Source organism: Ovis aries, chromosome 3 (genome assembly GCF_016772045.2).
Source record: "Ovis aries strain OAR_USU_Benz2616 breed Rambouillet chromosome 3, ARS-UI_Ramb_v3.0, whole genome shotgun sequence".
Classification (NCBI taxonomy): domain Eukaryota; kingdom Metazoa; phylum Chordata; class Mammalia; order Artiodactyla; family Bovidae; genus Ovis; species Ovis aries.
In genome coordinates this window covers 30566294-30673476 of record NC_056056.1, presented here as the reverse complement: position 1 = coordinate 30673476, position 107183 = coordinate 30566294, and the positions used below count along the sequence as shown (strand labels likewise).

At 40.7% G+C, this 107183-nt stretch overlaps 1 long non-coding RNA gene and 1 other non-coding gene across 2 annotated transcripts; one reads left to right on the top strand and one right to left on the bottom strand.

Moving 5' to 3' along the window:
- The first annotated feature begins 22977 nt into the window (after positions 1-22977).
- On the top strand, positions 22978-96732 carry LOC132659383 (uncharacterized). The gene is made up of 2 exons (XR_009599766.1): positions 22978-23226; positions 92575-96732. It is a non-coding gene; the product is annotated as an uncharacterized LOC132659383 (long non-coding RNA).
- TRNAG-GCC (transfer RNA glycine (anticodon GCC)) lies at positions 80458-80529 on the bottom strand. The gene has a single exon. It is a non-coding gene; the product is annotated as a tRNA-Gly (tRNA).
- Positions 96733-107183: the final 10451 nt, after the last annotated feature.

Below are 107183 nucleotides of genomic sequence, written 5' to 3'. Positions count from 1 at the left end.
TCTGAGTCATCCCCTTTCTCATCCTGGGACCCAGGATGATAGAGCGGCTACTTTCTGGAAATTTGGTGGCTACCTGGGCAGTAGGTTAATAGAGTCTGGTGAAGAAAGGGTTTTCTCTTAAAGCTTCTGACCACAAGTGTTGTCACCTGGGTAGAAATGTGTTCTTCATTGGCCAGAGAGTCACTGGGTCACAAATAGGAAAGTGGGAAGGTATAGGGGCAGGGTGTAGTAGTTGGGGGCATGTTGAGTAGTAGTGTAGTTTATCACATAATATGTGAAGTTTATCATACACATACCACTGGGAAAGGACACTTTAGTCTCAGCTCCCTTCATTAGAAATGTCCCAAGAAAAGCTTGCTAATACGACTAATCGTTGTTTAAGGCACTAATTGTGCTCTTTGGCACTTCCTGCTGCCCTGAGGTAGACAGACCTGGATAGTGCTTGACCTTAGGAAAGAGTTAGTTCATGCCCCTCTGTATATGGACTTCTCAGATGGCTCAGTGGTGAGGGAGTCTGCCTGCCAATGCCGGAGACACAGGAGATTCCAGTTCAATCCCTGGGTTGGGAAAATCCCCTGGAGGAGGAGATGGCAACCCCTCTAGTATTCTTGTCTGGAGAATTCCATGGACAGAGGAGCATGGCAGGCTACAGTCCATAGGGTTTCAAAAAGTCAGAATCGACTATGCACACGCACCTTGGTAAATATTCTGCAGTATTTGATAGAGTTGGCACTCCAAGAGAGCTCCTTTTGTTCCTGACTATTCCTTTTTCTCCTTGCTCTGGTCTGCCTGTTTCTATGTGGGCACTAAAGTGGTGGAGAAAGGCCAATTCTAGACTTCATGCACAGTGGGAGGGAGGAATTAGGAGGCCCTATTTAGACCCTGAGCCAAATCCACTCCTCTCACCCAATTTTTAGGAGGGTTCAGCGCTGGTACAGTCTTGGAACTAAAAGCAGAATAGTAATGTGTATCCCATTTGGCTACTATTCCTTGAGACTAGATTCATCAGAATCTCATCAGGGAGAAGCATTGATTAGTAGGATTCAATTTTTTCTTTTTTGGATTCTTGCCTTAATATCATCAAATTTCCATCAGTATTCAAAAAACATGCCGATGGAAGCGCACACACACATTTTATGGGTCACCAAGGAAAACAAAATGATCAATATATTCTGCAGGTAGATAAATCAGGAAAAGATGAGTTCTCTAGGTCCTGAGCATGGGAGGAAGCAGTTGGGCAGAAGAAACAGCAAATACAGTCTGGAAGGAGAATAGCCTCCTAGGCAAATAACATATGAATACAACGTGAATACAGTGGATCCAGAGCAAAGGCTGTAGGTGGGATTTGACACAAACTGTGGCTGATAAGGTCAGATTTTTAAAGACTGCTAGACAAAGAGAAACTTAAACCTATATTTTCCATTTCAGAATTTCTTTTACTAGACACCTAGTCATTATTCAGGGAAGAATGAATATACATACATATGTATATTTATAGTTATATATAATATGTATAATTATTTTCTATATGTATGCATTAGATTATTATATCTCTACATGAATTCAATATAATAAATTGCTATTATATCAATAGTAAAGATGGGAAAACTGAGGTGTAGAGATGCTAAGAGTTTGATGTACTATGTGTTAAAGATGACTTTGGCTATAAGTGAAAACATACTTGTTGAGAGATAATAGGAAATGAATCTATATCTATCTATCATCTCTCTGTCTATATGCCCCAGGGTTTTAGCTGTAGCTTCACTCCCAGCTTATCCAGAGAGAGTGGAGGGGCTGCAAATGGAGTCATAATTGATCATGCCTGTGTGAGTAAGCCTATCAATTCAATTCAGTTGCTCAGTTGTGTCTGACTCTTCGCGACCCCATAGACTGCTGCAGGCCAGGCTTCCCTGTCCATCAACAACTGCTGGAGCTTGCTCAAACTCATGTCCATCAAGTCGGTGATGCCATCCAACCATCTCATCCTCTGTCATCCCCCTCTCCTCCTGCCTTCAGTCTTTCTCAGCATCAGGGTCTTTTCTAATGAGCCAGTTTTTTGCATCAGGTGGCCAAAGTATTGGAGCTTCAGCTTCAGCATCAGTCCTTCCAAGGAATATTCAGGACTGATTTCCTTTAGGATGGACTGGTTTGATTACCTTTCATTCCAAGGGACTCTCAAGAGTCTTAAACACCACAGTTCAAAAGCATCGATTCTTTGGCACTCAGCTCTCTTTATACTCCAAATCTCACATCCATACATGACTACTGGAAAAACCATAGCTTTGACTAGATGGACCTTTGTTGGAAAAGTAATGTCTCTGCTTTTTATTATGCTGTCTAGGTTTGTCATAACTTTTCTTTCAAGGAGGAAGAGTCTTTTAATTTCATGGCTATAGTGATTTTGGAGCCCAAGAAAATAAAGTCTCTCACTGTTTCCATTGTTTCCCCATTTATTTGCCATAAATTGATGGGACTGGATGCCATGATCTTAGTTTTTTGAATGCTGGCTTTTAAACCAGCTTTTTCACTCTTCTCTTACAGTTTCATCAAGAGGCTCTTTAGTTCCTCTTTGCTTTCTGCCACATAGTAGGGGTTTTGGAGAGCTCCTAAGTTGAAGTGTTTCTCTAAGTTCTTGGAGCTGTTCTCGCAAATTAATCAAACTGAAGGATGAGGTGGTTGGAACCTTCTATCTGTAGCCAGTTGGTCAGAAGCACAGGTGATAACCAGGGATTGAAACTGGTGTCTGAAATGGCAGTACTGGGGTAATAGGAACAGTCTTGCGGGGCTGAGTCCTTAGATTGTGGGATCTTAAACTATCTTTGGGTGAATAGTGTCAAAACTGAGTTGATACACTTGTATAAAAATGTTTTCAATAGGAAAGGAATGTTTACTATTTCTTGCAAGAAGATTTTCGTGGTAATTCCTTTGAGGGCTAATTTTGCAGCTCAGTAATATTATTAGAGCCCCAGACCCTTCCCACTCTTCCATTCTGGCCCTTATATTTTCTCCTCATGGCTATAAAATGACTGCCATGGTTCCAGACATCACATGAAAGCATGATGCTATCAGCTGACAGAGAGGGGAGCTTACTCTCTGCATGTCCTTATTAAGAAAGAAATTCTTTATAACTGGCTCTCTTTAGGAAATATCTCAATAACCCTTTTGGTGTGGTCATGAGAACATGATCTATCTGAAGATGGCAAGAACAAGATCTATCTGAAAATAGAGAGACGACATTGCTCTGTTTATGATGTTAGATAAAATTTGGGCTTGGGGCAAGTAGAGAAATAAAATTATTAAAACAAGAAAAGACAGTGAGCTGAGCAATATTGCAAAGGGTGGCATTGAATCAAAAGTCTGGAAGGCTGAAGGAACTTTTTGAGAATATAAAATTTTTAAATTTTCAGACTTTAAATCTTTGTATTCCTGGGTCTGTATTCTCTCAATATTCCTGATTCCTCTCTAAACACTGAAACATGTACAAATTCCACATGTTTGTTTGTGAAAGTTAAAAAAAAGAAAAAAGGACTGAATCTCCAACCTCAGTTGGCATAAAGCTCTGAATTTAGATTAATATTGGGAAGATTTGGGGTTCAGTCATCATAGGAGCTTAAAACTTAAGCCCTGAAAATTATCAGAAATCTTGAGGAAGACTTTGGAATTTCCATAGCATATAAGACAGAGTTTTAGGATAATTTTATTTAATTTTCAGAAGACGGAAAGTCCTCCAATGTGGGTCACAAGCAAAATGTTGCATTAAGTATTCCTAAATGTCAGTCTTTGCCCATATTTCTGATAATCCCTATGTATAAATTCCCAGAAGAGCAATTACTGGTCAGAGGTTATGGACATATAGAAAGTCCTTGAAATGCATTGCCAAGTGCTGTGACAGGGCTCATTTCCTTGTACCTTTGCCAACACTGGAGAGTATTATGATGTTTCAAAAACCTTGTGTCTGAAGGTTTTTAAGTGCTCTGACCCTGAGAAAGCATCCGTGTCTTGTTCCGGAAATTTCTCCCTCCCTCCAGCCTCAGCTATCATCCATAATTTGAGTGTATTTGATTGTGTCTCCTATCCAGATGAAGCAGAAAGATGTGCTGGGAAGAGAAAGTAAGAGCCTCAGATGAACAAGGGATCTAGGCTGTTTAGTGTTTAAGAAATGGCAAGTGGCACAGTCTTAAAGGAAATAGTCCTTTCCATGGGAAATTGAATTTCTGAGAAGGATCTGTAAGGCTGAAATATCTGATCCCTGAACTTGAGGTTAGGTGCTGTCTCTGGGGGATATTGCAATTTCCTCTTCATCCCTCAACCCCACCACCTCCACTGCTTGTAAGCACACAACGCCACAGTTCTGTGCTACTTTCTGAGGCTACAAAGCTATTGCTTTGCCCTGAAAATGCAGATTGCGTAATAAGATTTCATCAAAACTCATTTCTTCTGATTAACGTTGAAGGAAGGACCCAGGGTAGGAAGAACTTGAGTGAAGCACCCAGTTTGCACCGACCAGCACTCTCGCTTTTCAGACAGAAGCAGCTTTTTGCCTTTGGCCACCTGGATTAGAGGCAGATCCTTTCACAGGAAACAGAATCCAGTATAGCACTGGAGGCTGGGCTGTATTTAGGCTCCAGGAGAAAAGCTCAATGAGTGATAAACTAAGAAAATAGGACTAATCAGATGGTGTTTTGTTTCTTTTCTAAATCTGCCATATGAGTGCTTTGTGCATCTAGGGGACAGAGCAGGGCATGAGAAATGCTGCCGGGCACCAGATAACTTGAGGTCCTCCCACAGCGAATTTCTTTGCTATGATGCACGAGTGTGTGCCCAGTTGCTCAGTCATGTCTGACTCTTTGCGACCCCATAGACTGTAGCCAACCAGGCTCCTCTGTCCATGGGATTCTCCAGGCAAGAATACTGGTGTGGGTTGCCATTTTCTCCTCCAGGGGATCTTCCCGACCCAGGATCAAACCTGCATCTTTTGTGTCTCCTGTATTGGCACGCAGTTTCTTTACCTCTGAGCTGCCTGGGAAGCCCAGGCAGTCTCAAATGTCTTCCAGAGGAAACACCAAGCACTAAAATACAGTTTGCCTAAATTCACTTCCTTTAAGCGATATGCTAGTGAGGTTTGGGAATCGTTAAACTTAGGCTATGTCTCTTCAAATATAATGTTGGTACCATCATGTCATAATTTTCCCTGCCATTTCAATTTCTATTCAGTTCAGTTTAGTTGCTCAGTCATGTCCGACTCTGCAACCCCATGGGTGCAGCACATCAGGCTTCCCTGTGGATCACCAACTCCTGGAGCTTGCTCAAACTCATGTCCATCAAGTTGGTGATGCCATCCAACCATCTCATCCTCTCATCCCTTTCTCCTCCTGCCTTCAATCTTTCCCAGCATCAGGGTTTTTCCAATGAGTCAGTTCTTCACATCAGGGGGCCAAAGTATTGGCATTTCATCTTCAGCATCAGTCCTTCCAATGAATATTCAGGACTGATTTCCTTTAGGATTGATTGGTTGGATCTCCTTGCAGTCCAAGGGACTCTCAAGAGTCTTCTCCAATACCACAGTTCAAAAGCATCACTTCTTTGGTGCTCAGCCTTCTTTATAGTCCAACTCTCACACCCATACATGACTACTGGAAAAGCCATCGCTTTGATTAGACGGAACTTTGCCAGCAAGATAATGTCTCTGCTTTTTAATATGCTGTCTAGGTTTGTCATAGCTTTTCTTCCGAGGAGATTTCCAATTTCTGTTAGAATCATGGAAATCCAGAGTTGATTTACTCACAATCATCAGTTCTGTTTTCAGTTCACTCTTACGAAGTTGCCTGAGGGCAGGAATTTACCTTGGCAATCCTAGTGTGCTTGCCAGGCACTCAGCATATATTTACCAGATGAATAAGTGAATGCGTGCAGAAATGAATATGTAATATCATCAGTATTCATGCGAGGTGCCTCTTTTGTTTCATTTAATTTTAGTTATTTTCCTTTTGAACTGCAATCCCCATTTCCTTTCTTGCCTAGGTACTCTCACCAGTGTATATAAAGGATGTCCTTTCAATTGAGAGGGCGATTAAATCTTTCTCTCTTTACAGTTTCCTGTTATTCTTTGCAAAACTGGTTGATGATTTCTAATTGCTGCGGGATGTTTCGGGTTAGACTTACAGCACATTTTGTGTTTCTATTCTGTAGGTGTGGGCAACTAGGTTGGGTCCAGCTTTGTGCTGTCACAATAATGTGGATGTAGAAACCCTCACCGGAGAAGGCAATGGCACCCCACTCCAGTACTCTTGCCTGGAAAATCCAACGGACGGAGAAGCCTGGTAGGCTGCAGTCCATGGGGTCGCTAAGAGTCGGGCACGACTGAGCGACTTCACTTTCACTTTTCACTTTCATGCATTGGAGAAGGACATGGCAACCCACTCCAGTGTTCATGCCTGGAGAATCCCAGGGACGGGGGAGCCTGCTGCTGTCTATGGGGTCGCACAGAGTCGGACACGACTGAAGCGATTTAGCAGCAGCAGCAGCAGCAGCAGCAGAAACCCTCACAAATGTCTCCTATGGGCCCAGGAGAGGGGCTTTTCTAATGAACGGGATGACTGGGAATCTCTATGTGTATGTTTAATTTCATTAAGTTTTACCAGATTCTTCCCAGAAAGGCCCCTGCAGTTACAACCACTTCTATTTCCAACATTAGTTTTGGCTACTTTCTAATTTTGCTTATAAGATGATGGCAATAATGATTACTAATTCTGAGCATCTATTATTAGCCTTTTGGATTCCCTCTGAGGTACCTATTCTTATCCTTTATCTATATTGTATTGGGTTTCTCATCTTTTCTAGATGATTTAGAGAAATGCTTCATATATCCAGGTAGTAATTCCTTATTAATATTTTCCAAGCTGTTCTTATTATTGCCTTCACACTGAGTGGCATTTGAGGCACAGGAATCTTTTTTGGTCTCATTTTTTTCTCTCATGATTTATAAATTTTGAATTTTGTTTAATAAATCTCTCTCACTATAAGGTAAACACCTGTCCATATTTCCTCTGTTAATAGTATTGCCTTTCACAATATGTTTCTTTTTAATACATCTAAATTTTGTATATGACAGACACAAGATCACAAATCAGGGGTAGAAGGAATAGACCATTAATCAAGTTTGGAGACAAATTAGCTCATTTTTATATTTTAAGAAAATAAACTCTACACAGGTTGAAGACCTAACTGTCTTCCTTTTGGTATATAGTCTGTCCTCTGTCTCTATTTCATTTGTCTTTTTTTTTTTTTTTTTAATAGCCCATGTTGACTTCAGGTACCTTACTTTTCCCTGTGAAATTCCCTTTTATACCCTCTGGACAACCAGCTGTCTTGGCTGATTAGTTCCATCAGAATGGAGAAGCAAAACTTAGATCCTCGATTTTTCCTGTTGGTGATGTGGAAATGCTGGTGTTGATATTAATGCTCAAGCATTTTTTGTACCTTTTCCAGAGATTTCCCCAATACTCCCTTCCAGTGTATCCCCCTCTGTGATAATGGGAATAGGGTGGTTGGGGAGATGTAAACAGTTGCATTCCTGCCCTTGGTTAAAGCAAGCCAAAAAATAATATGTTGGGGCCATATTGGAACTGAGAGTGGTATACCAGCTACCTCCCAACTGAACCCTGGTCTGCCCACTTTAGGCCACAGCTCAAACTTAACCATCACTGTTCTCTCTCCCCAGAAATTTCATACACATTTTGCTTAGCTTTTGAGCACCTCTCTTAAATATGCAAGCTTCCTTTTTTTTTTTCTTCTGGCATCTTCATAATTGGTTGGGGAGGGTACCAACTCCTTGTACTTGTTGGCCATGATATAGTGGACTGGAAGCATGTCAGAAATTTGTCACAGAGGGCATCTGGTATTGGAGATTTGTGCATGTCAAACATAATTGTGGAATGCTTTTTGAACTTTTACTGTATTAAATTGTTTTATTCATATTGAATTTGTCATCTTTTAAAAAAGCTCTCCCAATATTTAGTCTTATTTGTTGGACATGTTATTATAACAACAGTTTTTTTGAAAATCATAATGTGAAATTGAAAAGTAATTTTTGTGAAAGTCTATGTGCTCATAATCATTAATTTGATCTTCCAACATCTTTGCAAGAGCAGAGGGTCTCTGTATTATTTTACAAATGAAGAAACTAGGGTAAGATTGCCAGTCAGATAGTCAAAACCACAGTAGATATTGATGATACTTCCTGATACACAGCTGTGGAGATCTTTGTTAAAAGCCTTGTGCCTCAGTGACTGTATACCACAGGGTCTTCTAATTGGGTCCTAAGACCATCCTGGCTCTATTTCTTAAGCTGATGGAAGCTATACTCAACATTCAGCTTTCAGTAGGAAGGAGGAACCCACTGCCCATATCACCCCCGCTTAAGGTGTGTGAAGGAAGAGTCTGGATATGGAAACCCTTAGGCATGGCTTCCAGCCCTGGTCACATGTCCACCTGAATGCGTGACTTTGGGCCAGTTTCTCATGCCTGGGCCACAGGTTTCCTAATATGAATGAGGAGGTTGACTTGACACATTTCCCTTTCCACTGAGCTCTAAAAAATTTGGAGTTTGTGATTGGGGTTGGAGGTTCAAGCAGACCCCATATTCCATCGTGAAGAACTGGATTTATTTCCCTTCCAGACCAGGAGGTCTCAGCATCAGTGGTTTGGAAGGGCCTTTAGAGACAATGTAGACAGATGCCAAGGCTGGGATTCCTTTTGCAATTACGTGAGTCTAGCCATGCATTAGTAGACATCTTTTCCAGCATGTTCCTAGATCTTCCATGGAAAAGAAGGACAAAGCCTGTTTGCTCCAAGTGTTCACTGTTGTCAGAGCCAGTCTGCCCAACTTCTCTTTTTTATTTATTGGGTGATAGTTGGTTTACAGTGTTGTGTTAGTTTCTGCTGTACAATGAAGTGAGTTAGCTATACGTATGTGTGTGTATATATATATGTCCCCTCCCTCATGGTCTCCCTCCTCCCCCCCCCCGCCCCCGCACAGCCCCATCCCGTCCCTCTAGGTCATTGCAGAACACCAAGCTGAGCTCCCTATGCTATCCTGCAGCTTCCCACTAGCTAGCTAGTTTACACACAGCAGTGTGTATATGTCAATCCTAATCTCCCGATTCATCCCACCCTCCGTTCCCCTCTCTGTGTCCGCATGTCCATTCTCTGTGTCTGCATTTCCATCCCTGACCTGCAGATAGGTTTATCTGTATCATTTTTTTTAGGTTCTATACATGTGCTTTAATATATGAATTTTTTTTCTCTTTCTGACTGATTTCACTCTGTATGTCAAACTCTAGATCTATCCACAGAACCCTCTTGCACTGTTAATGGGAATGTAAATTGATACAATCACTAAGAGAACAGAATAGAGGTTTCTTAAAAAGCCTAAAAATAGAGCCACCATATGACCCAGAAATCCCACTACTAGGTATATACCGTGAGAAAACCATAATTCAGAAAGACACATGCACCCTAATGCTCACTGCAGCACTATTTACAACAGCCAGGACATGGAAGCAGCCTCGCTGTCCACGGACAGATGAATGAGTAAAGAGGTTGTGCTACATGTATACAATGGAATACTTGGTTGTTGTTCAGTTGCTGAGTCATGTCTGACTTTTTGTGACTCCATGGGCAGCAGCACGCCAGCCTCCTCTATCTTCCACTATCTCCTAGAGTTTGCTCAAATTTATGTCCATTGAGTTGGTGATGCTATCCAGTGATCTCATCTTCTGCCCCCTCTTTCTCCTTTTGCCTTCAATCTTTCCATAGAAAGGAATGAAGTTGGGTCATTTGCCTCAATTTCTTTGCCCTTCTTCTTTCTTGCTGTCAATGCTTGTAGGCACCCAGTGGTTTTCAGAGATGCTTTTGCAAATGTCCAGCCCAGTATGGAGCCAGGCCTGCAGAAGGAGCTCCCAGACTATTAGTTTGTGAGGTGCTCATCAATTCCATTTTTGCCATCATCATCTATTATTATCAACTCTATCAACACCTGGGCAACTTTTCATATTTGAAATCCAGGCAGATGTCAAACCTTTTCAAGTCTCCCAGCTGGGAATGAGTTTGGAGGAGACAGGATGATATTCAGCTCTGGATGGAAGGATGAGAAGTGTGGCTGAACTGAGCAGAAAGCCTGTCCCAGGCAGAGAGCTTCTGACGTCGGTAGATCAGCAGGAAATAAGTGGAGATCGCAGCATCCCAGCTTTGGGGGTTATTCCGAGCCCCTTGGTGTGACCCTGCTAACTGTTCTCATCTGGAGGCAGCAGGGGGGTAAAGGAGATCTTTAGAGCAGACAGCCACTCCATAGGAGTATCCATTTTGGCAAACTGTGGATTTGTCCTGAGAACTCAGGCAGCAGAGATTGCAGCCTCCTCCCTGGTCTCAGGCTTGAAGACTTTTTCTCCCAGTAATGAGAGTGTAGAGTGAGCAGGCCTTCCCCGACAGTGCTGGCAGCAGGACAACTTGTGCCCAGGATGGATTTTTCTTCATTGATTCTAATCTTCTTCCTGACTGTCTGTCTTGGCTGCTTTGACATATTGAACACTGAATAGTCCCTGAGTAATTCTTGAACATCTGGGGATCGTTTTTATTTTTACAAGACAGTAGAAGCCAATGGAGTGATTTATACATGTACTAGAAGAAAATGAAGAAAAAAATAACAAAGTGGTTTCATTCAGGGAATAAACACAGATGCAGTGACGATTAAAAACAACACCAAACAAAAGGTTCGGGCCCAATCTTCAATAATTTCATAATTTTGTAAGGATGCACAGCATCATGTAGAGACGTGCAATAATGGATAAAGGGCTTTCAGAGCTACAACTTTAGTCATGATTGATGAGAAAATGCTACTGGAGGGAGAAAAGGAAAATGAATATTTATTAATAGAATAGAGTGTTAGGGGCTTAAAATCTAAGGAGATCCATCATTTCATATTCAAGGCTGGATGCATTCAAAACAGAAGGCTTAATACAATGACCCCATAGCTGAGCCAGAGACCAGAAAAAGTCACAGGTACTGCCATCATCTGGACCATGGGGGACTTTCTGGAGATGTTATTCCCATTTTAGCCGCCACCAACGTCACCTGAACAGGGCGACATTACATGACTTACCACTTCAAGAATGCTATGACGACAACTGCCTTCACATTTTAGGACACACAGAGCTATGTGATCTGGCCATTCGTCTAGAAATTAATATATCATGTCTGCATACTTTCTCTGTATATGGTAGTTATGGGCTCTGTGCTGACAGCTTGGGAATTATTATTAAGATTTTTTCCTCCCATGACTTCATCACTTCTCTGCACCTTATAAGTGAAAATCTCTCAGTCGTGTCCAACTCTTGGCGACCCCATTGACTATAGCTTGCCAGGCTCCTTTGTCCATGGAATTCTCCAGGCCAGAATAACGGAGTGGGTAGCTGTTCCCTTCTCCAGGGGGTCTTCCCAACCCAGGGATCGAATCCAGGTCTCCCTCATTTGCAGGCTGATTGAGTGTTTAGCCAACCAATAGCACCTCTTTAAATCTTTTTGCATATTTTCTCCCTATAGATTCCCCTTTCCTGTGCTTGCTTGCTCTATTTAGGTCAGTTAACTCCCAGAAAAGACTGTTTCCTTTTGATGAAATGTTACTCACCTGACCTTAACATCTTAAAAAAATTAAAATTGGAAATCTAAGGAAAGCATTGTGGATCTCTTTTGTGATGGTGTGATTTCTTCATGTAAGCAGCTTGTTCGGACAATTAACAACAGTGATACTGGGGCTTGTTGTTTTGACAGGGAAGGAGAAATTGACTGATGGCATTTAACTGCCTAGTTTAACTTAAGGTATTGAAGTTGTACGGTAAGTTTCAGTGTGTAGACTTCAGCTAATGGGTAGCCCCAAGCACATCACCCCTACCTACACAACCATGTGCATGCAACGTCCTCAGCTACCCAGGCTTCCCTGGGGTCTATATTACTTTATTACAGATTATGGCAGTGGTGGCTTATTAGTCTTATAAATCCACCTGCACTAAGCTTTTGAAATCACTGTCCTGATAGATGGTCTGAGTCTAGACTGTCATACTTATGTTATTTCTGGACTGGATATGACTATTTCTAGGTGGCAAATCTTAGAGTGCAGGAGCAGGCTATTACTGGTTTGTTGTATATGTTATGCCAGAAGAAGAGCTGCTATTCTGTTAGACAATGTGTTTCAATTTATTTTAAACCATTGATTCTACCAAATCCTCAGCAATAGATGCAGATGAATTATCTGTGTTGGCCATCTTTGGGAGAAGGCCAAGAGAATATGGATTAGATTGTTCTTTTACATCATGTACACTTCTCGCCTCCCAACACAGACTAGGAAGTTTGGTCCCTAAGAAATGACTGGACCTAAAGCAGGTATTTAATGGGTTAACTAATTAACTTTTTATCTGGACACAAAATGCTGAAGTTTTATTCTGTCTGGAAAGGAAGATGCAGACCCACTGATAATTATGCAGCCATGGCCAGAAGGTATGTGTTCAGAAGAGGCTGCACAGCTCAAAGGATATGGTTAAGAAAGCCTCTGAATTGAACAAAAAGATGGATGGTCTCTGCAGAGAGTTGTCTGGAATGGCTACAAATAGGGTGTTGGGCAAAGGAGAAAGAACAATGAGAGAGGAAGCTAGAGATGGATAGTCAAGGGTGACAACCAGAATATCTGGATATTTTCTGGCTAGAATTTCAGTTCTATAAGCAATGAAGCATTAAGAACTTAAGAGGCCAAATGAAATAGATAATGCCTGATCATATTTGGATTTTAGAAAAATTCCTTTAACAATCATTGATGGAATGGAAAGTGGCAATAGTAGAGGAAGGAGAAAAATGATAGAATATTTCCATAAGCTAAGGCAATGGCCATGGTGTTAAGGATTTAACTGTGTCTCCTAAACATTCTTATTCTAAAGCCCTATCTCCTAGCACCTCAGAATGTGACTGAATTTAGAGATGCAACCTCTAGATAGGTAATTAACTTAAAATGAGGCTGTTAGGGTGGGGTTCAGTCCAATCTGACTTGTGTCTTTAGAAAAAGAGGAGATCAGGACACAAGATAAACACCAGGGATGTTCATGCACAGAGAAAAGGACATGTGAGGACACAGAGAGAAGGAAGCCATCTGTGAATCAAAGAAAGAGGCCCCAGAAGAAACCACACTTGCTGACACCTTGATCTTGGGCTTCCAGCCTCCAGAGCTATGACAGAATAAATTTCTGCTGGTTAAGCCACCCAATCTGCGGTCTATGGTAACTGTATTAGAGTTTCCCAAGAAACAGAACCAACAGGTATGTCTATCTGCCTATTTATCTATCAATTTATTGTAAGGAATTGGGTCAGATAATTATGGAAACTAAGAAGTCCTTATAGCTGTCAACCTGGAGACAGAGGAGAGCCCGCGGCATAGTCCCACTCTGTGTCTGGAGGCCAGAGGACCAGGTAAAGTTCCAGTCCTAAAACTGGCATGCTTGAGACCCAAGAAGAACCTGCTTTTGTTCAAAATCAAAGGCAGAAAAAGACTGATGTCCCAGCTCAAGCAGTCAGGTATGAGTTTCTTCTTACTTGAGAAAGGGCCAGCCTCTCTGTTCTATTTGGGCCTTCCACTGATTGGATGAGGGTAGCTCACCTTAAGGAGGGCAATTCATTTTACTGAGTCTAATGATTCAGGTTAGTCTCATCCAAAATCACTCTCACAGATACCCCCAAAATAATGTTTGGCCAAAATATGTGGGCATCTTATGGCACAGTCGTGTTGACACGTAGAATCAGTCATCACAGCAATCCTAGCAAACTGTTACACATAGCAATAGCCAATGGAATGCATGAGAGCAGATGGATTCGTGAAGTATTTTATATGGAATTATAAGGACTTGGTGACTGATCAGATGTGAGGAGTAAAGAAGAATGATGCATCAATAATATTTTCGTTATTCCTACACCAGATGATGGAGTGGGTGATGTGCAGGGGGAACGTAATGCACACACACACACACACACACACACACACACACACACCAACTTCTATTACGTATATATAAAAGTTAAGGGATAAATTGAACTGTAATCATCTACCCAGAGTTCACAATTCTTTGCAGCTATTAGGAACAAAGCTGTTAAACTGGACCTATGCAGACTAATAATAAAGGTAAAAATGATGTACTGAACTCAGAACCCAGTTAACTCATTTTGCATAGATGTTATTTTTTTGTCATTTAAACATTTTTAATCATCTTTAAAAATTTTGAGATGAACACGTGCCCATTTAACAAGTGATACAATCCAACAATGTATATAAAAACGTTATGCATCCCCCTTTCCATTTTCCCTCATTCTCATTCTCTTCCTACAGAAAACAAAGAGATCCTATTCTTTTGTCTTGTATTTTTCTCCCTCAGCCCACATGGGATGAGAAACCCTGCATTAGAGGGGAATAGGAGTATATAAGGGTGAGCTCTGACTTATGCACAAGGGAGAGTTCCAGCCAGGCAGTTAATCATATGTAAAGATGACTGTTAAAGCCAAGTTCTGAGGGAAGAGAGAGAGTAAATCTATAGGAAATATGAACTTAAAGGCACACAGATTTGGGGCCATTTTGACCGAGAGAAAGCAGACACACTCAGTGGTCTTGATGTCCTTGGCATGTGATATCTGTGAAACTGAAAGTCACTGACTCTTTGCGACCCCATGTACTATATAGTCCATGGAATTCTCTAGGCCAGAATACTGGAGTGGGTATCCTTTCCCTTCTCCAGGGGATCTTCCCAACCCAGGGATTGAAGCAGGCTCTCCCGCATTGCAGGTGGATTCTTTACCAACTGAGCTATCAGGGAAGCTCTGCTATCTGAGTCATCGGTTAAAAAGTTACATGTGGTGGTCGGGTCTGTTGTTTAATTAGGTGGAGACCTAATAGGTCAGTTTTGGAAATCATCAGGATATAAAAGAGGTTTGCAGTAAAACTCTGTTGTGATGCCATTGTCAGGGGAGTGAAAATGTTGACTGGAGTCCCCTCATGATTGGACGAAGGGGCCGGAATGGGGGCGAGGGGACAGGAGGAAGACTACCACACGTGCTGGGGCCCCAGACCTCTGTGAGCAGCCCTTCTGCCTCCTGTGGCTCCTGCCAGGTGAGGGGCCGAGCTGCAGAGGGTCTGCCCTGAATGGTGCTGCCGCCATTGTTTGCTTTCCTCCCTGCAGTTTCCCTGCCGCACCCCCACAGTCCACTGGCTGGTGCAGGTGGGGGATAGATGAGTTTCAACAAACAGAAACACATCCTGTCATAAGAGGCTTTGCCTTGCCTTGTTATTTGAAAAGCTGCAACGTCACGTTCAGGCCAGTTACTCTTCAGGTGGTCTCTTGGGCGAGATGAATTGGTTGGCAAAAAGGTGGATGTCTGTTTGTTGAGAGACAGATGGCTTGGTTTTGAGAAGCCATTGGCATTCTGCTGTGCAAGGGACTTTTCCCTCTTTAGTCTTTAATCTGTTAGTACAATTGCAAGTGAAAACTCACAAAGAATTGCACTGTAGCCATTTTTTGGTAAAACTTATATATGAGCCTGGGAGACTGGTTCTAGATAAGCTGCTTTTGTGAAATGAATTTGTCCTTGATTAAAGGCCTATGTGGGGAGGGGGTGGGAGCAGGGAGAGAAGGTGGAGGAGTGGTGGGCAGGTATGAATGCAGGGTAAGTCATTTGTCTGTGCATGCGTGTGTGCTAACTTGCTTCAGTTGTGTCTGATTCTTTGTGACCCTATGGACTGTAGTGGAGTGGGTTGCCATGCTCTCCTCCAGGGTGTCTTCCCAACCCAGGGATTGAACCCAGGTCTCCTGCATTGCAGATGGATTTTTTACCATCTGAGCCACCAAGGAAGCCCAAGAATACTGGAGTAGATAGACTATCTCTTCTCCAGGGGATCTTCCCAACCCAGGAATCAAACCAGGGTCTCTTGCATTGCAGGCAGATTACCTACCAGTGGAACTACCAGGGAAGACCTATTGTACATCAGTGGATAACTAACATATCATCTAAGATTTTGGATAAGCATAACTGCAGCTGGGGACTAAGCCAGTGACAGCAAAGAGATTTCTGTTGACACCAGAAATATTCACATTCAAACTCATTTCCCATCCCATCCTCACCTGCCCAGGGTTGCATATGGCCCCTGACAGTTTGTTATGCCACATCTTAGTTTACTGAGGTTGAAGAGATAAAGTAATGGTTAAAGTTATTGATTTTAAAGACTCCTTTGATTATACATTAATTTTAAACCTGTTTTTTTGGTAAGAAATTAGGCCTAACTATTACAGTGAATGGGCTCCCCTTGAGGCTCAGATGGTAAAGAATCTGGCTGCAGTTCAGGAGACCTGGATTTGATCCCTGGGCCAGGAAGATCCCCTGGAGAAAGGAATGGCTACCTACTTCAGTATTCTTGCTTAGAAAAATCCCATAATCAGAGGAGCCTGGCAGGCTACAGTCCATGTGGTTGCAAAGAGTCGGACACGACCGAAAAACTTTCACTTCATACTTCATTACTGTGAATGGTACCCAAAGCTGATAAAGAATCAGCTAAGCCACACTTATCATCACATTTAGGAACATCAGGTTAAATAAGACACTAATATGAATGAGCCCTGCAACGAAAGAAATAAATACAAGTGAAAGCATAACAGCTCCTTTTTAAAGAACCTCTTCTTTTTGTTCCCACATCCAAATATAATAAATACTTCTTGGCAGTTTTCCTGCTTAGGGCTTAGAATGGTTAGCTATCCTGAGGCCGTGGTAATAGTCATACTGTTAATTTATTACTCTTTATACTCAGATGGCAGTCCCAGGCCTTGGAGCTCTGGAAAAATTTGTGTGGACATCTCGATAGAAAATGACCCTCCTGCTACCACAAAGCTAGCTGATTCTGGTGCCTGCTTTTCCTTTCCTTCTTTTTTTCTTTTTCTGAGTATCAATGATGCTCTTTCTCTGTCTTGGAGGTGAAGAAACTGACATCCTACTTAGTCTAGAAAACAGTCTAGAATTGTGCTGTCCATTAAAAATATCCAAGCCACAAACCCTCACACCATCAGTTCAGTTCAGTTCAACCAATCAGTCATGTCCGACTCTTCGGGACCCCATGGACTGCATCACACCAGGCGTCCCTGTCCATCACCAGCTCCCGGAGCTTGTGCAAACTCATGTCCATCAAGTTGGTGATGCCATCCAACCATCTCATCCTCTGTCGTCCCCTTCTCCTCCCATGTTCAATCTTTCCCGGCATCAGGGTCTTTTCAAATGAGTCATTTCTTTGCATCAAGCGGCTAAAGTATTGGAGCTTCAGCTTCAGCATCAGTCCTTCCAATGAATATTCAGGAATGATTTCCTCACCCCATATGTAACTTTAAATATTCTAGTAGCAACACTGAAAAGTAAAAAGAAACTGCTGAATTTAATATTAAAAATATATTTTATGTAGCCCAATATATCTACTGTCTTATTACTTCAATATGCAATCAATATAAAATTCATTAATGAAATAGTTTCCATTTTTTTCATATTAAATCTTTTAAGATTCAGTATGGGTTTTATTCCCTGGGAACCCACTCTACTATTCTTGCCTGGAGAATCCCATGGACAGAGGAGCCTGGTGGGCTACAGTCCATGGGTCACAAACAGTCAGACACAACTGAAGCGACTTAGCATGCACACACGCATGGGTTTTATTGCACTTACATCTTAGTTCACTCCACCCATGTTTCAAGTGCTTGATGGCTGCTGTGTTGGACGAGGCTGGTCTAGAATGTACGTGGAGCAGCTCCTGCCTCTCAGGCTGCTTAGGAACAACTTTCATGCCACTTTGCAGCCTCCTGGTGAACTGCCCCATCCTTTTGGTCCTGGAGTCTTCCTGTTCTGTGCCCTCCTCCTCCGTCAGTTCTTCTCAATCCTCCAGCTTTCTCATGCTATATAATCCGGTTACACTTGGGGATGTTAATTCAGCAGCAGGTTCTCAGGATGCTCCTCTAAAGCTCTCTTTTGAAACAGGAAACATAATAGGATATACATTATGGCAACATTCAAACTGTTCATCAATTATCCATTACATCTGCCATCTCCCTTCTGCCAATCGAGGTAACTATGTTATTACCAAAAAAAAAAAAATCTTATTTTAATTATAATCCAATCAGAAGATGCATCCATTATGTAGAGTGCTTTGGCATATTCTAAGAATTTAATTTTTGCACAAATAGTGGAGCAAATGCTGCAGACAGGAAGGGGCTGGCTTCTTTCTTCATGTATTCAGTCACTCAAAAAAGACATACAGAGCACTGGATATGTGGCAGAATTTTATGTGAAGGGGGACACAAAGTTGCACGGACCCTGGCTCCTGTTCTCGGGAAACTCACAACTCGAAAGGGGAGGTGAGCCCGGAGAAGATGCTCAGCGTGGCCGCGTGCCTCCACGAGGGCTCTAACTGGGGCGATGGGGAGACATCTTGGAGGAGGCGAAGTCGGGCTAAGTATGGAAAGCGTGGGTCGGGTTTTGATGTGTCACCATGGATGAGAAGGGAGAGGCGCGGAGATTATTTCGGAGACTGGCGTGATTCGATGACACAGAGAGGTAAAACCATACACTGAAAATATGTGCAAAGATGTATCTTTTTGACAGGCTGTAGTGGGGAGGGGCTGCAAGGACCCTGTGAGCTGTGAGCATCCACAACTAGGTCAAGCTAGATGGTGGTAGGATTTTTGTGCTAGACTAGGAGACTATATCTCATTTTCTTGGCTGGGTGGAGCCAAGGAAAATTCTAAGCAGAGCCGTAAGAGGATCATAGCTGTACTTTTTGGAGGACGGACCTGAAATGTGTGTGCATTTCTGCACAGAAGTCTGGGGGGAGGAAGCGGGGAGGGCTGCAAACACTTTGTCTCTCGTGGGAAAAAACAATATTAAAGTAATGGGTTTATGCATTTTTTGACCTTTAAAAAATGGTATTTTCAGCAAACTTCCTCCTCCCCACCTTGCCCTTGTTAAATATTTCATCTCAACTGGAAAATACCCACAACAATAATTTTTTTTTATGGTTTTAGCCTTTCAGTAATAAACCAAAACAAACAGTGGGGAGCTTAAAAGGCCTTTCAGCTGAGAAAGATGAAAGCAGATGCCTCTGGTTTAGATTATTGTTAGAAAGCACAAGAGTCTGATGCTTCTGGAAATCCTGTGAGGAAGAGCGAGCAGGAGGAAGAGCAGGTGCCGTGAGCACCCCATCCCTGACCTGACATGCTGGTAGTAATTCTCTTCCCTGGTAACTCAGACGGTAAAGAATCTGCCTGCAGTGCAGGAGACCTGGGTTCAATCCCTGGGTCAGGAAGATCCCCTGGAGAAGGAAATGGCAACTCACTCCTGTATTCCTCCCTGGAAAATCCCACGGACAGAGGAGCCTAGTAGGCTACATCCCATAGGGTCACAAAGAGTCGGGCAGGACTGAGCACTAAGACACACACAGGGTGTGTACATGCATCTAAGAATCTCATTATCTGAAGTGGGATCTTTCTTCCCCTCCCTGTAGCTGGAACCCTCTTTTATTTCAACCTGTAGAGAAAGCCCCAGGGAGGGAGAGGGAGACATTGGGTACTCATTTTTTTTTTTCCTACAAAACCACTGAGGAAACAGTAATGCCTGAATGGCTTAATGATCTGGGTGCAGCAACAAGGATACCTTCAGGCTGGAAGGAATGGTTTTTAAATGCAGCTTTTTGCTTAGACTACTGACTTCAGTGCATTTGTTCCTGTAACTTTGAATTGTCCAGAGCTCCACGATTTTAGCAACAAGCAAATATGCACTCCTGTTCTACTTACGGGCTTCCCTGGTGGCTCAGACAGTAAAGGATCTGCCCGCAGTGCAGGAGACCCAGATTCGATCCCTGGGTCAGGAAGATCCCCTGGAGAAGGGAATGGCAACCCGCTCCAATATTCTTGCCTGGAGAATTCCATGGATGGAGGGGCCTGATGGTCTACAGTCCATGGAATCACAATAAATCAGACATGACTGAGCATCTAACACTTTGAAACCATTCCTTTCCACAAGATTTTGTTCAATCCATTCTTTCCACCTAGATAAGTCTGCCAATTCATTTGTTCAGACATTTGTTCAGCCAACATTTAATGAAAACCTACTGGGTGCTAGAGCCCAAGGATTCAGAGACAAATAAAATGTAGTCTTTCAAGAGTGCGTGGACAAGTACACAGGTGTTAAAATACCTGGTGGCAAGTGCCGTGATTGGCATGGTCTTCAGGGCTATGTGGACACCCAACCTGTGAGGTTAGGAAGTCTTAGAAGAGAGGATAGCTTCTCAGTTAATGACTTAGGAGCTGTCCTCCTTCCAAGTCCATCCACATTCAGCACTTCTCCCTTGATCCTGTGTCTTCTTCCTCTGAGCATTGCCACTTGTCCCTCATGTGTGGTTTTTTGTTTATTAAAATTATTTTTTTAAATGAAGATTTTTTTTGATGTGGACCATTTTTAAAATCTTAATTGAATTTTTTACAATATGATTTTGGCATTACATTCTTTGCAGTTTTGGCTGCAAGACATGTGAGATCTTAACTCCCCAACCAGGGATTGAACCTACTTGCCCTGCACTGGAAACTGAAGTCTTACCCACTGGGCCAGCAGGGAAATCCCATGTTTGTTTTAGATTTCACACATGAGATCATGTGGTGTTTGTCTTTCTCTGTAGACTTACTTCACTTAGCATAATGTCCTCAAGGCCCACACGTGTTGTTGCAAATAATATGATTTTCTTCTTTTTCATGACTGCATTGTATTCTCCTGTGTGTGCTTCTTCTAATATTTTTTGTTGTTGTTACACTTATTTCTTTTTGTTGTTATGTTTACTATTTTAGACTCTTGCCTGTCTCTTCAATGGAACAATTAAAGAATGGGCTTATGGATATTTTGACTTTTTTAAAAAGAATAATTTCAACAAATTTCAACTAGATAACATGATATGACTCTGGGGGAGGGATGTCCATCAAGACTGTTAGGCTAAGTGAGCTCATTCCTTCATTCGTTTGCTTAATAACCACATTTTAAGTACCTGTATGTTTTATAGTTCTTAAAATGTGAGCAACAACAACAAAAACAACACACAGTCCTTTCTTCATGGAGCTTAGTGATAGTATAAACCAACAGTTAAAAACAAAATCTGGTAAGAAGCGCTATGAACCAAAATAATGAAAAATACAGCTTTGGGGAGGGTGGGCCTATGGTTTTTCTTTTCTTGTGCTGTGCTTGTTTCCATCAGTGTGTTTGTTGGCTGCCTCCAGGGTCTGTAGGGGAGACGTGGTGCTGGTGGGTTAGTACACGGGCTTATAGGAGTAGCTGTGAACCACAGTAGGGGGCTGTGTTGGGGATGGGTGATGGGCACAAGGTTGAATCTGCTCTTTGAGAGGCTTGCTGAGTAGATATCAACTCTCAAGGGTGACCTGAGGCAGGTGCCTCGGCATCCAGGGCCCTGTGAGGGTCCCCCCGGGGTACACACTTCACTGGCTCAGAGCCCTTCTCCCTTCCCTGCAGGGTGGGCTCCTCCTGGGTGTACTGGACATCCTCGAGCTTCTCCTGTGCTTTCCTGGTAAAGGCAACACCCCGTGAGCGGTGTTTGGGGTCATTACATTTCCAGTCCAAACAGTGAGCAAGTCAGCTTTAATTTTGGACAAAGAGGTATAAACTGAAAGTACAAGTTATGTGCTTTGAAAGAAGGTAAATTTGGGTGCTAGAGAAAGGAAGGCTGAGTTCAGGATGATAAAGCAATCCCCTGCTATCCCCATGATGACCCGAGCCTGATTTCAAATGAATTTCTCTCTCTTTTCCTGAGGGACTACAGAGAGGGCCAGGCAGGGTATCTTGAGCAGTGAGGCATGTTTGCCATTTGCTTGGTATAGTTGGTGTGATAGATAACTGATCATATTAAAGCTATTTAAGACCTTTTGTGTCTGGTGGCAGACATTTTTTTTTTCAATTTTATTGAGCTATAATTGACATATAACTTTGTATTAGTTAAAGTGCATAGCATTATGGCGCGCGCGCGCGCGTGTGTGTGTGTGTGTGTGTGTGTGTGTGTGTGTTATGTGTTAGTCAGACATGCTCAGTCATGTCTAACTCTGCAATCCCATAGACAGTAGCCTGCCAGGTTCCTCTGTTCATGGAATTCTCCGGGCAAGAATACTGGAGCAGATAGCTGGATAGCCATTCTCTTCTCCAGGGGATCTTCCCAACCCAGAGATTGAACCTGGTTGCAGACAGATTCTTTACTGGCTGAGTCACCAAGGAAGCCCTGTATATTCATTTAGCAACAAATAAACACCACTATAAATCTAGTTAACATCCATCATATCAGCTAATTACACTTTTGGCGTGTGTGTTGAGAACTTTTAAGGTCTACTATTTTAGCAACATTCAAATATACAAAATATTATTGCTAACTACAGTTACCATGCTGTAATTTCATCCCCAGAACTTATTTATCTTATAATTGGAAGTTTGTACCTTTTGACCTCCTTATCCTTTTGAAGTCTGTTTAAAGGGAGGCTTAAAATGGCCCTTGTTCTTTTTTTATATAGCTCAAGAGCTTTAGCAGTAAGCTGTGAGGCTTGAGGATATTTCAGAATTGGGCGAGATGTCCCACAGTTGGAGGCTGCAAAGAGCAAGACACTGTATGCAGTGACATGCTCGGCCTCTCTGGGTCACACTCAGGACCCCAGCCAGACTCCCCCTGGACCAGGCCCAGATGGAACAGCCTGACCAGCTGGCACAGCGGTTGCCTTTCTTGTGTGTTAGATGTGAGATGTGTTCAGTGAACCATCTGACAGCCAACCCACATGCTCTAATTGGTGCCTGCTGGGTGCCCTGCCCGTGCAAGATCACCATGGGGACAGACAACCCAAAGCAGCCAGGGCGATGCCATGCCTGATGCCGGCACTGCACCCTGGAAGTTTTGTGGGTGACAGTATGCCTGCAGCTGGCCTTGGCCAGTGGTTCTCACTCTTGATGTGAAATAAGAGTTTCTACAGGTTCTTGTTAGACTGAGTTCCGGGATCCCAGCCTGGGAGATTTTGGATTATGGGGTCCAAGTTGGGATCTAGAAATGTGAACTTTTGGCAAGCACACCCGGACATTCTGCTGGTAAGTAGATAAAGCCAGCTTGAGAAACCCTGCATTTATGCAGCTCAAGCTTATATTTTTTTTCTTTTAATCTACTAAGAACTTTACTTTTTAAAACCACTTTATTGAGATAAGATTGATACATAAAATGTTGTACACATTTAATATATAGGGGTTTCCCAGGTGGTGCTAGTAGTAAAGAACCCGCCTGCCAATGCAGGAGACATACAGACGTGGGTTTGATCCCTGGGTCAGGAAGATCCCCTGGTGGAGGGCATGGCAACCCACTCTAGTATTCTTGCCTATCGAATCCTGTAGACAGAGGAACCTGGTGGGCTATAGTCCATGCAGTCACAGATAGTTGGACACGACGGAAGCGTCTTGCCACGCATGCGTACATCTGTGATACCATCACCACCAAGGCCAGAACCGTATCACCTCCCAAAGTCTCCTTCTACCCCCTTTTTTATTGATTATTTTTATTTCTGGGTGAGAACACTTAAGATCTATCCTCCGAGCAGATTTTAGGCACACAATACAGCATTGTTAACTATAGGCATTGTGCTGTAGAGCAGATCTCTGAAATTATTTATCCTACGTAACTGATACTTTGTATCATCTAACCATCATCTCCCATTACCTACTCCTCACAACTTCTGGCAGCCACCGCTTTATGCTCTGGTTCTATGAGTTTGTTTAGGATTGCACATATAACTGAGATCATGCAGTATTTTCCTGTATGTGTCTTGTGTGTTTCACTCAGCATAATGCCCTCCAGATCTATCCATGTTGTCACAAATTTTCTCCTTCTTTTTAGACAGCCCAGTCTTTGATGGGAGAAAATGCTACATGGTTCCAGGAGCAGGACTGCTTGAGTCAGCTTTTTATAGAGCCTAGCCTTTCTCTAGAACGGCAACCCACTCCGATATTCTTGCCTGGAGAATCCCAGGGACGGGGGGGCCTGGTGGGCTGCCGTCTATGGGGTCGCACAGAGTTGGACACGACTGAAGCGACTTAAGCAGCAGCAGCAGCCTTTCTCTAGACCTGATGTACCTACTCTGGCCTGAATTCCTTAGGCCTACAAACCGTGGTGAGGTAGTTCACAGTTACTGTTGTCAAAGGAGTCCTCTCCCTGATACAGAAAAGTAAAGCCACCCAAAGGAAACAAAACTAGGAGCCTACTGAAATACTACCATCGTTATTGCTATTACCAATATTTAACATTGCAATTGTTTACTGGGAGCCATAATAGGTCATATGGGCATCTCAGGTGGCTCAGTGGGTAAAGAATCTGCCTGCAATGCAGGAGATGCAGGAGACATGGGTTCAATCCCTGGCTTGGGAAGATCCCCTGAAGGAGGGCACAGCAACCCACTCCAGTATTCTTACCTGGAGAATCCCATGGACAGAGGAGCCTGGTGGGCTACAGTCCATAGCATTGCAAAGAGTTGGACACAACTGAAGCGACTGAGCACACACATAGATCATAAACTGTTCTAAATTCTCTGCATCTTATTGTGTTTAAGTCTATGGAATGATCTTTGAGGTTGGTACTATTATTACCCCCATTTTACCGATGAGGATCCTGAGAGAGAAAGAGATTAAGTAATTTGCCTGGGATTGCACAATTTGTAAATGAACAATTCATGACTACGGAATGCCAGTGCGGAGGCCTTCTACCGCATGTAAATGACAGGGGACTGGAAAAAGAGAAGGGTTTCTGCTTCTAGGCTTTAATTTTCTCACCCATAAAATAAGGGGTTTGAATGATGTGACCTCTCAGCAGGGCTGACTTTGTTTGTCCAACCTGTGCAGTCAAACAGGGCCCTGGGATCAGAAGTGTCTGAGGTTTGGTTTCATGCTCTGCTGTTGCCACCTTGAAATTGCTAATAATTTTTGAACAAGGAGCCACATGTTTTCATTTTTCACCCTGCAAAATAAAGCTGATCTTGTCTCCCAAGGGCTCTTCTTGTTGTGACACTGCATTTTTTTCTCAGCTCCGTTATAGATCCTTGACAATTCTCTGTGCATTCTTGGCCTTGGAACTGCCTTCTGCAGGGGTGATGGAGCAATGGATTGTAATGAGCTTCATAGAGAGGGGTGTTTCTGGCTGGTGATGAGGGTCCATGGTGTGTCTACAGGGGCGGATGAATGGCTGGTGAAGCGGAGCTCACGGAGAACTTGCAGTGGCTCAGGGTGGTGTTGAATGCAAATTGCAACTGGCTCTTGGCAACAGCCATGTCCCCAGCCTGCCACCGGTGTTGTAGGTGTTGTCATTAAGTGGCCCATCTACAGCAATCCCTCCATGCAGGATACAAATGAGGACTCGAAGTTGAAGTTAATGAATTCATTTCTCCCAGAGAGGCAATTTGGGACTGTACTGACTGCCCCACCCGCTTCTTTGGCCCTGGTCCCCACCCCCACTTACCTACCAGCAGCCCTGCTCCCAGCACTTGAGAGTCCCAGGAGTGGATCCTCATGTATGCTGCCTGGAAGAAGCTTTCTAAAACGCTGGTTTCTTTGGGGCAATATCTAGTGCCATGACGCACACAGTGCACAGGTTTCATCCCACTTGCTGCTGGAAACGTTTGGCTCAGGAACAAGGGAAGGAGATGTTTGTGGAGTGCTTATCATGTGACCTCCTTCCTCTCTTCCCTAGCTCTTCCTCTGAGTAAAGTTCTAGTCCCATTTACCTTTTAAGGGAAAAAAAACAAAAATTAAAGGGTGCTTATTGGGGTTAATGACTTAGATTACTATCAGCGCTGAAACAAAAAAATTCAGACACAGACAATCCATCCAAAATGTAGGATAAAAGGTTCATTCTTCACACCTTGATGCTTAAAGGCAGAACAAAGATAAACCATGAGGGAAGTGTCTGTGTGTGCCTGTGTGTGAAAGCCTGTGTCTATTTGTGTGTGTGTGTAGATTAGGATGGTGAAGAAAGCTGTGACATGTTCTCTTGTCCTAAGTGAAGCATTTCCCCCTTCCTAGCTTCCTTTCCCCTCCCTGTGTCTAGATCTTTTACAAATTATGTTTTGAAGTCCTTCCCTCATCCAAGCTTACTGATCACGTCCTCCCAGAAACCCACCTGAATCCAACCCCGATCTGGGTCAACTATCTACTTTTAGCCCCCAGAGCATGAGTACCTAGTAGCTTTTTTTTGTGCCTGCACACCCCTTTGCACTGCAGTTGTTCACTTACTCATTGTAGCCTCAGGGGCTGTGATCTCCATATGAGCTGGTAGTGGGGCTGTCTTGCTCACCCAGTGAGGATTAATAAATGTTTGTTGAAAGCGTGAGAAGGAGCTCACGGCAGTCACTGAGTCCTGGAGTCTCAGGTGTGAAGATAGATGAGTTGAGTGGGGTACAGTGGAGGCAACCCCACCTGAAGGGCCCAGCCTGGAAAGATGTTTAGAAGTCTGTATTTCAGGGCTCACTGGGTCCCCCGTGCAGAGGACTTCAATTACATCACCCTATTTAATACTTACCATAACAAAGTGGTTTCTGATTAAAATTTTATGTGGAAGGTAACTAAATATTGAACTGAACCTTGAAAACTGGTTAGGCATAGAAGATAGAGAAGGGGTTTTCATCCACAGAGGGCAAATTGAGCCCTGTCCCAGGCATGTGACCATAGCTCAGCTGAGTGTGTCTATGCTGGAGGTCATCATGGTGGAGTGGAATGGGAAGACATGCAATTTACCTGAGCGCTCTGCTCCTGGAGGCAGTAAATGTTAAGAGATCTTCCCACCCTTCTGTGTTCCAATAAAATCTAACTATAAAGACCACTACCCTGATCTCTCATATGCCTAGATAGGGCCGTCTCATTTCTTCTTCATGACTTCTCTCTGCCTTACCCATGACTCCCTGGTTTACCTGTGTCTATTATCAGATTCAAGGCCCCTTCCTATTCTTTGATATGTTTCTCATTCATTCTTCCTATTGTGAGGCCTGAATAAAATCACCTCCTTCGTTGTCTGGCACATTTTGTCCTGCACGGGGGTTACATCTGGCAAGAAAGGGAAGGGGCTAGATTGTGGGGGCCTTGCCAGCCATGGGCAGGAGTTTGGACTTGATACTGTATGCATGGGAAGCCAGTGATGGAGCTAAAGAGTTTTTAACAGAGAAATGGAGAAGTCTGATGCTTATTAGAGAAAGCTCCTTTTGTTTTCTGTATGTGAGAAGGATTGAAGGGAGAATTAACTAAGACAAAGAAATTTCACATTCTGATGAGAAAGGATAGTGCTCTGAGCTAGAGTAGGGTGGGCTATGGGTGATGTGTCAAGGGTGGTATCCTCTAGGACACACATGGTACCTGGATGGGAGGCCACAGGAAGAGTCTAGGCAGAGTCCCATTCATGAACAGGTGGTGCTAGTTCACTGACATTGTCAGCCATCATAGGAGAGGTAGTCCTTAATCTGTACCATGGAAAATGAGCAGGATGGAAAGCCATAGGCAGGCTGACAGCATGTAAAGGTACAAGAAGGTTGTGATAGTACCATCAGACACAAAAACTCAGAAGCAGATGCCTGCAACGCTCTACAGATGTCCTTATGATGGGAATTAGGGGGAAGAGGCTTAAAGCCTACATAGCTTCCCTCCCTCTTACTGGCCATCTATGGTTTTATGTTTCGCCAAGTGCTAGTTCTGTTTCCATTGGAGAAGAGATCCCCTGGCACCACGATCTCAGCCTGGATCACTTTAGGGAAGGCTACAGGGAAGGTGGAAGATACAGGCATCAAGGCACCCAGAGGGATGGCTGTTGTAGTTTTCATTCATCCACACTTAGTGGTAATGAGGCCTAATGGGAGACCTGGTTCTGGGTTCGCTCAGCCCCTCACTTGCACATCAACACTAAGAAATGCTGACCTTTAATGGCAATCAAAGGGTGAGTTGCTTCTATGTAGGTGTCATGCTTGAAGGTGGTGGATGTTCAGGTGCTAATTCCTCAGAGGGAGCGGCACCTTTGTTATCTGTCTTTACTAGCCTGTGCTCAGGCTGGAGCTGTGAATTGTAGATAGCCTGGTGAAACATGCTTCCCAGTTGTTCATAAGATATTGGTGGGTTTGTTTTTTTTTAAGTGTTTTCCAGACATTAATACCATTTTCAGGCTTAAAAAAAAAATCTGGTCTTTGATTGCCTGAAAGCTTAATGTAGATGTAAGCACTTTCCTGGATTCTCAGTGAGAGATGTTACATTAACGCAATTACAGCAATGATGATTCACGTGGCCCTGGTATCATGAATCTGGGCCTACAGAAAACTCTTCACATAGAGCTCCGACTTCATCTCTTTCCTCTAAGTTTGACATCTCCATTCTACATGGAGGCTGCTGGGGGAGGCCTCGAGCCTCAGCTACCCTTGGGGACTACCCTCACACCAAGGCCTTCAGGACAATTCATACGCTGGGTGCTTCCTGGTTGCTTCTGGAACCAGTCTTCTGCTCTGATATCCAGGCCCAGAAAGCCAGCAGTTCACTGCTTCTCATCACCTGGCCTCTCCATAGAAATCAAAATCCTGAGGTCTCAGTACCTGAGTATGGAATTAGTCCTCTTTCCTATGCTCACAGCACTCTCTCTCCAAACTGCAATGATTCAGATGTCAAAGGGGAAGCATTCTGAGACAGATTTCTAGAGGAAGTGATGCTAAATGTAAAGTATAGAGATATTAGCCAGGCAAACTCTGCAGAATGTGATTGGGCCTGCAAGTAGGTCAGGCATTTGGTAAAGGGCTCCTTCCTGGGTCTTGGGTGGATGGTCAAGCTACATGGCTAATCATTCAAGATGTCCTCCTCCTGGAAGAATCCATGCAGAACCAGCAGAGAGCCAACACTGGGTTGTTGAATGTGCCCTCACAATTCATCCTCCTTCTCTTCCCTTTCTTCTCTGTGTTTTAATTATTGAGTGGAAGCCTATTATAAAAACTTGAAGGTCTTGACTTTCTGTCAGCAAACTTCCTAGTTTTAAAATATTCTGTCCTAAGCAACCAGAGAGTGGCAACTTTCCCAAAGTAATACCCAGGTCAGTGAATAAATTCTATAAGTCTACAGACCTGAACAGGGCCAGCCAGGCATATTGTATGAACTTGTGAGACACAGAGAGGAAGGGGGAGATTGTGGGTGGGGAATTAGTAAGATGGTTGACAAAGGTCTGATTTTTATTTAGCCATTCCTCTTTCTTTAAGGGCTTTGGTTTGGGACTTAGGGTGTGTTAGTCCATGGAAGTGAAGCCAGAGCAGCTACTCTAGGATTTATTTGCCTGTGAGGACAGTAGCTCCTGCTATTTTAGGAGAGGCAGCATGTGCTTGGTGGGGATGGTGAGTGGGAAGCTTTCGTAAGGTAGGAGAGATTTGTGTCGGTCAAAGGATTGCTTTTGCAGTGTGGATGAAGTATATTAATGAGGAACTATGACCAGTTTTCTGTCTTTTACATGTTCCCCAAATGACTGCTCAGTTGAATAGTGACATTCGCTTGCCCTTTAATCCATGCTCCCCTGTGTTTCCTTGCATGATGACAAAAAGGGTTTTTTCCATGTGCATGTTACGAACCTACAATGTCTAAAACCTTAGTGCCAAGTAGCCAGGAGATTATGGTGCAGAAGGAGGTGTGTATGTGTGTTATATATGTTTGTGTACTTGTGTCTCTGTGTGTGAATGGGTTGCTTGGACCTGTGTGCATCAGTGTATAATTATGAGCTCCTTTCCTGTCTGAATTCCTTTGCAGGGTGTTTTGCAAGTGAAGGCCCATTTCTTTATAAAAACAGAATTGCTTTTCTAAGACAGAAATGCTGAATAAGCAGAAGGACGGCTCTGAGTTTTAGGAGCTTTCCAGAAATTGGTGCAAGGAACTTGCTAGTGGTACTGGGAGATAGAAGGGGAGATGCACCGATCATGCTGTGTTTTGCATTTCAATCTCTGTGGATCCTCTCTCCCTGCCTATGCATATTTAAAATTCCTTTCAATATATAAATAGGATAATTCTCTTTCCTCATCCCCACCAGAGTTCATTTAACAGGCACAAAAAGAATTGCACATCCAGGCCTGTCTTTTCCTGCTTCCTGTTATTACTATTTATTGGTTTTTCTCATCTTCTTGTTTTCCCCTCTCCTGTGTTGCTCCCCTTAGATTAAACTGTGTTTCAGGATTGACCGGAGGGAGAGATGCCATTTCTTCAAAACAAAGCTGAGCCCAAGAGAGGAGATCTCTAGGCTGGTTTTGCTCTTTGGCACCAACCCAAACCTTCCAGAGCTCCACTCTGAATAGAAAGCCCTGGGCCTTAGACAATCTGGGTTTTTACAACCCCCTCTTAATGCCATCCTTTCGCATTATTGATAACAATTACCCATTTACTCCATGAATGAAGCCCTGACACTCTCCAGTGTCCCAAAGGCATAGGTGAAAGAATTCTTGATGGGATGGATGCTGGGCGAGAATATGAGCTGGGATCTGGGGATTGGTGTCTATGATAGTAGCCAGTCAATCTTCTTCCTAGAGAAAAGCTCTCAGAAGCACTTGTTGAATCTAATGGTCTTGCTTCATATTGCTAATGTGAATAACTCAGTCATTTTGGAAGAAGTTAGATCTTGCATTTCAAACACTGTCCAGATTTCAAAATGGCAGATAGTGAGGCCTATAGGACAGGAGTTCTTGGAACGACATTCGGCATCATTTTGCACACAGTGCAGGGGGCACTGAACTGGGATCAGAAGGCTTGAGTTCTAGGCCTGCCCCTGTTAGTGTCAAGTTCCCAGTGCAGATCTCACTTGGTTCTCACTTTACTGATACCCAGTGGTTTCTCTGATTACAACAAAATGACCGATTTTGATAAACTCTTGGGTCATATTTGATGGCTAAAACATCTGTGTAGTGGGGCACAGAATAAGGCACTGACTTGTCACCTGTTATGTAACAAGTATGAAGGGCAGGAAGAGTTATCTATTAAAATGTGATGAGCTCAATTCTGGGACACACTAGGATCTCATTCTCTAAGTAGAGCTCTCACTGAACAGTGGACAGAATCCAGAAGCATGTTGTTGCTGTTTACTCACTAAGCCATGTCCAACTCTGTGACCTCATGGACTCTAACCCGCCAGGCTCCTCTGTCCATGGGATTTCCCAGGCTAGAATACTGGAATGGGTTGCTATTTCCTTCTCCAGGGGATCTCCCCAAGCCAGGGATCAAGCCCGCATTTTCTGCATCACCTGCATTGGCAAGCAGATTTTTTACCACTGAGCCATCTCCACCAGGGAAGCCCCAGAAACATGTGACCAACGGAAAATGTCACTGCTGCATGACTCGGCACAGAACCAAGGGGAAGTTTATAGCCATGTCTCTCAATTATAAGTAAGGTGAGCTAGAGATGTAACCTGGCTATTTCTGAGGGATTCATTTGGGGAGCAGTCTGTCCCTAAATGTGGTCTGCCTTCTGAGGGAGCTCTTGATTCAGAAGGCTGCTACCAGATCAGAGGGCAGAGGGCAGTGCATGAAGCTTGCAGGTGATGTCTCTACCTGGCAAACATTGCCTGTCTGCCTTCCTCTCCATATACCTTGCTGTCAACAAATCTACTTAGGAAACTGATCTCTGCAAGCCAGGCTGTCCTCAGAGGCCCAAGTGATGTGTACACTGTGTCAGGTCCCTGGTCTCAAGAGCAAAGCAAGGACTTTCCTTACAGGCCAAGTCAAGGGATCCTCAGCACCATTCTGTGAAATACTGAGAGACAGGTGGGCATAGCAATGAGTTTCAGCTCCTCACACAGAGCATGTGCCGGGGAGGAATCCCTGCTCTGTATTTCCTCCCATCACGGCTTTCATCTGGGATTGGCGATCAATAATTTTCATATCTAGCTCACTTGGAGCTCATCCAACCACAGGTAAGGATAAGCACACGCGAGGCTATTCCACTGGGCTTCCTGAAACACTAGTCTGTTATAATGGGATCCTGGATACTGACTCTGAAAGTCTTCACATTTTCATTTCTTACAAATAAAGGAAAATATACAACCCATACTGGATACAGCTCAAGGGCTGTAGTGAGCTCATTGACATGGATTACCTTACGTAATTGTCCCCAGGCAAAAGTCATTGTCCTTACAGAATACCCTTGGCACCAAGGGGAGTATAATGGGTCGGCACTTTCCCTGTGAATTCATCAACAGGGACATTACCAGAGTCCTATGCTGATATCATATCACTGATAAGCCAGACCCTCTTGAAGAAAGGCATTTCCTGATAAGGAGCATAAATGCTCAGGGCCTGATCCTGTGGAACCTGCCGTCTCTGTGGTTATATAGGCAGCAGCGATTCAGGACCATTTTGATAACTGTAAAAGGACTCGACTTTATTCAAAATTAAAAAAAATTTTTATCATCTAGCAACAAAAAGTTTTATTTTTATGTCCCACCAGGTATCACATGATTTAGCTATCATGCAAAAGAGCATTTGGTAGAATCTCTTTTTTGACTCATTATACTTCCTTAGCTGTCTCTCACACATTCCCCTTTATCCAGTGAAATCTACATATGCATAAGGCTGATTCACTTTGTTGCACAGCAAAAACTAACACAACAGTGTAAAGAAGCAACTATACTCCAATAAAAATTAACAAACCAAGCCCTTAACTAAATGACTCTTGACTTTAAAGATCCTCAACTGAATGAGGTACACGTCCATGAGTTGTTGGAATACAAAGTTATTCAGTTCAGTTCAGTTCAGTTCAGTTCAGTCACTCAGTCATGTCCGACTCTTTGCAACCCCATGAATCGCAGCATGCCAGGCCTCCCTGGTCAGATTCACGTCCATCGAGCCAGTGATGCCATCCAGCCATCTCATCCTCAGTCGTCCCGTTCTCCTCCTGCCCCCAATCCCTCCCAGCATCAGAGTCTTTTCCAATGAGTCAACTCTTCGCATGAGGTGGCCAAAGTACTGGAGTTTCAGCTTTAGCATCATTCCTTCCAAAGAAATCCCAGGGCTGATCTCCTTCAGAATGGACTGGTTGGATCTCCTTGCAGTCCAAGGGACTCTCAAGAGTCTTCTCCAACACCACAGTTCAAAAGCATCAGTTCTTCAGTGCTCAGCCTTCTTCACAGTTTAACTCTCACATCCATACATGACTACTGGAAAAACCATAGCCTTGACTAGATGGACCTTAGTTGGCAAAGTAATGTCTCTGCTTTTGAATATGCTATCTAGGTTGGTCATAACTTTTCTTCCAAGGAGTAAGCATCTTTTAATTTCATGGCTGCAATCACTATCTGCAGTGATTTTGGAGCCCCCCCAAAATAGTATTAAAAAACAGAGACATCACTTTGCCAACAAAGGCCCCTAAAGTCAAAGCTACGGTTTCTCCTATAATCATGTATGGATGTGAGAGTTGGACCATAAAGAAGGCTGAGTGCCGAAGAATTGATGCTTTCGAACTGTGGTGCTGGAAATGACTCATGAGAATCCCTTGGACTGCAAGGAGATAAAATCAGTCAATCCTAAAGGAAATCAACACTGAATATTCAATGGAAGGACTGATGCTGAAGCTGAAGCTCCAATACTTTGGCCACCTGATGTGAAGAGTCAACTCATTGGAAAAGAGTGATGCTGGGAAAGATTGAAGGCAAAAGAAGAGGGCGGCAGAGGATGAGATGGTTAGATAGCATCACCAACTCAATGGACTATGAATTTGAGCAAACTCTGGGAGATAATGAAAGACAGGGAAGCCTGGTGTGTTGCCACAATGGGGTTGCAAAGAGTTGGACATAATTAGTGATTGAACAACAGTGAACAACAGCAGATCCCTGATACCATCTGAATTCTCCAAACTTGCAAATGCCGTGATGGTAGAAAGTTTCCCAATAGAATGCATGTGCTAAATGAGCCAAAGAAGCACTACAGAGTATTCTTGGAATGCAGCTCTGAACATGCAGCTTGGCTCTCTTATTTTCATCAATTTCAGCACCTCAACCATTCCATATCTGAGCCTCAGGAAAATCATAAACGACCCAAGGCCAGATGCCTTCAGGGTCTCTTTAGAGTCTCCACTATTGTGTAAATGATATCAGCAAATAGCACACATCTCTCATATTTGACTAGCAAAGCGGACTTGAGGATTTTGGTTCTTGGTCTTTTGAACAGTCACACTTTTTATTTTTATTTTTGTTGTTTGGTTGGCTTAGGTACTGTCACTAGAAAACAGCATGAACCCTAGAGCTAAACCACATGGGATTCAGAGCCAGCCCTGCCAATTCCTAGCTACGCAATCTTAGGCAAGTTGCTTAACTTTTCTGTGCCTCAGTTTCTATACTTACAGTGTGGACAACAGTAGGGTTGTTTTAAGGATGAAATGAACTCATGCGGTAACAGCTCTTAGAACTGTGCCTGACAGTGGAAGCACTTTACAAGTGTTAGCTCCTCTTATTGTAAGTCACCATGGCTGCTAGAGTTGACATCTGGAAGGTGTGCTGAATAGCATGTCCTGCATGAAAATATGATAATGGCTCTTGTGTTTGCAACTAGTATCTATTAATTAAGAAACCATCATTTGTACTCTGTAATTATATTTATTAAACCCTAACTCCTATCATAACAATAATTAGTTCTTGCTAATTAAATTTATCAAATTCCCCTTGGATTCATATCTTAGGTAAATATTTAGTAGCCCTACACTAATTATTTTAATCAACATGGAGTGTATTTCAAATGACTACAAATAGTTATAACTAATTAAATTGAGTACAAAATAATATCTTATGTAATAAATTTGCAGGTGCTAAAAAGAGTGGGAATGAACCACAGGATAATGTTTCAGGACCTAACCACCTGACTTGGTGACTGCAGCGTTTCCAAAGCTTAGCCAACTTGCTAGGGGTAGTAGCCTGAGAAAGTTTATTGTTCCTCTTCTGATTTGTCTTCTACTGCCAATGTTTTGTGTGTGGAGCAAGCTCCGTGTGTAATTCGAGAACATGCCTTATGATTTGGAATTGGATGCATCAATACTAGTGATGAACGCAGAAGTGAGAAGCCAGCAACAGCAGCAGTAGGGCAAATTCCTGCTTCAAAGAGTCTGAAGGAAGAAAGGCAAACTCTCTGAGGTCCCTTTTTCTGCAGGCTTGGTTTCCTCATCCTGAAACTGCACTGTCAATTGTTTCTCCTGCTGGGAAGTCCTCCTTCCCTACGCTGCTTCTCCCAGCTCCTTCCTACCAAAGACCTAGAACCCTCGAATTACAGTCACCTGATTGGTATCCTGTTGCTAGGAAACTGTAAATTGAATGTGTTGTATTTCATAATAAAGATGCCTGTAACCCATCCTTGGTGAGACATGCGCAATCAGATGTGGCCTCGTGTGGAACTGGCCAGCAGTGACCACCCCCTCTCCTCTCCTCTGCTCCCTTCCAGGGTCACGGTGAGATAACTGGCTCAGGTTAAAGGTGTCCACTCCCTGGCCCGCCATAGGATTGTCTGTGGCCTGAATGAGGGGTCTGTCCATGGCTGGGCTTAGAAGGATGGCTGTCTGTGGCTGGAACAGGGGGCTCAGTCAATGACCAGGACTGGGAGGATGTTCAATTCACAGCTGAGTTTCAATACTCATTCTGGGGTGGGAATTAGAGTGTAGGCTGTTGTGAAGTCCTTTTAAGGAGAGGCAAGAAGGAAATGACCACTCAAGTCCTGACAGCTGGATAATATAATACAAATGGTCTATCTCAAGAATAATGAGTTCAAATGTTACACAGCCTATGAAGAAAACTAAATCTTTTCAAAATCATCTTCAGCCCTTCCTTGTAAATGACAAGTGAATGATCATAAACAAGCAGCCAGAGGTGGATGCCCAGGGCATGGTGTCAAGCATCACCCCAGGCTATCCTGACCTTCCCTTTTCATCAGGTGGCTGGTGGGCGTTGGGGGCTGCCTCTTTGCAGCTTACACACTTCATTCTATTTTTTGTGGAGGAAGTGTCTTAAGTGGGCATGGGAGGGGTCATGGGAGACACATCAGACAGTGGATCTGCACTTATGCTCTCAGAGAAGTTCAAACACACAAGAGAGTTATAGAAGATGCACGAACTTTCTCTCCCCCTCTCATTAAGCTGTCATCCACATTCAGTGTGGATCTATTTCCTAGTTCTGAATATCACTCTCCCTCCTTCTAGCTCTCTTTTGAGTATTTGTGAGCTCATGCAGCCACCTTTATGATAGATGAATCATTCCTATGGCAACCACAGTCATCATGAATCCTCTGAGTGAGCAGGCAGGAGAAAACAGCTTTCAAGAGAACAGAGATTCTAGTGGGACCTGGAGTAGCAGAGAAATCTGAGAGCATTGAACAGATGGAAGTAGGATCTCATCATATCGGAACCGAAAAGGATGAAATGACTGAGGCCCAGAAAAGGGCCTGGCTTTGCTCAACATCACACAGAGCTAGAACTCAGCCCTCTTTTATTCCTGTACCATGATGTACAAGTGAATGAATGAGCACAGACTTGCCATGTGTCAACTGAAGGCAAACAGGCCATACAACAGGACCTTTATGTGTTCTTCGTTTGAGCCCATCGGCCTGAACGTGAAGTTTTGTTGATAGAGTCTGATGCTTCAGGACTGAGACTGCATCTGGGTCTAAGAGATGTTGTCTCTGAAAATATCATTTTTTCCCATCCCATTTCTTTCTTTCTTTTTTTTTTTTTTAAGAAAAAGCTTTTTATTTTGTATTAGAGTATAGCTGATTAACTGTCCCATTTCTTTTCCAGGGAATATGCTCACTTGTAATAGCGGTAGTTTGGGAGTCTCTGGCCAATGGAGGCAGCTCTGTAGATAGCAATGATAAAGAATGTTGGATTTGCCCCCTAAGTGAGGGTATTGTGGGACCTAGCTTTGTTCTTGCTGTGGTTGGCAGAGCATGCAGGTACAGTTTATTGAATGGCACCTTATAGACAGGTCTTAGAGCAGATCTGCCTGAATGGAGCTGAGACCAGGTCATATAAACACATGGCTTTGTTCCCTGGTGGCCACCACAGGGGCCTCACACACCTGGTGCCTACCTGTCAGTTCTGAAGTTACCATCAGTATCTCAGCTCCACGTGTGAAGATGTTCTCCATCCCTTCCTTGCCCAAAGATATCCAGGGAATCCTTCCTTTAAAGGAGGAAATGCCTTATTTTTTGCTTTGAGCAATTTTAATCCCAGACTGTGACCGAAGAATAGGAAGAAAGCTTACATCTTCTGAAAGAATCCACTACAAAAGAAGGGGAAGTGCACAGAAGGGAGGTATTGCAGCTGTTTCATTTTTGTGCTTTGCATAGGAGTCTCCTGAGATGGTGCCCTGAAGCATGCCCATTGTTCTTTTCCTTTAATGGATCAACCAACAGAGAGCTAAAGCCCTTGGCTGACTGGGCAGAGAACCACAGTGTCTGAGCACATTACTACTTATTCTGAGAATAGCTGAGTTCAAATTGTCCTTATTCAACCCACTGCCATATAGCTGCTCTAAGCCCTGTCTATAGGGCACTAATGGCACCTAGTTCTGCTGCATAATTTAAATTTAACAGATTAAAAAAAAAAGTCTGAATTTGAAGCAGAATTTAGCGTAACTGATCTCACACACCTTCATCTTATTCATGGCTCTCATATCAGTAAAGTTTCCCAGATTTGTCCTCTCTGTTGGCTATATCATACTTTCCTTATTTGGATTTTCTCAACGCTTAATTCTAAAGCATTTTCCCCTCAGTTCAGTCACACAGTTGGGTCCAACTCTTTGAAACCCCATGAACTGCAGCACACCAGGCTTCCCTGTCCATCACCAACTCCCAGAGCCTACTCAAACTCATGTCTATTGAGTCGGTGATGCCATCCAACCATCTCATCCTCTGTTGTCCCCTTTTCCTCCTGCCTTCAATCCTTCCCAGTATCAGGGTCTTTGCAAATGAGTCAGTTCTTCGCATCAGGTGGCCAAAGTATTGGAGTTTCAGCTTCAACATCAGTCCTTCCAATGAATATTCAGAACTGATTTCCTTTAGGATTGACTGGTTAGATCTCCCTGCAATCCAAGGGACTCTCAAGAGTCTTCTCCAACACCACAGTTCAAAAGCATCAATTCTTTGGTGCTCAGTTTTCTTTATAGTCCAATTCTCATATCCAAACATGACTACTGGAAAAACCATAGCTTTGACTAGATGGACCTTTGTTGGTAAAATAATGTCTCTTCTTTTTAATATGCTATCTAGGATTGTCATAGCTTTTCTTTCAAGAAGCAAGAGTCTTTTAATTTCATGGCTGCAGTCACTTAATTTCATGGCTGGTGACTGCAGCCATTTTTCCTTGTATTTATCGATTTTAAAGAATTTAATGATCATCTCTGTCTATATTGTCCAGTATGGTAAATAATCACTAACCAGCTGTGGCTACTGAGCATTTGGAATGTGGGTATCTGAATTAAGATGCAATAGAAGTGTAAAACACACAACAGATTTCAGAGACTTATTACAAACAACAAAATAATATTTTTATCTCATTAACAATTTTTATATTGATCCTTGCTAAAACAGTAATATTTGAATACATTGTATTAAGCAAAATATACTATTTAAAAAGTTTCATTTTATGTTTCTGTCCAGTGGTGTGCAATGAACATACCCAAACTTGTACAATGAACATACCTGAAGTTATCTCCAGCTCAGATTTCTTTAAACTCCAGACCATGTAACTAATTTCCAACTTAACATTTCCCAAGGTTATCTGACAAGAGTTTCAAAAGAAACATGAAAGGTGAGATTTTTTTTTCCTCCTAAATCCAGTCCTGTTTTAGTGACACTTCCTTTTTCTTTTCTCCACATGGCTTCCTTCTTCAAGCATTATAGACATGTAGAATGTCCAGGTAGGAAGACCAGGTATTACACATGACCGCCAATCCTATGGTTAAGTCTTCTCTGCATTATAAAATTTCTATGTGGGCATCTGTAGTGAGTGGAAGCTCATTTCCTTATAAGGCAGCACATTTCATTGTAGACAGCTCTGTTAGAAAGTTTCCCAATATATCACACTACAATTGGATTTCTCAGAATTTCTAATCATGTTTTATTTCTGTCTCCTGAAGCCATACAAAACAAGTTTAACTCCCTTTCTACTTGTGAGAATTGTTTCATGTCTTGACTACATTGACTTTTCTTGAGTTAAACATTTCTTGTTCAGGGGCTGTGGTTTCAGGTCTTCTCAGTCATTCTTGCCACTTACATTTGAATACAGTATTGTTTTTCTACTTATTAATAATGTAGTTGTCAAATGGTCCACTGATTTCAATAGGCTAGCTGAAGACTTCTGGAAAGGAGTTCTTTCTTTCAGTTCAGTTCAGTTCAGTTGCTTAGTCATGTCCAACTCTTTGCAACCCCATGGACTGCAGCTTGCCAGGTTTCCCTGTCCATCACCAACTCCCAGAGCCTACTCAAACTCATGTTCATTGAGTCAGTGATGTCATCCAACCATCTCATCCTCTGTCGTCCCCGTCTCCTCCTGCCTTCAATCTTTTCCAGCATCAGGGTCTTTTCCAATGAGTCAGTACTTTGCATCAGGTGGCCAAAGTATTGGAGTTTCAGCTTCAGCATCTGCCCTTCCAATGAATATTCAGAACTGATTTCCTTTAGGATTGGCTGGTTTGATCACCTTGCAGTACAAGGGACTCTCAAGAGTCTTCTCCAACACCACAGTTCAGAAGCATCAATTCTTTGGTGCTCAGCTTTCTTCATAGTCCAACTCTCAGTTGCATATGTGACTACTGGAAAAACCATAGCTTTGACTAGATAGCCCTTTGTAAGCAAAGTAATGTGTCTGCTTTTTAATATGCTGTCTAGGTTTGTCATAGTTTTTCTTCCAAGGAGCAAGCGTCTTTTAATTTCATGGCTGTAGTCACCATCTGCAGTGACTTTGTAGCCCTCGAAAATAAAGTCTGTCACTGTTTCCATTGTTTCCCCATCTATTTGCCATGCAGTAATGGGATCAGTTTCCATGATCTTAGTTTTTTGAATGTTGAGTTTTAAGCCAGCTTTTTCACTCTCTTATTTCACTTTCATCAAGAGGCTCTTTAGTTCTTTGCTTTCTGCCATAAGGGTGGTATCATCTGTGTAGCTGAGGTTACTGATATTTCTCCAGGCAATCTTGATTCCAGCTTGTGCTTCACCCAGCTCAGCATTTCACATGATGTACTCTGCATATAAGTTAAATAAGCAAGGTGACAAATTACAGCCTTGATGTATTTTGTATAAATAATGTGTAAATACATTAAGTATGTATAAATAAGCAAGGTGACAAAATACTCTTTTCCCAACTTGGAACCAGTTTGTTGTTCCATGTCCGGTTCTTTCTTTGGTCACATTAAATTCTGTACCTCTGCTAATGCCACTTGGGAGTATGTCCATTTGTTGAGGAGTCTCATCAAACACAGACACTGGTTTGTACAAGACTCACTTTCATGTATATCCATTTATACCTTGGATATGCAATTAAGCCAAGCCTCTTTCATCTTGTTTTACTGATTTGTAATATTATGTATTTGAAGTTTGTGGTTATATTTATAGTTTAGCCCTTGTATAAGTAAGCTAATCTGGATGGTATTAATTCCTCTTCTTCCATTTTTATTTGTTTTGTGTCTTAAATCAATGTCATCCAAAATTTGAGTGCTAAACCTGTATTTTCACATTAGTATCAGCAGAAGTATATAAAGTACAGGATGAAGGTTAGAACTATGTTTTCTACTATAAATCTGTTCTGTCCATGTTAGTTGCTCAGTCATGCCCGACTCTTTGGGACTCATGGACTATAGTCCACCAGGCTCCTCTGTCCATGGAATTTTCCAGGCAAGAATATTGGAGTGGGTAGCCATTCTCTTCTCTAGGAAGTCTTCCTGACTGAGGAATTGAACCCAAGTCTTCTGCACTGAAGGTGGGTTCTTTACCATCTGAGCCACCAGGAAGTCCAAGTTCTGTCAGAACATAATTCAACTCTCCAGATTACTGGTCATTTAACCAACTGCAGGTTTAGGTGACAGTGCTTGGTAAATTCTTCTTCATTATCACTTTATATATTTCCTCTGTTCTGTTCTATCTCTTTCTGGGACTTCAACTACATTTCCACTGAATATTTGATATGTCCCGCTCCTTTTATATTTTCTGTTCATTTTTTCCTTCCCTTTTTCATCTTTGTGTCTCAACTGGGATAGTTTCTACTGGCACCGACACATTGTCAAGTAGCTAATTTATTGCTATGCTGTTTTCACGCTACTGATGAGCCTATCAGAGAAATTCTTCATCTCTGATGTAGCTTCTATTGGCAGAATTTCTATTTGACTTTTATAGTTTTCATCTCTCTGTTGGTATTCTGTATTTGTTTATGCTTATTGTCAACTTTTTTCCATTAGGCTCAAGATCAGCAAATTTAAAATTTTTTTTTGGTCAAAGGGCAGAAAGTAAATATTTTAAGCTTTGTAGGAGCTACAAACTCTCTCACAACTATACAGCTCTGCCATTTTAGTGTAAAATTGTCCCTCAATAATTATAAATGAATGTGGTTGTGTTAATTAAAATTTTTTTTACAAAGGTAAGAAGAAGCTGAATTTTTCCTGAAGGCCAGGGTTTGCTGACCCCCTGCTCTAGATTATTTGAAGCATTAATTATAGCTATTCTAATAAACCTATCTGATAGTTCTGATCATCCCTAAGTCTGCTTATGTTGACTGCTTAATCAATTGACAATGAGTTATTTACCTTGCTTTTTTTGTTTGCCTCATCATTTTTTTCCTCTTTAATTTATTTTTTTTTATTGAAGGAAATTGTTTTACAGAATTTTATTGTTTTCTGTCAAATCCTCAACATGAACCAGCCACAGATATACATATATCCCCTCCCTTTTGAAACTCCCTCCCATCTCCCTTCCCATCCCACCCCTCTGGGTTGATACAGAGCCCCTGTTTGAGTTTCCTGAGCCATACAGCAAATTCCCACTGGCTATCTATTTTGCATATGGTAATGTAAGTTTCCATGTTACTCTTTCCATACATCTCTCCTCCCTCTCCTCCCCTCTCCCCATGTCCCTAAGTCTATTCTCTATGCCTGTTTCTTCATTGTTGCCCTGTACATAGATTTTTCAGTACCATTTTTCTAGATTCTGTATATGTGAATTAGAATATGATATTCATCTTTCTCTTTCTGACTCACTTCACTCTGTATAGGGCTTTCCTGGTGGCTCAGAGGTTAAAGCGTCTGCCTGCAATGTGGGAGACCTAGGTTTGATCCCTGGGTCGGGAAGATCCCCTGGAGAAGGAAATGGCAACCCACTCCAGTATTCTTGCCTGGAGAATCCCATGGACTGAGGAGCCTGGTAGGCTGCAGTCTATGAGGTCACAAAGAGTTGGACATGACTGAGCAACTTCACTTTCTTTTCTTTCTTTCACTTTCACTCTGTATAATAGGTTCTAGGTTCATCCACCTCATTAGAACTGACTCAAATGTGTTCTTTTTTATGGCTGAGTAATATTCCATTGTATATATGTACCACAACTTCTTTATCCATTCATCTGTTGATGGACATCTAGGGTGCTTCCATGTTCTAGCTATTGTAAATAGTGCTGCAGTGAACAATGGGATACATGTGTCTTTTTCAGTTTCGGTTTCCTCAGTGTATATGCCTAGGAGTGGGATCGCTGGGTCATTGTCTCATCATTTTTGATTAACTAGCAGAGATGGTATATGGAAGAACAGAAGTAACTAAAGTAAATATTATTTACTAAAGGAAACAGGCACATCTTCTGTTAGGCCATTAGTGCAAAGGACTAAATCAGTCTGGTAATATTTCAACTGAAGTTTTGTTTTTGGAAATTATTCATACTACAATTACCTCTGGTATAATGGAGCTTTTTAAATCATCTAGTGATAAGTTGCTTTTTTGTGTGTTTTGGGTAGAAAATGGTGTTGAAAGATTTTTTTTTTCTCAGTGCTCTTGTTCAGCCTTCAGCTTTCAGTGGTCTTAATACAAGCACATTACATGAGGTTATCTCTCTCCTTATCTTGCCCAGGTGGTAGAATACTTGTTGCTTGAAGTTAGATTTATGATGTTGAATGGGTTCTCTTATGTCAAAGTACTTGCATTAGCTCATATTTTTGTACATCTTTTTCTTATTTAAGAAAATACTGTAATGATCCAAATGAATTTTTAGACAATTTTTAAAATTTATAGCTACATCATTGTCCTGAATTATCAGACTAATAACTTTGAGAAAGCAAAAATTGTGATTTTAGACATGATTATTTTTCTAGAAGAAGAGTACTGGCTCATAGTAATGTTTCCTCTGTAGATTTAATTGAATAATATATAATCAATTCAATAATAGTTTATGGAATCTTGAGTTGATGTCAAGACAAGCCATCTCTAGATTCCAGGATCAGTCTTATTCCTCTTTAACCTGAAGTAATATTTGCTTTCTATGATTTTTCTGTGTCTTCTTCATGTTCTCGTTATGTTAACAAATACATAACATAATCACATGTTTGAAGTCCTTTTTTTCTTAAAGTCTCTTTACCTAATTTGGCCTAAGCTTCCTTCTTTTAATGTGTTTTTTCTTTATAGCCTCCAAATAATTATAATTTACAATATTACTACATTGTTTGATGTATTAGTTCAAGAAAAGTTTTTTCATAACTAATGTGTCAAGTTTTAGGTTTGAACCTTGAGAAACAAGCTTGGGTAAAATTTAGCCTCTGCTCCCCAGTCCGGATGCTAAGGCAGATGTGTAACAGGTATTTAGCCATGTGCCTGTGATAAAACAATAATAGGAGAATAGTTAATAAGCTATGACTAGAGCTGGCTGATAAGCTATGAAAAGGGCTGGAGAAGGAGATTCAGGAAGGGCTCAGAGAGTTTCTGGTATTCTTAAACTCTTAAAAAAATGGTAAAGACTTGAACTTGATGCATGATACAGAAAAGAATATTTCCGACAATGTAAATCATGTACAAAGTAGCTGCATGTGTGCATTTTCGTAAATTCCCGCAATGGTTAAACATGGTGGCAGGTAGTGGCAATAGATGAGGCTGGACAGGAAACTGAGGTCAGGCTGTAAAGATCATACTGGCTCATTGAGGAATTTGGACTTTGTCCTGTAGATGATTAGGATTAATGGAAGGATTTTAGATAGAGGAAACACATGATCCAATTTACAGTTTTAAAAGTGCACTTTCTCTAATAATGAGTGATGTTGAGCATCTTTTCATGTGTTTGTTAGCCATCCGTATGTCTTCTTTGGAGAAATGTCTATTTAGTTCTTTGGCCCATGCAAGGGTCGTCATTGCCATCTTCCTAAATTCCATATATATGTGTTAGTATACTGTATTGGTGTTTTTCTTTCTGGCTTACTTCACTCTGTATAATCGGCTCCAGTTTCATCCATCTCATCAGAACTGATTCAAATGAATTCTTTTTAACTGCTGAGTAATACTCCATTGTGTATATGTACCACAGCTTTCTTATCCATTCATCTGCTGATGGACATCTAGGTTGTTTCCATGTCCTGGCTATTATAAACAGTGCTGCGATGAACATTGGGGTACATGTGTGTCTTTCAATTCGAGACACAGATGTGTATAACGGACTTTTGGACTCAGAGGGAGAGGGAGAGGGTGGGATGATTTGGGAGAATGACATTCTAACATGTATACTATCATGTAAGAATTGAATCGCCAGTCTATGTCTGATGCAGGATGCAGTATGCTTGGGGCTGGTGCATGGGGATGACCCAGAGAGATGTTATGGGGAGGGAGGTGGGAGGGGGTTCATGTTTGGGAACGCATGTAAGAATTAAAGATTTTAAAATTTAAAAAAATAAAAAACTAAAAAAAAAAAAAAAGAGGTAGTGGCCAAAAAACAAAAAACAAAACAAAACAAAAAAATAAAAGTGCACTTTCACTTGAGTGAGTATAATGAGTCAGCGCAGCTTTATTGTTTTGACTCTGCAGGCATGATATGTAGGGCTCAGGAGCTACACGAGGGTCCTCAAACTGTGAGAGACATGGGAGAGGAGACACCTTAGCTTCATAGTTGGAAAACTGCCAAGTCAAAATAAAAATTATTTTAATTAAATACCTATAAACTATGGAATTATGTTAACTTCAGCTCAAATAAACTCAAATATTTTCATACAAATTGGAGAAATGTTGTGTCAAATAAGCAGAACTTGTAGAACACAACAATAAGGTGAATTTAGGCTCCCCCTCTGGAGAAGGCAATGGCACCCCACTCCAGTACTCTTGCCTGGAGAATCCCAGGGATGGGGGAGCCTGGTGGGCTGCCGTCTATGGGGTCACACAGAGTCAGACACGACTGAAGCAACTTAGCAGCAGCAGCAGCAGCAGGCTCCCCCTCGCAAGGAGATCCAACCAGTCCATTCTGAAGGAGATCAACCTTGGGATTTCTTTGGAAGGAATGATGCTAAAGCTGAAGCTCCAGAACTTTGGCCACCTCATGAGAAGAGTTGACTCATTGGAAAAGACTCTAATCCTGGGAGGGATTGGGGGCAGGAGGAGAAGGGGACGACCGAGGATGAGATGGCTGGATGGCATCACGGACTCGATGGACATGAGTCTGAGTGAACTCCGGGAGATGGTGATGGACAGGGAGGCCTGGTGTGCTGCGATTCATGGGGTCGCAAAGAGGTGGACATGATTGAGCGACTGAACTGAACTGAACTCTCCCTTCAAATCTAGTCTGTGGGTGAGTTCTTTCTGTCTCTCTTTAGATAAAAGTATCATATGAGGAAAATCCTATGACTTCTGCAGTCACTCTTTAGGAACTAAAGTTCTTATGGTTGGTCTAGTCCCTCTAACAGCTTTTGCTCAATAACTAGAATGCCCAGTTCTATTACTAATACTGCATTTTCATGTATGGCGTTAGAGAATGTTCTAATTATATTCTGTTACATGTAGCTTCCCATTTTCCCAGCACCACTTAATGAAGAGACTGTCTTTTCTCTACTGTATATTCTTGTCTCCTTTGTCATAGAATAATTGATCATAAGTGTGTGAGTGTATTTCTGGGCTCTCCATTCCATTCCACTGATCAGTGTGTCTGTTTTTGTGCCAGTACCATACTGTCTTGATTATTGTAGCATTGTGATGTAGTCTGAAGTTAGGGCACCTGATTGCTTTATCCCTTTTCTTTCTCAAGAGTGTTTTCACTATTCAAGGTCTTTAATGTTTTCATATAAATTTTAAAATTATTTGCTCTAGTTCTATGAAAAATGCCATTGGTATTTTGATAGTGATTGCTTTGAATCTCTAGACTGCCTTGGTAAGGCCATGCATCATAAAACTCCTAGAAGAAAACCTAGAAAGATCACTTTTTGACATAAATTGTAGCATTTTGGGGATGTGTCTTTTAAAGCAAAGGAAATGAAAGTAAAGTTAAACAAATGGTTAAAAGGTTTTGCACAGTGAAAGAAACTATTGACAAAATGAAAAGAAAACTATGAAATAGGAGAAACTATATGCATTTGATATAACTGATAATATCATATATGCACAACTCACACAACTCAACACCAGAACACAGACAACACAATAAAAAAATTGGCAAAAGAATTGAATAGAGATTTTACCCAAGGAGGAGTTGCAGCTGGTCAACAGGCACAAGAAAAGATGCTCAACATTGCTAATTATCAGGGAAATGCAACTCAAAACAAGGATGAGATGTCATCTCACTCTTGCCAGAATGGTTATCATTGAAAAGAACACACAAATGTTGGCGAGGATGTAGTGAAAAGAAAACCCTTGAACACTGTTGGTGGGAACGTAAACTGGTGTAGTCCCCGTGGAAAACAGTATTTAAGTTCCCCTCAAAGTAAGAATAAAACTACCATATGACCCCACAATTCCACACCTGAGTGTGTATTTATACAAAAACACTAATTTGAAAAAATACATGCACCCCCAATCCTTAGCAGCGTTATTTACAGTTGCCAAGATATGGAACTGGCATATGTGTCCATCAATAGATGAATAGATAAAGAAGATGGTATGTGTATATGTGTGTGCACACACACATATATTTTATGTGTGTGTACACATACAATGAAATGCTACTCAGCCATAAAAAGAAAGAAAGTTTGTCATTTTCAGCCACTTGGATGGGCCTGCAGGGCATTATGCAAGTGAAATAAATCAACCAGTGAAAGGCAAATGTAATTTGATATCACTTATATGTGTAATCTAAAAAATACAACAAACTAGTGAATATAAAAGAAAAGAAGCAACTTTATATAGAGAAAAAAATGACTGGTTACCAGTGGGGAGAGGAAAGTGAGAAGGCATAATATAGAGGTAGGAGGTTAAGAGGCACAAGCTGTTAGATATAAAATAAGCTACAAGAATATATTGTACAACACAAAGAATATAGGTGATATTTTATAATAACTATAAATAGGGTAAACCCTTAAAAAATATGAATCACTATATATTATATACCTGTGGGTTTCCCTGGTGGCTCAGCAGTAAAGAATTTGCTTACAAATGCAGGAGATTTAGGTTCAATTCCTGGATTGGGAAGATCCCTTAGAGAAACAAATGGCAACCCATCTCAGTATTCTTGCTTGGGAAATCACATGGACAGAGGAGCCTGGTATGTTACTGTCTATGGGGTCACAAAGAGTTGGACACAACTGAACGACTTGTCATCACTGGGACTTTTCTGGGCTGTTGGCTTGTATAGAAAGAGAGGTTTTATATATTTTACAATTATTATTTTTAATTCACTTTTTCCACTCACTAACTGCCTCTAGATCTTGCCAAGTTGAAACAGGGTGGGGATTAGTGAAAGGATGGGTAGGGTTGAGGAGAGACTGGTTAGAAATGGAAATGAACATTGTTTACAAGTCATGTATTAATGGAAGGCAAGTAAATGGACACCTTGGTCACCTGAATATCAGAGTGGGAAGGAAGGAGACGCTTAGAATGACTTCTTGTGCGACATGCTATGGTGGTGTCTCTGACTGGACTCTGTGAAGAGGCATTAACTGCCTACCTGATATTTAGATCCATATGAATGAGGCAGTCCCAAGTCTTGACCAGCTCAAGTCCTTTGGGAAGAGTGGCAAATACACAGCTAAAATGTTCTGTGATGAGAACTGTAACAACGTGATGCTTTGGAAATTATGGGAACACAATGGCGCATTTCATGCAGCTTGAGTAAAATGGGAAGTGGTGCCTCTGGAGATGTAGACCAACTGGTCTTAGTTTGGGAAATACTGATTGTAATTCCTGTGAGGAAGTTGGAAATGGTGTTGGTTATATATATTGAGGTCTAAGAAAAGGTTTGATCTCATAGAGGAGTTTAGGAGCTATCTGCCTGGAGGTATAAGCAGAAGTGGATGAGATATATCATCTAGCAAGAATATTAACTGTCTGACTCATATACATGAGGGAAAAATTGGAAGTATAGAGAACTAGGGAATACATGGTGGTAGCGGTGGTTTAGTCTCTAAGCTATGTCCAACTCTTGCAACCCCACGGACTTCAGCCCACCAGGCTCCTCTGTCCATGGAATTCTCCAGGCAGGAATATTGGAGTGGGTTGCCATTTCCTTCTCCAGGAAATCTTCCCAACCGAGAGATCGAACCTGGGTCTCCTGCATTGCAGGCAGGTGCTTTACCAACTGTGTCACCAGGGAATACCTAAGGGATAAAGAAGAGACGGAGAAGGATCCTGAGGAGAATTGGTCAGGTGTACAAGGAGAACCTAGAGAGGGAAGAGCCCTGGAGGCCAATGGAGAACTTTTCAGGGATTAGAAAATTACTGTAAATGCTACAAAGAGCTCAAGCTCTGGTTTCTAGGTCTGAGATACCTGGATGTACCCTAGTTTCTACTTTGTGAAGAGTTGGACATGACTGAAGCAACTTAGCATGCATACACTGCTTACAACCTGTGACTTCGGGCAAGTTATCTAACCATTTAGCAGGAAAACTGTGGGTCTCGGTTGCTCCTTATGGTTGCTCTGTAGGGCACTGGGTGATGTCTCTTTCTCTTTAGAAGCCATATCCATCTTTTGTGCTGGAAGACTACCAATCCTGTGTCCAGAGATACTTCTCCTTCCCAACCTTCTGTGTCTTTATTCTCAACCTATGCCTCCATGTTGTCCTAATCATTTATTAATTTCTGAGTTCCTTTTTGTTGGAGCCTCTTCTCTCTCTAGATCACCCTCTCCTGCAACTTAAGGCTTCTGGAATGTGGAGCTGTGTACAGATGTTTCCATCCTGTGAGCACTCCACTGCTTCTCAGGCAGTGTCTCTGAGCAGATGTTCTGCGGTGTGCATCCCATTTCCTCTGCTGTTGGGTTTTCTATACAAACACCAGATTGCATGGCTACAGCCTTCTTTCTGGAGAAAACCCAAGTCATGATGGTGATGGGATAGGCTGTGCTTTCAGGCTGTCAGAGATGGTCTATGGTGCAAAAGCTTTGCGGCAAGAGTGTGAAGCCAAAAGGCTTAGGGGATGCAGCTGTGTGCTGTGACTTTATCTACTCATGACCTGTTGTCTCTGGTGTGTCTTCCGCTGAGCTGCTGCTCTGCCAGAATGTGTCTTCTCTTTACCTCGTTAGCCTTGCCCTGTGTCCCCATTTGCCTCTCTTGGTCTTTTTAAATTGTGCCCCCTCAGCTGAGCCTTCCCAACACATGGGGTTCTTTGTCTTCTGACAGCATGCGTGGTTTGGAGGCAGAGTCAGAGAGTACTTTACAATAATAGACTTGAAAAGTCTTGCTGAAAATGGGGAGGAGGCAGGGTTACCTGCTGGACAGGCTGGCAGGAGGGCAAACTGTCCCCGTGAGGGTCAATGTTGACATGTTTCAATGGTCTCCAGCCCCCCTCACCATTTTCTCTTGGTTTGTGGACTTGTCTTTGATCGCTTACTGATAATTTGTAACAAAGGGCCCAGGGATGTGGAAGAAAATTTCCTGACTTTATTATTTATTTACTTTACTGCATGATTCCATTTTTATAAAGTATAGAAACAAGACAATCTAACCTTTATTGTTAGAAATAAGGATAATGATTGAGGGACTGGGGTGATAAATAGTGACTGGAAGGCACACCCCGGAGAGCTAGAATGCAAGTCAGGTTCTCCTTCTTGACCTGGGTGCTGATTGCATAAGTGCTTTTAGTTTGTGAAAACTCATTGAGCTGTACCCTGACAGCATGTGTATATTGTGATTCAAGAACAACTTTGAAAAAATCTATAGCTGGGTATTTTAAAAAAATTGAAATATAGTTAATTCACATTGTTATGTTAGTTTCAGGTGTATAGCAACGTGATTTAGTTGTATATGTGTGTGTATATATATATATATATATATATATATATTCTTTTTCAGATTTTTTTCCGTTATAGTTATTGCAAGATACTGAATATAGCTCCCTGTGCTACACAGTAGGTCCTGGTTGTTTATCTTTTTTGCCTCCAAAAAGGCAGGCTACTCTTTAAGCTTACCTCTCAATCTTCTTTTGGGAATTCATGATTTGGAAAAGACTTTTCATTTCCATCTTTGTTCCATTCATGACAAGTATGCATCTTTAGTCCTTCATGTGATCGAAGAAGTTGCATTCATCTGTCACCGGCCACCTCTCCTTGCTGGAAATAGCCATCTGGTTGAAGCTGCCTATGTTCCTTTCAGAGATGCCTATAGACAGGGTGTCCTCATATGCATTAATTTGAATGTTAAGTAGAGCTCTGGAGAGTGTGATAGAGTCTGGGGAGCTGAAGGAAAGGAGGGGCTAGAGTGACTCACCAACCAGCCTTACCAACTTACCAACCAAGTTTTATCCATAACTAGATGAGCCAACCCAGTGATTAAAGGCAGGAGGGGAACTCAGACCTGGCAGGTCTCAATGCTGCTAGTATGGAGTGCATCTTATCATCCAGGCCTCCCTGACTCCACATAGCAGATCATCTGAAAATTTTTATGTGACATTCTCTCTTTTAAAGGACCCAGCAATACATTTGTTTATAAAGTGAAGAGTGTGCCGCAAAGAAGAACGTTTGACCTTCAGATGCAGACACATCTGAATCACACCATGGCTTTATCACTTCATTTGTTCATTTATTCAGCCATTCATTTATTCAAAAATATTTATCTAAAGCATTCCCTGTCCCAGGCATAATGCCAAGTTTGAATTTTCTATGGCAATCTGGATAATTTAGTAACTTCTCTCAGCCTCAATTTCTCATCTATAAAATATGAATGATACTACTCTCTGTGCAAGTTGTCATGAAGGTTGAAATAAGGATACAGTTTCTGGCATATATCAATTTTTTAAAAAATCTTGAATTATAATTATGTGAAAAATATCCTATTTGCATGTTCCATGAGTTTCTTTTTTTTAAGTGAAGTCTACATATTTACAATGACTTACAATAATGTTGGGCTTCCCTTGTGGTTCAGCTGGTAAGTAATCCTCCCTCAATGCAGGAGACCTAGGTTAGATCCTTGGGTTGGGAAGATTCCCTGGAGAAAGGAAAGGTTACTCACTCCAGTATTCTGGCCTGGAGAATTCCATGGACTGTACAGAGAGTTGGACACGACTGAGCGACTTTCACTTTCACTTTTCATAATAATGTTATTCTTATCAAGGTTTCCCAGGTAAACAGTTCTCTCCCACTAACAGATTAAACTTTTACGCACTGAAACTCATTGTGATGAAGACTTCAGAAATCAACTCAAATTGTAAATGTTTTAGCTATACTATAGGACTTGGCTGTTTTTCTCTATAGAAGAGTTCCAAAGAGCACAGGACTGGAAGTACCTAGGCCTGACTTAGTTTTAGCTTAGACAGAATATAACTTGGGATATTTTTGTTTTGCCTCTCTCTGGACTCTACCTTTTGCATTTATGAAACAGTTATAATTATAAAAATGTCCTTGCTTATTTGTAGTATTTATGTAGTATATGATATGAGAGGGCTTTAATACTTTAATTGTATGTATGTTTTCTTGCTTTCTTGTTTTTAAGGGGAAAAAATGAGAATAACTAGGGATATTTTGCCAAGTTTTACATCTTCTTACAGATTATCCTGTTTTCTTATCTTTTGTAAATTTGCACACTTAGATTTCTGTTTTGAATGATAAGGAATAATGATGGTTGGTCCTAACGTGGAGAAGGGGGATTTGTCAGACTTTAAATTTGCTAACTATATATGAGTGAGTGAGTGAAGTTGCTCAGTAGTGTCCGACTCTTTGCGACCCCGTGGATTGTAGTCTACCAGGCTCCTTGGTCCATGGAATTCTCCAGGCAAGAATACTGAAGTGGGTTGCCATTTCCTTCTCCAGGGGATCTTCCAGACCCAGGGATCGAACCTGGGACTCCTGCATTGTAGGCAGACACTTTACCAAATGAGCTACCAGAAGTGTTTTATTTTAGAAAAGTCTTTTTTTTATTTAACTTTCTTAAACTGGTAGGGGCAAACAGTGCGTTTAAAGCATGATTTGATGTCTTAGAAATATAGCTATTGCACAAGTTGAAATATACCTACCTACTCCGGGAGATGGTGATGGACAGGGAGGCCTGGCATGCTGCGATTCATGGGGTCGCAAAGAGTCGGACACGACTGAGCGACTGAACTGAACTGAACTGAATAATATTAGAACACGAGTTAACAGTTGGATTTTTGTCCCAATACTCAGGTCTATGTGCACAGTGATGGGTCTAAGTTGCTCTTATACCTGCACAAAACAATGTCAAATTTGTTGCTGTATATTTAGTTTGGGACTTTGATTTTGGAGTTGGTTTCGAATAAATTCTGCGGGGGGGGGGGGGGAAACCTTTGTAGCTTGGAGGCCTAGGGAAAAAATAAATGGAACGATATAATCAGTCAATCCGTAAGTCTCTACTCGATGCCTGTTGTGGGTACTTGCTACTTTGCTGGGAGATGTGCAGTCAGAAGAGACATTTGAGTTTAAATTTGAAAGTGGTATAGTTGTTTACCAAGTGAAAAAGGAGTCTAAAGGAAAACAAGGCACAGAGAACTCTGTGACCAATTTAGAAGGATCATAGAGCCTGGGGAGCTGGTTTGAGTGTGGGGGAGTTCTGAGCGGGGTGGGGAGAAGGGAGAGATAGTCAGGAGACAGGCTAGGGAGGGAATCCCCCACCATGTTGTAAAGTTGCTACAAATGCAGCCAAGAGAATGAGTGTTTGATTAAGCAGATCTTATAAAACACATCAGCTCACTCCCCGCTAGTCTATAAATTTTCTCACTGAGCCAAGGCAAGTGCTGTTCTATTATTATGCAGAGGGGATTAAGGTTTCTTTCCTTAAGACTAAGCTCCTTAACCCAGCATGCTGATGTGCTAAGGTTTATAAAGACACACTCCTGTGTGGGTGAGTCATGTCTAACGTGTTCCACCCATTAATTTGCTGTAATGATAAACCCTATGGATTATGTTTTTTCCTGAAGTGGTTGCTGTCTTCTTAGTGTGTTCAGCATTTATTGAGTTATTATCAAATGATCACAGACTCATATAAACTGAAGTTGAAAAAGAACCTGGTCTCTAAGAATACTATATAGATAGTCAGCATTGAGATGGGAGCCCCAAAAGAGAGGAGGTGGGTGTAGGGGTCAAGTAATGGGTTAAGAGAAAGGGTTTTTAAAAGGGAACTTGATGACAAGGACAAAGAGTGATAGGGAATCCAAAAGCTATAAGACCAGAACTCTGAATTTGATTTTGGAAGCATTGGAAATAGAGTAAATTATAAATGCTCATTCTTGCTGCAGTGCAGAGACTTCTTTGATGGAGGTCATCTGGAGAGTGAGAGTCAGACACCAGGCAAAGACAGGCATTAAACTATGGGGCTCAAAGGTCCTCAGCTTTCCTAAGACTGCAGAAATACCAAAGAAACCTGTTTCAAGGAAAGTCAGAGGTTGTCGGCTTCAACATTTGGAGGCAGGCTGAAAGCAGGATGCCGAGAAAAGTGGAATCTGGGAAGACTCCTGGGCTAGTTGACTGGCAGGACCCAGCAGGGAATGGCACTGCTCAAGGATTTCTTGTTGTTAATCATTTTTCTCATTTTCCCTCGTTGTTAACCCTGGGACCATACTAATCAACTCCTCGTTTCCCTGCCCGTGGCTTACATGGTTCCTTGGTTATTACATCTGAGTTTAATCATTGTCCAGACTGAGCTCCATGTCTTCCTTGCAATTTTGCTCCTGATTCAGTTAGTGTTTCGCCAGGAAATGTAGCTGTGTAGAGAAATGGAGAGAATCTATTCAGCGAGAGGGGTGTCAAAAAGGGGCAGCACAGTCCAGAACAAGGAGCTGGGGCTCTGACAGAAAGCAGGGAAGATTTTTTCTTCCCCTGATCCCCAGACAGTGATGAAAAAATTCAGAAAAATAGAGGGAAACCGAAGCCACCATGATTTACTGCATTTCCTCTTATTCTCATTGCATGAAGACGAAGTGGAGATGTTCACTGGGAAGTAGGAAAGTGATCACATCAAAAGCATAAAAATGCAGTCAACTTGACACTGAAGTAGGAATTGTCTGGAAGTCATGTTTGGCCTCCGCTCCCATCTCTCTCTGCTCAGCCTCCTTCGCTCCAGGAGTCCCTCATGTTTCAGAAACAGAGTGTTAGAGGAGGCAGAAGTAAGTCAATCACGGCTTCTTCAATTACTAGGAACTGTCAGTGCTGGCCAACATCAATTGATGCTGTAAGACATCAGAGATATTATTTATCTCTCTACCCTCTAAGGTCTAATTTGTAGATGGCAAAGATTAAAATCAGCTCCTTGCAGACCAGCTCTCAAAATCTTAAGGGAATTTATGCATAAATATGTGTATGTATACATATTTTTTCCACAGAAAATGCTGTCAGATATCAGATACCCTGAGGAATATACCCCTCTAGAGAATGGGGTATTTTCAAACCATAGACCAACATCCCATTATTTTTTCCACCTTTAGAACAAATAAACATGTAAACCTTGACCCCGCCCTTCCACTTTCCACATCAACAGCCTTTTAAAGTAAATCTCAAAAGAATTGTCTGTGATATACACTACCCCCAATTTTTCTCTTCCTGTTCTTCTTTGAGCCCACATTCATCAATGCAATGCAATGATCTTGACAAGCTCAAGAAGAACCTCTGTTTAATAAATCCAACAATTACTTCCTAGTCCTCAGCCTGCTGAACTTAAAACAACATCTACAGTTATTTACCCCTTCCTCCTGGATTCTGAATAATTCCTTTCTTAAACTGGCTTCCATGTAAAACACATCCTCCCAGTTTTTCTCCAGTCTCACAAGCTGCTCCTTTTTAGTCTTTACTATTGGTTCTTATCTCTCTGCCTTCTTCTTTTTTTCTTAATATTTATTTATTGGCTGGGTCAGATCTTAGCTGTGGCATGCAGGATCTTCATTGTAGCATGCAGGCTCCAGAGCAAGTGACTCAGTATTTGTGATGCATGGTCTTGTTTGTGTCGAGACATGTGGGATCTTAGATCTCTGACCAGGGATTGAACCTGCGTCCTTGCATTGGAAGGTGAATTCTTAACCACTGGACCACCAGGGAAGTCCCTCTCCCTGCCTTCTTAACGTTAGAATGTTGCAGGGTTTGGCAGTCTTCCGCTTAAGTTCTTCATGATCTTATTCAACTCCATTTTTTCACACACCAAGTACAAAATGTGACTTCCAAATTTATACTCCAAGCACAGACCTTCTCCCTGAGTTCCACACTTGTATATGTAAATATCCATCTGACTACTCAATATTCCCACTTGGATGTCTAATAGAAATCCCAGTATGTTCAAGACTAAGCTTGTGATCTTCTCTTCCTCTCCTTTAGTGCTGGGACTGTTTTCCCTATGGCTTAGGCCATCAGAGCTTGCTGTCATCCTTGGCTCATTCCTGTTTCATAGTCTTCATCTTTCCGTTAGCAAACCCTATGGACTCTACTTCTGAAATAGATGCAGGGCTGGTTTACTTCTCACCCATGCCACTGCTGCCATTCTGGTCAAGCCATTAGCTTGAATCTGGATAATTGTAATGCAGCTTATTCTTTGAACAGCAGAGAATAGCTAGGTCTATGTGCAATAGAGATAAAAGAGATTAGAGTTCAAAAGTTAATTTAGTTTTTGAGTTAGGGGTCTGAGGATGAAGTGAAAAGTACAGGATGCTCTCAGTGGGTGTGCTGTAGACACAGAGGACTGTAGCAGTTATTTTGCTCCCTCTGCCCACCTGCCCATCCAGGTTCATTCTCCACTCTCTGTGTCCTGCTCTGCACTCCAGAAGCCTGACTTCTATGCTTTGCATCTTGTAGGCTTTCTTGCCCATTGTTCTGTGTGGGTTCAAGCAATCAGAAACATGGGCAGGATCTCAAAGTGAAGAGAGGGTAGGCAGAGTCTTTTCTGCACTCCCCGTCCCCACTACACAACTGGTGGTGACTTTGCTCCATCCACAGCACATGTCAAATTGTCTTTACTGCCTGGTTTCAGCTCTCCCTGGGTTTAAGAAACACTGTTTCTTCTCCTTGCTCCCTCAGGATCATGAGTGTGAACAGCTTTCTTCTGTTCCCCACCCCTGGGTATCTCGGCATTCATTATAATCATTAGGTTTCAATATTCTTTTGTCTTCAAAACTTTAGGTATCTTATATTTTAGACATAGCATAAAAAAGATGTTAGAGATCAGCAGATTCTTGTCCCTTGATGAGTAACACATATTTTCCTGCATATTCGCTAAAATTTTGGGGGTTCTTTTTTTTTTTACTGACAGTTTAATGTAATTTCCAGCGGGTTACTAGATGTGGTTCCTTCATCTATTTTTACCATGTTCCTAAAACTGCCCAAACCTCTTTAAATAATCCCTATGAAAAAAATCTCTTTTAAGATAAACCTATAATAGCTCAGTTGGTAAAGAATCTGCCTGCAGTGCAGGAGACTGGTTCTATTCCTGGGTCAGAAAGATACACTGGAGAAGGGATAGGCTACCCACTCCATATTCTTGGGCTGCCCTTGTGGCTCAGCTGGTAAAGAATCCTCCTGCAATGTGGGAGACCTGGGTTTGATCCCTGGGTTGAAAAGATCCCCTGGAGAAGGGAAAGGCTATCCACTCCAGTATTCTGGCCTGGAGAATTCCATGGACTACATACAGATCTCAAAGAGTCAGACATGACTAAGTGATTTTCACTTTTCACTTTTCTTCATAAAAAGGTTTTTCAGGTAAATCTTTTTGAAAGTGTCCCTTATTTCCTTCAGGGACCCTTCCTCACATAAATAGAATTATTCTTTTGTTATTAAAATAAATATTAAATTAATTGCACATTATGAAAATAAATTTATGGAATGCATTATTCACAGAAATTTAGGAACTACAAAGTCTTGAAGGAAGAAAAATGTTCATTCTTAATCCCAGTGCTACTAAATAATTGCTGGAACATTTTGGTGAGATGTAAAAAAAAAAATTTAAAGATATTTTTATTGGGTTATAGTTGATTTGCAGTGTTGTGTTAGTTTCTGGTATACAGTAAAGTGAATCAGTTATGCATATACATATATCCATTCTTTTATTTGAATAATTTTAGTCTCCTTGTGATATTTTAAAACATTAATATTTCTTATATAAAAAGAAAAATTTGGAATGTAAAAAATACAAAGGACAACAAAATCAAAAGTTCTATTACTTAAAGACAAGCTTGGAAATTTTTTGTGTGTTTTCTGAAAAATCTTTCTTTCTTTGGAGTTTAATATAGCTTCTACTTTACACTATGTGGTGATTTTAAAGCATGGTGAATACAGATCAGTTATAATTCATAGAACAAAGGGGAAATGAAGAGAACCTTGGTATAATATTGATTGCTGGTTAGTTTTTATTGCTCTGTCATAATATTAAAAAATTACTTTAGCTATTAAACTGAAGTTTAAATTATAAAAATCAGTTATTTAATTATCTTGATATTAAAACTGCTTCTCTGACTTTGTAGTTGGAAGATTTTGCAGATGGAAGAGAAAGACTTGTAATTATCTTGGTAGTAGGTGAAAAACCTAAGTACCATAACCATTGTTAGTGGTCTTTGTCACCATTAGAAAGGGTATGTCTCCAGAAAATTACCTGGTTCTTGGAAAAGAAAGAAATCTGCTGAGGAGTAGTTCCACGAAGCAAAGCAGGTTCAGCTTTGTACATGGGATACAAAATCTAGACACATAAATAAACTGATTCTGAAATGGAGGTCCAACTAAGCAACAAAAAGTGGCCATTTTGAAAAATATTATAACCTTCCTAGTTTGGGAGCTTCCCTTGTGGCTCAGCTGGTAAAGAACCTGACTGCAAGAGACGCTGGTTTGATCGCTGGGTCAGGAAGATCCCCTGGAAAAGGATATGGCAACCCACTCCAGGATTCTGGCCTGGGAAATCCCATGGACAGAGGAGCCTGGTGGGCTACAGCCCATGGAGGTCACAAAGAGTCAGACATGACTGAGTGCACATGTACACATTCCGTTGAGATTTATTCATTTGGATTTTCCCTTGCGTCACTAAGGTATGTCTTTACATAATTGTTTCCAAGGGATTCGGCCCATCAGTGCTGTATATTTGAATCTCTCAAATATTTGCCTCTATCTATTTCTTTAAGACATGAAAGACAGCTTAGCATGTAATCATTAGGTTTCAATATTTTTTCCTGAAAACTTGAGGTATTTTATATTTTTGACATAGCATAAAAAATGTTAGAGATCAACAGATTTCTCTCCCTTTGTAACATACATTTTCCTATGTATTTGCTTAAAAATTTAGTAATTTTTTTTTTCTACCAGTTTAAGATAATTACCAGCAGGTTACTAGATGTGGCTCTTTTCTTTCATTGATTTTTACCAAGAATTTAGTCTGAGCCCTGTTAATCAATACACATCATCAGTTTCAACTCAAGACTTAAAAAAAAAAAATCACTTTAACTATGACTTCACTATAATACATTCTTTTTAAAATTAGAATACATATTTGGGAATAGTGAATCTGTGTTTCTACCAATTTCTTCATTATTTTCCATCTCTTTTCTATTTTTCTCCTCATTGTCAGGGAAATTCTCAGATTCTAAATGTCTGATTTGATTTTTCACAAAATCAATCCTGCTTTTTACTGCCTTCTGGGTGGATTTCAATTCTGCTTTTCTATTTTGAATTTATTTCCTTTCTTTGCCTTCACTTACATTTTATCTTTTAGTTTTGGTCTATGTCGTTCATATTTTTAGCTCCTATTTCTTATAGTATTTTGAAGGAAATAGTTATTTTGCCTAACTTTGATTTTTTAGTATAGGTTTATTCAGTCTTCCCCTTTTTCATCTTTCATATTGAATTCTGTACTCCTCATTGAATATTGATTTTTAGTATCTTCTCCCTTGGTTTCTTGATCACTTTGAATAAAGACATTTCTTTTTTCTTTAAAAAATACATTTAGTGTTTTCAAAGAACCAATTTTAATGTTGCTAAAACTATATTCATCTTCTGTTTTGACTAATTCTATTTCTATTATTTCTTTTCTAAGTTATTTGAGCTTATTGTAATATGTTAATCTTCTTTCTTGAGATGAATATTTAGACTATTCATTTTCAGCCTTTCCTCTTATCTAATGTAAGGATATACACTTCTCTCTAAACACGGTGCTAGCTTTTCCTTTTACATTTAACAAGTAGTTTCTTTCTTTCAGTTTTTGACTTCTCATGTCTGCTTTTCATTATAATTCTTTTAATGCATGCTACCCAAGTGTATTTTACAGATATTATGCTGATATCAAATCCTCACTTCAGTAAATTATCATCAAATCTGTATGTGTCAATTTATTCAATGATTATTTATTGAGGTTTACTGTGTCCAAGGTATTCTTTCAGATGTGAGGATTTTATTAATGTATAAACTAGAGAAACTCTTAATATATTCAATTATATTAGCTTATATTCTAAACTGGGGAGAGAAGTAGTCAATGCAATTTGTAGTTTGTAAAAGTAAAAGGTGGGAAGTATATGTAAATTAAGAAGCAGATAAGGAGATTGGTTTCTGCTGTGTATGTATATTTGGGAGGTGTGGCAGGTGTGTGTATGTGTTGAATGTGTTGTGTGTGTGGAGTTTTAAATAGAGTGATCAGAGAAAGCCATCCCAAGAAGGTGAGATTAAGAGAAAAGGGATTCTTCTCTGGGGGAGAGCTTCTTGTCAAAGGGAACATCCAGTGCAAAATTTCTGAGGCAATATGGTGCCTGACGTATCTTCAGAGGCTGAGGTGACTATGAAAGAGTGACTGAGGGCTGGGCAGGCAGAAGAGCAGATGAGAGAGGATAGTTAATGCCGCTTAGATAACAGCCAGGGAAACAAAGATCTTGATGCATATGTATCTGGTCTTCATGGCAGAATTATCTAAAGAACATTTTATTCTTCAGAAATTGTTTATAGAAATGACCTTATTTTGACCTCTAGGAATAATCACATGACCCAAAAGCATAGGATCTTTTAGGTCCTTGAGCCTGGTGGCTCCGTGGTAAAGAATCTGCCTCCCAATGCAGGAGACACAGGTTCAATCCCTGGGTCAGGAAGATCTCCTGGAGAAGGAAATGGCAACTCACTCCGGTATTCTTTCCTGGGAAATCCCATGGACAGATGAACTTAGCGGGCTACAGTCCATGGGGTTGCAGAGTGGGACATGACTTAGCAACTAAACAATGACAACAAACACTTTTACAGCTATGGTTAAATCAGAAGAAACTCAGATTTTGCTCTCTTTTCACCTGCTCTTTATACAGGAGTCATCCATTCATTTAGTCAACTAGTAGTTATTTTCTTCAAAATTATTTATATAAATGTTCTTGTGCTGACCTTTACATTTAGACAAAGCGACATGTAGCCATCCCATCTGGTCATTTCAGCTTTGAAATTTGAAGAACTTCAGTAGTCATCACCATAACAACAGATCATTATCCAAATTCTGCTTGAATGGTCCCAATTCTTATTTACAGCTGAATCCATTACTGGATTATTTTAATTTCTGCCAGTTTTATCTTATAATCCATCAGCTATTTGAAAAAAAATTCCATGTTCCCCTTGAGTCATAGCTTCTAGCCCTTGTAATCTCACTCTTCATATACTGTTCCCCACGCATTTCTTGTGCCTGATGTTTTACTTTTTGCCATTAGGTCACCCTCTTTTAGACAAGGACAGGGAAATTCTTACATTTCTATGTAAGGAAAGTTCCTGGCCTTGAATTTGAATTTTCAGATCCCTTCTAACAGTAGTTATAGACAGAAATGTGATGAAAAAAATCAATTAGATGCCAGTGCTGATGGCCATGTTATGTATTTTGGCACATTATGGAAAGAGTTTCTTTCCTTCACAGAAAAGTTCTATAATAGATCTTCCTTCAGCCCTAGTGAAATTGATTAATTACTCCAACTTAATTGATCGTATGCAGTTTCTCAACCCTGTTCAACATCCTAGAAACCAAACTCAGTCAGGAAGCAACATTTTTGCATTTGGTTCAATCTGTGTTTATTCCTGGTGACAAAACAAGTGCCTAGTGTGTTGCAAAGCAAAGAGGCTAGGTATTCTGCCTCTATTAACGTCCTGTTTGTGATATGAATGAAGTTAAGATGAACCTGATGAGGCATAACTTTTCCCGTTCTATTTTTGCCCTGATGATGAATATCACTTTCCCTGAGTATCATGTGAATCTGTTGTTTTGGAAAGACCATTGATTTATTGAAAAGTTAAGTTGGCAGAAGCTCTCAACCTCTAGACAATGCATCTGTCCACTCATCCGCACCTCTCCCCAACAAAATTTTATTTTATATTCTAATACTACAAGGAGATATTTCTTCCCTGGAATATCTTTTTAAATCTTTTGAATGCCCATCTTTCATTCAAGTTTCAGGTAAAAATTATTTCAATGTGAAATTTGAAATAATTCAAATTACTAGCCCTTACCCAGAGTAGTATATTCTTTCTTTAGGGGCCAAGATCTGTCCCTAGAACCTCACCTGTATCATGTGAGCATGTCGCATGTGTAGCATGCACTTTGCTGGTGTCACAGTTATGTGTATTTATACATAATCAGGTTTCCATCCCCAATTCCAAATCCATTCTCAAGCTTTGAGCAGACATCTCTTTTCCTTTTTTTTTTTTTTTCCCTTGACCATTGGAAATCTTAACACTCTTTCTCTGGTAGAATATATCATTATGTATGTCACAAGAGGTCCTGCTTCTGACTACACAGGCCAAAATATATAGAAAACAGTCCTTTCCTGCTCCTAACACTGGGACATGGACACATGATGTAAATTCCTGATTGCATGATCCTACTTATATCCTTAATTTGGAGCATTAGTAGGGACTGTTGAGATTGGTTCTAGCCATAGTGATGATAGGAGCCATCGAATGGTGGGACCATTGCTCTGGTTCGGTAGTGGCCTCTGAATTCCATTGGTGACATCAGTAGTGTCCTGTCTAGATTGTCCCTGTACTGTGCTCTTGCCTCTGGTTCTGGTTCCTGCCCGTTTCCTAAGGCTGGCTCTTCATCTACATGTTCAGATTGCCTAGTATTCTAATAAGCCGTCACTTTTGTTGTCGTTAACCAAGAGCCCTGACTGGTAGATGAAGAATGTTTGTTTTATTCTGATTTGATTACCTGGTGCCTAATAAGTGTTTATTGAATGATTGAGATCATACTGGATATGATGTCTGTGGGAACCAGAGGGGAATCAGTGGCCAAATTATTTCATTGACTAAACTGTCATCTTCCATTTTAGAGTGTGAGATGCTGGACCACACTTTGGAATAGTCTTTCTCCTTCTACCCTCCTTTCATCTCTCAATATAGGAGATGGCTCAAATGGTAAAGAATCTGCCTACAATCCAGGAGACACAAGAGATGTGTGTTCAATCTCTGGGTTAGGAAGATCCTCTGGAGAAGGGAATGACAACCGACTCCAGTATCCTTGCCTTGAGAATCCCATGGACAGAGGAGCCTGACTGGCTACAGTCCATGGGGTCACACAGAGTCAGACATGAATGAACTACTAACAACACATAGATAAGCAAATATAGGCTCTCAGGGTAGATACTTAGCTCACTGTGGGTTAGTTGGTTGCCTTTTTAATGTTTTGGGGGATGCTGTGTTCAGTTGCATTAAAAATCTTAAGCCTGAGAAACTTCCCTGACATGGAGTCATTAAAGGGTTTGCAGCAAAGGAGGAGACTGACTGAGCAGACTGCTCAGTCCTCCTGCTGCATAGCCTGTAGTTTGGAATTGCAAGTACCAGGGACCCAGGCACAGAGGAGAGAGAGCTGCCTGAGGTGGTTTATCCTTACTATAATTCTGCTGGGTCCTGATCTTGCCAAAGAATTTTGCAGAGATGAGAGTGTTTCAAACTCTGTAAACAGAACTGCAGGGGCAGGGAGCCCTGTTTTTCCCATCAGCCCCTCAATGCACGGATGACTCCTTGAATCTGGAAGGTGGTTTGAAGTGTCCTGGTGTTTCCACTGCTGTCACCTCTGACCTGGGGTCCCTGGGTGCTGGCAGAACCATGTGTGTCTGTGTGTGGGGCTGCGACTGAGAGTGTCAGTCCCTCTGAGGACACTCACCCTGTGACAGCACTGACGAGTTTCCTAATGGGCCTGTGATGCAATGGCTGCAGCCCTACCTGGAGGCTTGGCTTCTGCCCAGTGCCACTGGCCTTGTCCACGGCCTCGGGGAGCCCACTCCTGGTTTGTGCTACTTCTCTGAGTCCAGAAATCTGTGTGTTTCCACCATGGGGAGTGAGATAAGTGTGTTTATCAACCACAGGCTTGGAATGAGAGTCTTCTCATGGGAATGCATCAATCCATTTTCTGGGATGACCATTTTGGGTAGTGTCTCTTGTCAATGATGTTTTGCTTTCCCTGACTGCGCAACAAAATAAGAGCTTCATAATTAAGTATGTGGTAAACAGTGAGGCCACGGCCCTTGGATCCCCAGTCCTCTTCTAACTGCATTTTGCTGCACGGGGTGGGGGCAGTGGCTTGGGGGAAGATGAGATCGTTTGGGAATTCTTCCCAACTTCCTGGTTACATTTTTCCAAAAGGACACAAGATGACTTTGGTATGACCTTTGACCTCCCCATTCTAAGTTCCTTCCCAGGAACTTGCCATACTTCATTCAGTTTAGACGAAATCATTTAAGTGGAAAAGCCAACCGAAGCCTCTTGTGTTTATATACCCCAGGGTGCAGTGGTGCCTAAGCACACAGCTTGCATTCCAAAGTTGGAACAAAGAAGCATTTGTTCTCTTTTCTGAGCGACTATGAAACATTTTCAAGAGCATTGTGACAGAATTATGTTGATTTGATTCGGGACAAAAATCAATGGGTTGTTTTTCTGAAAAAGATGAGAGGCCGTCACTTCTTTACACACCCCCTCCATCTCCTTTGGAAATAGCCTGTGAGGACATCAGCCCTTGTACTTATTATCTGTACTTCTAGGGATGTTCCTATTAAATAAATTGTTCTGAGGTCAACATGAAACACCAACTGGAATGTAACACAAAAAAATCAAAATAGAACAGCCCGCTTTGTGATCATTAAGACAATGTTAAAAAGGGAGAAATCTATACTATTGACCCGCCTTTGATATTTTCTGCTTTAGTTTAGGGTCGTCACCACAAATCTCAGTTACTAAACTCATTACATGTTGCACAGGCTCCCCATGCTGTGTGATTAACAATCGAGACGTCACAAACAGTGTGTTCTTCTCTGGCGCCTGAGAAATACAGCTGCTGAGGCCAGCTAGTCTCACTGGCAGCCTGGGACCATGATTTCTTCTGCGTGAGCCCCTTCTGACCAATTCTTGGATCCTGACTCTCTGATGACTTATGCTGTGATGAATGACAAATAAACACTGCTGACAGTATTATGAGCCTTCGTTCATATTGGCTTCAGCTAGGTGTCATCAAGAAGCCTTCTTGTGACCAAGGGGAATGCTGAGGGGTTGCCAAGACCATAAGCTAGTCTGTGTGGTTCATCTGTCAGCACTCACATCCTCACCACAAACATTTTAACCTGGAGGCCAAAATATCTAACTTTTAGCAATAACAACAATGAGAAAAAATTGCAGTAAGTGCTATTTATTGAGTATAACTGTGTAATTCTAATTAAATAATCCCCCAGTAGTGTGTATGGCAACTTCCTCTTTGAGAGTTGGGTTATATAATTTTATTATGACATTCTCAGTCTTGTTTTGGTATCTTTTGAGGGAGTTGGACATCATCAATGGAAAAGCCTGGTTTTAGCCAGGAAAACCAGACTTTGGAAAGCACAGAGCCCCCACAGAGGACCTGCTGCCTGGTGATCCAGTTTTGATGGTCTTATTTCTAGTCTGGTTTTAGAGAAGTTTCCAGCCTTTGCAGATGAATATATTATGCAGCCAAGGTTGGAAACCAATGCCATCAGTGGAACATTGGCTGCTCTCAGTTCTGAGTCAGATCATAGGTGAGACTTTTGACTCCTTATTTGTGTTTTTCTTAACTCTGAAGTAATGTTCAGAATGTGGAGAAGGTGTGGCCAGCATGTGAAATTGTTGGAAGAAAGAAACGCAGTGTAGGAGTGGAGAGGCACATGTGGGGAGCATAGGGAGAGGGGGAGAAACCTGATCCTAGTGCTTCTCCTTAACTGGGGTTGCCTATCCTGAGTGCAATTCTCATTTATACCCAGTGCCACCAATACCAGCTCTAAAGTCAGACATCATAACATTTCTGGGCTGAGAAGGACTCAGAGACAACAGTTGGTGCGGTTCCTCTTTCATCTGATGAATATCCACTCTTTCCGGTGCCCAGCAATGATTCTTCTCTTCAAGGTTACAGAGATTTTTACCCATAGCAATCTCAACTGTTCTCTTCCGTGCTACTTCTTTCTTTCCTTTCCCCTCCTCCCTTCACTTCCTTCTTCCTGCTTCATTCATCGAACACATAATTACTAAGCACCTCCTGTATGCTTAGCTGTAACTGGTCATTTCCCTTTGATTAAGTGTATAATGTGCTTTTCTAAACATTTCTGGTTTACTCACATACCTTTTAAGATTTTTGTGTTCAAAGTGTAATCTAGAGCTTTCAAGAAGTTCTGGAAAAGAGAAAGGGTGAGAGGAATGTGACTTCTGAGCCTGGGAGGTTTGTATTTAGCTTGCGGGCATCTTGGAACCCTTGTTTGTTTTTCCTTGCCCAACAGTGACCCTCTGTAGAGTCACTCCACCTTGCTAAGATCAGTTTGAATTTTATTCCTGTCTTTGGAAGTATTAGCAGATCTGCCCAAATTAGTATAGTCTGCAAATTTGATGAGCACTTGTCGATTCCTTCATCTCAACCATCAGTGAAGATATTGAACAGACAATAAAGATATTGAGTCCTGTCATACTCTGGGACAAAGGCATGGGTATTTACAGTAACATTTTTGACCCAAGCAATCCTGTTAATTGAACTCATATTTTCTTCTCAGAGTCAGGCCTCCAGCGCGTGTGAATTTTCCTTACACTGAGAACTTCAAATGTCACTAAAACTGGTGTAAAGCAAACTCCTAATTTTCCCCTTTTGAACATGTCACTTGCTCCCCATCACTCTCACTGTAGCCTATGATCCTTCATTCTTATCCTCCTCAATTAATTGGGCCTTTTTCTTCATTGGCAATTTGTGCTGTGGACCATGTTGACAGTAAAACTTCTGCATCTTGTCTTTGATATCTTATGATTTCTAGCCATGACTGTTTCCACCGTAACTTTTCTTCCTACTCAATTCATAGTGCTCTTCATATCCTAAAATGTAGCCCCTAAAGTTCATTTGGAGGGCAGCATAAGATACTATTTTGATGTCCATCCATGTACCAGAGCATCTTTGTCAGTGATCATGAGAGGAGTAGGTTTTAATTATTTTAGATGCTTGGATGTAATTCCTTAAACCTGTGGTGGGATAGGAGATTGAACAAACTTACCCTTGAGTCTCACTATAACAGTCCCCTGATTGGGGTATAGAAGAAGCACTCAGAATATTTTCGAGGCAATGATTCTTCATTCTGAAATGTCAGGTAGTCAGCAACCGTGGCAAGCCCTCTTCTCAGTGCTTCCTCTTTGTTTGGCCTCAGATTATTCCTTGACTTAGAAATAAAATGCCAGTACAGTTAATAATGTAACTGGTGGAAAGACATGGAGTCATTTGTCTCCATAGAGTGAGACAAAAGCCCGTATCAACCCAAACAAACAGATGACAGTCTTTTCCTGCAAAAAAACTTTTGCTCATTCCTGTCTATCCAGAAAACTTTCAGTTTTTGCTTTAATTTAAACCATCCATTTGAAACACCAATCATAGCTGGAAATAAAGACAAATGATGTGCATTCCTCAGACTTTGAAATGGGCACCCTGCCTGTGCTCTGGTCCCTTTAACTAACACACTCCATCTCCTGTGGTTGGCTATGGATCTCTTCACTCTTCTCTGTATATGAAAGGCTTATTCCAGCCTCTAAGACTTTTGACCTTTGATGTCAATACCTGGAAAACAATCTCCCCATCCACACTTCTTTAGTTATCTCAGTTCTGTTTCTGATCCTACCCTCCTTATCATTCCCTCCTCTGATCATTGACTTTCTGGGAAATACTTTCATCCTCCGTAGCTTTTTTCTTATTCTCTTTTGCCAGGTACTAGGACACTTAGTGATGATCTGGCTGTAATATTTATTTTGTTTATTCACTCACTCATCTGTTCACTCTCTCATCAAAAGATCATTATTGAACACCTGCTGCTGCTGCTGTGTCGCTTCAGTCGTGTCCGACTCTGTGCGACCCCATAGACGGCAGCCCACCAGGCTCCCCCGTCCCTGGGATTCTCCAGGCAAGAATACTGGTGTGGGTTGCCAGTTCCTTCTCCAATGCATGAAAGTGAAAGTCAAAGTGAAATCGCTCAGTCGTGTCGACTCTTAGTGACCCCATGGACTGCAGCCTACTAGGCTCCTCCGTCCATGGGATTTTCCAGGCAAGAGTACTGGAGTGGGTTGCCATTGCCTTCTACTATGTGTCATAGATTGGAATAGGGTCACAAAGTGAAGCAAAAACAAATGTTCTCTTGCCCTCATAGAACTTATGGTCCAGTGAAGGACACTGACATAAGTAATTGAGAGTGGTATAAAATCGAAAACTATTTTAAATGCTTTTCCAAGGATAAATGGTGACTACTTCAAGTATTTATAGGATTTTTTTTTCCTAACAAAGTAATTTTTGAGTTGAAATTGAAAGGATGATCAAGAATTATTTAGGAAGGGGTAGAGGAGAGGTAGACTATTCTTATGGGGAGCAGCAAACACATGAAATTTCATGATGGAAACTAGAATATCAATGTGATTTGGAGAGTAGGGTGTGGGCAGCTGTGAGACAAGGCTGCAAAGATGGCAGGGCTCAAGCAGATCATGTTTTGTTGACTGAGTGAGCAATTTTGGTCTTTAGTCGATGAGCAACAGGAAACCATTAAAGGCCTTGTAGCAGGCAAGCCCTTGGCCTTAGTTTTATTTTGTAAATGCCACTCAGGGGCTATCTGAGAAAAGATCAAATAAGAGAAGAGTTTAGGAAGGTCATTTAGAAAGCTTTTTATTTTATTTTTTAAATTAAAAAATAATTTATTTATTTAAATTGGAGGCTAATAACTTTACAATATTGTGGTGGGCTTTGCCATATATTGACATGAATCAGCCATGAGTGTACATGTGTCCTCCATCCCCAAACCCCCTTCCACCTCCTTCCCCATCCCATCCCTCTGGATTGTCCAAGTGTACTGGCTTTGAGTGTCCTGTTCCATGCATTGAGCTTGGACTGGTGATTTGTTTCACATATGGTAATATATATGTTTCAATGCTGTTCTTTCAAATCATCCCACTCTCACCTTCTCCCACAGAGTCCAAAAGTCTGTTCTTTATATCTGTGTCTTTTTTGCTATCTTGCATATAGGGTTGTTATTACCATCTAAGTTCCATATATATGCGTTAATATAGTGTATTGGTGTTTTTCTTTCTGACTTACTTCACTCTGTATAATAGGCTGCAGTTTCATCTACCTCATTAGAACTGATTCAAATGTGTTCTTTTTAATATCTGAGTAATATTGGGCTCCAAAATCACTGCAGATGGTGATTGCAGCCATGAAATTAAAAGATGCTTACTCCTTGGAAGGAAAGTTATGACCAACCTAGACAGCATATTAAAAAGCAGAGACATTACTTTGCCAACAAAGGTCTGTCTAGTCAAGGCTATGGTTTTTCCAGTGGGAATGTATGGATGTGAGAGTTGGACTGTGAAGAAAGCTGAGTGCTGAAGAATTGATGCTTTTGAACTATGGTGTTGGAGAAGACTCTTGAGAGAGTCCCTTGGACTGCAAGGAGATCCAACCAGTCCATCCTAAAGGAGATCAGTCCTGGGTGTTCATTGGAAGGACTGATGCTAATGCTGAAACTCCAATACTTTGGCCACCTCATGTGAAGAGTTGACTCATTGGAAAATACTCTGATGTTGGGAGGAATTGGGGGCAGGAGGAGAAGGGGACAACAGAGGATGAGATGACTGGATGAAATCACCAGCTTGATGGACATGAGTTTGAGTAAATTCCAGGAGTTGGTGATGGACAGGGAGGCCTGGAGAGCTGCAGTTCATGGGGTTGCAAAGAGTCAGACACAACTGAGAGACTGAACTGAACTGAATATTCCACTGTGTGTATGTACCGCAACTTTCTTATCCATTCATCTGCTGATGGACATCTAGGTTACTTCCATGTCCTAGCTATTGTAAACAGTGCTGTTATGAACATTGGGGTACACATGTCTCTTTCAACTCTGTTTCCTCAGTGTGTATGCCCAGCAGGGGGATTCCTGGGTCATATGGCACTTCTATTTTCAGTCTTTAAAGGAATCTCCACTCTGTTCTCCATAGTGGCTGTAGTAGTTTGCATTTACACCAACAATGTGAAAGGGTTCCCTTTTCTCTACACCCTCTCCAGCATTTATTGTTTGTAGACTTTTTGCTAGCAGCCATTTTGACCGGTGTGAGATGGTACGTCATTGTGGTTTTGATTTGCATTTCTGTGATAATGAGTGATTTTGAGCATTTTCTTTCATGTGTTTCTTAGCCATCTGTATGTCTTCTTTGGAGAAATGTCTGTTTAGTTCTTTGGCCCATTTTTTTTGATTGGGCCATTTATTTTTCTGGTATTGAGCTGCATGAGTGGTTTGTATATTGTTGAAATTAATTCATCAGTTGCTTCTTTTGCTATTATTTTCTCCCACTCTGAAGGCTGTATTTTCACCTTGTTGTAGTTTCCTTTGTTGTGCAAAAGCTTTTAAGTTTAATTAGGTCTCATTTTTAAAATTTTTGCTTTTATTTCTATTACTCTAGGAGGTGGATCATAGAGGATCTTGCTGTGATTTATGTCAGATAGTGTTTTGTCTATGTTTTCCTCTAGGAGTTTTATAGTTTCTGCTCTTATATCTTTAATCCATTTTAAGTTTATTTTTGTGTATAGTGTTAGAAAGTATTCTAGTTTCATTCTTTTACATGTGGTTGACCAGTTTTCCCAACATCACTTGTTAAAGAGATTGTCTTTTCTCCATTGCATATTTTTGCCTCCTTTGTCAAAGATAAGGTGCCCATACTGCTACTGCTACTGCTAAGCCACTTTAGTCGTGTCTGACTCTGTGCAACCCCATAGATGGCAGCCCACCAGGCTCCCCCTGTTCCTGGGATTCTCCAAGCAAGAACACTGGAGGGGGCTGCCATTTCCTTCTCCAATGTATGAAAGTGAAAAGTGAAAGTGAAGTCACTCAGTCATGTCTGACTCTTGGTGACCCCATAGACTGCAGCCTACCAGGCTCCTCTGTCCATGGGATTTTCCAGGCAAGAGTACTGGAGTGGGGTGCCATTGCCTTCTCCAAGGTGCCCATAGGTGCATGGATTTATCTCTGGTTTTCCTATCTTGTTCCATTAATCTATATTTCTGTTTTTGTGCCAGTACCATCCTCTCTTGATGACTGTAGCTTTGCAATATAGTCTGAAGTCAGGCAGCATCATTCCAAGTCTGTTCTTTCTCAAGATTGCTTTGGCTATTAGAAGTTTTTTGTATTTCCATACAAATTGTGAAATTATTTGTTCTGGTTCTGTGAAAAATACTGTTGATATGGATTGCATTGAATCTATGGATTACATTGAATCTATAGGTTGCTTTGGGTAGTACACTCATTTTCACTATATTGATTTTTTCCTATCCATGAACATGGTATTTTTCTCCATCTATTTTTGTCATCTTTGATTTCTTTTATCAGTTTTTTATAGTTTCCTATAGACAGATCTTTTGTTTCTTTAGGCAGATTTATTCCTAAGTATTTTATTCTTTTCATCACAATGGTGAATGGGGTTGCTTCCTTAATTTCTCTTTTGTCTTCTCATTGTTAGTGTATAGGAATGCAAGGGATTTCTGTGCATTAATTTTATGTCCTGCAACTATATTCATTGATTAGCTTTAGTAATTTTCTGGTGGTGCCTTTAGGGTTTTCTATGTAGAGAATCATGTCATCTGCAAACAGTGAGAGTTTTGCTTCTTCTTTTCCAATTTGGATTCCTTTTATTTCTTTTTTTTTTTCTCTAATTGCTATGGCTGAAATTTCCAAAACTATGTTGAATAGTAGTGGTGAGAGTGGGCACCCTTGTCTTTTTCCTGACTTTAGGGGAAATGCTTTCAAATTTTCACCATTGAAGATGTTTGCTGTAGGTTTATCATAGATGGCTTTTATTATGTTGAGGTGTGTTCCTTCTATCCCCACTTTCTGGAAAGTTTTTTATTTTTTTTTTTATCATAAATGGGTGTTGAAATTTTTCAAAGGCTTTCTCTGCAAAACAAAACAAAGATGCTACAAAAAAAGAAAACTACAGGCCAATATCACTGATGAACAGAGGTGCAAAAATCCTCCACACAATTCTTACAAATAGAATTCAACAACATATTAAAAAGATCATACATCATAACCAAGTGGGCTTTATCCCAGGGATGCAAGGATTCTTCAGTATTCACAAATCAATCAATGTGATACACCACATTAACAAATTGAAGGATAAAAATCATTTAGAAAGTTATAGCAGTAGTCCAGGGAAGAAATGTTGACAGCTCCAGGTAGGGTGATAGTAGTGGCAATGGAGGGGGTGGAATGATGTAGGAAGTGAGATAAGCAAGACTGTTGTAGCATGGCTATGGGGGTTAAGGAGAGCCAGGTAAGGGTAGCTCCAAGGGGTTTGGCATGCACACAATTTGGAAGGTTGGAGAAGGAAATGGCAACCCACTCCAGTATTCTTGCCTCTAGAATCCCATGGACAGAAGAGCCTGGTGGTCTGCTGTCCATAGGGTCACACAGAGTCGGACATGACTGAAGTGACTTGGCATGCATGCATGCATTAGAGAAGGAAATGGCAACCCACTCCAGTATTCTTGCCTGGAGAATCCCAGGGACAGAGGAGCCTGGTGGGCTGCCATCTATGAGGTCACACAGAATTGGACATGACTGAAGTGACAGCAGCAGCAGCAAGTTGGAAGGAGACCGACTGAAGAGAAGAGACCGAAAGAGAACCATATTGGAGAGGAAGGGTAATGGATTTGGTCTTGATACTGTTGCAAATGAAAGTGAAGGTAGCTCAGTCATTTCTGACTCTTTTCGACCCCATGGACTATACAGTCCATGGAATTCTCCAGGCCAGAATACTGGAGTGGGTAGCCTTTCCTTTCTCTAGGGGATTTTCCCAACTCAGGGATTGAACCCAGGTCTCCCACATTGCAGGCGGATTCTTTACCAGCTGAGATTTTTCAGTCACGCAAGTGGAGGTCAACATATGGGTCAGAGTTATCCATGTTGGAAGCTTAGATGTGCAGAAGGTAACTGAATCCAGATGTGGGTAACAATGCCTAGGAAGGAGGGTGAAATGTTTATAGGTCTAACTAGACCTTGAGGTTTCTATTCTCCTTCTGTGCCCTTCTTTATACTGAGCACAAGCCTTTCATTCATTAAGTTTAATTAGTATTTTCAAGATACTATGCTTGTCTATAGCTACTTCTACAATGTTTTTTATTTATTTAATAATACTTTAGTTAATATTTACAAGACACTATGCACTAATCATCAGTCCTTGTTTAATTTTTATAGCTTTCTTGTAATGAAGATATGATTATATCCATTTTAGAGATAAAGAAACTGAAACTCAGAGGGATTAAGCAAATATTCAGCTCAGACAGCTAGGAAGTGCCAAAGCTGGATTAGAAACCATTCTTTAAAAAAATATTCATCCTGAGCTCCTGACTATAAAAGCCAACCAAAGGAATTGCAGTAAATACTTGTTTTTTGATTGATGCCAGATAAATGAAATGTCTGAGAATTAGAAAATATTGCTGATTTTTCATTTTTCTAATCTGTAGCTGTGAAATAAGCCTCATTCTTTGGTCCATCAGGGCTTCCCTGGTAGCTCAGCTGGTGAATAATCCACCTGCTGTGCAGGAGACTGGGTTCAATTCCTGAGTTGGGAAGGTCCCCTGGACAAGGGAATGGCTACCCACTCCAGCATTCTGGCCTGGAGAATTCCATGGACTGCATAGGGGTCCAAAGAGTGGAACAGGACTGACTGACTTTCACTTCCACTTGGGTCCACCCAATACAAGCACCTGTCTCTGGATTAGCAAAATGTACAGAGTGTGTCAGAAGTGCTCTGGCCAACATAACCAAAGGACAAGGGACCCTGGGATCTAAAACTGTTTAGAGGAACAGGCAAAAAACTAATCCCCTCTCCAGCTTTCAGGATACACTCCTGAACATGTGATGCCAAGTGTATTTGTGGTAATAAACATTCATATAAAAAGAATATTTCTTATAAGTTTTATGTTCATAGGGGGACGTGGAGGTAGGGCAACTACATTAGTCAGCTCAGAGGCCACGACACAGTACCACGGACTGGGCAGCTTGAACCCCTGAAATGTATGTCTACCAATTCTCAAAGCTGGAAATCTAAGATCAGTGTACAAGCCTGGTCAGGTCCTGATGAAGGCTCTTTCCCTGGTTTGCAGGCACCCTGCTGTATCCTCACTTAGCAAAGAGAGAGAGACCATGCACCGACCAGGGCACGAGCGCTCCCTGGTGTCTCTCTGCATACGGAACACTAATCCCATTGTGAGAGCCCTACCCTCATGACCTCTTCTAGCCCTAATTACCTCCTAAGTCCCCATCTCCAAATATCATTACATTGGGAGTTCAGCTTCAACATAAGGATTTGGAGGGGACACAATTCAGTCCCTATCAGTGATGAACAGTTCCCAAGACTGAAAAGTTTCCCAGAACATGGGCTTTTAGTGATAACATTGGGAAGGTCCTGGCAAAGCAAGATGGTTGTTCACCTCACATGGAAGGGAAGTCACTTTTTCCCTATTATTCAGGCAAAGTCTTATGGAAGAAGTATAATTGCAATGATTTTTTTTAGAGATAAAAAATAATTGAGAACAACATTGAATTGGGAATATGATGTGATACAAGTTGCCAGGCAGATTACCAGGGACATTAATCCCTTCAAGTCTATTAATGAGAAACTATTAGGATATAACCCCAAAGCGGTTATGTATACTTTCCCCAAGGCCTTCCACAGACAATGACTGAACTGTTATATCAGGCTGTTTGGATATTCCAAGGGGAATTTCTAAACTGATAACTGGAGAACTGGTTTTACTGAAGTTGAAGAAGTGGAATATATTTTACTTACTCTTTATCTACCTTTTCTCCAGACCAGTACTATTAAAAAAGAATAAACATTTTCTGCAAAAATGCTATAAACCTATAAGACAAAATATTATATAACGAATTAGCTATCTGACTTTTAAGAAATGAGATATTTATTTGCACATGAATAAATATGTGTGTGTGCTCAGTGGTATCTGGCTTTTTGTGACCCCATGGACTATAGCCCACCAGGCCCCTCTGTCCATGGGATCTTCCAGGCAAGAATACTGGAGCGGGTTCCCGTTTCCTTCTCGAAGGAATTGCCTCGGTATTACATTACCTGTTCTTCTCTTTAATGCTTCCAGGATAGACTATATTTCCTAATGTACAGACTTGTAATTATCAGAGCAGTATGATTTACTTCCCTAAAGTTGATTGTTAAATGTTCAAGCAAGTATATAAAAGAGATGCTTTCCTTTTATAAGTCACCAATGTCTTTTTAAAAAATGATGACCAAGGGCAAACACAACTGTTATGGTGTTATCTTTGTTTTAACAGACTTATAGATTGTTAACTCCAGAAGGAACCTCATAAGTCCTTTGTGTAACACCCTCATTTTTATAACAGAAAACTAGTACCTTTCTCCACACTCTATATCTGGTTGGTGATAAGGCCAGTATTAAATGTGAGTTCACCTGGGTCATGTTCTAGGATCCTTCTCCTCTCACATAGCGTCGTATCGATGGGCAGCCTTTGAATGTCCTTCATCCATTCAAGGGAAGACAATAGGTTTAGTTGTTGAGGATGGAGGTGGATTATTCACTGAAACTAGGAATGGAGTTGAAGAAGGGGATCTCTATTCTGTGACTGCAGGGAACACAAAATCTAGAAGAGCGAGTGGAGGGCCAGGGAGTGTGGGGAGCCCATGGGCTGTAAACCAGTTCGAATAGGGTTGAGCTGAGGGACCTCAGCCAAAAATGTGAGGGACCAGGGAACAGTAATCAGATTAATAGATAATATACAAGACAGAAATAACCTGGGAAATTGCTTGGCAAGCCACTATTGTCTGAAGCCAGCATTTGTGTGTGTGTGTGTGCTGGCTGCTCGGCAGAGGAAGAATGGGCCAGCTCATTTAAAGGGCCAGCCTGGCACAGACAAGAATGAAAGGAGAACACGCACGAGCACAGAAAGGAGTGTTGATTTTATACTGCTTCCAGAAAAAAGAGGCAATTTAATGAAGTAGAAAAGGAACAGAGGCTTTGGAATCAAATAGACCTGGGTGAAACCTCCGCCACCTTACTTATTAGATGCACAACTTGGAGCAGATAATTGTACCTCTCTGAGCCTCCCTCTCTCCTTTATAAACTGGGGTTTATGATATCCACCCAGGTGAGTTTATGGAGGTGAAGTTCCCAGCACAGAGCCCAACACATAATAGGATTTCAGCTTAGCAAATGAGCTTTTCTTCCTACCTGCTTTTTCACTTCATCATTCTTGCCCACTCTTGGAAGTAGAACTGCACATTTCCAAGATAGAAACGTGCAGTTCTAAAAGAACAAGTGAATAAGGAAGCAGATCTCTTGTATTAAGGGAACTCCCTTGACTGAGTGAAAGAGCCATCAGTGGGTGAAGAAATGTCAGAGACCTGATTATATTTACGGGTTAGCAGAGCTGGACCTGAATGTGTGTGTGTGTGTGTGTGTGTGTGTGTGTATGTGTGTGTGTGTGTGTGTGTGTGTGTGTGTGATTGTGCTTCCTATGTCCCATGAATGAGGTCTTACAGAGCCTGCCCTGGGGGAGGAGGAGTAATGTGACCACAGGGTCATCATGACCACAGGTCATGTCCCACAGAGGACATGGGTGGTGATCTGCGACCAGATTATTTCCTTCCTATTTCCTCCCTCTTCCCTACTGAAGAAGCCAATACAGAGTTTCAAGATTCCACAGATGCTTCTAAAGGCCCTTCACTCCCATCCAGGGAGTTGTTAGGACTGCCCTTCTGACTCTGGCTATTTCTCTCTGCCACAGACTTTCCAAATTTCCCCATGACTTGCTCATCCTAATTCAGTCATTCAACTAGAATTATTGAACCCATTATACACCCAGTGATGTATTATATAAGGTCCTTGCAACAAAAATATAAACAAAACCAACATTGTTCTTATTTTCAAAGAGCTGATCATCCAAGAGGGGCGTCAGACATTTTATAACTTATTGTGATAGCACTTGGGGCTTCCCTGGTGGCTCAGCTGGTAAAGAACCTGCTTGCCAATGCAGGAGACACAAGAGACGTGGGTTCAATCTCTGGGTCAGGAAGATTCCTTTGGAGTAGGAAATGGCATCCCACTTCAGTATTCTTGCCTGGAAAATTCCAGGGACAGAGGAGCCTGGTGGACTACAGTCTATGGGGTTGCAAAGAGCACGGACATGACTGAGCGTACATACACATGCACGCGTGCACACACACACACACATACATGATAGCACTCACATTAATTTCTAGGGCTGCTGGAACAAAATAACACAAATGGAGTGGTGTAAGCAACAGAAATGTGACTCACAGTTCTGCAGGCTCTAAGGGTGAGGTCCAGGTGTTGTCAAGGGCCACGCTCCTCTGATGGTGTTAGGGGAGGATCTGTTCCATGGCTCTCGCCTAGCTTCTGCTGGCTTCTGCAGTCTCTGCTGTCCCTTGACTTCTGCTGCATCACCCTATCTCTGCCTTCATCCTCACACAAGATTTTCCCTGTGTGTGCGCACCTCTAAATTTCCCCCATTTTATAAGGACATCAGTCATATTGGATCAGGGGCCCACTTACTCCAGTATGACCTCATTTTAATTCAACTATGCCTGCACAACCCTTTTTCCAAATGGTGCATTCTGAAGTACTGGGACTTCAACATATCAGTTCGAGGGGACACACTTTCATCCATAACAATGCTAGATGAAAATCAAGGTAGGAGAAGTCCAAGGTGCTGTGGGAAAGTTCTCTTTTCTCTCTCCTTTCCTAAATCCTACATATTCCATAGGGTCCTTCTCCTCCCCAGACTCCTTCCAGACTCCTCCACTCCACCGCAACCTTCCCACTTCAGCCCTCGAGCCCTCCTTGGTCCTCTGTTCTCTTTCCTCTACTCGATTCTGAATTATGAAAAAGCTGAGAATGTGTCTTCTCCTCCCCTTTTGACTGCCTCCACAGCAATTAATCACCAAAGCCAGCATGCTTTTTGGAATTGGTGACTTGGTGCCTTTCCAGCATGGAGCAGAGTGGTGCCAAACACCAGCTTTCCCTGCCTGCACTTCTGTCTTCTCACTAGTCTATCTCCTGTAGCCCTGGGTTTCTCATGGTCATAAAGCCAATAGGAAGTATCTCAGGAAGCAGAGCTCCTCCAGAACCTTGTCCTGCAGCAGGGACTCTGAGGAGAGCCTTGGAAAGAGGCACCAGCAAATGTCTCCGCATCTGGACCACCTCCTGTGAAAAAGGCTGCAACACAGTAGCAGGTAGCAAGTCTCAACATCCTTCATTAATGAAAAAAAGACTATCTCATCAGAGATCCTAATGATATCCTTAAAAATCATAGAGGGTATGTACAGAATCATGCTTTGAACAGGAATAGCAGATCCAGGATTTTATTCATAGAGCTATTTGTGTTTTGACACATAACGCAGAATAAAAGAAAAACAAAAAGAACTCATATGCATCTGTAAAAAAAATCCAAGAAAAATATAAGTACTTAATATAATATTATATATTGTACAGAATATTGAGCCTGAATACAAACTTATGCTTCTGTGACCTTTCTGAATAAATGATTGGGTTTTGTGGACCTGAGGTTAGAGATCCTGGATGCTCCTAAGGCAGCAAAGCAGATGGTGCATTAATAATGGGGGTATTAGGAGGATCGGCTTCCCAATTCCAGTGTATTCATTAATACACTTTAGACAGTTTAATTGCTTCCTGAAACACTAATTGAAAGAGGTTCATTTGCAAACGCCTAGGTTCTAATAATATAAATCTGGCACAGTGCCACAAAAGCCCCTTAAATACCATTATAAGATGAATTGTGGCATTTAAATAAAGGCAGCTACATTTTTTAAGTAGAATTGGTACAATGAAATATATAAATTTTTTTCCCAGAGGGAGAAAAGAAAACAGTAGGTGCTGAGTCCTTCCAATATCAGGGTTTATGAAATACTCACCAACATTATGCAGCTGAGCTTTGCGATGGTGAACATCTGGTGTACTCTGTGACTTCAACAGCACAAAGCAGAATGCTCTAGTTTACATAAACTCATTTCCTAGAGGGACAGCAACAGAATCTGTTATTTCAAGAGAATATATGACTAAATGTTGTTACACCTTTGAAGGAAGGATTATTCCCTTAGAATCATTCTGTCTAGTGACCTTCCCTAAATTGTATTTCATGCCTTTATAGGCATATTGATTCTACACATACTTCCCCAGTATTTACCAACTAGAACTCAGCAGTTAGGCCAAGAATACATAAGGAGTTTTGCTTCTACATGAAAAAATAAATAAATAAATACAAATCGATCAGCACCTAGATTTTAGTAATTCTCAGTTTCTTTCGGTGGAGTAAGTTTCTCCAATTAATGGACATGAGTGTTGTATCAATGAGCATCAGCTTATTTGCTGATGAAACTATGGCTAAGTAACCTGTTGTTAGAGTACAGTGACCAGAAATTCCATATCTTTCACCAATGAGTAGGGCCTTTGATGGTTTCCTTTCTTTATGTGAGGCAGGATCAAGATGCTTTACATAAATTGTCACGGTTAATTTCCAAGAGATGAGCTCAGTTTGGTGTCTAGGATTGTTTTGAGAATAGGAGTTGAGGTCTACTTATAGGAAAGGCCAGTGAGACTCAAGTACAAATGCAAAGGCATGGCTTGCTATCTGAAGGGCCAGGGAATTAGGGATGAACCTGCTCCTTTGCAAGCAGGCATGTGGATTAAATATGAGGGAGTAGGGCCTCCTGGAGCCTTTGTGATAAGGTGGGGAAGCTATTTGGTATTGGGAGCTACTGGAATTTTCAGGGGAAAAATTTCCCTTGAGAAAATAAGAAACAACTTGTTGCTTTCAAATTATTTCTGTCCTGTTGATTGCTGTCCAGGTGTGAGTCTTTGCTCAAATTTCTCCTTTGAGTCCTACCTGTGGTAAAGACCAGTTGGCTTCTGATAGCATCTCTATATTAAAACATACATGATTCCTGCAACACACATCAATCCATGTGCCTTTAATGTCAGTTATAATTTTTAAACTATTTTGGAAAAAAGTAAAAATAAAAATTTTATTGAAAATATTATAAATATAAAAAATAAAATTATCTTAATTCTCTATTATTTCTTTACACCCCAACCCTAGTACACTTGAAGACAGAGATTCTGACTCATGTCCTACTCTTTGTGACCCCATGGACTGTAGCCTACCAGGCTCCTCAGTCCATGGAATTTTCCAGGCAAGATTCCTGGAGTGGGTTGCCATTTCCTTCTCCAGTGGATCTTCCCAACCCAGGGATCGAACCTGGGTCTCCTGCATGGCAGGCAGATGCTTTACTGTCTGAGCCACCAGGGAGATCCAAAAAATTTTATTGAAAATATTATAAATATAAAAAATAAAATGATCTTAATTCTCTATTATTTCTTTACCCCCAATCCTAGTACCCTTGAAGACAGAGATTCTGACTCTATTCAGATATTGCATATAGTACCTATCCTTGATTTAAGGATTTTCATTAACATTTAGATCAAATCAAGTAAGGTATTGGATTGAATCAAGATTCAGAAGTTATATCCATCAAAAACAAAGCAGAAAATAAAGTGTCTAGTATTGGGGGTAACTCTTAAAACATTCTAACAAAAGCATGTAAAGTTAGTTGCCTTACAATCATATTCATTGATGCAGGCATGACTAACCACTGCATTTATTCTCAAATGAAAGCTATTCTTCCCTGCATCTCTCTCTCTTATACACATATACACACAACATACATCCCTAAAATCTACAGTAAGTAATTTCATCTTAACTTGTTTGTAGTTTTCTTTGTACAAGTCTTGAAAGTTTGTCTTACAAATATAGCATCACAATTAGATTAGTGTGAACCCAAAACAGACTAAGACAAGATGAATTTCAAGGACTTAGACTAAATTATCTGTGTATGCCAAGTAGGTGTATTTTTCATATTCCTTAACGCAAGTTCAAGTAAGTTTCTGCTAGGCGACCCTTTTCATGAGTTGTCTCCACTTGAATATATTGAAATTTCTCTAAATAATCTAAAATTTCACACTGAGCACTTAAGCTCATTTCAAGTAGGCATTTGTTAGATTTAGTCTGCCTAAATATCTCAAACCCTTCCTTTTTGGAGAGTATTTCACTTTTGTGAATCTTGTAGAAGGCTGGAATTTAAAGGCAGCTAGAGGCTCCATTTCCCCATTCTCTCTGCTGAAAATGTGCAATCTTAAGTCCTAGGCTTTCCCAGTTGGCTGGGACTTCCCTGGTGGCTCAGATGGTAAAGAATCTGCCTGTAATGCCAGAGACCCAGGTTTGATCCCTGGGTCAAGAAGATCCCCTGGGGAAGGGAATGGCTAACCACTCCAGTGTTTTTAGTGGAGAATTCCATGGATGGACTGGTGGGCTACAGACCATGAAGTCACATAGTCAGATAAGACTAACACTTTTACCAGTTGGCTGCCCCTGCCCCAAAGACACAGAGATACAACGACTGTTGAGAATTCTTTCTAGTGGTGGTGACATCCATTGTCAGCAAGAGAAGGGCACTGGTGTCAGTCAGTGGGATACTAACCATATTTTCCCTATGGCTTGACTTTTGCCCTGTCTACTCTCTTAATTTAGCTCAGAAAAATTATTTATTTATTTTAAATACAAATTTATTTATTTTAATTGGAGGTTAATTACTTTACAATATTGTATTGGTTTTGCCATACATCAACATGAATCTGCCACAGGTATACATGTGTTCCCCATCCTGAACCCCCCTCCCTCCTCCCTCCCCATACCACCCCTCTGGATCATCCCAGTGCACCAGCTCCAAGCATCCAGTATCATGGATCAAACCTGGACTGGTGATTCATTTCATATATGATATTATACATGTTTCAATGCCATTCTCCCAAACCATCCCTCTCCCTCTCCCACAGAGACCAAAAGACTGTTCTATACATCTGTGTCTCTTTTGCTGTCTCACATACAGGGTTATTGTGAACATCTTTCTAAATTCCATATATATGCGTTAGTATACTATACTGGTAAAAAAAGATCTCTTGGCCATTTTGGTCAATTTATATAATTTAGATCAATTCTTCCACACATGTAGTTTTTATCCATTTACATGATAAGCATTCTTAAATATTTAATATAGTTTTAAATTAATGCATTTTTATTAAATTTCACTTGGTAGAATTGTATTTATGCATTGTATTTATTTGAACATAATCTCAAATTGTACAGTCTCTTTTCCATTCTCACTGTGAATGTCCCAAATCTGTGAGTTTACTAGAGTTAAACTTTCTAAAAGAGTTTTTGTTCCATCATATATTATGGTGTATTGAATTATCACTTGACATTATTATCTAATCTGGGTTATGTTTAAAAGTCAAAGTCATTAAATATTTTAAGCTTCCTTTGAGATTTGTCTTTTCTTATTAGGGTTGGGGCATGGAGAAAACGTATATCTGAGAGAAATTGGTAATGAAGGTACCACATCTCATGTGTAAAAAGGGTCAAGTTCCTGTGTAAGACAGGGAAATTCTAGCTTCTGTGAAGATGAACTAAAGAGAACTTGATTCCAAGTCTGAGAGTTTCAAGGATATTTAGAGGTCAATTCTTTCCTCCTTTTACCTAAATGTATAGATAAAGTCTTAAGAAAAAAGAAGAAAAGCCCAAGAAAGGTGTGAAGTGGGAGGAGGGGCTTGGTAGCAACTTATCGGTGCTGAGAGTGGTGTCATAGATAAATCTTCAAAGCCAAATTAGTTTTAAAATTTGTTAAGGTGTAATAGACATCCTGAGGGCTTCCCAGGACAGTGCAAAGAATCTGCCTGCCAGTGCAGGAGATGCCAGAGACTCAGGTGTGATCCTTGGGTCAGGAAGATCCCCTGGAGTAGGAAATGGCAACCTGCTTCAGTATTCTTGTCTGGAAAATCCCATAAACAGAGAAGCCAGGCAGGCTGTAGTCCATGGGGTCACAAAGAGTCGGGCATGACTGAACAGCTGACCACAGGTACACAAGAGACATCCTGCTCTTTTTGGTGATCTGTCTTATGCTAACAGAAAAAAGAAAGGTCAGAACGGGGCTTTGATGGATCAAAATCAATCAGGGTGTAAGAAAATGCCACTCCAAATTTGCCTGCTGGGGGCATTGTCTTCGATGACAAGTCAAGCCAGCCCTCCAAAACTCTGAGGCAGGTTGTGCTCACAATACTGTGGACAGATATAGTTCCAGGAGCATGTGTTTGTGTATCTACTCCATGAAGAAATACAGAGAATTCTTTCTTCTCTCCTTTTCCTTCTTCCTCTTCCTTCCCTCTTGACTACTGGGTTTGGCTATACCGCATTCATTTTTTTGATTATAAAACATAGTCCTGAAGAGAATTTGGATGACAATGGGCAAATCTGACTTCCTACATGACTTTAAGTAATTGATGTGACAGCTTTAGACAGACATATTGATTAATAATTCTATCATAGGCACTAAATGTCTTTACCAAGCTAGTTTCCATTTTATTAGCGTGTAAATATGTAATCTGCATAAAATTAAAGTTGTTATGTGCTTGAAACATTGTCTGTTAAAGAGATGCTTATTCTAAAGGACAGACATGGCTGTTTTTTTCTTTTATTCAGTTCTAATTTTTCTTTTCTCCCCTTCAAAGCTATATTCCCTTGTCATTATTCTTTCTGAACTAATCTGTTCTCCATCTTAGGCAACACTTTATGGAGCGGGAAATGATTTTGAGTATGAACATTCAGTGTTCATGTCACCACCTCTCCTGAAAACAGAACTGTTAAATTATGAATTTGTGGTCTTGTTTCACACCATACTAGCCCAGGCTAACGAACTCCCATAAGAAATGTCAGTTTTCATCTAAACGCACTCAACAGTAAATGTTTTCTCCCAGGAGCACACCCTATTTGTTGAAAAGAGATACAGAAATTTCAGTTTACATGTTGTACTTTGGGATCACAGCTGGTCTAAAAATTAGTGCATTTGAAATAATTAATGGCTGACTGGAGGCATTCTTCTGTTAAGTGTGGTCCAAAATATTCTTGACAATTAGAATGTTAGAAAATTTCCCTAAAATTCTTAGATGTCAGTGTGTTTGGAAGGCAGCCTATGATGAATGAGACTTTAGGGAGGGTTAAAAGAGTTTTTCATATAGACCCAAACTTGCAAGCTCCAGACAAGTCTGCTCTAATATATTGTGAAGATTAGATGATTTAAAACATACGAAGCATCTGCAAATGGACCTCATACATAGTAAGTGCTTAATAAAATTGTCTATTATTATTATTATTCCTTTTCTTAGTTCAATGACTCATCTTGCTTTAGGGTATTCAGAAACTGGCAATATTAAAACTGACAATATTGGAAAATGTAATTTCATGAACGGGGTGGTTATGAGGCTATGGGAAAGGATTGCTTTTATATTTGCCAGTACATTAAAGAAACAGTGACCTTACAAATTTCAGAAAGGTGTCTCTTAAGCCTTTCATTCATACATATTGATTCTTAAACAATGAACATAACACTAGGCTTGAAAAGAACCCAGTGAAAGTGAAAGTTGCTCAGTCATCTATGACTCTTTGTGACCCCATGGACTATACAGTCCATGGAATTCTCCAGGCCAGAATACAGGAGTGGGTAGCCTTTCCCTTCTCCAGGGGATCTTCCCAACCCAGGGATCAAACCCAGGCCTCCTGCATTGCAGGAAGATTCTTTACCAGCTGAGCCACAAGGGAAGCCTGAAAAGAACCCAGAGGAACCCTGTTTAGGAAACAAGGGTCCACGTTTGCAAAATAGTTCATACTGTACTCAGAAGTGTCCAAGACTTGACCTGCGGGCAACCCTTTCTCCAGCTGGTTTAACCTTTCCTAGTGACTTCATTATCTTGCAGCTGATGACTTCAAAAGAGCAGTATATACTCACAGAGTGATTTCTGGCAAGGAAATCAAATATTGAAAATATAGGATGGGACTGTGAGACAAAAACAGATAAGAAGCACCTCGCTTGTTCCCAGGAATCCTCTTTCTGTCCCAGCCCTCCGATTTCTAAATTCTCCTACCTTAAAAGGTAGAAAACTCAAATTCTTTCACTCCTGTTATTTTTACTTCTCTAGGAAAACTGTGATTCTTTGAGAATAGGCACCATGTCTTACATCCACACAGGACCCAGGTGTGAGCACAGTGCCAGACATAGGGAGACAACTGTCAAGACTGAAGCTATGAAGAAAATATTAGTATTGTTGGAAAGAAACCAGAGATAAAGGACACAGGAGATAGACAATCTGGGTTCTTGTCCTTACATCAACATTTTTGAGCTTGGACAAGTTTGTTTAATGTTTAACCTGCTTCAGTAAGATCACAGCTATGGAGCTTTGAAGGTAGAAGGTGCTTGTGACATTCTTGTGAAAGAATGAATGAATAAAAGAAATACATTAAGACTTTTGGAACTTTTCTTAGATTTCTTTTTAAAGTTCCCCATTTGAACTAAGAAGTAAAACCCATACCACCATACCAATCCAGATGTCTGGATTCATTTTCCCTGGTGCCTTCTCCTTAGAGTATAAAACCATGATGTTAGTGGACTGAAGTGCTGGTGATTGGGATTCAAGCTTTAGCTGGTCTATGTTTGTTGTTTTGTTGTTGTTTAGTTACTAAGTCACGTCTGACTCTTTTGTGACTCTACGGACTGTAGCCTGCCAGGCTCCTCTCTTCATGGGACTTCCTAGGCAAGAATACTGGAGTGGGTTGCCATCTGCTTTTCCAGGGGAGCTTCCCAACCCAGGTGTCTCCTCCATTGACAGGCAGATTCTCTACCACTGAGCTGGCAGGGAAGACCATGATCTGTCTCTGCTTGACTTTAAACAATTTCATGAAGAATGATCCAGAGTGTGACAAAAAGAAAAGCAGCTTAAGTCATGCTGGCTTCACTGGGACAGAGTTGGAATATGTGTGTAAATAGCTGCTATAGGATTGTCTCACATTCTTTCATTAATTCAGGCCTACATGGACCAGGTGCTGCTCTAGGGACCAGGATGCAGCACTAAACAGACCTGACATGGTGCCTGTTCCTAGAGTTTGTGTTCCAGAGGAGAACAATATCAAATAAACAAGTGACTATACAGTACATCAAATAATGAAAACACCTACACAGAACAACAGGCCAGGGTAAGGGCAGAGGATTTGAGCATTAGGGAAATAGCTACTCCTTAGCAGGAAGACCTTTCTGGTAAACTAACAATTGTATTAACAACATGGAGAAAGTGGCAACAAGCCTCTTGGAATTTTAGGAGTCAGTGGTTGGAGCAGGTGAATTAAAAAATTAGTTAGATATTCAAATAAAGACTTTGAGAATAAGCTTGGACCCTAAAAAATAAATGTTGAATTTTCAGTTCAGCAGCTAACTATTAGTAATCTGGAGTTCAAGATTGGATTAGGATATTTCAGAATAGTCAGCCTAAGGGAAGCATTTAGAGTCCTGAGACTAAATGAGACCCAAAGAGCAGTAGAGACAGAAGAGGAGAGGTTCAAAGATGGAGCTATCAGGAACCCCAAGTGTGGAAGCTTGTGGCTGGCGAGATAAGAGGAGAGAGAAGAGAGAACAGTGGCTCAGAATCCAAGAAAAAAATTAATATCTAAAGACTAATCAATACCAATGAATACCTAAATAATACAAAATAATTTAAAAGCAAGGTTAAAAGTTAGTATCAAATAGACTAATATCTAATATCCCTTATTACTACAGCTAAAAGGCTTTGGGATTTTCTATAGATTATTAAGCAATGATTTCCAGCATTTGAAAATAACATCAGTGTCTTGGAGGCATTCGTGCTGGCTAAAATGAAACCAGATATTTGTATCTGGAAATGACATAAGAATGGCTGAAAAGTTTGAGCATTTAGTTTCATTTCCAAAAGGGCTTCCCTTGTGGCTCAGCTGATAAAGAATCCTCCCGCAGCTGGGGAGACCTGGGTTCGATCCTTGGGTTGGGAAGATCCCCTGGAGAAGGAACGGCTACCCACTCCAGTATTCTGGCATGGAGAACTCCATGGACTATATAGTCCATGGGGTCACAAAGAGTCAGACCTGATTGAGCGACTTTCACTCACTCCAGGGAGGTATGCCTGATACTTGACAAAGTTTGGTTTGATTGACTGAATTCCCAAACATGCTTCAATTTCAGCAGAGATGGAAAGAGTTGTCTCATACCCACCATCTCGGGCTGGTGTCCCAGATGGACTGTGGATTCTGAAAACATTAGGTACCTCCAACGAGGGCTGTTTCTGGAGGCAATTCACAGGAGAGGATTCCTGTCAGCTCAGGAAAACTTAAGGATGACTAAAGAAAACAAATTCTGATTGTCACTGAGCAATCTGTTTTGGGAAGAAATTCAATGATTAATTTGATCATTGGAGGACTTACTCTGTGTCACAAAAATATCACTAGCCAAATAGTCAGGTTGGGGAAAAAGCAAAAGGGGAAAATATAGAAGCATTTTGAGAAAAACAGGATACAAAATTATTTTAAATATAAGACATAAAGCAAGAAAAAAAAGTTTTAAAAGTCCATATATAAAAATGTCAGTAAAGGAAACAGCAAGCTAGTTAATGTCTTCTCTACAATTTCCATATTTTCCCTTTTTTTTTTCTGACATGAGTTGAATTGCTTTGATAACAGGAAAGTAAGCTAATGAAAATAGAAGAAACTGGAATTTTTATAAATTTATTTTTGGTTTGGCATTCAATATGGGCAAAGGGTAGTATTTATCCTTAGTTATCCTTCCATGAAGTTTATACCCTATTTATGAAATTCAACTTCATCTATGCTAATGGCTGTGAAAATCAGGCAGCCACCCTACCTGCTCTCACTGTGGATTGCCTGGGGTGCTGCCTTCTCAAGCTGCTGTTTTATTAATGATCTTGAAACTGAAATAATAAGGAATGAAGAAGTGTTAAAAAGACTTAGTGATATGCTACTAACATTTGCCAAGAAAATGAAATAAGCTAAGATGAGAAAACACTGGGGAGGCAATGAGAAGCCAACTGTTCCATTTCTCTGAGCCTCTGACCTCTGCAGTCAGGATTTCTAAAGACACACTCTCTGTGGGTCAGGCTTGGGCTGTCTACCCTCTGCCGGTGAGCCGACATCAGTCCTCCGAGAGGTACAATTTGTCCTTGATAAAGCTGAGTTGGATTGATTTTATTTCCAAACATGTTTCAGTTGCAGCACAGTTATAATTTGGGAGGGGAAAAAGAAGGCTTTAGGCTTCATAACACTCTCACTTTATTAATTTTTTTTAATAAAGGAGAAGGATTATTCAAGATATGATTATCTAGTGGCCCAGTTTGCATAAGTTAAATTACATATCATTAATATGTTAAGTTTTATCAAATTAAAAATGCTATTAAATGGTTCTGGAATCTTTTTTTTTTTCCTTCCAGGCTACATGGTTTCACCACTTGTTTTATTTAAACTGGAGAAGATAGTGTGTATTCAGAGGCCATAATACCATAATAGACACCAGAAACAAATTAAAAACAAAAAATTGGAATTGTTTTGGAGGGAGTCTACAGTTGCTTGCTTATTTTGACAGTCATTGTAGGAGGAATTTGGCATAGAGATGCCAGATCCTTGGGATCATGAAAACATACTTGGTAAAACATAGACTGTGAAGGAAGAACTTTAAAGTGTTAAGAGTTCAGTCAATTTTTAAAGCAATTGATGCCTTTTATAAATAAAGAACCAAACTGGATAGTCAAGGTCTGAAGACTCCTTTTACTGGATGTGTGGGCTCAAAGTCACTTTAGTTGTGTCCGACTCTTTGTGACCCTATGGACTATAGCCTGCCAGGCTCCTCTGTCCATGGGATTCTCCAGGCAAGAATACTGGAGAGGGTTGCCATGCTCTTTGTCAAGGCATCTTCCCCACCCAGGGATCGAACTCGTGTCTCATGTTTCTTGTGTTGGCAGATGGGTTCTTTACCACCAGGGCCACCTGGGAAGCCCAAAAGTTCAGCCCACTGCATTGGCCAGCAGTACAGGGTGCTTGATAGCAAATGTTTGATGCATGAGACCTATTACTATTGTTTTTTAGTCACTAAATCATGTCCAACTCTTTTGCCATCCCAGGGACTGTAGCCTGCCAGGCTCCTTTGTCCATGGGATTTCCCAGGTAAGAATACTGGAGTGGGTTGCCACTAAGTTTTGACAAAGCTGAAAAAGCCAGATAGATGACTAGGGGAAATATGCAGAAGGAACAGGTGATGGGCATTAACATCTATGGAGTGTTTGCCAATGTATGGCCTTGCCTTTCATGAGCCATCTTATTCACTGCTTACAAATAGTCTCTAAATTGGGGAGTCATTTCTCATCTTTAAAGATGAAGAAGTAGAAGCTTGGAGAGATGGATCATTTGCCCCAGATGATGTTGCACAATAAGCTTTTGAAGTGTGGTGTTGAGAAGACTCTTGAAAGTCCCTTGGACTGCAAGGAGATCCAACCAGTCCATCCTAAAGGAAATCAGTCCTGAATATTTATTGGAAGGACTAATGCCGCAGCTGAAACTCCAACCCACTTTGGCCACCTGATTTGAAGAACTGACTCATTTGAAAAGACTCTGATGCTGGGAAAGAGTGAAGGCAGGAGAAGGGGACGGCAGAGGATGAGATGGTTGGATGGCATCACTGACTCAATGGACATGAGTTTGAGGAAGCTCCAGGAGTTGGTGATGGCCAGGGAGGCCTGGCGTGCTGCAGTCCATGGGGTCACAAAGAGTCGGACACGACTGAGAGACTGAACTGAACGGAACTGAATCAGCTTTTGAATTTTGAATCCAGAATCCCATTTTCTTAAACACATCCAAACTTTATAAGACTCTGTGTCCTTACATAGCTTTGGATCCTTTTTTAGAATAATTTTATTTATTTTTGGCTGTGCTGGGTCTTGGTTGCTGCACAGTGTTTTCACTAGTTGCTGCAAGCAGGGGTACTCTCTGGTTGTGGTGTGCAGGCTTCTCATTGTGGTGGCTTCTTTTGTTGCACAGCACAGGCTGTGAGGCAGATGGGCTTCAATAGTTGCAGCATGTAGGCTCAGTAGTTACAATTCCCGGGCTCTAGAGCACGGGCTCAGTAGTTGTGATGCATGGGCTCAGTTGCTATGCAACATGTGGGATCTTCCTGGACCAGGGATTAAACTTGTGTCTCCTGCATTGACAGGTGGATTCTCTACCACTGAGCCACCAGGAAAGTCCCTGAATTTTTTATTCATACTTTAAAAACTTTTTTAAAGTAGTACTTAAAAAAAAAAGAAAATTTCTGAAAACTTTTTTTCTGTTGTCTCACCTTCAGCATCTGCAAACAATCAACACCTCTAAAATGAGATTCCCCCAAAATAGCAGGGCCTTCTAGTACAATGAATACTATAAAAAGCACACCTGGTATTCTTGAAAAAAAAAAAATGCTTTTTTGTTGGATTTAAATTGGACTTCAATCATTGGACTTTAATACTTAACCATGTTATATTTAACCTAAAAATCACCTCGAAGTTGTGAGAAGTACCTTTGTGAAAACTTACATCAGATAGCGCGTGCTGATATGGTTCACTGAAGGAGATTGAAAAAATGGCTAAATTCTCAGAAGTAACGCAGCAATTTTCTGAAAGTGTATGTTCCCAATACACACCTAGAAATGATGAGATTCATTAACATAAGTGCCTGTGCCGGGCCATCACGCCTTTTCCCAGTGCCTGGCAATATCATTGGATAACTTCTAACCCAGGATTGTTCAGATTTTTTATCACCTCCCTCTACTCAAAGGTCCAATTGATTGAACAGTGATGGGTTATACGATTTTTCTCGGAAAGTACGTCTCTAGGCTTCCATACGTCAGTAGCCGACGGAAGAGACCCCTAAGAGGCCTAAGAGTTACACTCCCAGCTTCTCTCTTTTTCCTGAGAGTTATGCTTTCAGCTTCTTACGATGGAACAAAATGATTTTAGCATCTCCTTCGTTGCTTATCAACCTGCTCCATCTGCTGCTGTCCTTCAGTTTCCTAACTTAGAATCCTCTTCTCTGCTTTCCCACCAGAGGTCCTGCTTCCTTCTCTCACAGTCATTAGTTAGGCTTTTCATTATTCATAATAAACTATCAAGGATATGCCAACACTGAAGCGGAACCCATTTTGCATTGATTCATTAAACAAATGTTTATTGAACCCACACTAGGCATTGTTACAGGCAATGGGAATAAATCACTGATGGAAAAGGCTTTTGTGAAGCTCATGTTCCTGGGGTGGGTTCAGATAACAAACATAAATAATTAGAAGGTCAGACTGTGATAAGTGCTCTAGGAAAGAATAATATAGGGACAGAGGGATGGAGGTTCTGGGAGGAGGTGGCATTTTATTTTGAATGATCTAGAATGATCTGCTCACTTATGACACTTGAGCAGGAACTTGAAGGAGGTGAGAGGGATCTGGGGGAAGAGTGTCCCTGGCAGAAGGAACAGCAAGTATAAAGGGCCTGAGAACAGGTAGGAGGTTAGCATGGCTGCGGGGGATGAACAAAGGAGAGCAAGGTTGAAGGTGAGGCCAGGTAGAAAGCTAGATCATGTAGGATCTTGTGGACCATTATGAGGGCTTGAGCTTTTACAGCAAGTGATGTATGAAGCCCCTGGATGGGTTTTGAGACAAAGGGTGACATAATCTGAGTTTCATTTTAAAAGAATCACTGTAGCTACTGAGATAAGAATAGACCAAATAAGGGTAAGGCAGGAAGCTGGGAGACTAATGCAATAACCTAGGAGCCAGATGATCACAGCTTACGTCAGGTTGAAATAATGGAGGTGGAAAAGTCAGCTGAATTTGGATGTATGTTATGATGATTCTCTTAGGAAAGCCAAAATTAGTTACTGCAAATATTTTAAACTTCTCCAGCTCCTCAAAATCTTACACACAGCAAGATAGTCTCATGACTTCCAAATGTCCTCTTCTCTTCTCAGGCCCAAAGCTACATTGTTCTATAAAGAAAAAGCAAGTGAACTTGGTGATAGACAGTCCTAACTGAATCCTGATTCAAGATATAAGTGACTGAACTTCCTTTAGCCTCAGTGTCTTTATTGATAAAATGGAAATAAGAGTAGCATCCATCTCCTAGATTTGTTGTGAAGATTAAATACGTTTATGAAAAGCTCTTAGTGCAGCGACTGGTATATAAGCAAAATTCACTAGCTGTTATATTAAAAATACTCTTATTCCTATTGTTGTGTGTATACTTTTCTGAGTCCTCAGTGAAGGCTTAGCATCTTCTAACTCTTCTTCTCTGAAGCCTGCTTTCTCAGCTTCTGAAACAGTCTATTACTGCTGTACTTACATCCCAACTTCTTTTCCTACAGCATCAATGGATTCCAGCTTTCCTGTTCTTCCTCCCGGCAGGTAACTTCTCTCTCTCTCTAATATTTGTGAGTAGCCTTTTGTTTTAATTGAAGGTTCCTAGGTCAGTTTAGAAGCCTCTACCTGCTTATTTCCTAGATCGTGAACCCAGGCCAATCATACCCAACTCTGAGGAATACTTGTTAGATCTTAGTATCTATTTACAGTTTTCCTAGTATCTCTTTCCCATCCTTTGTTCTTTCCCACCTCCCATTTTCTCTGCTTCTGTCTTTTCTTTTTAGCCAATAACCTGTCCAGAGAGGCTGCCAGAGCCTTGCCAGCTCCTGGCCTGCCAGGCCCTGCTTGCTAAATTACTCTTGTAGTATCTATTTCTTCCCCTCTGTCCAGCTCTGGGTGCAGTTCCCTTTCTCAGCTCTAGCCCTCTGTCTAGGACAGGGAGAACATCCAATAATTCTTTGCCTGTAGGTGTTTTCTTGGACCAGTTAGAAGGTATACTAAATCCTGGGTATGTCTTGATAAGTCCAGCTTCCTCTTTACTTTCTAACAGAAGCAGATGTAAGTGCTTCACCCAGCCTGGGTCTGCTGGCTTTGTTCCACATTTCTGCTCTGTGGGAACCTAAATCACTCTGATGGATTTGCATTTCCATAAAGCTGAGTGGGATCCTTTTAACCCTGTGCTTATGAAGTATGCTGTGAGCCTTCCCACATGTTGGGATTCATTCACGATAATAACAATGCACTATTCGTTTTTTTCCATTTCACATCTTCATGATCTCCTGATGACGGCTCTTGTAGTCTAGATATGTTCCCAAGAGGACTCAAGAGCACTAAGGCATACTTAATTTTTATTTAAAAAAATGGTAAAAGAGAGTACTCAGAAAAACATGAGGGCATTAAGAATGATCATGGAGTATAAAACTTTACTTCTGGGATATGACATTGATATTCTGAAATTCCCTTTAAAAATTTTTTAAATTTAAAACTTGCATTTTTTTCTCCCTTAATTTCTTTCTAATAAAACAAAAACATTTAAATAGCTTTATATTATTTGTAATATATAGTTATTTAAAATTTATTTTCATTAAAAATTTTTTTATTGGAGTATAATTGCCATATTCTATTGTTCACACATCTATAGCTCAGAAAGCTTCATTGGAGGGAGATAAAAATAAATTGATTTTCCCCCTTCAAGAAGTTTCCTCTTTGGTAGGATAAAGACAAAGGTGAAACAATGATCATTATTCTATAGTTGGCTAGGGCTCTTTAATAGGTAATATATCTAGGTCAGTGTGAGACGGGCTGTGGAAGCTTCTGACACCTGTCTCTCTTTGTTGGCTGAGCAAACAGCTTAATCCTCAGTTTTTCCACCTGTCTTCCTGGGAGTGCCAATAAGTCTCCACCCATTTCCCCAACTCTGGCCAACTGTGCTGGGCTGGGTTTGTGAACTGATTGCATATGTTACCAAGGAAATTATTGGGATGTCAAATGGCAGTGTCATCTTCCTGGCAACCTATTCTTGGGCAGATTGTGATCCAGTGACCTACAGACATATCATTCGAAATGCCAGCACCACTCCTGGTTAATCCCCTACCTTGGTTCTACAGGCAGGAGCCCCATCTGGCGAGGGGAAAGTGAAAATGGATCCAAAATTCTGGATTCTGCTTCCAATCTGTTTTTCTAGAACTGCTGCCCCCGGGTTGTCTGTCAGTCCCAGTATCTAGCAAGGTTAAGCTGGATCCACATTCATTCATTGCCTCTTTATCCTGCGTCAGCTTTTTATTCTCTGTGTAAGAGATTTCCCTGTGAGTTCAGTAACTCTACAACTCTACAAGATTGCAGAGACGGATGCCAATTGTCTTAAAATATTTTGAACTATGATTTTTCATGTTTTTAACTACAAAATAAATACTTAACATATGTTAAAATATTTTGCTGAGAGTAGCTCCTCATTTATTTCCCCCCCCCCGCCCCGGGTATCAAATACTTTTCCATCCTTTTCTCTTTTCTTGAGATAATTGTGTGTCTGTGTTCTTGTACTGCCCCAGGTTTTTCCATGTCCCTTTGATGTAGACTTAGTTTGATATTACAGATGAATATTGTGTTTATTTAATTACATAAAAACATAATTTTCTTCAGAAGTCAACAAGTACGTCTGAGTTCCTCCAAGCCTGCCTTACATCTAGTATGAAAGTCTAGCTTGTTAAATTCCTTGATATGTAATCCTCCACTAATTCACTCTATAAGTTATTATTATACATAGGGTAAGGCATGATGCTAAGTAATATGAAGTTGGTGACATAAGCAGTTATTGGACTATGTAACAAGAAACAGCACAGAAGAGTAAAGTTGAGTATGTCAAATGCCAAAAGGGTGATACTTAAAATATGGAGGAGGGCAATTAATATTTCATTCTTTTTTGGGGTAAAGGGTAATGTTTTCAGTTCTCTTATTTATGCTTGCCTATTAAACTCATTTTAAGAAAATCATTTTTAATATAAAGACTGCATCAGTATTTGAGCAGAGAAATGATTTTAAAACCATTCCAATATAATTGTAGGCTTAACTGGTGACCAGTGGTCACTGCCACTTATTCAGTAAAGAATTATTTTTCTCCTTTGTGCTGTTAAACATCTTGGACATGGATCCTGTCCTCACAACAGAAAAAGACACCATCTTGAGCTTTAAAGAACTCCTGGTCACTCAGAGATGGCAAAAAAGCACACAGGCACACAGGTAATAGTTCAGTTCAGACCATGAATGGTTTCATGTTGGACAAACCACTTACGATGTCTTTTTTTCTCACCTGTAAGTAGGGAAAGTAGCATTTTCTTCACAGACTTCTGTTCTTCTTTTGAGATCATGTTGTCGCTGCAACCAGCCTGTATTAGTTTGGAACTGTGTGTTTGAAAAGACTCTTGAGAGTCCCTTGGACTGCAAGGAGATCCAACCAGTCCATCCTAAAGGAGATCAGTCCTGGGTGTTCATTGGAAGGACTGATGTCGAAGCTGAAACTGCAAAACTTTGGCCACCTGATGTGAAGAGCTGACTCATTTGAAAAGACTGTGATGCTGGGAAAGATTGAGGGCAGGAGGAGAAGGGGACGACAGAGTATGAGATGGTTGGATGGCATCACCAACTCAATGGACATGGGTTTGGGTAGACTCTGGGAGTTGCTGATGGACAGGGAGGCCTGGCGTGCTGCTGTTCATCGGGTCACAAAGAGTCAGACATGACTGAGAGACTGAACTGAACTGAACTGAACTCTGCATGTAAGTTAAACAAGCAGGGTGATGATATACAGGCTTGACGTCTACTATGGCACTATAATAACCTACTGTTATTGTTTATTTGTTTTATGTATTTCCAATATGCAGTAAACATATATGTATTCACTGCCTGGCACAACGACTGGTTTACGAAAACCATCCAATAAAAGCTGAAAGAAAGGGAGAGAAAAAGAGACAAAAGGACTAAGAAACAAAGAAAAAGAGAAAAAGCAAGAAAATCATCTTTTGGTCAAATCATGTTGAGTAATTTTTCCTAGCTTTCTTTTTTATTTGGATTTAAAACAATATAAAAGTAAGAAAAAATGATTATTATAAAATAATCAACAGAATTATACAGAATTAAAATTTAGAAAAATGGGATTATGTTCTGGTCTTTCTACTTTAAAATATATGCAAGGTGTCATGCAATAGATCTATTTATTTTTCCAAAGCAGGAAATCATTCTGTAGTGTGGGTGGAGCATAAATTAAATTTTCACTTTTCTGTCAATTGATATTAAAATGGTTTCCAATATTTTCCTTTTCAGAGACTAGCTCAAAAATATCTTTGCACACATGAGTCAATATTTATGTAGAACTAATTTTTAGAAGAAGAATTGATGGATCCAAGCAAATGTGCTTTAACCTTTTGATAGATCCTTCCAGAATGCCTTCCACAATCATAGACATTTCCCTTACCATTGGCAACATAGAACATTTTCAATCTCAACTTTTCTTTTGGGTCAATTTTATGAATTAAAAACTTTTTTATTTTTATTTATAAGATAACCAGTGAGCTAGAATATAATTTTATACATATCATCATTTCTTGGAATTTCTTTGTGCTTGTTATATTCATAGTTGTTTCATGCTATATTAAAGATTTTTAACTCTGCATCTATTGTATATGAAGTAAATTATTTCTCCCAATCACTTAGTAGGATTTTGGATAAAATTCTTATAAAGATCCACTGGGCAATGTAATCTAAGTTCTTTATAGTTGTGTGTCCCTTGCACGGTACTTCTGTGTCAACAAGAATTAGCCAGGGTCTTCCAATCCCCAACTGTGCTATGCAGCAAAGATTTCACACCACCTCAGTATCCCAAAGGGAATAAAATCCTATATGTAAAACAAGGAATTCCTCATGATGCTGAATATTTGATGAAATTGTGTTCTGGGTTGGGCTGATATGATATGCATGTGGTGCTTTCCTCCTGGTGAACTCCATGGTGTTCTGAAATCAGGATGGTGATTCTGACATGCCCTTCATGGTTTAACAACTTCTTTCAGGAGAGAAGCTGCACACCTGCAAATTGTGCCTGCATCTGATCTAGCATGAGCAGAACCCTCATTATTTTACTACAAGTAGATTCTCTTAAGCGTAATGTACAAGGCTGAAAATTTTCACCTAATATTTGTTTCAGACTACTAAGTCAGAGAATATCTATTATATTTGCTGGTCCGTTTTCCTTTTACTCTTATTTGAATGTCAGATGTAAAAATTTAGACAGTTTACTTCACCTTTAAGGGAATCTATTAACTCACGATGAGCCTTGGAAAATTACCTCCACCTGCTTCCATCCCTTGGCGTTACCAACCGGAGTTTTACTATAGAAGTAGAATAAGTATGTTTTTATAGCTCCCTTTGCTAGGGAATTACCTAGGACTTCTTACAACTAGAAGAGAAAAAAGGGATTTGTATAGAAAGCAATCCAAATTCTTTGTAAATTTCAGAAAATCATCTATTTATGACACACAAATGTGTTAATCTTGCATGGATATTATTCATAGCACTAAGTTCAAGTTCATCTGTCTGGATTTTAAGAATAGCATTGGGCACTACCCTATGAATACCTACTTACTTCCTCTCCATTAAAAAAATTATGGTACAATTTATATATAATAAAACATCAGCAACTTTGGAGAACTCAGCAGTGGCCACAGGACTGGAAAAGGTTAGTTTTTTTTCCAGTCCCAAAGAACAGCAATGCCAAAGAATGCTCAAACTACCACACAATTGCACTCATCTCACACGCTAGCAAAGTAATGTTCAAAACTGTCCAAGCCAGGCTCCAACAGTACATGAACCGTGAATTTCCAGATGTTCAAGCTGGTTTTAGAAAAGGGAGAGGAACCAGAGATCAAATTGTCAACTTCCATTGGATCATTGAAAAAGCAAGACAGTTCCAGAAAACATCTATTTCTGCTTTATTGGCTATGCAAAAGCCTTTGCCTGTGTGGATCACAACAAACAGTGAAAGATTCTTAAAGAGCTGGGAATACCAGACCACCTGATCTGCCTTTTGAGAAACCTGTATGCAGGTCAGGAAGCAACAGTTAGAACTGGACATGGAACGACAGGCTGGTTCCAAATAGGAAAAGGAGTATGTCAAGGTTGTATATTGTCACCCTGCTTATCTAACTTATATGCAGGGTACATCATGAGAAATGCTGGGCTGGATGAAGCACAAGTTGGAATCAAGATTGCCAGGAGAAATATCAATCACCTCAGATATGCAGATGACACCACCCTTATGAGAAAGTCAAGAAGAACTAAAGAGCCTCTTGATGAAAATGAAAGAGGAGAGTGAAAAAGTTGGCTTAAAGCTCAACATTCAGAAAACGAAGATCATGGCATCTGGTCCCATCACTTCATGGCAAATAGATGGGGAAACAGTGGAAATAGTGACAGACTTTATTTTTGTGGGCTTTATTTATTTTGTGGGCTTCCCTTGTAGCTCAGTTGGTAAAGAATCTGCCTGCAGTGCAGGAGACCCGGGTTTGATCCCTGGGTTGGAAAGATTCCCTGGAGAAGGAAATGGCAACCTACTCCAATATCCTTGCCTGGAAAATCTCATGGAAAGAGGAGCCTGGTGGGCTGCAGTCCATGGAGTCGCCAAGAGTTGGGCACGACTAAGCAACTAACACATTTATTTTGGGGGGCTCCAAAATCACTGCAGATGGTGACTGCAGCCATGAAATTAAAAGATGCTTGCTCCTTGGAAGAAAAGCTATGACCAACCTAGAAAACAGATTAAAGAGCAGAGACATTACTTTGCCAACAAAGGTCCATCTAGTCAAAGCTATGGTTTTTCCAGTAGTCATGTATGGATGTGAGAGTTGGCCTGTAAAGAAAGCTGAGCGCTGAAAAATTGATGCTTTTGAACTGTGGTGTTGGAGAAGACTCTTGAAAGTCCCTTGGACTGCAAGGAGATCCAACCAGTCTGTCCTGGAGGAAATCAGTCCTGAATGTTCATTGGAAGGACTGATGCTGAAACTGAAACTCCAATACTCTGGCTACCTGATTCGAAGAACTGACTCACTAGAAAAGACCCTGATGCTGGGCCAGAATGAAGGCAAGAGGAGAAGGGGACAACAGAGGATGAGATGGTTGGATGTCATCACTGACTCAATAGACATGAGTTTGAGGAAGCCCAGGAGTTGGTGATGGACAGAAAGGCCTGGCGTGCTGCAGTCCATGGGGTCACAAGGAGTCGGACATGACTAAGCGACTGAACTGAACTGAACAATTTTTATATAATAAAACTTACTATATTAAAACATACAATTTGATTTACTTTATATTAAGTTTTATACTATTTAACCATGTAATTAGTCACAGTCAGTATATATACATGCATATATGTCCTCAGTTGCCCAGTCATGTCTGTCTCTTTGCGACCCCACAGACTGTAGCCTGTCAGGCTTCTCTGTCCATGGGATTTCCCAGTCAAGCATACTGAAGTGGGTTGCCATTTCCTCCTGAGGGGATCTTCCCGGCCCAGGGATGGAACTCGTTTCTCCCGCGTCTCCTGAATTTCAGGCAGATTCCTTATCACTGAGCCACTGGGTAAGCCTATATATATGTAAATACATATATAAAACACTCGTGACCTGGTATCACCTTTGTGACCCTGTCTAGTCAAAACCACCCACAGGACCCCAGGCAAACTTGTTTCCTGTTTTTATATTTTTAGCTTTTCTAGAATGTCATTAATATTGACAGCATGTGATTATTAGTATCTGATGCCTTTTACTATGTTATTTTGCCGTTGATTCATCCCAATTGTCACATGTATTAATAATTTGTTCCTTTTAATTACATATGCATTCAATTATAAGCATATGATACAATTTCTTATTTCGCCAGTAGATGTACATGTATAGGTTATTTCCAATTTTTGATTATTTAGAAACAACCTGCTGTAAACATTCCAGTAAAAATCTTGGCGTGGGCACATATACTTGTTTATGTACCTACTGGTAAATGTACTGAGTCATATGGTTAAAATATGCTTAAATAGTTAAGAATTGCTGAACTACTTTCCAATGTGATTATTTTATTTGTATACCCGTCAGCAATATGTGAGAGTATAGTTTCCCCAGATATTTCCTAGCTCCTTCTATTGTTAGTCTTTATAATTTTATCTACCTTAATATATGTGTAGCAGTGTCTCATGGTGATTTTGAATTTGTGTCTTCCTGGTGACTAATGACATTATATATCTATGTAAGTGCTTATTTATCACTCATATACCTTTGGTAAAGTTTCTGTTCAAATATTTTGCTTACTTAAACATTGAATTATTTGGATTTTTATTATTGAGTTGAAAGAATTTTTGATATATTCTGTATACAATACTATGTGAGGCCTATGTTTTGAAATATTTTCTTCTAATCTTTGACTTGTCTTTTTATTTTCTTAAACGTATCTTTAAAACAGCAAAAGGTTTTCATTTTGATAACATCCAATCTATCATTTACGTGTGTGTGTTTTTCCTTTTGTTTGCTATCTAAGGAAACTTTACCTTCAAGGTTACAAAGATTTTTATCTTATGTATTCTCTAGAATGCTATATTTTTAGCTCTTATAGTTCTATAGTTCACATTCAGCCTAATGTTTTATGTGAAATGAGTCAAAGTTCATTTTTTTGCATATCTAATTATTTCAGAATTATTTCCCACATATAATTAACTTAGTACCTTTGTTAAAAATTTATCAACTGTATATGTATTGCTCCATTTCTGGGCTCTATTCTCTTCCAGAGATTATATACATATAATCACACCAGTATAACACTCTCAAGGCTGTATATTGTCACCCTGCTTATTTAACTTCTGTGCAGAGTACATCATGAGAAACGCTGGACTGGAAGAAACACAAGCTGGAATCAAGATTGCCGGGAGAAATATCAATAACCTCAGATATGCAGATGACACCACCCTTATGGCAGAAAGTGAAGAGGAGCTAAAAAGCCTCTTGATGAAAGTGAAAGAGGAGAGTGAAAAAGTTGGCTTAAAGCTCAACATTCAGAAAACGAAGATCATGGCATCCGGTCCCATCACTTCATGGGAAATAGATGGGGAAACAGTGGAAACAGTGGCAGACTTTATTTTTGGGCACTCCAAAATCACTGCAGATGGTAACTGCAGCCATGAAATTAAAAGACACTTACTCCTTGGAAGAAAAGTTATGACCAACCTAGATGGCATATTCAAAAGCAGAGACATTACTTTGCCGACTAAGGTCCGTCTAGTCAAGGCTATGGTTTTTCCTGTGGTCATGTATGGATGTGAGAGTTGGACTGTGAAGAAGGCTGAGTGCGGAAGAATTGATGCTTTTGAACTGTGGTGTCGGAGAAGACCCTTGAGAGTCCGTTGCACTGCAAGGAGATCCAACCAGTCCATTCTGAAGGAGATCAACCTTGGGATTTCTTTGGAGGGAATGATGCTAAAGCTGAAACTCCAGTACTTTGGCCACCTCATGGGAAGAGTTGACCCATTGGAAAAGACTCTGATGCTGGGAGGGATTGGGGGCAGGAGGAGAAGGGGATGACAGAGGATGAGATGGCTGGATGGCATCACAGACTCGATGGACGTGAGTCTGAGTGAACTCCAGGAGTTGGTGATGGACAGGGAGGCCTGGCGTGCTGCGACTCATGGGGTCGCAAAGAGTTGGACATGACTGAGCGACTGAACTGAACTGAACTGATAACACTCTCTTGATTATATTAGCTATATGGAAAATTTTTAAATCAAGTTAGGTTCTCCAAACTTGTCATTTTTCAAAATTGTTTTGGCCATTCTAGGTTCTTTGCATTTCTGTGGAAGCATTAGAATCCACAGTCAATTTCCACACACACAAAAGTAAAATAACCAAGCAAAAGCCAAAAAACTCTAGACCAATTTAGGGAGAATTGACACCTTAATGATATTGAGTCATCTGATCCATGAACATGGTATGTCTCTCCATTTTTGGAAGCCTTTAGTTTCTCCCAGTGACATTTTGTAGTTTTCAATGTATAGTTTTGCACTTTTTTTCTTAAATTAAAAAAATCTTATTAAATTTTGCAGACATGATTAGATTAAAAAGCTAGAGAGAGAAGTTTATCCTTCATGGCTGGTGTTCTCACAAGGGTATTTATAAGTATGAGAGAAAAAGATGAGACAAGGAAAGCAGTGGTAAATGTGATGAAGGGTCACATGCCAAGATATATTGTATCTACTATAAAGCCCTGTTTTAACTTCTCTTTAATAATTACAGATTTTAGTTCTCAAAGTTACATTTAGAAATTTATTTGAAGACTTAAACTTTATATTTTTTATCTTTTCATCTACTTTTTGACCTTATAATATTGGGTTATTGAATAATATTCAGAATCCATACTTGATAACCCAAATACCTTGATCACTATGGATCTACTTTATTACCTGTTTCATTTCCTATTGGCTGACTCTACTTCTTGTTATGTATAGAAAGTTTTGATTGAGCACAAGGCATTGTGTGTTAAAAAATTATACGATTTCTCATTGATATTATCTTCTTCCAGTGATGATTCCTTTGTTGTCTGTCAGATAACTATCATAGAATAGATCATCTCTAATTAGGAACTGAGCTTATTAAAGGCTGAGTCACCATTGTTGTCAAGTTCAGACTAGAAGGTACCATCAAAGTTGCAACGTAGGACCATTTGATAGGATCTTTCCCCCTAAAGAAATTCTAATTTTCAATCTCTGTACATTGTGATGTGAACATTTTGCTGTTATTCAGATTTTATTTTTTTCCTGTTTGGTTTCTTAACCTCTTACTCTGTGAACTTTAAGGATTTGGCAAATATTTGAAGAGTCTAAATTCTTGATTATCAATCAGGATGATTTTTCTCCTCAGCAGATATTGGGCCATATCTGAAGAAATTTTAGGTTCACAACTCTAGGGGTGGGGGTAGGGGGTGGGTTCCTACTGACATCTTGTAGGTAGAGGCTAAGGATGTTGCTTAGCCTCTACCCACAACATTCTGTAATGCACAGGACAGCCTCCCACCATAAAGAATTATCTCATGCAACACACATCAATAGTGTGTTGAGAAACCCTGATCTATAGCACTGAGTGTCCAGTTTACTTTCCTCTCTCTCATCTCTCATAGATCATATTTCCTCCAGACTTGATTGCCTTGGCAGCTGCAAAACTTCCTATTTTTTTTTTAAATTTTCAGTCTCAGGAGGTATTAAATAGTTTTGCTAGTTTTCTGTCTTGTAGTAGTTAGTCTCTGCCAAGCATCTCAGCTTCACCTCCTGTGCCAAGAATAGGCAAATCCCCGGGGGTAAACAAGGCTTCCAGAACACTGTGACCACTTATATGTGCCTCCTTTTCTGTAGGATCAGGTTCCTCAAGTCCAAGCAGCCCTCTTATAACTCCAAAGCCTAAAACAAAGTTTTAAAATTTTTATCTAGAGAAGGCAATGGCACCCCACTTCAGTACTCTTGCCTGGAAAATCCCATGGACGGAGGAGCCTGGTGGGCTGCAGTCCATGGGGTCGCTAAGAGTCGGACATGACTGAGTGACTTCACTTTCACTTTTCACTTTCATGCATTGGAGAAGGAACTGGCAACCCACTCCAGTGTTCTTGCCTGGAGAATCCCAGGGATGGGGGAGCCTGGTGGGCTGCCGTCTATGGGGTCGCACAGAGTCGGACACGACTGAAGTGACTTAGCAGCAGCAGCAGCTATTTCTAACTGTTCTTGATCAGAATATGGGCCTTTCATAGTTTGAAGCCTTAATCCTCCAAGCTGATGTGAAAGCAAGATGTGATAGATGGAAGTTCAGTTCAGAGGACTAACCATGGGGAAAAGTGTTCCATGTTAGATTAGAGACAGAAGGCAGGCTCAGTATCTCCTTTACAGCCAGTGAAGGGAGGATAAAAATGTTCTGCAGAAAATCTGCTTGACCCATGGTTTTAGAGGACACTATGAGCTAGAGCTAAGAGGGGAAAAAAGAAAGAACCTCATGGCAAGAACACCAGCTCAATCTGTAATACTCTCAAGAATCACTGAGGCAAAGCCCAGGCACAGCACTCAAAATCTAGATCTGGGGCCTGGAAAGAGACAAAGTCTGACCTTCTACACTGAGAAAACTGAATACAGGGGAGAGGGTCCCTGTACTTCAAAGGAGACTGCAAATACCACTCTCAAGGACATGAAGACTCATGTGTTAAGAAAGAAGGCTAACGTAACTATTGGTTCCAGTGTCAATTCACTCTTGTGAAGTGATTTAATATTATTCTAAATAATTAATTCAAATATGTTTAGGATTTCAAATGGTAAATAATTTGATAATACCCATTACATGAAGAGATTATGAAAAAGTAAACTGAAAAAAACAAAGTGCAATTGAAATCTTGGAATTTATGAAAGTTGAAGTTAAAGAGCTTAATAGGTTAGAGGACATGTGGAATGGACCCAAAGAAATAAGATCCATTAGAAGATTGTATTGCAGAATTAAGCAGTGACAAAGAAAAGTGAGAACTGGAAAATCATTAAGTGAATGGTAGATGGATAAGCCCCACCATACATCTAGTACAAATTCTGGAAGAAAAGATAAGGTGGGATGGTAGAGAAGCAATGAGATTTTTCAGATTTCAAAAAATTCTGATTCCTCATTCAGAAAATATGCAACAAATGCCATATTGGAAGAACAAAAACAGATTCACACTGTGACATGCAAGAGTGAAATTGAAAACCATTACAGAGAAGGTGAAACATCTTAAAAGCTAGCAGAGAGAAAATACAGATTACCTACACATAAATTGTAATTTGACTGGGAACAGATATCACCCTGAAGAATTTCCAGAAGACAATTGAATCATATATTCAAAATCCTGAGGGAAACTCACGGTTAACTTAGATCTTTACACTCAGCTAAATCTCCATTCCTGAGTGAGGGTAAAGTACAGACATTTTTCAGTTACATAAAAACTGTTAAACCATTTACAGAATAATATAAAAAAATTTATTGCAGCATGCTCTTCAGGTAGAGGAGATGTGAATTCAGAGCATGGAAACAAGTGAACACAGGAAAAATAAAATTATGTCTGTAAGTAAAAATAATTTTTCGAATGTACAAAGGTAAATCTAAAAATACAGACAGCAATAACATAATGGGAGTGCTATAAATTTTTAAGGCATGCTAAGACTTTTGATAAGTTTTGCAAGGCAGGAAAAAACATTGAATAACTTTAGCTTTAGTAGAAAAATGTGTTGTTAAATTTGGGTAAAGTATTTGAAGATTGATAATATAATTTACGGCTTCATATCAGTAGAGAAAAGGGCTTCCCTGGTGGTGCAGAGGTTAAAGCGTCTGCCTGCAATGTGGGAGACTGGGTTCAATCCCTGGGTTGGAAAGATCCCCTGGAGAAGGAAATGACAACACACTCCAGTATTCTTGCCTGGAAAATCCCATGGAAAATCCCATGGACAGAGGAGCTTGGTGGGCTAGAGTCCACGGGTCACAAAGAGTCAGACACAACTGAGCGACTTCATAAAATGGATTATATAAATCTTTATTAGTGCAACAGAAATCAGGAAAAATAAAACAGAGAAATGATGACTCAATTTAAAAGTTTCCAATGATAAATATGTAATTTACTTAAGAAAATTAAAAAAGAAAAATTCACGTCTATGAGAATTTTGTAACTATTATACCAAAACAAGGAAAGGCTAATACAAAAAAAAAAAAAAGAAAGAAATAGACTAATTTCACTTTTCATTCAGTTCAGCTCAGTTCAGTTCAGTTCAATTCAGTCACTCAGTCATGTCAGACTCTTTGCAACCCCATGAATCATAGCACGCCAGGCCTCCCGGTCCATCACCAACTCCTGGAGTTCACTCAAACTCATGTCCATCGAGGTGGTTGTGCCATCCAGCCATCGCATCCTCTGTCGTCCCCTTCTCCTCCTGCCCCCAATCCCTCCCAGCATCAGTCTTTTCCAATGAGTCAACTCTTCGCATGAGGTGGCCTAAGTACTGAAGTTTCAGCTTTAGTATCAGTCCTTCCAAAGAACAGACAGGACTGATCTCCTTTAGAATGGACTGGTTGGATCTCCTTGCAGTCCAAGGGACTCTCAAGAGTCTTCTCCAACACCATAGTTCAAAAGCATCAATTCTTCGGCACTCAGCTTTCTTCACAGTCCAACTCTCATGTCCATACATGACCACTGGAAAAACCATAGCCTTGACTAGATGGACCTTTGTTGGCAAAGTAATGTCTCTGCTTTTGAATATGCTATCTAGTTTGGTCATAAATTTTCTTCCAAGGAGTAAGCATCTTTTAATTTCATGGCTGCAGTCACCATCTGCAGTGATTTTGGAGCCCCAAAAGATAAAGTCTGCCACTGTTTCCACTGTTTCCCCATCTATTTCCCATGAAGTGATTAGAGATCCAAAAATCTGAAATAAATGCCAAGAAATAAACTTCAGTTGTATCCTAATTAATAACAAACTATGACAAAATAGATTTTATGTCAATAACATGAGGCCACCTCACTATTAGAAACTATATTAGTGTCAAAAAATCAGAAATTTGACAATATCAAATGTTGGCAAGCAAACATAGAATTTCTTTGAAAAAAGATTTGTTCTAGGACTGAAATAATTACTACAAATAATTTTTTTCATGAAAAAAATCAGCACCTAGTCAGAAGTAACCAAGCATCAGAGAAAGGAAACATCATGAGGATTTTCCACAGGCATGCAAATTATTCTAACATTTGAAAAACAGTTAGTGTAATGTATTATATAAACTAAGACGATTAATCATGACTCAAAAGTGGCATATTATAAACTTTACACATGATTTTTACAATAACTTAGGGGATTAGGAATGGAATTTATAGTTAAAATGAAAAATAATAGAATCTATTGTTAGGTCATTAGGTTTCAAAAAAATCTATAGGAAACATACTGCTTGATGGCACTGTGTTGGAAGTCCCCTGAGACAGAAACATTGTACAGCATGTCACCAGCATTCTCATTTGGATAACTATGTCGTTTTTATACAGTCTCCCTAAGAAA